The sequence below is a fragment of the Macaca nemestrina genome, chromosome 8 (assembly GCF_043159975.1).
Source record: "Macaca nemestrina isolate mMacNem1 chromosome 8, mMacNem.hap1, whole genome shotgun sequence".
Classification (NCBI taxonomy): domain Eukaryota; kingdom Metazoa; phylum Chordata; class Mammalia; order Primates; family Cercopithecidae; genus Macaca; species Macaca nemestrina.
The window spans coordinates 72,964,152-73,105,627 of NC_092132.1; the positions used below are offsets into that span (position 1 = coordinate 72,964,152).

The following is a 141,476-nucleotide window of genomic DNA, read 5'->3' on the forward strand; positions in this document are numbered from 1 at the left end:
AATCTATTGCTATAGCTTTTATGCTCCAGCATTAAAAAGATAGAAAAATACAAGGCACAGTGAAGTCTAATCAGTAATTAAGGTATTACAAGTGCCCAGAAACCCATAGACTTAAATATTTTATTTTAGACATATTCAATTTAGATCCTCCGTTTTGGAGAAATTTGGATGCAAACCAGGAATAAAGGTTTTTGTGAAATGGTAAATAGCAGGATTGTTCTGTCCATAATTTCTAAAATTCATCACAATACTTTGGAAATTGTTGGAAGGAATCATTATATAAAAGCCCTATGAAATGGGTTACCCCTTTGTGGGGTTAAAATCCATAAATTCCAAAAATGAAATAAAGTAATTCATTTAACAAATGTGTATAGAGTGCCTATAATGTGCCAGGCAATGTTCTAGAGTTTTGAGATATACAGTGAGCAAACAATGCTCTCAACTCTCTGGAGCTTATATGCTAGTTATTCTAGTGGGGGAGGCAAGACAATAAGAACATAAAAAATGAGAGTAAAGGATACAGTATAAATCAGAAAGTGATGATACTATGGCAAAAAAAGAAAAAAAAACTAAATAAAAGAATCAGGAGATGAGAGTAGGGAGATAGCCTGCTATTTTGAATACACTGGTTGAGAAGGTGCCATGGAAAACAAGAGTTAAGTGAAAATTGAACAGAGGTAAGGAAATTAGCTATGAAGATATCTGGAAAGAAGTCTTCTGAGCAAAGTAAACAGTGAATTCTCAGTTTGTTGCAGGAACAAGAGAGAGGCTAGAATGACCAGCATGGTAGTTATTTTATTGGTTAAGCTAATGAAATGGAATCTTAGTGCTTTATCAAAACAGAAACTGTTTTTTTGCTCACATAAAGTCCAGTAGGAGAAGAGGCAGTAACTCTGCTTCACTCAAAAGCCCAGGCTGATGGTGGTTCTGTTATTGTCAACATGTGACTTTCAAGGTCACTCTAGTCATTGATATCCAGCAGGTAGTAGAAAAGAATATGAAAGATTTCAAGAGGTTTTAATAGGCCAGGGTTGGGGTGGCTAACTGTCCTTGTTTTCTCAGCATTGAGGGGTTCTCACAGGATGTGGGGCTTTCAGTGTTAAAACCAGGACAGTCCTGAGCAAACCAGAATGGTTGGCGACTGTAGGCTGGGCCTAGAAGTGTATCGTGATTAGCCACATGCCATGGCCAGAAGTCAGTTACACAACCTCACATGATACAAAGGGGCTTAGAAACTGCAACCTAACTGAGTACCAGAACAGAGGAAACAAAGTCAGATGAGAATGGGGAACAGATTGCAAGGGATGGGCCACTGGAAGGACCTTGTGTTTTATTCTGAGAAGGGAAGAAATGACGAGGAAAGGATTAATGTCTTAGTTATTGTACTTTTTTATTTGATAATACACATATCATTTTTTAAATACTAGGCACTCATAAGAATTCACAAATATTTAAGTAATTTAATCCTCTTAACAACCTTACACAGTAAATACCCCTATTACTCCCATTTTACAGAGGAGGAAACTGAGGCACAGAGAGGCTTGCTAACTTGCCCTAAACTGTTGAACTGTAGGTGATGAAGCTGGCATTCAATCCAGGTAGTCTGAATAAAGCCTGCGTGCTTTTAATCACCGCAATATTCACCACCAATATAATTTCCATTGTTTTTCAGGATCCTCAGGAATGGAAGCAATAAATGTGACTTGTCTATTATTGGCCCATTACATCCAAGAGCAGCCTTTCCTCTCCTGTATGTGGTTCTGTCATTCCCCAAGGTGGGCCCACCCTCCCCATTAATATCTCTTCTCCAGGGGATTGGTGGCCAGAAGCAAGAACCACAGTGTACAACTTGTGGTGGATGAAGCAACAGAGAAGGAAGAGGAATAAGATACTTTTACAACAATCTCAAAGGCCTCTGCCCACTACTGACTCCCAATATCTTTTTTATTTTTTTCTCCTTATTTCATGTCAGATTAAGTTCTTTTTTCTACGTATACATTTAGAGGGTACAAGTGCAATTTTGTTACATGGATATATTGTCTACTGGTGAAGTCTAGGCTTTTAGTGTAGCTATCACCCAAATACAAATTACATTGAACCCATTAAGTAATTTTTACCCTTCACCCTACTTCTACCCTTCTGAGTCTCCAGTCATGATTATTCCATACTCTATGTCCATGTGTACATGTTATTTAGCTCCCACTTACAAGTGAGAACATGTGGTATTTGACTTTCTGTTTCTGAGTTACTTCATTTAAAATAATGGCCTCTAGTTCTATCCATGTCGCTGCAAAATACATGGTTTCATTCTTTTGGTGGCTGAGTAGTATTACACACACATACGCCCACACCACATTTTCTTTAAATTTTCTTGCCTAACAATATGGAACTTTTGCATTAAATTCATATACATGTTGCTTTATTATAATTTACTTAAATATAATTTCATAATTTAGGCTCATGCTTTCATGAATGTTTTAAATAATAGTGTCTAAATGTTGGAAAATCCTGCCATCTGCTAGCATATACTATCAGTTTGAAAACAAGGTAAGTAAGCTCTGTGAATATGTTGAGTAAACATTCATTCTCTCTCACAACCAAAAAGTGTTAAAGACATCAAAAGATAAATATGATACATAGTACATTTCCTAAATAACCTTTAAAAAATGAGATGCTCTGGAAAAAATCATGGTGATAGCAGTGTTAAATACCAGCAGATGGAAAAAAAATATTTAAAAAACAAACCAGACTAGGGCGAGACAGTCAGAAAAACTCAATATGAGCAACAAAATAAAAAAGCATACTAATCTTGGAATTAGGAACTGGGTAAGAAATAGATCTCCTTGGGAGCTGATTACAGAATGATTACCAAGGTCAGATTACACTTCCTATCAAGTCTCCATCAGGTAAATTGATGGGTTTCAGTTGATCTCTGCAAAAACAAACAAACAAACAAGAAAAGACAAAAACAAAACTCATTTAGCAATTTTTGTCATTAGATAAAACAAGATGTATTTATATATGGAGAATGAAGCAGGTTCATTGCTCACATAATTTTTAAGAATAAAATAATGGGAATTCACCTCTTGTAAGCTTGAATATTATAAATATTTCTAGTAGGAGTGTGGAATTGCTAAAACTTCCTTCTGAGGACTGAACTGAGTATTTAATTACTTGGATACATTGGCAGCAGTGCAAGGATATAATTAGTGTGCTTTTATTTCATTTATAAATTAAGAGGAAGATGCCTTTCCAAACCTGATTAGTGAGTTATGGACTGGGCTTCAGGGCAGACAGTAAATCTAATGAATATAAGAATATACTTCCTTTTATCAGTGCATTATTACCAGAAAATAAAGGAATTAAGAGAAATTCATGGAGCTTATAACATTAATGAACTTCATGTAAAATGAAATTTATTGGTAGCTTTTAGTAACCAGGTACAAACAGATTTGAAACAGGAGTTAAGCAGTGCAGACGCAATTTTCTTATTTCAGACTCATATTCTGGGGAAAAACATGTTTACATAAATCTCAAAATTCTTAGTCTGTAAAATAAGAGTATGTCAGATGATATATTGAGGTTGAAAAAAATGATTAAAAGTTATATTTGTATGTATTTAAAACTTATTAAATTATTATATTGTATTACACTGCTATCTATATATACATATATATTCTATATATATTATATTGCATAGTTTATATGATTTATCAGTGTTGAAATACTTGTATATAATTTATAAATAACCAAATATACATATATTTGGATTAAGTTCTCAGTTTTTAAAAATGTATAAGACATATAATTCAAAAAATGAGGACTTACTGAATGTCACATGATACTTTTCTTATTTTTTTATACATTGGTATCTTTAGCTACTTTGATGTGAGAATGAAATAAGTAAATTATCCCCAAAGGGGCAAGAGAGTAACAGCTAGAGGAGAAATATTCCTGCTCCATACAATGATACAAAACAGTTTTTGTGCATTAGCAGCAAGTGGTCCAGCTGCCCCATTGCACACCGTTAGCCTACCTCTGATTTCAGTGGCAACTATGGGCACAGTTCAGTGGGAGCTCAGACTCACAGTGACAGTTGCCACTTCCAACCTGGCCTCAGTCTTTACTACTTTCTGCCCCTCGGTCTTCCCCAAACCACGTTTCACTTAAAAAAAAAATAATCAAGGAGGGGACAATTAAATGTCATTGTCTATGTACATTTGTTTTATTAGGGAATGGATGTTGGCAATGATTAGGTATTTCTGGTTTAACAATATGGGAATGAATAATTTATTTTTATTTTATGCTATTATTTTTAGAGACAAGGTTTTACTCTGTTGCCAAGACTGAAGTGCAGTGATGTGATAATAGCTCACTGCATCCTTGAACTCCTGGGCTCAATCCTCCTATCTCAGCCTCCCAAATAGCCGGGACTACAGTGGCATGCCACCATGACCAGCTATTTTTTTTAAATATGTAGAGATAGGCACATGAAAAAATGCTCATCATCACTGGCCATCAGAGAAATGCAAATCAAAACCACAATGAGATACCATCTCACACCAGTTAGATTGGCAATCATTAAAAGGTCAGGAAACAATAGGTGCCGGAGAGGATGTGGAGAAACAGGAACACTTCTACACTGTTGGTGAGACTGTAAACTAGTTCAACCACTGTGGAGGACAGTGTGGTGATTCCTCAAGGATCTAGAACTAAAATACCATTTGACCCAGCCAAACCCTTACTCCTACTGGGTACATAGCCAAAGGATTATAAATCATGCTGCTATAGAGACACATGCACACAAATGTTTATTGTGGCACTATTCACAATAGCAAAGACTTGGAACCAACCCAAATGCCCATCAATGATAGACTGGATTAAGAAAATGTGGCATGTATAAATATATACCATGGAATACTATGCAGCCATAAAAAAGGATGAGTTCATGTCCTTTGTAGGGACATGGATGCAGCTGGAAACCATAATTCTCAGCAAATTATCACAAGGACAGAAAACCAAACACCACACGTTCTCACTCAGAGGTGGGAACTGAACAATGAGAACACTTGGACACAGGAAGGGGAACATCACACACCAGGGCCTGTCATTGGGTGGGGGAGGGGGGAGGAATAGCATTAGGAGAAATACCTAATGTAAAGGACGAGTTAATGGGTGCAGCACACCAACATGGCACATGTATACATATGTAACAAACCTGCATGTTGTGCACATGTACCCTAGACCTTAAAGTATAATCATAATAAAAAAAAGAAAAAAGTTGAGTAAAGGCTTATTAGTCCCCAGCACTTCCCTGAAACCTGAAGAAGACATAGGAGAAGGCTCTTGGTAGGAAAGAGAGAAGGTTAGAATGTGAGTGAGAATAAAAAAAGAAATGTAGAGACAGAGTCTCACTATTTTGCCTAGGCGGGTCTCACTATTTTGCCTAGACTGGTCTCAAACTCCTGGCCTCAAGCCATCCTCTGCTTCCGAAAGTGCTGGGATTACAGTCGTGAGTCACTTGCCTAAGTTGGTATGAATTATTTAAATAATAAGTAAACATAAACTGCAGGTTCCAAATATTGTTTATGTGAGCACACAGCACTCTTTTTTCAGGATTAACCAGGTACTTTCAAACTAAACTTTTAGTCAATAAGATAACTTGTGAGTGTTTTTGCAAGTAAAATGTTGGAATAGCTGTGAGTGGAAAACATGGTCAATTTAAGACATCACCAATAATGCGTTTGGAATGAATGGTTCTTCCAGAAAATGAATCAGTTGCAAAATCCAACTAGCTGATTGTGCATGTGCCCAGTGTAGCTCTTCAACATTGCTCAGCTTTGTATGGGAGCCATACTGAACTTTAAGGATGTGCTCATCTTACATAACATAATAGACTCCTTGAAAATGATTTAATTATGTGTAAAAATGAACATCCATAGAAATATATATGATCTTACTGATACAAACTAAAGAAAGGATTTGCATTTTGCATCAAATCTCAGCCTGTTCCAGAGAACCTAGCAGCAGTAGGCCACTGACTATACCTTTACAATCACCAAGGCTGGCGTTTCTAAAAGAGTAAAGAGTAACATCTCTATACTCTACTGGCTATGGAGGCTTTATAGCCTTACTCGCAGAAGAAATGATGTTGGTTGAGCCTTTCTGTCTTATTTGCTCTTGTTTTTCATTTTCTATGCTTATATTTTAATCTTTCTTTCATCTTTGGCTTTTTGCATTTGCACACTGCTGAGTGGGAGACAGTACCCTCTAATCTATTTTGGAAAAACAAGGCTCCTCTTTTTATCTTTAGTAAGCTGTACTTGAGCTGTCTTCATCTGTGCCCGGCTTACTTTCCAAGTGCTCCTCTATCTTCTGGATTGAGCTCACTGTGCTTCTGTTTAGTGATTCATTTGGGGTTTCACATAACACTCAGGCCTGCTAGTCTTTGAGGGATCCACCAAGAGCAGCACAGCTGTAGAATCATGATCTCACCCAGAGCACCTTTTTTGTACTTGTCAGCCAACTTGGCCATCCCTACCATTTTGATCTCAAAGCCAATTTCCAGTTGGTTCTAAACAAAGTTCTCAGTTCTTTGGTCCTATTCAACCAATGTAAGATTTTCATGTAGAGGGGGAAAATTATGCTTTAAAAATACAAAATTTATAAAGAATTTCATTTTAACAGTTTCATTTATTATTAATAGTAGTAACAGTATTTTTTCCAAATTACTATTTATGAAAATCTTTAAATGTGTTTTCTCATTTAAATTAACACAAGTAATCTTATGAGATACATTTTTTTTTTGCATTTTACAAATGCAGAGTGTCATAATTACTTTTAGCAATTCTTAAGTTGAACTACATTTTCCATGGATCACACAAGACACTACTTCAATCTGCTTGTATATTTTGGTATTCTAACCTACATCTCCATTTCAAAAAGCAAACATTATAAGTCTATGAATTGTAGATGGTGGGAGATAGGTTTCTCACTATGGAAGAGAGAGTTATACATAAGTAAGAAGGGAAAAATAGAATGAACCTCTTATTACTGGATTAGAACCAGAGACAACAGTATGAACTAATATTTATCTTAATATTTCTACAAATGAATAGATATAGAAGTAATTATAAAAGTGTGAGTATACATAGGTCATATGTATGCATAATCTAGTAGTTCTGCCAGCTCAGAGAACCTAGAAGCAGTAACTCCCAGTAGCAATGAGCATTCCAGTGCTCAGGTCTTGGTTTCTAAAAAGAATTCTCCAGTAAAAGGAACCAGGGTTCCTTGGAGAAGTCACTAATTCTAGGACTAGGACAGGGAAAGTACGAGATGACCCTGGAGCATCCTGTAGCACCAGAAAGTAAGGAAGTGCTCAAAAAACAACAGCATGGAGCATGTCAAAGGGGCACAAGAGCCATCATCAAAGAGCTCCCAATATCTAAAGCAGAAATAATTCAGGTGAAAAAGAAACAAATGACGCATTACCCAAAGAATAAAATAAATATGAATCCATAATACTTTTTAAATGATTGAATAAATAAATACATTGTAGAGAAAGGATACATTTTCCTTAAAGAATAATTATTAAAACTATAGGTAGGTACTCTCTCCTTTTCCAGGAGGTAGAACTTAATCTCTCCCCAGCTTGAGTATGGACTGGATTTAGTGAACTGGCTTCAGAAGAATAGAGTATGAAATGGAAATAGTAGTAATTTCACAGTGTAGAAATCTGGCAAACACTGTCTTAACCAAGTAATCAAAGTTAGTATCACTATGTTTTATCATGTTGATATCAAATACCTCTTCAGATACTTCAAATACTTCTGGACATAACAGAATGAGGACACCTCACCTCTGATATTCTTTCTAAAAGCCCATAACCTTAGTTTAATCATAACAAAACACACCAGACAAACCCAAATTGAGAGACGTTCTATAAAATACCTGAGCAGTACTCCTCAAAGCTATCAAGGTCATAAAAACAAAGTGACTGAGAAACTGTCCCAGAACAGAGGAGACTAAGGAGACATAAGAACTGAATGCCATGCAGTGCCCTGGATTGGACCTGGGGAAAGAAAAAGGACATTGATGGGAAAACTAATGAAACCAAAATAAAGTTTGGAGTTTAATTAATAGCAATGTATCATCACTGGTTCCTCAGTTTTGGCAAATACAGCATGGTAATGTAAAGTGCTGACATTAGGGGAACCTGAGTGAGGAGTATGAGGAAAGTGTCTCAATTACCTTTGCATTTTTTCTGTAAAAAAATATTCTAAAATAATTTTATCTTAAAAAAAAACAAAGTGGAGAATTAGCATAATCATTTCTGTCAAATATCCATTTTTCACTAGCAACAGTGATAAGGTCTTCAAAGTTTGCCATGATACCTGAAGGTATTACTTTCAAGTAAGATGATGAAAGTTAACCCATTTCAAACCAAATGATTTTAGAATATCTAGTATATTAAAAAAATGCTAGAATCTCTATTTCCATTTTAATTATAGTTCTTTTTTTTCCTTAACAGAAGCTTTTGAGCAGCAGAATAAAGAGTCATGGGAAAAGTGCTCTCAATATGTATATGTTCTTAATTTTCTGAGCTCTAAATGATGCTACAACCTGGTATTTAGTGGTTGCTATTGAGGAGAAATATTTGCAAACCCATCTCTCCCCATAAGGTTCTCAAAGGAATATATTTTTCAGAAATTATTAAAGCAAGTGAAAATTTTGAGTGTCCTATCCTTACCAGAGGGGGTCTGTCTCATTGCTATAGTGGGGAGCATTCTGATGACCTGAGCCAGGACAAGTGGTTTAGGCTCATGGCCCAGGGGGAGTTTCTTCTCCTTTCCAAGGCCAAGACCAAATCTCCTCCCAGGTTCCAAAAACTGAAGTAATAAAACCATTCAAGTGTGTGATATTTGTGCATTTATGTTTTGTACCCAGAGCATCCCAAGTTTAACAAGTATGAATCTCTCCTGACTTTGGGCAGTGAGTGGGTGCCTTGTAGTGGGTGGCAATAGTTTCACAGCACCTTGCTTGTGCAGAAACATTTTATCTAGTCTCTGTGAGAAGGGAAGGTACTGAGGGTATTGTGAAAGCTGACTCTGTAACCATATCAGAGCAAGTGTGAAGAAGGGATGTTGTAACTGGTTAGTTTTTTACTTTTTCCCTATCCCAAATATAAAAGATGTGTTTTTATGTACTTTCTCAACATTAAGGTATTGGCTCATATGCTGATATACTGACATTTTCATGCTTTTATTAATTAGCAATTAATGTCAAAAGTGAGGAGCAGGCATTTGCAAAGAGGCCAATTAAAGACTACATCATTGTCAAAATGTCTGAAAGCCAGAAACCCAGCAGGCAAGAGAATCATGGCAGGTAATGCCCCACTGAGCTATTGTTCTTGTTCAGATCCTCTACAGTACGAACACTTGTCAAGCTGCCTTGAAAATACTTTCTCCTGGGTCGATACTGGTGGAAGTAATACAATCTTAGTCAGGTTCATGAGGAAAAAAATTGAAAAGCAATGCATTCAACATATATGCCTATATTTCAGTTTCTAGCAATGCTGAAGAAATTTCTCTCATAATTAAAAAAAAATCCACCAAGTAGACACTTAGAATAATCTAAATAAATGAGATACTTATAAATCTATTCCACATTTTTATGATGTAACCTGTTTCATCAAGAAAGCCACAAGTTTGATTTTACATTTTGGGATCTGAGGGACCTAAAGCTACATTTCCTGTCTACTACTTAATAGTTGTGTGACCTGGGAAAATTTATATTCCTTTGTTTTAACTACTTTGAATTTGAGTTTTCCTCTTCATAACATTGAGACAGCAACACATATCACCTTGTGTCACTGTGGTGACTTGATGTTAGGTTGGATTTTTTTAAAAAAATTATTTATTTATTTGAAATGGAGTCTCACTCACTCTGTGGTCCAGGCTGGAGTGCAGTGGCTCCATCTCTGCTCACTGCAACCTCTGCCTCCTGGGTTCAAGTGATTCTTTTGCCTCAGCCTCCCTCAGCCTCCCAAGTAGCTGAAACTACAGGTGCCGGCCACCACATCTGGCTAATTTTTGTATTTTTATTAGAGATGGCGTTTCGCCATGTTGGCCAGGTTGGTCTCGAACTTCTCCTCTCAAGTCATCTGCCCACCTTGGCCTCCCAAAGTGCTGGGATCACAAGCTTGAGCCACTGCACTTGGCCAGGCTGGATATCTTAAGGCATTTTTCTCCTTGCACTTTTTCTTACCTTTTCTTCTTTCTTCCTTCTGCCGTTTCCAAGTGGCTGGCTCCCTTGACTTACTTCTGTCAGGGGTTGGGGAAGGTGTGAAGCAAAAGTAGCCTGGAACTCTATCTGGATTCATCCTTCCAAAAGCAAAACTCATAGGAGAATGTACAGGCTGTGCATAGGGAGGAGAAGGAAGAAAGGAATAGATAAGAAAAGAACCTGGAAAACTTGGCAGGATAAGGATTTCCCTCAGTTTACACAAATAAACCTGTGATTGCCAGAGGGGCAAACAGAGGTCTATGAATTCTGAAAGCAGGAGGTATTCATGCAACTTTCTGGCTGCATCCAGAGAGAAAGCAAAAATCCAGAGAGGGGAGTGCCTACATGGTGAGTACAAGCTAAGGAGACCACAGAAAACTTCACAATGGCACCTGTGTCCCATGTATGGCCTGGGAGCAGCTGAGCACTATGGGACTTGAGAAGCCCTACAGGTAGGGAGGATGTGAAATTCAGTGGGACCTGTGAGGATACATTATCAGCGCACAACAGTCCTCCTACTCTGTTTTTTTGTATGATCCTAGGCAGTAGTACAACTCTGGGGTTGGTGAGGAGACTGTGAGGTCTGGTGAGGAGTGAGTGACTGACACTAAGGTTCCTGCCAGCCAGGGATGGGCATTAAAACAAAATTTACATTGATTAATTAAAAATAAAGATATATTTCTTGCATTCCTGACTATGTGGAATGAGACTCATACCATATGTAAAATAGTGCTATCTCAAGTTTGGAGAAGATGCTCAGTTAATATTAGTTGTCATTATTTATCAATTAGCATTCAGTTAATATTAGCTGTCATTATTTATCAATTAGCATTAATAACTCTAAGAAGGATAATGTAAAAACACACAAACACACAAAATAATTTTCTTATATCTTCTTAACTCCCAATAAAAGACTCTATTCCATGGGAACCAAGTGTGAATATGCTGTACGTATTTTCTTTGAACTCACAGTGGGAACTCATTTTTCATTGTAATATTTAGCGGATTGTCAGAATGGTTGAGATATGATTTAATGTCCTGGGGGAGGCAGAAGAGGATCAGTAGACAAATATGACTGTATAATTTGGATTTAAAAGACTTACTCTTATTTAACTGAATAATAACAAGGCCTTAACACATTCATCCAAGGGCTGTCTGACGGTTTAGGTTCTGCTCTTGGTATTTAACTCTGTTGACAGTAGTGGCGGGACTCTTAAATGGGTAAATTGCACCATTTTGTGGAGATGATGATTTTGACTAGTTTGGTGAATGTAGTATTGAATTGAGATTCAAAACCAAGGAATTTGAGTCTTGGTTGTGAACTTTGAGCTCTGTTACCTAGGATGAGCACAGGAATTAGAGCTGGAGAGGAACACTGGAGATGCCTTGAGTTTCCAGCAATGGCTGTTATGCATTTTAACCTATTTTTCTTGACCTTCTTCATGAATAGCTTCCTGTCTGGCATTTACCCTTTCAATCTTCAGAAGTCTTTGAGTTCAGAGATCTGTCTGGAAAGAGTATATTATGTTACTAAAATAACAGTAGCTTTTCATCCAGGCAAGGAAGGCAATGATCATTTTTCTATTCGAATTCTTCTAACATTTGCCTGGTTCTATTATTCTGAGCTAAGAATTCTGTCTTTCATGCTAAGCGTGGAAAATATGGGCAAAAGGGTTAAAGAGGTAGAGGTCATATTTGACCTTTCTCCAGCAATTATGCCTTGTGCCCAGTCCCAACCTCCAGGGGTCCAGGGGATTCAGGATGACTTTGGTTGTTCATCTGAGTCCTTCAATACAGGGTTCCACTGTATACCTTGGCGATCATATATTTGGTTTACCTGGAACAGTCTCACTCTGCTTGTAAAATTTTCCCTGCACTACCTTCTAATTGTAATGTATCTTTTGCTGTCCAAGATGGCAATTTTACTAATCTGATCAATCAGTTCATCATTATTGCTGCTGATGATAAATACTCATGTCATTGATTATAAACATCCTGCCTTCATAATAGATGAATTTGGCTCTCTTAGGTTGTCCATAGCATATCAAGTCTGCAGATAATGCTGCCTCTCTATGGTTCTTAACTGGCAGTTATACCTAAGGAAAGTGTGAAAACGTGGGGCAGTATTTTTGGCTATCCCAGTGAGGGGGAGATGTGCTACTGGTCGTTAATACCCCAGAGTCCAAGGTTTCTAAATGTTCTGATAACAATGCCGCACGAAGAAGTACTGGAATGTCTAATCCAAAGAGTGGCTCTGATAAGAACACCTCAAGTCATGTAGGATGGAATGGTATTGATGGACAAGCCAGGAGGTAAGATAAGATGGAAACTTATGGAAAAGCCAATGAGTTTCTCTCATCTTCCTTGAATGACCATAAAATTTCAGCCCAAACCTAGGAAAGTGAAGGCAAACCTTTTACCTCTAAGTCACAGACATGAGGGGGAATCACTTTCTCTTGGTTCCCCTCAATCTAACAAAAATCTTAACTTTTTGAGGTCACCCTATGAAGCAGACTGCTTGAAACCAACAAGGACACTGAAAACTTTTAAAGATTTTCTGAATTCCACTTGACAAATTCATTAGCCTAGAAGTGGAAGAAATCTAAATGATAGAGTATAGTGGTTAAAGGCACAGGTTTTTGAGTGAGCCACGAGGGTTCAAATTCCAGCTCCACCATTTACTATGTGATCCTGTTCAATCCACTTAAATTCTGAGCCTATCTTCCCACATATAAAACAGACAGTGAAAAAGACAAATAGTGCTTTTGTATTATTTTTAAAAATAGGTTTGAACTTGCAAGCCCCCTGATAAGATCCCAAAGACCCCCAGGGATCCCTGACTACATGAACTAAGCCATAAGATTGTGAGAACTCCTTACTAAGCCATAAGATTGTGATTAAGGATTAAATGAAGATAACAGATGATAAGGATTTGCATGCCTGTGCATAATAGAATTTCAGTAAAATGTTAACTATTCAATTTAGTTACAGTTAGTCACAAAGACTCTTAAAATGCTGAAGTAAAACTGTACCCTAATGATACTGGACATGATGAGCTATGGCTCAGAAATTTACAAGCATGTCAGGTCAATGACGTTTCTCCTGTATTTCCTGCTGTGACGTGGCCTGCAAAATATACAAATGTTGAATTTTCAAGACTATCATTTCATCTCTTTGGTATTCTTTGATTTTCGTATTTGATGAGTTAACATTTATTTTTCATTTCAAGCATAATTTATACCCATTGTAAAAAGTTTGGAAATTGGAAATGCAAAAAGAATACCACATTCAAGAAAGAGACCACAGTGAACATTCTGATGTATTTTTGCCTAGTCTATTCTTTGTATGCAAGCTCATGGACCTTAACAGGATTGCTTATAAAGTACAAAAGTAAATTTTGTTTGCACAGTTAATTTATGTATTTGAATTAGCAAGGTTTTCAAACTAAACATGTATTTGAATTTATCACAGTTTTAATCAATAGTTCTATTCCTGATTTCAAAACTTGTCAGAATGGCTTGGGTTTTTCATGTCTTGCTTGGTTCATCAGGAAGATGGAGTACTTTGCCTTTGGTCCCACGTGTGGACCCAAGTTGCTTCTATGGACTCAAGGAGATATTAGCAGCCATAGAATGCAAGGTGATGAAACTGCCTCCAGTGAAACCTGACATAAAGGTCATTAAATTATTACAATAGATTAATTATAGAAATTCACAACAAAAATTTGTTTAGGCTTCCACATATTTAACAATATTCTCCTAAATAATTAACAATAGTTTTTATTGTTTAAAGCTTCTAAATATATACAGTTGACTCTTGAATAATATGAGGGTTAGGGGCACTTACCACCACACAGTCAAAAATCTGTGTATAACTTTTTTCACCCCCAAAATTCACTACTATAGCCTATCATTGACTTGAAGCCTTATTAATAACATAAACAGTTGATAAACATATATTTTGTATGTTATATGTATATATATTGTTTTTTATAATCAAGCAAGAAAAAAAAGAAAATGTTATTAAGAAAATCTTAAGGAAGAGAAAATATATTTACTATTCATTTATAACATAAACAGTAAATTAATACATATTTTGTATGTTATATGCATTCTTTACTGTATTTTTTTAGGGCTCTTTATCTTTCACAGGGGAAAACTTGTCAGGAAGTGATTTGACTGTGTGTTGCCCCAAGAGACATACTGAGATCACTACCCATTGTTAAGGCTCTCAGACTGGTTTGAGTACCTACATTGGAGCTACTGAGAGTTAGTGACCTACCCTCAATCCCCCAGCTCAGGCAGAAGCCGGAAGACTGCTTACTTGTTAGGAGTGTTTTGAGAGAGGGGAGGTTGAATCATCTACAGTTTTATCCAATTTAAAAATAACCAGAAAATCTGGTTGTGGTGGTGCACACCTATAGCCCAGTCACTTGGTAGGCTGAGGAGAGAGGATTGCTTGAGCCCAAGAGTTCGAGTCCAGCCTGGACAACATAGCAAGGCCTTGTCTAGTTTTTTTAAAAAAATGGCAAGAAGGAAAGAGCTCAACCTATTGGGGGGAAAAAAAGAGAAGGCAATTCTTAGAACCAAATTCTAAATGCAACTTAGTATAGCCAGCAAGCAGGGGAAGCATAGAGCCATTTGTTCAACTTCCAGAAAGAGTTACTCCCTCTATTCACCTCTTTAAAAAATCTTGAAGGGATACCAAGTCTAACACAAGGAAGTTAAGTCATTGCACGAAATATTCTGTCTATTTCCTTTTCTGGTATGGGCCACTTAGAGGAAGCAGCTACTATCAATGATGTCAATGATGTGCTGTATTCTTAAAATAAAGTAGGCGCAATAAGAAAGACAATGCTACTAAGAACATAATAAGGAAAAGATATTTACTATTTGTTAAGTGGAAGTGGATAATCATAAGGGTCTTCATCTTCATGTTCACATTGAGTAGGCTGAGGAGGAGGAGGAAGAGGAGAGATTGATCTTGCTGTCTTGGGGACAGTATATAAGTAGTAGTCCCACACAGTCCAACCTGTGTGGTTCACAGTTCATCTGTATACTTTTGTAGCAAGGTATTTTTTACAGTTAATGTTTACTACAGATTCAGGGACTCGGTCGTACAGGCCTTGCAGGCTGTTCTAAGAGGTTTGAAAATTATTCTATGTGGGATGAAGAGGCACCAATGGGTTTTAAGGCAGAGAGTTATAGAATCTAGTATTTTAGCAAACAATCTGGGTAGAGTATGGATTACAGAGGAACAGAAATAGAGCACAGAGATCAAGGCTGCTGTTGATTTAGTGCATGTGTGTTGATGTAGCTTGGGTATGGTGGAGCCAGCAGATATGCAGAGAAGTGGATGGAGTTGAGCTGTGCTTTGAAGATAGAACAGACAAGACATAGTAATAGATTGCTGGTGGTATACGAAGGAGTGAGAGAAGCAAGAATAGGTCTTAAGTTTCCAGTTTATGCAACTGATGAATGGAGACATCATTTATAGGATGGAAAATATAGAAGGAGAAATATATTGCAAGGAAAGGTCAGGATTTCAGTTTTGGACATGCTATTCTCACTACCTTGATTCTCACTATCTTGATATCCCATCTCCTCATGGATGTGGCCCTACATGGGGCACGTGCCCTAGTTAGTGCTGGTAGGAAACATGTTTCCAGGTAGCTGAACGCGAATGAATTCACAGTGTGGTATCTATGTCTGGTGGCCAGTAAAATGCTGGAAGACATTTACCATATTGAGATTATTTCTGTTTTAAATGGAGAGGCAGAGTTTAAGAAAATTTATTGGTTCACGCATCTGAAAAGTTCAGGAGTGCTTCAGGCACAGCTGTATATGCAAGTGTCCAAATGGTGTACTCTCTCTCTGTTTCTCTCTCTGTTTCTCTCTCTCTGTTTCTCTCTCTCTCTCTCTCTCTCTGTCTGTCTCTTGTCTCCCTTCCTGTCTCCACCTCTTTTTCTTCTGTATTGCTTCATTCTCAGGCTTTTTCTGCCTGATAAGATGACTGTTAGCTTCAGGTTCACACAGACCTCATAGCTCCCAATCTCCCAAATCTCCTGAAATATACAAGCCTCTGCCCTCGGGCCCACGTGTCCTGTGCCAATCATGTCTAATTACTATAGGAATGGAGGAGTTCTTCTAACAGCCTGGATCACATGTTCAATCCTGGGCAGGGCAGGGCTGCCTCTACTAGAACCACAAGAAATATGCTCTGCAAAGAAGAAAGTGGTTGTGTTCCTAACAGAGGGAGGACTATCAGGCTGGCTAAAACCTAGTCAATGGAAAGAAATGATGACTTTGTTTTCAAAATTGTTTTCTACATTTCTTCTCTTTGGCAGGAATTGCATTGCCAGACTAATTGTCTATTAAAGCTAGATAATGACACATCTTTACCTTCTGTATGTACAAGAATGTTTACATTTCTATTTGTAGAAGGCATGCATCCACACCATTCAGAGGTGGTATCTTGTAGTCAAGCTACAAATGCAAAGGAATTGTGGAAACAAATTCAAAAAATAATAATAATCTGGAGGGGAAGTGGGAGGTAGATTGAAGAATATAGATGAAATAAGAAGGTAGAAATAATTAGTGGAGCTGGGTTATGAATAAATAATGGTTTTTCTATACTGTCCCTTTTTATTTGTATATGTTTGAGTTTTTCCTTAATAAAGGGTAAAAAAAATTAAATGGTAGGGATTGTTGGTGAATAATAGGCAGAACACATCAGTTTTTTAATGACAACTGGAAATTATTGTTTCCTGTTTCAAGTCATTCTTCCTAAACTCCTGAAATAGCATTATGCCACAGGCTTGGGAATCTGCACTAAAAATCATAGCCCATAATTAACTGATTACCTGGGTCAAAGGCCAGGAAAAGTTTAAAAAAAAAAAAAGAAAACTGCAAATAACCTTAGAATATTCTCAGTAGGTTTCTCTATAACGTGTTAATGTACATGTAAGTTGCCATAATGGAAATGTCATATGTTAGACCTATCTGCTCTTTGTCTAGAATTTTGACCCACTGAGTCCAGGATTACAGTCTTTTAAAAAGGAGACAAAAATTTCAAATGGAATGTGTTAAGATATTAGGTTTAATATCTTGAGAGCACTAAAAATTCCTTTTTTAAAAATAGGATAGCCTGTACTGTGAGTTCCAACCATGGAGTTGAAAAGAGAGAGTAAAAAAGAAGAAAAGAAAAATCAAAGACCAACATCTACTCATCCACTGCAGTCCCTGTGCAGTCCTGAAGGTGACAGAATTTTCCACAGACACTTTATTTAGCTTAAGCCTTTTAATCCTCTCTAGCATATGAGTGAACAATACCAACATCTAGTAAGGAATTCTATAAAGTTCATAGCTCTTGACCTTGGTTTATAGAGTTAAGTAAATAAATTTACTAGGAGCTAAGCAAGAATAACCTAAGTCTCTCTCTGATATTACTCACCTTCATACCTTACATATCTACATTTTTGTATTATATCTAGTGATCACACTTAGGTCCTCTGGGATGAGTTTATTGTTTTTGTTTCACTGAAAATGACTGAAGACACAAGAGTTTTAACATATTTTGGTTTTTAATAAGGCTACAGTCAGTTTATTTCCATTTTTACTTAATATGTCACCTCACTAACTTGGCTATGGTATATAAGTGTTGTCAGGGTGTATAGGCTAAAATAGCAACACACTCACATGGTAAAATAGTGTCTAGCTTGTTACAAACATGCTATCTACTTTATTTGAATGATTTTCCCTCAATGAATGTTTCTGTTAATCTGACTTCGTCTGTATAAAAATATTATGAAAAAGAGAGTATGAAGTATGATTTATTTCACCTGTCCCCTTGCTTGTATGAACTTAAGGAAAAGGAAAGTCAGAAAATGTCCTCTGAGGGTAAAGTGTTGGCCAGATGGCTGACCTCTATAGTCATTCTTAGTTCTGCCATATTGATTGGAAACACCACCTTAGAGAAAAAGGATCTAAGGCTTTTGTCATTACTATCTTATTTCCTTTGTCCTTTGTTTTTGCTTGGTAATTGATATGGTTGGTATACCAAGAGGAACTTTTGAGCGCTGGGCACAGATTTTCACATCCAAAAATAAACAAATAAAGAGATTCCAGCCAATTCAACTGAGTGCAGAAGCTCACTACAGTCAAGTGGGATTTAGCCACACAATGGATATGTGTTAAGTTGATAAATGTGTCCTTGCACTGATGCATTTGCTTCTGTGCTACATTTGGCACTAAATACAAACCCTTTCCAACTCAGTAATTTCAATTCCTTCCATTAAACTCTACATGTTCATCTTTTTTGTTTTTCTGACCATCTGTCATCAGAGTTACCATAAAATTTGAAAATATCTTTGCTAAACTGAACAAATCACTTTTTTCATGAATCAACAAGATACCTTTTTTCAATGACCCAAATCCTTTAGAACAAGGGAAAAAAATTAGTTTCTTTCTTCCTTTGAAACTAGTAGTAAATTAGTGGGTGAATTGAGGCCACACATTTTAAAAACATCACTGATTTTCACCATTTTATAGGTGTGGAGTTCTTCTTAGAGCTATTTAAAACATATTAAATAAATTATAGTTCATTTTGTTGCTCGAAGGATTTTAGGTTCAATATTGTACCAAGTAGCCCATAGTCTAAGCCCCTAATGCAAAATCTTATACATTGTAGACACTAAAAAACAGTTTCTCAAATAAATAAATTTAAAAATTGAATATTGTATATTTTGTTGAATTACAAATAACGCTTTTAAATGCCTAACACAGGACTGGCATACAGTAGGCATCCAATACATGCTAGGTAAAATTGACATGCATATTGAACAATAATATGGTTTGGCTGTGTCCCCACTCAAATCTCATCTTGAACTGTAGTTCCCATAATAACCATGTGTCATGGAAGGACCCAATGGGAGGTAATTTAATCATGGTGGTGGTTACCTCTATGCTGTTCTTGTGATAGCGAGTGCATTCTCACGAGATCTGATGGTTTTATAATGGACTTTCCCCACCGTGCTTCACTCTGCACTTCTCCTTCCTGCCACCATGTATTTGCTTCCCTTTATGCCATGATTGTAAGTTTCCTGAAGCCTCTCCAGCCATGCTGAACTGTGGGTCAATTAAACCTCTTTCCTTTATAAATTACCCAGTCTCAGATACGTCTTTATTAGCAGCATGAGAATGGACTAATACAAACAACTAGATATAATAGATGTAAATAAATGACTTTATTCATAAATGCATTGAATCAAAAACTTTTTATTAAGAACCTATTCTTTCCCAAAGATGGTTCTAGTACTAGAGAAAATAGAGGTGCAGTCCCGGATGCAGCAGATTTTACATGCTGTGGAACAATAGATATTAACCCAATAATTACTCTTAAGATTGAGTGATGGGAAAGTACTTTGAGAAAGAAACCTGGTTGTGTGAAAGAATATAACAGAGAAATATTCTGTGTACTGGAGTTGGACAAAAGCTCAGGAAGACTTTCCTATAGAATTGATTAAGCTGAGACCCAAAAGAGAAGCAGAAAAGATAACTGGAATGAAAGTTGGGGGTTTGGAAAAAGAATAGTGTGTCTGACATGATTCTGAACAGTTAGAAAAGGCCAAATTATGTAGATCCTTGCAATAAAGCTACTTAATGATTTTGAGTGGTGATGCTAGAGGTGTAGTAGGGTGGTACACATGTGAAGCATAATTAAATTTTATTTAAATTGGTAATCTGATTACAGAATTGAGAAGTCAAATGAATGGAAGAGACCTACATGATTAAAACAAAACAGTGACCTCTCCGAGTTGAGTTGAAGACAGGGGAGTGCTGGAGCCACACATGTACTTGGACGACCAGACTGTGTGCATCTCTTCCTGATGCTGCATTCAGTGACATCACATTGGTAGTTTGAAATCAACCGTAATGGAGGTATTTATGGAAATTGGCAAATGTTACAAATGAAAACTTTTCTTCCCTGGAAAACCAGTTGTTAAACATTCACCAGCACATCACTGATTGAAGAGGAAGGAAGATGATTGGGTCAGGGGAAGTGAAGGTGGCTAAGGATGGTAGGGTAATTTGATTTGCTCAGTAAATGACCCATGCCTTTCAAACTTAATAGTTCCAGCCATCTATGAATCTTCCATGGTTCAGTAACTTTATGACAGCAAAAATAGTAATACATCCTTGTTGCAAGTGCCTACTGTGTGCCAGCAATGTACTTGGTGTTCTTCCTAGGCACCTTATGCAATTTTAGCAACTTTATTAGTTGAGAATTATCATGCATATCTTACATGGGACAATTCTGAGATCAAGACATTTCAATGACTGCTCAAAATCAATAATTATAGAGGAAGAGGATTTGAAGTCAAGGCTTTCTTCTTCAAAAGTCCAAGTTTTTCTTACATTCCGCCTCTCTCTTTTTGTCCCTGCCTTCACTCCTACATGCACAAAAGTGCTTTTTTTTTTTCCTCCACCACTTTAGATTCCATAGCTCAAAATATCATTGCCACCAGGAACCAAGATATCAAAATTAGAATAAATAAAATCACAAAAGGAGTTTGAAAATATCAGATAACATGGTACTATGGTTGGAATGTCTGTGTCCCCTTCAACATTAATATGTTGAAACCTAAGGCCCATTGTGACAGTATTGAGAGGTGGGGCCTTTGGGGAAGTGATTGAGTCATGAGAGTTTTGCCCCCATGAATGTGATTAGGTGCTATTATAAAGAGGCTTAAAGCCCTTTCTGCCCTTCTGCCTTCCATCATGTGAGGACACAGTGCTTGTTTCTTCCAGAGGACATAGCAACAAGGCACCATGCTGAATAAAGAGACCAGGCCCTCATCAGAAACCAATCCTACTGGTGCCTTGATCTTAGATTCCCAGCCTCTAGAACTGTGAGGAAATTTATTTTTGTTATTTATAAATTACCCAGTCTCTGGTGTTTGTTACAGCAGCACAAACAGACTAAGTAAGACACACAGTAAAAATAGTGCTGAGACCCCTGAAAGAAATAAATAAAGTAGAGCAGGATAGGAAAGTAAGAACTTACTAGAGGGGCTAAACTTTTATCTAGATGTTGAAGAAAGCAACAAAGTAAAAAAAAAGTTCTACCCCTGCACTTTTGTTATGTAGGGCAACGAATTCTCCTCACTTCATCAGAATTAAAAATGTTTGCTCATCTAAGGCCACCACTAAGAAAAAGAAAAGCAAGCCACAGACTGGAAGAAAATATTTACAGAGACTCGTATTCAGAACATACATTAAGAACTCCTGTACCTCAAATAGTAGAAGGACACATACTCTATTGAAAACTGGGCAAAATACTTGAATAGGTATTTCATAAAGGAAGATGTATGAATCATTAATAAGCACCTGACAAAGGTCTTATCATCATCAATCATTAGGGAAATACAAATTAAAAGTGCAATAAGATACAGCTATACACAATAGAATAGAAAAATTAAAAAGATGAACAACACAGCATTAACTTCCTATAGCCGCCATTAAAAAGTACCAGAAATTGTACTTTTTGGTGTAAATTCATTGCTAGCCTTCTTTGGACTTATATTTGATTCTATCTTAGGTTTACATGAGGTTTTAATTTTTTTGATTCCTTCGAATTATTTAAATCAGTTTTATTTTCGGAACACTTTTGATTAGCTTTCTTGGTTTCTTTCTTTTTCTCCTCAACTAGATTTTTAAAATCTATTTCTTTTTTAGTCTGGGTTTTTTTTTCTTCTTTATTTTCTTTTGTTTCAACACTTAGCTATCTTCATTAGAGAGATTGGAATAAGAATCTGAAAGGTCATAAAAACTTTTCAAATCCTCTGTAGTGCTATGGTTAATGGGGCGCCCTCTTTTATCCACAGCATAGTTCAGCTTGAACTTCTTGTCATGAAACATAGCTCGAAATCTCTTGTAAATTTTGGCTTTTCGATCCTCTTCTGGCATTTCCCAAAATCTCACGTCCTTTGCAAACCATCTAAACTGCTGGTCACTCATTATTTCTTGTCTGAATGACATTTTTAATTTTTAATCTTGCTGAACAAATGCTTGAAGAAACCAAGTACATCTGGAGTTAAACAGCAGACATTTATTGTCTCACAGTTCTGGAGTCTAGAAGTCTGAGATCAAGGTGTCAGCAAGGTCAGTTCCTTCTGAGACTGTGAGGGAGTTTATGCCGGCTTCTGGGGGTTTGCTGGCAATCTTTGGTACTCCTTGGCTTGTGAATACATCACCCTAATCTCTGGCTTCATGTTCATGTCATTTTCCCTATGTGTTTATCTGTCTCTATGCCCAAATTTTCCCTTTTTATAAGGACAAAGTCATATTGGATTAGGCCCACTCTAGTGACCTCATCTTATCTAATTACATCTGCAATGGAACTGTTTCCTAATAAGGTCACATTTTGAGCTATTGGAGGTCAGAACGTCAACATATTGTTGGAGACTGACACAATTCAACCCATAAAAACACTAAATGTTGGTGAGTATATGACACAAGCAGAATTTTTTTATGTTGTTTGGTGGGAATATAAAATGGTACAGCCAGGCATAGTGTCTCGTGCCTATAATCCCAGCACTTTGGGAGGCCAAGGCAGGTGGATCACCTTAGTCAGGAGTTCAAGACCAGCCTGGTCAACATGGCGAAACCCTGTCTCTACTAAAAATCCAAAACTTAGCTGGGAATGTTGGCATGAACCTGTAGTCTCAGCTACTTGGGAGGCTGAGGTAGGAGAATAACTTGAACCCAGGAAGTGGAGATTGCAATGAGCCAAGATTCTGCCACTGCACTCCAGCCTGGGTGACAGAGGGAGACTCCATCTTAATATAATATAATTAATATAGTATAATATAACCTCTTTGGAAAATATTTTGACAATTCCTTACAAAATTGAATAGTCACCTACCTTACGACCCAGCAACTCCACTCATAGCTATTTGCCCAGTGGTTTGCTGGATAAATACAAGCTTATATGAACTGATTGTAATGTTTTTTGAATTTTATTTTTATTCAAGGGAAAAAATTTATTCCTACACAAAGCCTTATAGAATAGCATCCATAGTAATGCCATTCATAATATCTCCCAAACAGAAACAACCCAATTAGCCAAATATCCAATTATTCAACAAGTAAATGAGTTCTCAAGTTGTATACCCATATAATGAAATACTATTCAACAATAAAAAGGAACAACATTTACTATAAAATAAATTATATAAATTTTAAAATAAATTATATTAAAAACAAAAGAAATAAATACTCAAAACATCACTCTCTAAATATTTTACCACGTTTTACTACTATCTATGCTCTCAAGGCTATATATGCCTATTTTATTTCTATTGTGAAAATGTTGTATAATGGTGTGCTAGTGTACATTTCTTCCCAACTCTGCTTTGAGATAAATCAGGTTGATGACTAGAAATTGGTTATAGTGTGAGTATTTACACAAGAGGAATTGGCAAAATTTACACATTAGGCCTGGATATATTGTCTGGTTGATTGCCTAAACTTGAGAAAGTGAAGAATGTTGATAATGCAGAATAAACTTAAAAGTGTGTTATATTTAAAATAGAAAACATAAAACGTTTAGGAAAAATCAGAGATGAAAATCTTTGGGACCTAAGACAGGGTGAAGATTTCTTGCACCTGACACCAAAAGCAAGATAAATAAAAGGAAAATTTGATAAATTGGATCCCATCAAACTTAAAAGCTTCTGCTGTAAAAGTCCCTGCTAGCCAGGCACGGTGGCTCATGCCACTTTGGGAGGCTGAGGCAGGTGGATCATGATTTCAGGAGTTTGAGACCAGCCTGGCCAAGGTGGTGAAACCTTGTCTCTACTAAAAATACAAAAATCAGCTAGGCACTGTGGCGGTCACCTGTAATCCCAGCTGCTTGGGAGGCTGAGGCAAGAGAATCGCTTGAACCCAGGAGATGGAGGTTGCAGTGAGCTGAGGTTGTGCCACTGTACTCTAGCCTGGGTGACAGAGCAAGATTCCATCTATAAATAAAATAAATAAATAAATAAATAAATAAATAAATAAATAGTCCCTGCTAAGAAGACAAAAAGACAAATTACAGACTGGGGGAAAAAATTGCAAACCACATATTTGACAGAAGCACGTATCTAGAATAGTGTCTAGAATTCTCCAAAGTCAACAGTAAAAAAGCTAAACAATCCAATTTGAAAGCAGGCAAAATACATGAATAGACATCTCACCAAAGAGAATATACAGATGGTAATTAAGCACATGAAAAGATGCTCAATATCATTAGTCATTAGGGAAATACAAACCAAAACCATAAGAAAGTATCAGTACAAACCCATCAGCATGGCCAAAAAAAAAATGATAATACCAAATATTGGTAAGGATGAGGAGAAACTAGATCATTCACATGTTCTCATGGGAATGTAAAATGGTACAGCCATTTTAGAAAATAGTTTGGCAGTTTCTTTTAAAACAAACAAATATATGTACTATTCTAACCAGCAATTACACTCTTAGTGTTTATTAAGAGATATGAAAACTATGTTCACACAAAAACCTGTGCAGGAATGTTTATAGCAGCTTTATTCATGATAGCCCCAAACTCAAAACAACCCAAATGTCTTTCAATGGGTGAATGGTTAAACCAACTGTGGTACCCCGGGTATTGTGGAATACTATTCAGTAATCAACAGGTATGAACTATTAGAAACATGCAACAACTTGGGTAGGCCTTACAAGAATTATGTTGATTAAAAAAAGCCAGTTTTGAAAGGTTATATCACAACCGGGATGTAATGAAATTATAGAATGGATCACACATTCCTGGTTGCCAGGAGTTACTATCTGGGGGCCAAGAAGGGGACAGGTATGACTATGAAGGAATAACAAGGGCATATTTGTGGTGATGGAACAGTTTTGCATCTTGGTGGCGGAAGTTTCATGAAGCTACACATGATAAAATTACACACACGAGTGTCTATAACTGATGAAATCTGAATAAGCTCTGTGAATTGTAACAATGTCAATTTCCTGGTTTTTATATTCTCCTGTGGCTATGTAAGGTGTTAACAGTGGAGGTGGAGAAGTGAAGGGTGTATGGGACCTCTGCGTATAATTTTTTACTTTTGTGAATCTCTAATCATTTTGAAATAAACTTTTATTTTTAAAAGCATGTATACTCCATAGCTGTCACATTGTGAATAACAGAAAAAGTGATCAAATCATAGATGTATTGCAACCATCATTGGCTTAGGATTTAAGAATTTGGCAAGAATCAGTGAAAGCATTATTTGAGAATTAATTGGCTAAATGAACATTACAATAAAGAACATGATGTATTTTAGTTGTTTAAAGTGGTATGCTACATACATCTTTTATATCAGTAAAATTCATAGTCAACTTCTATATATATAATTATGTATATATGTGATTATTAAAAGAGGGAGGGAGAAGGATCAGAAACCTCTTCTTTATTGTGTAATGCAAGCTAATATATGTAGGAGGAATGATAGAATTTTTTTTATTTATAAAGAACAGAAGTTTATTTCTCACAATTCTGGAAGCTGGGAAGTACCAGATCAAGATACCAATAGGTTCAGTGTCTGGTGAAGGCCTCTTCCTCATAGATGACACCATCTGTGTCTTCTCACATGGCAGAAGGGAGGGAGGGGTCAAAATAGGGGTACAAACAATGTTTCTTCACATGGAAGAGGAGCAAAAGAGAGTAAACTCACTCCCTTAAGCCCTTTTATAAGGGACCTAATCGCATCCATGAGACCTCTGCCCTCATGGCTTAATCAACTCTTAAAGGCCCCTCCTCTTAACATTATCACATTGGCAATTAAATTGCAACATAGAAATTTTGTGAGACATATCAAACAACAACCATTGTCTTATAGCTCAAATCTTGTCAGCCATTAATTCAGATAGGTCTCAGCCAGGCAATTCTATTTTTGCATGGTATTGACAGAGGTTTAAGAATCACAATTCCACAACAATGAAGGCAATACACGACTAAGGAAACAACCATGGATTTCACCAACCACTGTGTGAAATGGTTTTGGGAAACAGGTTATTTACATGGTTTCAAAGTGCTTCTTCTCAGATTATAGATTAATTACAAAGGAACAACATTACCTTTATTGTGAAAACGCCTTGCAGTCACCGCCTCAGCCAGGTGAACAAACTGAATATCAATATTGGGACACGCTGATCTTGTATACTTCCTGATGTGAAGAATGAGAAGTACCCATCACTGATGTACTGTTCTTGAGAAACATGATTAACCTGAATTTAATCTTTAGGAACAAATTGATTAAATCTGGAGTATGGGTAGTTCTTCAAAATAGAATGTCAATGGGGAAAATGTGAGTAATTAGTGGCTAAGGTGAAATGGGGTTCTTATTATAACCAGGTACATTAGCTATCTATTGTGGTGCAAAAAAAAATCCTCAAACCTAGTATCTTAAAACAATAATAAACATTTATGTTTTTTACATAGTGATATGGTTTGGCTCTGTGACTCCACCCAAATCTCATGTCAAATTGTAATTCTTTTTTTTTTTTTTTTTTTTTTTTTTTTTTTGAGACGGAGTCTCAAGCTGTTGCCCAGGCTGGAGTGCAGTGGCACGATCTCGGCTCACTGCAAGCTCCGCCTCCTGGGTTCACGCCATTCTCCTGCCTCAGCCTCCTGAGTAGCTAGGACTACAGGCGCCCGCCACCGCGCCCGGCTAATTTTTTGTATTTTTAGTAGAGACGGGGTTTCACTGTGGTCTCGATCTCCTGACCTTGTGATCCGCCCGCCTCGGCCTCCCAAAGTGCTGGGATTACAGGCTTGAGCCACCGCGCCCGGCCAAATTGTAATTCTTAATGTTGAGGGAGGGACAGAGGGATGGTGACTGGATCATGGGGGTGGATTTCCCTCTTCTTATTCTCATGATAATCAGTGAGTTCTTAGGAGATCTGGTTGTTTAAAAGTGTGTAGCACTTCCCCCTTCACTCTCTCTCTCCCGCTCCACCATGGTAAGATGTGTTTGCTTCCCCTTCACCTTCCACCATGATTATAAGTTTCCTGAGGCCTCCCAGCCATGCTTCCTGAACAGCCTGTGGAACTGCGAATCAATTAAACCTTTTTTTTCCATAAATTACCCAGTCTCCAGTAGTTCTTTATAGCAGTGTGAGAATGGACTAATACACATAGTTCTGACCATCAGGAATTCTGGAGCAGCTTAGTTAGCTGATGATTCTGGCTCAAAATCTTTCATGAGATTGCAGCTACAGTCATTTGAAGCAGCAGACAGTGCATAGCAAATAGGTTTTGTGGACACCATCATTTTTGTCATATTGTCTTCTGTTTGTTCACCTCCTTTTAAAAATGTAAAATCATTCTAAGCTTTAGGACTACATAGAAACAGGCCACAGGAGGGATTTGGCCTATGCACTGTAGTTCATTGGCCCCTGTTCCACGCTGGATTAGGGGTACACGATCTGCTTCCACAGCAGCATATTCACCTGATATTTAGCAGGAGGCCTCAGTTCCTCGCCATGTGGACCTCTCCACGTGGTTGTTTAAGTGTCTTCAAGATGTGGCAGCTGCCTTCCCCTAGAACAGGGGCTCTAAGTGCAAGACCAAGGAGGAAGACATAATTCATCTTATAGCCTAGTCTTGGAATTCATACATGGTCACTTTGGCCATGTTGGAAACAAACCATTAAGTAGCTCTCACTCAAGGGGTAGGGAACTCACTTTTCAAGGCAAAAATTGTCCAAAAAATTGTGTGCAAGATTTAAGACTACCACTCCAGCCTTGTCTTCTATGACTGTCACTATAATCCTAATATTGAAACAATAATTAGCAAACAGCACTGGGCATTAAGAAGAATTATCTTGTTTACTTCAAATACCTTCTGTATTTATTAACTGAAGCAAAAGACATTTAAACAGAACTATCTCTTTTAAAATGGCTATAATATTGACAAGTATCTTAAAACCAAATTAAAGTTGGCCTTGAAATTTGAACTAATGCTAGCATGAAAACTAGTAAGGGGAAAGGAAAGGTGAGTTACAATGTCCCTCTCAATGTTTTCATGCCTGTTACCACTGAAATAATAATCATACTATTGTTTTGTGGGTCAGTAGTTACAATATATGTGATACCATCTAGGAGATAGACTAGCACATAAAAGATACTCATTAAATCTGAGATTATTTTAACACAGAAGGGTAGCCTGTTTTTGAGACATTACAACTTTGGAATGACCATTGGAAGCTAGCAGGGTGAGATGTTACCCTCAACCCCAAATTAAAAACAGAAGCAACCACAAAGCAACACATACAAGGAATAGTGTCATTTTTGTCCTTGTCAGAGCAGGTCTGTTACATTGAGAAGTATCCTGCATTTATAAATGGACTAAGAGATGAGTATACTGGCTTTGTGTCCAGGATGTGTGGTCTTCCTATTTAAAGATTATGGTGCTTCAAGGACTCCAGAACAGGTAAGCCAATACTAACTCTATTAATACAGGGCTTTCACATCAGCAGTAGAGGGTGAACTTAAAATAAAGTAGTTAGAATTCAGTTGCCTTTGGAGAGCACACACATATTTTTTTGTTAGCACTTAGCATAAACACGAAATTACATTTCTTTTACACCAGGGATTTTAACTATAATACTGAAATAATGTGGCAAACTAAACTACTGTGTCAAAAATAGTTTTGAAGTTGTTGATTTTTATGCAATTGAACAATGATCATCATCACAGAAAGGTCACCTTGACATTAGGGCTTCTATTGACCATTTTCACCACGTTAACTTGAGGCATTACATAGACAGCTCAGGTGTTTAAAAATGACCAGCATATGTAGCTGGATGTAGTTGCTCATGGCTACAATTCTAACTACTCAAGAGGCTGAGGTGGGAGGACTGCTTGAGACCAGGAGTTTTAGACCAGCTTGGGCAACATAGGGAGACTGTCTCTAAAACAAACAAACAAACAAACAAACAAACAAAATTTAACAACCAGATCCAAAGAGTGGTAAAGCTAGTAATTTATCACATGTATATCAAGAACATCAAGGGACATAGGAAAAAAAGCTCACATTAGAATTGTATGTTTAAGGTTCCCAGAGGATGTCAAAAATTACTTTTAAAAATCTTTTTAAAAGAACCCCAAAATCTTTTACAGGATTCTTATGTAACTAAAGGCACTAGTTTCAATATTTCTCAGGTTTTTCTAAGATTCTTTGGAGGAGAGGGAGAAAGGAGTCATCCCTTTGATATAAGTTGCTTTATTTTAAACAGTCACAATATGCTGTTATGACCCTTAACAGATTTCTCAAAGGCAAAGATTGTTGGAGTGACATGATAAAACTAAACCCATAATAAGTCGGAACAAAGATACTATTTCCTCCTAATATTATGAGCAACCTTGTTGCTTTTGGTAACTTTAGATTCTTGGAAAGGACTAATCAAATGGTAGCACTGCCTCAGCTCAGCTATCAAACATGATGGTGCTAGAATAAATTAATAATTTATTGACTGAGTCCTTTGGGGATGGGGAGCATTGCAAATAAATGAACTGGAATATAACACCAGGAGATGCTTTTCACTCATACCATTTTCCCTCTGACTTGGTTTTTTCTCCACTATCTGCAAACCTGTTTAAAAAACTCCAAAATCCAATTTTTTATACATCTTTCAGAAAATGAAACTGAGAATGATTGTAATCTTAGGAGATGGCTGAATGTTTTCAGAAGGATTTCCTTTTGCCCATCATTGGTGTGCCAGCTTTGGGTTTTCTGCTGCAACCTGCAGATCAAAGGGGGTGATTGGAGAGGTCTTGCTTTCCTAATGTTTCTAGCAGTGGAAGCATTTGACAATTTGGGTTTTTTTTCTTTTTAATTTCTTTTCCTTTTGAATTGCTTCTGTGCAACGTCACATGATTTTGAATACAAATCTCCAAATCTCCACTTGTAGGAATAGTTTCAAAAGCAAGGCTTTAGGTCCAAGGGGAAAAAAAGGGGGCCATCTTTGGGGGTGTGTTATGCTGAATGAAGGCCCTAAACATTGCTTATGTATTCATAAGCACGTTCATAATAAAGTACCATGATGTTGTAAACAATAATTGGTGACAACACTGTGCATATGAGACTGGAAGAATAGTTAGACTAAAAGGGAGAGAGTTTTGATTTATACAGAAATATTCTGGTGGTTATCACCGGTAAGGGCAAATGAAATACAGCAAAAAAGTGTATTTTGTTTTAATGGACTTTTGTAAAATATTTTTAAAAGCTCATTTGAATTTGTGTTAGTGCTCCTTGAAAACTTCAAGAAACTTGACAGATGGAGATCTTAATAAAATTAAATTTTAGCCAGTTTTGAAATGACAATACCAAATATTTTACAAAATTATTACCTGTCTTTCTGTAGAATGCAACTTCGCAGTACCCGAGATTAAAGAAAAAAATGGGAAAATGTGCCTCACAGAGAACTGAAACACTCTAAATCATCTAATCTTAGAATTCTTAAAATTGGAAATCAGAAACTTATGAAAGATTTGTAGCTGTGCTCAGGAAATAGCTTAAAAATATGTATTTACTGCTGTATTACTCACGAAAGATGTGTACAGCAAACAACCTGATATCATTGCAGCTTTGTCATTTGAGCATTGTAATAAATAAATTTCAAGTTCAACCAAACTAAAGAATAATACAATGAATTTTTTAAAAGAGCCATGCCACAGCCCAAGAAGTGTATTTTAAACATCACAACCAAAGCTCTGTTTTCAATGGTGTGTTTCATTCATCTATCTATTCATTCACGTGGTCAGTCAGTCAGTCATCATGTAGTATGTTGAGCCTCTCCTATATGAGAAGATCTATGCTGGTCAGAGACAATACAATAGTGGGGAGGTTGGGCATGGTTTCTGTCTGCATGAAGTTTACATTCTGGTGAGGGAGCAAACAATCAGCATACCATTTAGAAAATCAAACAGAAAAAAAAAAACGTGTCATAGTAATTCATCTAGGGGGAACTGAGCTAATGCTTTGAGAAAGAGACTAAAAGAAGAAAACCTATTTTTGGCAGCATGATCAGAGATGGCCTCTCTGAGCGACCTGAGGGACATGTAAGGTGAAACTGAAAGTGGAGGAGGAGTGGGGAATCACTCCAAAGGGAGAAACTATACATAGGAATGAGGAGCGAGCAGGTTGAAACACCTCTCCAAATATGTTTGGTTGGGAAAGGGTGCAGCAACCATGGCAGTTGCTGGAGACGAAGATGCAGTCAACAAAGGTTTGACCCCAGCTTCCTCTCCAGCAGGAAATTTCTTTGCCTTTAGGAAGGAGATGCTAGAACATATAAATATGCTGATGAGAATTATCCTATAGAACAAAATGGATAGATGATGCAAGAAAATGGGAATATAATTGCAGGCTGGGGAATCTCTTCAGGCAGTAAGAATAGTTGCAGACATACAAAGCTTGAGGGGAGAAGAACATCCCCTGGGAAAGATGCAGGTGTGAGCTGTGCAGCTCCAGTGGAAAGAAGGGGAGTGGGTTTGTGTCTGACAGTTTCTTTTTGCTCTGAAGTATGAGGGGAGGTCATCCGCTGTCAATGAGAGTGGAGGGGGCTATAGGCAACAAATGAGAGAAGTGTATAACCACTCGGAGCCTCCCGAAGAATGAGATGATATTATCATAGCCATTCTTTAATGCACTAGTTTAAGAGTGAATGCTTAATAAGCCTCTAACTGCTTCAGAGATATCTTCCTGTAGGTCTTGGTTGCTCACTTGTCAGTGAATTCAACATAGGAATTATGTCACGTTTCTTGATTGTAGTTGAAGCGCTAAGTCTCTCTCTTGTACTGGGGAGTTAAACTGGAACCAAAGAGACATAGGTCATTTGTAATAAAATTTGTTGCTAAGAAATTAGAATAACTGCTGGTAACATCACAACTCTTCACACCCACTCCAACCAAGAGGGGCTGCCATTATCTTCCTAAAGGCTCTTAGAGAGAGCCGTGCTGAGGGGCACCAGAAAAGAGAAAGCAATTTTAGGAACCCCCCAATCCTTTTCTTAGGAGAAGGGTTAGAGAGAAAAAGGGTCATGGAAAATGGACTTGACTGTTCTAGAAAGATGTCTGAGCTTCCCCCAGACTTAGGAGATGAAGGAAGCCAGGTATCTCCCTAGGACTCAGGCCTCCACATGAGAAATACCACAGAATGCTGCCTCTGTGGTCAGAGGGGAGGATAGGCACAGGGGAACCTTAGGGGTTTCCTGAAGTGGCTGGTGGGAACAGGAGAATGACCACAGTGGCCTGAGGCCAATGTAACAGTACCAAAGAAGGTGGTGCCATAGACCCAGGCCTTGGTGTTCAGACACTATGTAATTCTGAGATTTCCATATGGTCTCATAGAGGAAAGAAAAGAGCCTCCAAATTGACATTGAATACATTTCCATCCTGCCCTAAGTGAAGGGTTGGGGGAGCATGGGACATTGGAAGGGTTTAAATTTTAAGAAACAATTGTGAATATTCTGCTTCTGATTAGTATGTAGAAAGCTGCAGGATACTGTCATCACCCTTGAACAGTGAGAAAAATCTGGACAGTGCACAAAATTGTAACTTTTCCTGAGCCTATGAGGGAGCTGAGTAGGTAGGGCATCCAGGTGCGCTGAATTCCAAAGAGTGACAACTCCTCCAAGGAGAGATGGGGTGCCTTTGGCAGAGCATGGGAGGAAGAGAAAGACGTAAATAGCTGAAATGTTAGTCAGTTTTTAAAGGCAGAGTGTAGGTTACCCTGGCAGGTAAGAATCTGGGGAAGCCACGACACTAGGCAAGTCTGTGCTCCTTCACAAGGTCTGTGCCATGGGCCCCCATGGCTCCCTCTTGGAAGCAGTTTTAGTTATCTTTTGCAGTGTAACAAGTCCTAAAACTTAGCATCTTTAAACACCAAATGCTTAGTATCTGTTTCTGTGAGTCAGGAATCTGGGCATGACTTCTCCAATTTCTCTGATTCAGCCTCTCACAGGCTGCAGTCAAGCCATCAGTTGGAGCTCCCGGAATGTCAAGGCACAGCCTAGGCAGGATCTTGTTTCAAGCTCACCCACGTGGTTTTTGGTAGGATTCACTTTCTCCTGGGTTGCTGGACTGAAAGCCTCAGTTCCTCACAGAGAGAGAGAGAGAGAGAGAGAGAGAGAGAGAGAGAGAGAGAGAGACCGTATCACTGTCTTTTATAACCTAATTTCCCAAGCAATGACCCGTCACATTTGCCATATTCTTTTCCTTAGAATGAAGTAACTCACACCCAAGACAAGGGGGTTACACAGAATAAAACACACACATACACACACCCATAGGCACATGAATTTGAGTCAAACTGCTGAAAACCAAAAATACAGAAAATACTTCGTAGGCAGCCAGAGGAGAAAAGAAACATAGAGAAACCAAGATAAGAATTAAAGCAGACTTATCCTCATAAACTATACAAGTCAGCACTTCATACCTAGTGACAATATCCTTCAAAAATAAGGCAAAATACTTTTTCAGACAAACAAAAGCTGAGAAAATACATTGTTGGGAGGCAGGAGGAGGGAGAGCATCATTACAAAGAGCTAACACATGCGGGGCTTAATGCCTAGGTAATGGGTTGATAGGTGCAGCAAACCACCATGGTACATGTTTACCTATGTAACAAGCCTATGTGTCCTGCACATGTATCCTAGAACTTAAAATAAAATATAATTTAAAAATTTTAAAAAGAAAATACATTGTCAGCAGACATGCACCATAGGAAATGTTAAATGAACTTTTTCAGGCGGACACAGTATGATAACAGATGGAAATTTTAGTCAATATATGGAAAAATGAAGAGTGCCATAAATGGTTAAAATGGTGTCACACAGAAAAGAAACTTTCTTAACATTAAACTTTTGAAGGGATAGTTTAGTATTTAAAGCAAAATAGTAATAAATGTATTGTGAGTTTAAAACACAGGTAGACGTTTCCATAGCCATTCACCATTCACCATTTAAATGTTGTTTCAGCATTCAAAAATCAATATAACTCACCAATTTGACAGCTTATAAAAGTAAAACTACATGCTTTGCTTAATAGATACAGAAAAATAATTTGATAAGATTTAACACCCATTCATCATAAAAATTCTCACTAAACCAGAAATAGAAGGAAACTTCTAGAATCTGATAAGGATCATCCATGAAAAACCAACAGCTAACTTAGACTGATGATGGAAGTCTAAATGCTTTTCCTCTAAGATAAGGAAGAGGCAAGACTATCTACTCTCATCACCTCTATTCAACATTGTATTGGAGGTCCTATTCAGTGAAGTAAGGCAACAAAAAACCAAAAGAGACGCAGATTGAAAGTAAAAAATGTTGTCTTTATTTGCACATTTAATCCATATATAAACAGAAATAATCCAAAATACCTACAAAAATATAAACATCTATTGTTTTTCCATATAATAGTAACAAACAATCAGAAATTTAAAATGCACACCATTTATAATAGCATTAAACCAGGAAATATTTAGGGAGACAGCTGACAAAATATGTGTGAGACACAAATTATTTGTAAAAATAAAACATAGCTCATTAAATATACCATATTCACATGTTAGAAAATTTAAAATTGTAAATATGTCAATTCTTCTCCAGTTGATCTATAGATTTTTATATGTTTGTATAATCCTAATTAAAATACTAGCAGGCCCTTTTCTGGAAATTGACAAGCTCATCTTATTCACATGGAAAATCAAAAGACCTAAAATAGCCAAAATTTCTGAAAAAGATTAAACAAAGTTTGGGAACCCACATTACCTGATTTCAAAACTTACCATAAAGCTTTAGTAATTAAGACAACGGAAAAACATATTGATCCATAAAACTAAATAGAATTTCAAGATAAACTTATACATATATAGACAACTGACTTTCAATAAAGATGCCCAGGTAATTCAATGAGGGAAAGAGTAGCCTTATTGAGAAAATGATGCTTGAATGATTTGACATCCATATGAAAAATAACTCATGCCTCATGCCACATGCAAAATATTGCTCAAAATTGATCACAATCTTGAATGTAAACCATGAAGCCATAAAACATCTGGAAGAAAATATAGAAGATCTTCCCAGGTGAGAACACTGGCTTTTTGAGATTGAGGATCTTGCTGAAGTATACGCAGGTACTAAGTGGACGAGCTGTGATTCAATCCAACAGTTTGACTCCATAGTCCACTTCACTTTTAAACTCCTTCCCCAAACTTCCCAGTGTTTTAGTTATTGCTAGGTAAGGCGTCTTCTGGTGCCAGAAACATGAAGTTCTCTTGTGGATGGCCTCTCTTCTTCATTCCATTAATGCTGTTTTGGTTCATCCCTTCTTTAATCTACTGTGCCTCTCTCTTAACCTGCTTCCAGTGCATTGTAAAAAAAAGTGACTGGGTTACTTTTCTAAATAAGCAATATTAATCACAACATTTAACTGCCTAAAATTCTCTGTTAGCTTGTTATTATAAAATATAAATACAAATCCACACCTATAGCATTCAGGGATTTTCACTTGTAGTCATATTTCCTGCCATGCTCCCCACACTTCTCTCTTTTTACTATCTACTCTCATGCCTGCCATGCTAGGCTTCCAACCTATCTCTTGGGAAGACAGACCCTTTGTTCAGACTTTCTTCTGCTTGAAATATATCTTCAATTTTGCCTCTTTGTGTCTGTTAGGATTGCTTTCAGCTACAGGTAACAGGAAACCCAACCACAGTGTTGAATACAAGGTTGGACTTAAGATCCTAGGAATTAGAAAGCCTAGATTATTTTCAATTATGCAAAAATAATAGTTAACAGCAAGTGACAATTATTAGGTGCCCAACACTCTCTTAAGTACTTTAAATCCTAAAACAAGCTCATGATAGAGATACTTTTATCATTCCCATTTTACAAATGAGAAACCTGGGACACAGAGAGGTTAGGTGAGTTGACCGTGGTCACACATTTAACAAGCAGAAGAACTAGTCCAGCTCCAGAGTTGGTGTTTTTAACCATTATGGTGTAATCTGCAGAAAGCTATTTAACTTCTCTGAGCTTTAGGTTTTACTCACAGCATGTATCCAGCTGTGGGGAACCAGGATGAAATCCTTCAGGATCATCAATAAATCCTTCCCTGCAGAAATATGTGTCATCATAAAACCATAAACCTTTATACTCTTGTAATCCAACTTGTAAACCCATGCAATCAATCACCTAAATGATTAACCAATAAATATTTGCTGAGTACTTAACAGGCAATAAACAATAAGAATATGGTGATGAGCACAACAGAACTACTTGAAGAAGTGAATATTAAGGAAATTATTTTACAATTGCATAACTGAAAATGATAATAATAGTTTGAAAGAAATATTTGTGATGAATTGAGAGTATAATAGGAGTTACAAATTTAGATGGATTTATGTGATCAGTCATGAGGAAATATATGTAATGGCACATGACTGAAAGCAAATCTTGAACAATTAATTGATGATTAGCTCAAATGGCATTGCTACTTGCAAATCAAAAAAGTGAAATTCACACAACCATGACTGATTTAACTTAAGAGGCTGCTTGCATTGAGGCTTTGGAATAGCATAAATCTTCTCTTTTGAGATAGCTAGGCTTCCTTCCCGAGTGACCCTTACCACTCTCCAGGCATAGCTTGTGGTTTACATTTCTTTGCCTTGCACAATCTTGAAAGTTATGTGACTGTGACTACAAACATGAAAGATTTGGGGAACTCCAATTTACTGTTGTTCTACTCTAATAAGCTTTTTCCTAACACTGACTGCTCTTAGTGCTGCTCGTGATCTCTGAACTAAATGGAACTAGAACTAATAAATGACTCAAAGCCTCTCTGAGACAGATAGAAGTTCAAAGGAAATACCTTATAACATAAATGTAGGTAACAGAGCCCCTATCAAGAGGATTTGCAGGATGGCATGATTGGTGAATTTATTATATGAGGAAGAGGCCCTTGGCCTTGCAGATCCAGATAACCTTTTTTTTTTTTTTTTTTTTTTTTTTTGAGACAGCTCACTGTCACCCAGGCTGGAGTGCAATGGTGCAATCTTGGCTCACTGCAACCTCCGCCTCCTGGGTTCAAGTGATTCTCCTGCCTCAGCCTCCCAAGTAGCTGGGACTATAGGCGCGTGCCACCACGTCTGGCTAATTTTTTTTTTTTTTTTTTGTATTTTTAGTAGAGGCGGGCTTTCACTGTGTTAGCCAGGATGGTCTCGATCTCCTGACCTCGTAATCCACCTGCCTCGACCTCCCAAAGTGCTGGGATTACAGGCGTGAGCCACTGCACCTGGCCCGGATCCAGATAATCCTACTGGAGTCATAGAACTTATCAGACTTGAGAATCCTGATTTAAATTTACAAACTAAACACACATGAGTTTATAGTGTGCAACAAGAAATATAACTTATTAATAGACAATGAGAAATTTAGCAGTCTGAATACAGCAGTCAGTCAGACCAGGGTATTTGCTCCTGGTGAGATAAAATACCTAGGAATCCAAATTTTCAGCATGGTAATGGGGAGTGTGAAGATGGGACAAAAGGAGTCATCTGGATTATCCTGATAATTCCAACTGATTCTATCCCCTAACTATGTTTTGGATCTATCCACTCTCCATCTTCCCTGCCCACACTGTACTTCTGGATGCATCACTTATTTTCTGGACTCTATAGAGCAAATGGCCCACTCACAATCATATTAGTGGAGTGAGTTCACTGAAACATCAATCAGATCATACAAATTCTCTGCCAAAAATCCTTTTATTGGCATCCCATTCTTCATAAAACAAAGCCCTGGCTCCTTTGCATGGCTTTCAAGCCCCCAAGTGAACTGGTGCCTGCCAACCTCCCCAGCCTCCTCTACTTATCATCCCCCACTCATGCTCACTCATTGAACCTCTTTGATTTCCCATAATGCACATGTCCCATTTCACTTTTAACATGGTGTTCCTGGACTTTTCTTGATCTCGGTGTCTTCATCCCTCTATTGTCCTGGATAACTTTTATTGATCCTTTGGAAATAAGCTTATCCTCACTTCTTCTATAATACTTCCTTTCCTTGGTTCCCTCTTTGTCTAGTTGAGTTGCTCTTGTTGTCCTCCATAGTCTTTCCTAGTTACTTAAATGTCTTTCCCACTGGACTACATGGTTAATGAGGCCTGGGGTCACATCATTCTCTGAAGAATCTGCAAAGGCAGAAGCTATGTCAATCTCAATCACTGTTGTATTCCTGGTACCTAGTAGAATGCATGAGGTTCAGTTGATGCTAAATAACATCTGGTTAAATAAATGTATCAAAGTATTATAAATTGATTGTACATTTTCATACTTGCCAGAGAACTTGGTAGTCCACTTCTTATTGCTGTACCTCGATCCAACGCCAAAGTATGGTTCTTAGGTTCCCCACCCCCAAGATAAAATCTCCTATGTACTACTTCAGATATATCATTGGCAGCAGTGAGTGTAGAGAGAGTTTCTTATTCTCATTTCTGGAATAAGAAAAAGATTGTTTCTAAATAACATTTTGAATGTTATTTGCTGCTATCTATTATGGTTTCATTCTGTACTTCAGATATTAGGGGTTCTTTGCTGTCACCCCTGCCAACAGACAAAGCCACTGGACTCATCACTAGAATAATGGCACAGAGCCGATTCTTATTATTCTGAGGTAATGAAGAGAACATTAATTGGACAGAATAAGAATGAGCTAGTAAGGGAAAGAATGCACTTTACAGGGATAGAAATTGTTCCTGAATCGAGATCTTCATTAGTTGTTCCAATGCTTGGTCCCAAATGGATTTCTCCCTGATTTTCAATAAAAAAAGTAAAAAGTAAGCTAAATTTAAGAGTAAAAAACAAGTTATTTAATTTAACTGAGATACCTTAAATTCCTCAGGACAAGTCATGATAATTTCCCATGACACCTAGACATCATCCTCCATATTGCTTGAAAATAACTATTTTCATTCCCCTCCAAGGTTGTTCTCAGGTTTCAGACAGAGGCACTTGTTTATATTTGAAACTTTGAGAATTATTAAATGCTTATGAAGACATTACTGGAAATATCATATTTTGAAATATTAAACACACAGTGTTTTTGTATTAGACTTTGCTGAAGTAACAAATAGCTACAAAGCCCCAGGGACTTGTAGCAACAGATTCATTTCCCTATCCCATTATAGGTGGTCTGCAGGTTGACCTGCCATCTTCTCTTTCTGAGCTCCAGGCATAAGGAGTAGCCCCTATCTGGGATGTATTGTTCTCGTGGAAGAGCAGAAAAGTGCAAGAGACTAAGTCCAATCATACAATTTCCTTTAAAGCTTCTGTGGGACTAAAGCACAGAGCACATCTATTCATATTCCACTGGTCAAAGCAAGTCACATGGCTAAGCCCAGGACCAATTGCACAGGAAAGTATAACCCTCTTACAGTTATTAAGAAAGTGAATTATTAAGAACAAAAACATCATTACCACAATTGCTTATCCAGACACCGCTTCCACTAAAATTTTCACTCAGGAATATTTTTCAGCAAATCAAATTTATCACATAGTTTTAATTCCATTATATAGATCATTGTAGATTTCCAATACTTGCTCCATATCATACTTTTCATGAAAATTATCTTTAATGGTTACATAATGTTTCATTAAATTGAAGAACCATGATTTCTCTACAATGTGGCTATTTAAATTTCTCCCAGTTTTTTGCCCTTATAATGATCCCTAATTGTGTTATGAAAATCTTGGTCTATAATTTTTTTTCTGGACATAAAATCCTCTCTTTTGATTCGATACCCAGAAGAATAATAACTGGGTCAAAGAGTGAATATTTTTAGAGTTCTTAAAATAATTTGACAAATTACTTTTCAAAAGCATGGTAACAATTTTTACTCCTGTTTGCAGTATATAGGAAGGTCCATTTGTGCTAAATTCTTACCAGCAGTGTTATTATTAATGATATGAAATATTTATAAAACCATTCCTTGCCCAGGTATATGTGACCCCTCTGATTTTCTTTGCACCTCTTTTTCCTATCTGAATCTTTCTCCCTTCACTGGGCTGAAACCTCACAGGTCAGGGACTCTGGGTGTCCAGTAACTAAATTATCATCATCTTGTATGTGCCTGTTTAATAAAGGCCAGTTGAATTAATCAGCTGCTGAATAAGTAAATAAAGGAGTTAAAATGGAATCTCACTTTTTTTAAAAAAAAATTCTTTGTTTACTACAAGGTGAAGCCTTTTCTTTTTATTTTATTTTATTTTTTTAAGTTCCAGGGTACATGTGCAGGATGTGCAGGTTTGTTACATAGGTAAATGTGTTTCATGGTGGTTTGCTGCACCTATCAACCCATCACCTAGTTAGTAAGCCCAGTATGCATTAGCTCTTTTCCCTAATGTTCTCCCACCACCTGCCCTCCCCTGACAGGCCTCAGTGTGTCAGTGTGTGTTGTTCCCCTCCCTGTGTCCATGTGTTCTCATTGTTCAGCTCCCACTTATAAGTGAGGACATACAGTTTTAGTTTTCTCTTCCTGTGTTAGTTTGCTTAGGATAATGGCTTCCAGCTTCATCCATATCCCTTCAAAGGACAAGATCTCATTTATGTTCATGGCTGCATAGTATTCCATAGTGCATATGTACCACATTTTCTTTATCCAGTCTATCATTGTTGGACATTTGGGTTGTTTCCATGTCTTTGCTATTGTGAGTAGTGCTGCAGTGAATATGCATTTGCATGTATCTTTATAATAGAATGATTTATATTCCTTTAGGATATACCCAGTAATGGGATTCTGGGTCAAATGGTATTTCTGGTTCTAAATTTTTGAGGAATCACCACACTGTCTTCCATAATGGTTCAACTAATTTACCACCAACAATGTAAAAGCATTCCTATTTCTCTGCAACCTCATCAGCATCTGTTGTTTCTTGACTTTTTAATAATCTGCATTCTCACTGGCATGAGATGATTTCTCATTGTGGGTTTGATTTGCATTTCACTAACGATCAGTGATGTTGAGCTTTTTGTCATACGTTTGTTGGTCACATGTATATCTTTTTTTGAGAAGTGTCTGTTCATATCTTTTCCCACTTTATTAATGGTTTTTCTTTTCTTGTAAATTTGTTTAAGTTCCTTGTAGATTCTGGATATTTGACTTTGGTCAGATTAATATATTTCAATTTTTTTCTCCCATTCTGTAGGTTGTCTGATAGCTCTGATGATAGTTTCTTTTGCTGTGCAGAAGCACTTTAGTTTAATTAGATCCCATTTGTCAATTTTTGCTTCTGATGCAATTGCTTTTGCCAATTTCATAATAAAATCTTTGCCCATGCCCATGTCCTGAATGGTATTGCCTAGATTTTATTCTAGGGTTTTTATAGTTTTGGGTTTTGCATTTAAGTCTTTAACCCATCTTGAGTTAATTTTTGTATAAGGTGTAAGGAAGGAGTCCAGTTTCAATTTTCTGCATATGGCTAGCCAGTTATCCCAGCACCATTTGTTAAATAGGGAATCCTTTTCCCATTGCTTGTTTTTGTCAGGTTTGTTAAAGATCGGATGATTGTAGATGTGCAGTTTTACTTCTGAGTTATCTAATTTTATCATTGATCTATGTGCCTTTTTTTGTACCAGTACCATGCTGTTTTTGTTACTGTAGCCTTGTAATTTAGTTTGAAGTCAGGTAGCGTGATGCCTCCAGCTTTGTTCTTTTTGCTTAGGATTGTCCTGGCTATATGAGCTCATTTTGGTTCCATATGAATTTTAAAGTAGTTTTTTCTAATTCAGTGAGGAATGTCAATGGTAGTTTAATGGGAATAGCAATTGAGTCTATAAATTGCTTTGGGCACTATGGCCATTTTCATGATATTGATTCTTTCCATCCATGAGCAAGGAATGTTTTTCCACCTGCTTGTGTCCTCTCCTATTTCCTTGAGTGGTGGATTGTAGTTCTCCTTGAAGAGGTCCTTAACTTCCCTTGTTAGCTGTATTCCTAGGTATTTTATTTTCTTTGTAGCAATTGTGAATGGGAGTTCATTCATGATTTGACGCTCTGCTTGTCTGTTGTTGGTGTATAGGAATGCTTGTGATTTCTGCACTTTGATTTTGTATCCTGACTTTGCTGAAGTTGCTTATTGCTTAAGGAGCTTTTGGGCTGAGTTGATGTGGTTTTCTACATATAGGATCATGTCATCTGCAAACAAAGACAATTTGACTTCTTCTCTTCCTATTTGAATACCTTTATTTCTTTCTCTTGCCTGATTTTCCTGGCCAGAACTTCCAATACTATGTTAAGAATGGTGAGAGAGGGCATTTTTGTCTTATGCCAGTTTTCAAGGATAGTGCTTCCAGCTTTTGCCCATTCATTATGACAGTGGGTGTGAGCTTGTCATAAATGGTTCTTATTATTTTGAGGTATGTTCCTTCAATACTTAGTTTATTGAGCGTTTTTAACATGAAGGTATGTTGAATTTTATCAAAGGCATTTTCTGTGTCTACTGAGATAATTAAGTGATTTTTGTCTTTAGTTCTGTTTATGCAATGAAGTACATTTATTGATTTGCGTATGTTTAATCAGCCTTGCCTCCTGGAGATGAAGCCAACTTGATCATGGTGGATAAGCTTTTTGATGTGCTGCTGGATTTGGTTTGCCAGTATTTTATTGAGGATTTTTGCATCAGTGTTCATCAGGGATATTGGCCTGAAGTTTTCTTTTTTGTTGTATCTTTGCCATGTTTTGGTATCAGGACGATGCTGGCCTCATAAAATGTGTTAGGGAGGAGTTCCTCTTTTTCAATTGTTTGGAATAGTTTCAGAAGAAATGATACCAGCTCCTCTTTGTACCTCTGGTAGAATTCAGCTATAAATCCATCTGGGCCTGGTCCTTTTTTTTTTTTTTTTTTTTTTTTTTTTTTTGGTTGGTAGGCCGTTTATTACTGCCTTAATTTCAGAACTTGTTATTGGTCTATTCAGGGATTCAGCTTCTTACTGGTTCAGTCTTGGAAGGGTGTATGTGTCCTGGAATTTATTCATTTCTTCTAGATTTTCCAGTTTTATTCACATAGAGGTGTTTATACTATTCTCTGATGATTGCTTGTATTTCTATGGAGTCAGTGTTGGTATCCCTCTTATAATTTCTGATTGTGTTTATATGAATCTTTTTACTTTTTTCTTTATTAGTCTAGCTAGCAACCTACCTATTTCTTTGATTTTTTTCCACAAAACCAACTCCTATATTTGTTGATTTTTTTGAAGGGTTTTTTTGTGTCTCTCTCTCCTTCAGTTCTGCTCTGAGCTTGGTTATTTCTTGTCTTCTGCTATCTCTGGGGTTTGTTTGCTCTTGGTTCTCTAGTACTTTTAGTTGTGATGTTAGGGTGTCGATTTTAGATCTTTCTAATTTTTTTGATGTGGGCATTTAGTGCTATAAATCTCCCCCTTAACACTGCATTAGTTGTGTCTCAGAGATTCTGTTACGTTGTCTGTTTGTTCTCATTGGTTTCAAATAACTTCTTTATTTCCTCCTTAATTTCATTATTTACCCAGAAGTAATTCAGGAGCAGATTGTTCAATTTCTATGCAGTTGTGTGGTTTTGAGTGGGTTTCTTAATCTTGAGTTTTAATTTCATTGCAATGTGGTCTTGAGAGGCTGTTTACGATTTCAGTTCTTTTGCCTTTGCTGAGGAGTGTTTTACTTCCAATTATGTGACCAATTTTAGAGTAAGTGCCATGTGATGCCAAGAAAAATGTGTATTCTGTTGATTTTAGGCAGAGAGTTCTGTAGATGTCTATCAGGTCCACTTGGTCCAGAGCTGAGTTCAAGTCCTAAATATCTTTGTTAACTTTCTGTCTTGATTATCTGTCTAATACTGACAATGGGCTATTAAAGTCTCTCACTATTATTGTGTGGGGAGTCTAGGTCTCTTTGTAGCTCTTTAAGAACTTGTTTTATGATTCTGGGTGCTGCTGTATTGGGTGCATATATATTTAGGACAGTAAGCTCTTCTTGTTCAATTGAACCCTCTACCATTGTGTAATGCCCTTCTTTGTCTTTTTTGACCTTTGTTGGTTTAATGTCTGTTTTGTCAGAAAATAGGATTGCAACTCCTGCTTTTTTCTGATTTCCATTTGCTTGTTAAATTTTCCTCTGTCCTTTTGTTTTGAGCCTATGTGTGTCTTTGCAAATGAGAGATGTCTCTCAAATACAGCACACCAATAGGTCTTGTCTTTTTATCCAGCTTGCAATTCTGTGTCTTTTTATTGGGGCATTTAGCCCATTTACATTTAAGATTAATATTGTTATGTGTGAATTTGATCCTGTCATCATGATGCTGGCTAGTTAATTTTGCAAATCTGTTAATGTAGTTGCTTCGTAGTGTCATTGGTCTGTGTACTTCAGTGTGTTTTTGTAGTGACTAGTAACAGGTTTTCCTTTCCATATTTAGTGCTTCCTTCAGGAGTCCTTGCAAGGCTGGCCTGGTAGTGACAAAATACCTCAGCATTTGCTTGTCTGAGAAGGATTTCATTTCTCCTTTGCTTATGAATATTAGTTTGGCCAGATATGAAATTCTGGGTTGGAAATCCTTTTCGTTAAGAATGTTGAATATTGGCCCCTAATCTCTTCTGGCTTGTAGAGTTTCTGCTGAGAGGTCTGATGTTAGTCTGATGAGCTTCCGTTTGTAGAGTGGCATGGCCTTTCTCTGTGACTACCCTTAACATTTTTTCCTTCATTTCAACATTGGAGAATCTGATGATTATATAACTTGGGGTAGATCTTCTCCTGGAGTATTATACTGTGGTTCTTTGGATTTCCTGAATTTGAATTTTGGCCTGTCTTGCAGGATTGGGGTAGTTCTCCTGGATGATATCCTGAAGTGTGTTTTCCAGCTTGGTTCCATTCTCACCGTCTCTTTCAGGTACTCCAATTAGTCATAGGTTCAGTCTTTTTACATAGTCCCATAGTTCTCGGAGGTTTTGTTTGTTCCTTTTCATTCTTTTTTCTCTAATCTTGTCTGCCTGTCTAATTTCAGCAAGACAGTCTTCAAGCTCTGATATTCTCTCTTTCACTTGGTTGATTCAGCTATTGATACTTGTGTCTGCCTCATGACATTCTTGTGCTGTATTTTCAGCTCTGTCAGGTCATTTATGTTTTTTTCTAAACTAGTCATTCTAGTTATCAGCTTTTGTAATCGTCTATCATGGTTCTTAGCTTCTTAGCACTGGGTTAGAACATAACCCTTTAGTTCAGTTCTTTATTACCCACTTTATTACCCACTTTCTGAAACCTACTTCTGTCAGTTCATTCATCTCAGCTTCAGCCCCATTCTGTACCCTTGCTGGAGAAGTGTTGCAATCATTTGGAGAAGAGGCATTCTGGCTTCTGGAATTTTCATTGTTTTTGTGTTGGTGTTTCATCATCTTCATGGATTTATCTAACTTTGATCTTTGAGGCTGTTGGTCTTTGGATGAGGTTTTTGTGGGGCCTTTTGTTTTTTGATGATGTTGTTGTCATTGCTTTCTGTTTGTCTGTCTTTCTTCTAACAGTCAGGCCCCTCTTTTGCCTGTCTGCTGCAGTTTGCTGGGGGTCCACTTCAGACCCTATTTGCCTGGGTATCACCAGTGGAGGCTGCAGAACAGCAAAAATGGCTGCCTGCTCCTTTCTCCAGAAGCTTCATCCCAGAGGGGCATTGATCTGATGCCAGCCAGAACTCTCCTGTATGAGGTGTCTGGTGAACTCTGTTGGGAGGTATCACCCAGTCAGGAGGCATGGAATCAGGGACCTACTTAAGGAAGCAGTCTGGTTGTCCCTTAGCCAAGCTGGTACTCTGAGCTGGGGGAATCCCCCTTGTCTGGATCAGCGGGACTCTTCAGAGCCAGCAGGCAGGAAAGATTAAGTCGGCTAAACCTGAGATGGTGGCCACACCTCCCCCCAGGTGCTCTGTTTCAGGGAGATGAGAGTTCTGTCTGTAAGCCCTTGACTGGAGTTGCTTGAATTACTGTAGGGAGGCCCTGCCTGTTGAGGAGGAATGGATCTAGGTCACACCTAAAGAAGCAGTCTGGCCACAATCTGCCACAGCCACTGTGCTGTACTGAGAGGACTGCTGCCCAGTCCAAACCTCCCAGTCTCCATAATACTGGCCGGGAGAACTGCTGACTAGAGCCACAGTAATGGTGGTCACTGCCCCGCCTCCCATAGTCGTCCTAGGCAGACTCCAGGCTGCTGTGCTGGTCAGCAGGGATTCCAAGGCAGTGGGTCTTAGATTGCAGGGTTCCGTGGGAGTGTGACCCACTGTGTGAGGCCATTTGGCTCCCTGGCTTCAGCCCCCTTTCCACAGGAGTGAATGATTCTTCTCCCTCGCTGGAGTTCCAGGTGCCATTGGAGTATGCACAAACTCCTGAAGCTCGGTGCCTGTCCGGACAGCCAGGGACCAGAGCAGCTGCCATGGGTCTGCCCAGTTTTGTACTTGAGACCCAAGGCCTTGGTGGTGTAGGCTCACAAGCGAATCTCCTGATCCACGGATTGCAAAAATCTGTGGGAAAAGCGTAGTACCCTGGGTGGGTAGGACAGTTTCTCACTGGCTCCCTTGGCTGGGGGAGCGAGGTCCCTTGTGCAGCTTCTGGGTGAACCATCACCCCACCCTGCTTCTCCTTGCTCTCCGTGGGTCGCACCAACCACCTAGTCAGTCTCAATGAGATAAACAGGGTAGGTCAGTTAGAAATGCAGAAATCATTCGCCTTTTACATTCCTCTCGCTGGGAGCTGCAGACTGGGGCAGTCTCTTCTCGGCCATCTTGGCTCCTCCCCCTAGTCGGCTATTTATTGAATGATTTTTAAAATCAGTGAATACATATTTATACAGTGCTTAGTAAAGATGCTAGGTGCAGGGGATGACAGGTGCAAGGAATAAAACCGAGGACAAAAAGACATAGAGGCATTTTCTATATTTTTGTCGACTGGTCATGTTTGCTCTTTGGTTAGTTAAGAGTGTTCTTGTCTTTGGCTTACTGTGTTATCAGGTCTTAGTGTTCTCTTTTTAAAGTAAGTTAACTACCCTTCCATAAAAAATAGCAATCCTTTCCAATATAACAAACAATTTTCTCCTATACGTTGTTTGACTTTTAATTACTATAGTATTTATTAGAGACATTTAAAATTTTTATGTACTATAAATATTTATATTTACAACCTTTTATTCTGTAATTTCTCCAATTGCTTCCACATTTAGACATTTTTCTCCTATATGTTTGATGAATAATTGCATCTGTTTTTCTATATTTAACTTCATATTTATCTCTTCCATATATCTAGAATTTGCTCTGTTGTAGGGAGTGAGATGAGATTATAAACTAATTGTTTCTTTTAAATGGTTGATGAATTTGTTCCCTTTAGGACTCACAGACTCCCTTATGGGATGTTGAATGGAGCAGCCTTCTGATGAACAAAATTGAATAAACCTTGTGTATCTTATACCTTAAACTACTTAAATTCTTAAAATTTCTTATATGATTGGGGGTACATCACCAAAAATGGATTTACCTTTAATTTTTGATGATTAGTCTGTCCTCCTGAGCCAAGTTCATGGTCTGACTAACTTTTCTTGCTAAGCACAAAAGAAACTGGACGGATCAGCACAAATCTGTCATTTCAAACAGAAAAACAGTGCTTAGAAAGTGCCCTGACCTCAGTGAGTCAGGAAAGCCAACTACATGTCTGAAGGAAATATTTAGCTCAGAATTACGTAATCCAAGTCCATGGTGATTTGCATTGTGAGGGTCATGGCCAGATAGCACATAGAATTGTGGCTGGAATTTAATATGAAGTAAGTGGCTGTTGTCGATTAAACATTATTCCCAAGAGCCACTCTAGTCATTGTGACCTTCACCCTTCCAGGATGACTTCACCTAGAGAGGAAAGATAGGAAGGCCTGGGAACAACTGGCTGCTCCAGTAACACTGCAATGGGCCCCTCATGTTCAATGGGCCAATATATAAGCTCTGGAAGAAAAAAGACATTGCCTTTTGAGAAGCTTCTATAAAATAGCTGTACAATATTGTACTTATAGTTAACTATATTGTGCACTTATAGTTTGTTAGGAGGGTAGACCTCTTGTTAAACGTCCCTGACACAAAGGACGTTTAACAAAACAAAACAGAATATAACAAAACCAAAGGGGAAAGAAGAAATTTTTGGAGGTGATGGATACATTTATTGCTTTGATTGTGGTATTTTCATAGGGGTATACATACATATGTCAAAACTCTTTGAACTGTATACTTTAAATGTGCATATTTTTGGTGTATCCATTATACCTCAATAAAACTGGAAAGAAAGAAAGAAAGAAAGAAAGAAAGAAAGAAAGAAAGAAAGAAAGAAAGAAAGAAAGAAAGAAAGAAAGAAAGAAAGAAAGAAAGAAAGAAAGACCTCTGTCTGTCCTGGTCAAGCTGTTGGATGCTTTTTGAAATCAGGGCTATGGAATCTGATGAGAGAAGTGAGCTATTAGACACCAAGATAAATACCATCCTGGCAAGTCTCCAAGTGCCTAGGACAGTGCAGGGCCAATTCAGATGACCGAGGGAATGCCTGGGGGATCATGGGCATGGTAAGCTTAGGAGAGGCTTTGAACCATATGGTGTGAAAACCCTGCTCTGAGCTGTAAGTGAATGTGGAAGCTTTTATGTTTCATTACTAGTAAAGCCATTTGAAATGGGCAAATGTGGTAGTGTCAGACTATCCAGTAAGACTGTAATGTTTATTAAAAATCAGTCAGTAAATATTTATTTAGTGCTTAGTAAAGATGCTAGGTGCAGGGGATGCTCGGTGCAAGGGATACAGCTGAGAATAAAAAAGGCATAGTTGTTCCCTCTCGTGGTATTTATAGCCTAAGGGAGAAAAAGACATTAAACAAGTAAGTGTAAATAAGGAACCGAACAACCAAAATAAGGAAAGTAATCTTTATACCATAGGAGCCTCTGATGCATGTAGTATTTTCTGGATTCTTTCAGAATACACAGTTAATGTTGGCCAAAGATACTGCAGGTTCTATGCACTTTTGTTTGACCTCTTGGAAACAAAATGAATTCCAGTTGTATTTCTTCTTTTTCACTTTGAGAAAATGATTAAATCTTCAATTTTATTAATTAAACAAATGACTCTAACCAAGTTTCCTTAACTTTCTATCTGTGATAGGCAGACTAATGGCCTCTCAAAGATGCCCCTGTCCTGATCCCCAGAAACTGTGATTATGCTAGCTTACATACCAAAGGGGAATTGAAGTTGCACATGGAATTACAGTTGCTAATTAGCTGGCTTTAAAATAGGGAGGTTAGTCTGGATTACACAGATGGGCCCGATGCAGTCACAGGGGTCTTTAACTGTGAAAGAGGATGGCAGGAGAATTAGTGTAAGAGTGATGAGATGTGAGAAGGACTCAACCAGACATTGTTGGCTTTGAAGACGGAGGAAGGGGCCAGGAGCCAAAGAATATGGGCTCTGCTAGAAGCGGGAAACAGGCTCTCTTATGGAGCCTCCAGGAAGAACGCAGCCGCACCAACACCTTGATTTTAGCCCCATCAGAGGTCAGATTTCTAACCTATAGAACTCTAAGATAGTAAATGTGTTATTTTAAGCCACTGAATTTGTGGTCATTTGTTATAGCAAGTACAGAAACTAATACACTACTTTATCAGTTCAATATATCCAACATTCTCTCCTTACTTTCTTAATTCTGAAGAATATAACTTTTTTTTTTCTCATTTTCAAGTTGGTCTCTTTACCTGCAGACTGATTTTCATTGGCCATCTTCTCTTTTTTCAAAAAAAAAATATTTCTCTAATCTCTCTCCCCTCTTCAGTCTATACAGGAAATTCTATTTCTTTCTCTTTTAATTTACCAGAGGACTCCTAGTTGTTTAACATAAAAGCTCCTACTAAATCTTCATTCATTTCACTTTTCTATGTTTTACTGAATTAATTTTCTGAAACTTTTTTCACTGGCTTCTAAATCATGAAAGAGAAAGAGAGGGAGAGGGAAAAGAGAAAGAGAGAGAGAGGGAAAATGCCATACAAAGTGAACAGAAAAACTGGACATTTTCTGAGTGGAGGAGATGTTAGTCGTTTCCATTTTGTTATTAAGTTCAGAAGCGAAACAATGGAAAGGTCAAAAGGTCATGGGTTTTTACATGATAGCTGATAGCGTGAGACATGTCTTTGGCTGAACTTAGCCCTAAGGATGCTGATTAATGATCCAAGTCAATCTGGGTGAAATCTCCCACTGTGATAGGTCTGTGCAGTGCCTCCCTCCCCCAACACATATGCACTTCATCATCTACTCATTTTTATTATCAGAAGCTTTCTTGGGTGAGCTGTACAACTTATTGTAATGAAATTGAGAGATGCTAACCGTCCTTTCTTCTAGACGCTGAACCCCGAGCAAGATGAGGTAATTTGGGTGATAGCATTTTATACTCTCACCATCATCATCTTCTCTGTAAGGCAGTTCAACTCCAGGGCCTATCCAAGAGCACAGAGCTGTTAGAACACCATAGAAGTCTTATTACCAAGTAGAGTCATGTCTAAAAAGGCCCCACACTCTAGATTTGGAGTAGAATTAGTGGAGGCTACCAAGAAATTTATTTTTCTATATCTGGACGTGGAATACACCCATTACCTAATACGTACTTTGATCTTTTCCTTTAGAAATTATTATATCTCAGGAAGACCAGATATTATTTTTTGGTCATCTAAAGCTAGTTTACAATTTTTCTTGCTCCTGCAAAATAAATAAAAACTCTTTTGTGCTTTAACATTATGTGAAACTGATGAACACTCACTTCCAAAACGAATTTGTGCCCGATCCACTCATTCTTCACCAGGCCCTTCTGTCTACTCCCTCCAACTGCTGTCAGGCTATTTGTCTCACAAACTTATAAGGAGCTCTGGGCATGTTCTGACAGGTAGAGAGAGCCATGGTGCTGGGCACACAGCCTTGGGTGTGCAGCTCCAGAAGGCAGAGACGGGATCAATGAATGGATGGATATTCTGGTGGGGCAAATTGCAGCTCAGTTTATAAAGGAAGTTCTCTTAACAAGATTGCACAACCATGGAGAGTGTTCCCTGGTGAGTCTCCATGCTCCCCCTCCCAGAAAGCTTTCTAAAGAGGTTGATGCAGCGGGAGGCCAGCATGATGAGTAAGGTTGGATTACATTACCTCCAAATGCTTCTCAACTCTACATGGTTAAGAAACTGTATTTCTGTCATATCCAACTTTTCTGCGGTGTCAATAAACTTGCGTTACTTGAAACTGTAGACCCTCAATATTATGCAGCCCTAGAAGGTCAGAAAGTATAATCCTCTAACTTATATCTAACATGAATTAGTAAAAAACATTGATGAGACATCTCAGATATATCTCACTGTGGTGGATAAAGATTTTGCTGATGAGTGGAAAGTATCTCCTAAATATAATTGAAGAGGAGGTCATTTGATTAATATAAACTGAGCATAAGCAAATTAAACCTAATTATTTTAAAAGGGTGCGTGCTTTTTCTGTTTACAAAAATAGTAATACGGTTTGGGTGTGTCCCCACCAAGTCTCGTTTTGAATTGTAGCTCCCACAATTGGCATGTCTTGTGGGAGGGACCCAGTGGGAGGTGATTCAATCATGAAGGCAGGTCTTTCCTGTGTTGTCCTTATGATAGTGAATAAGTTTCACAAGATCTAATGGTTTTATAAAGAGGAGTTCACCTGCACAGACTCTCTTCCCTGCCACCATGTAAGATGTGACTTGCTTCTTGCCTTCTGCCATGATTGTGAGGGCTCCTCAGCCATGTGGAACTGTGAGTGAATTAAACCTCTTTCCTAAGCACTGTAATTTCCTTTATAATTATAAAATCTCAAGTATGTCTTTATCAGCAGTGTGAAAATGGACTAATGCAGTAAATTGGTACCAGTAGAGTGGGGTGCTGCTACAAAGATACCTGAAAATGTGGCAGTGACTTTGGAACTGGGTAACAGGTAGAGGTTGGAACAGTTTGGAAGGCTCAGAAGAAGACAGGAAAATGTGGGAAAGTTTGGAACTCCCTAGAGACATGTTGAATGGCTTGGACCAAAATGCTGATAATGATGTGGACAATGAAATCCAGGTCAAAATGGTCTCAAATGGAGATGAATGACTTGTTGGGAACTGGAGCAAAGGTGACTATTGTTATGTTTTAGCAAAGAGACTGACGGCATTTTGCCCCTGTCCTAGAGATCTGTGGAACTTTGAACTTGAGAGAGATGATTTAGGGTATCAGGTAGAAGAAATTTCTAAGCAGCAAAGCATTCAAGAGGTGACACAGGTGCTATTAAAGGCATTCAGTTTTAAAAGGGAAACAGAACATAAAAATTTGGAAATTTTGTAGCCTGACAATGCACTAGAAAAGAAAATCCAATTTTCTGAGGAGAAATTCAAGCTGGCTGCAGAAATTTGCATAAGTAACAAGGAACCAAATGTTAATCACCAAGACAATGGGGAAAATATCTCCAGGGCATATCAGAGGCCTTTGCAGCAATCCCTCCCATCGCTGGTTCAAAAGCCTAGGAGAAAAAAATGATTTTGTGGACCAGAATCAGGGTCCCTTTGCTGTGTGTAGCCTAGGGACTTGGTGCCCTGCATCCTAGCTGCTTCAGCCATGACTAAAAAGGGGCCAACATACAGGTCAGACCATGGTTTCAGAGGATGGAAGCCCCAAGCCTTGGCATCTTCCACATGTTGTTGAGCCTGTGGGTACACAGAAGTCAAGAATTGGGGTTTGGGAACCTCCTCCTAGAATTCAAAGGATGTATGAAAAAGCCTGGATATCCAGGCAGAAGTTTGGTGCAGGAGTGGGGACCTCATGGAGAACCTGTGCTAGGGTGATGCAAAGGGAAATGTGGAGTGGGTGGCCCCAGACAGAGTCCCCACTGGGGGTACTGCCTAGTGGAGTTGTAAGAAAAGGGCCAGCATCCTCCAGACCCCCAAATGGTAGATCCATCAACAGCTTGCACTGTGTGCCTGGAAAAGCCACAGATACTCAATGCCAGCCTGTGAAAGCAGCTGGGAGGGAGGCTATACTCTGCAAAGCCACAGGGGTGGAGCTGCCTAAGGCCATGGGAGCCCCCCTCTTGCATCAGTGTGACCTGGATGTGAGACATGGAGTCAAAGGAGATCATTTTGGAGCTTTAAGATTTGACTGCCCCACTGGATTTTGGACTTGAAAGGGGCTGGTAGCCCCATTGTTTTGGCCAATTTCTCCTATTTGGAATGGCTGTATTTACCCAACGCCTCTACTACCATTGTATTTAGGAAGTAAATAACTTGCTTTTGATTTTACAGGCTCATAGGCAGAAGGGATGTGCCTTGTCTCAGATGAGACTTAGGACTGTGGACTTTTGAGTTAATGCTGAAATGAGTTGAGACTTTGGGAGACTGTTGGGAAGGCATAATTGGATTTAAAATGTGAAGTTAAGAGATTTGGCAGGGGCAAGGGCCAGAGTGAAATGGTTAGGCTGTGTCCCCAACCAAATCTCATCTTGAGTTGTAGCTCCCACAATTCCCACATCTTGTGGGAGGGACTTGTTGGGAGAGAATTGATTCGTGGGGACAGGTCTTTCCTGTGCTGTTCTCATGAAAGTGAACACGTCTCATAAGATCTGATGGTTTTATAAAGAGGAGTACCCCTGCACAAGCTTTCTTTTCCCTGCCACCATGTAAGATGTGACTTGTTTCTCCTTTCCTTCTGCCATGATTGTGAGGCCGCCCTAGCCGCGTTGAACTGTGAGTGAATTAAACTTCTTTCCTTCATAATTACCCAGTCTTGGGTATATCCTTATCAGCAGCATGAAAACGGACTGATACAAAAGTGCGTGTTCTCTGTCAAAGAAAACCATGCTTTACAAAAATATATACAATTATTTCATGTAAATATTTCATGTTCTCTTAGAGATAGCCTGTTAATGGGTTGGTGTAATGTTATCCAACTTTTTTCTATACCCCTACTAGCATATCAAGCTAACTAATTTTAAAATATTCTCATGACAGGAGAGTATTATGTTGCATAGTATCTTTAAAAAGAGGAAACCTCAGGAGTAAGACTTTTTTCTGTGGCTCTACAGCTTTCCAGAGCAGAAGCTAGGCTGACTCTAAAGACCATTTCCAATTCTGTATTCAGGAGTAGTTGGAAGAAGGGCAAATCAGAAAGGTGGTATGATCAATGGGAATATTTCTGAAGTCTTCTAATATTAATTGGGCACCTATTGGCATAAAAAGGCCTCTAAAGACATGGAGGTACAAGTCAGAAAAGTTACTTTGGAAATAGAATTATGAATAAGACATTGTCCCAGATATCAAGGAGGTAATAGCCTAATGAGGAGAGATACATTTTTTGCAGTTATACTTTTTTTTCTCATATAATTCTATGCCACAAACATGCTGGTACAGATATTAAACAGCTAATTCAGGATGCAGGATAAGCTCTTTCCCTTAGTATTAAAACTCACACAGCATGAAATGTTGCAAGAAGCAATCAGTAGCCCCCACATCAAGAGCTGATCTGTGACTCTCTAGCGGTCTATTTGAAAACCGTGTATGTTGGCTCTTCTGCTAAACTACTGGTAGCAAAGGGGAAATAATAAGTTATTGCTTAGATTGTAGTTTGAAATGTATGTCCATATCTTGAGAATGTGCTTCAACATAGGTTTCTCTTCTTGTGCAATCCTCCATTCCATCAAAGGCAGATTACAGTGCCTCCTGAGCTGAGCTGATTAGGGTGCCAGGGAGAGGGGCACGTGTTCACTGCTCCTGGTGATGTTTGAAGCAAAACCAAGAGGAGCTTTGCTCCCCTGCATTTAAGAAACTGATACATAATGAAAGGTCCTTGGATGGTTATGAATCTGAAGGCTCTATATGTAATGCATGGCATTGTCAAGATGATAGATGGGGTTGTTACAGTTGCCTGAGGGAAGGAAGCCACTCAAAACAGCCATGTCCACTGATTTCCAACACATCAGTTTTCCTTCCCAAACACAGGACTTGTTTGTTGTTTATTTGTTTTTGTTTTGTTTTGTTTTTGAGATGGAGTCTTGTTCTGTTGCCCAGGCTGGAGTGCAGTGGCGCAATCTTGGTTCAATGCAAGCTCTGCCTCCCGGATTCATGCCATTCTCCTGCCTCAGCCTCCCAAGTAGCTGGGACTACAGGCACCTGCCACCATCCCAGCTAACTTTTTTGTATTTTTAGTAGAGTTGGGTTTCACCATGTTAGCCTAAATGGTCTCGATCTCCTGACCACGTGATCCACCTGCCTTGGCCTCCCAAAGTGCTGGGATTAGAGGCCTCCCAAAGTGCTGGGATTAGAGGCATGAGCCACCGAGCCCAGCCAGGACTTGTTTTTATAATCAGACTTATGGTGATCCCTGGGACTTAGCTGACAGCAGAGTAAAAAAGAAATAGAATCTAAAGGGCAACACTGACTAGGCTGTGGCTCTATTTTTAGACGTGAACATCACAAATTGATGTCTTATCTGGAACTCATCTACATGCTGAAGTGATACATTACAAAACAGTTGCAGAATCCAGACTTGCTGGGGCTAGCCAGTGAAATCAGTTACCTGAGCACATTATTTCAGATGCTTATTCCTTCACAGAGGATGTACTTTTTGCATAAGAATGTGACAATACTCACAATTTTTGGAAGTATAGCCTCAGCCAAGGTAAAAATTATCTTCTCTCTTATAAAATGGGCCTCTATGTATCTAGGGGTCTTACTATTTACAGACAAATGCATTCCACACTTGGAGCTTCCAGCCAGCTTCATATTTGTCTGACTCTTAACTGTCCCTTCTCCTTGAAATTTTTAACGTGTTCCCAGCCATACTGTGTCTGTGACCATGAAAACCACATAAAGAATTCCTGCAGGTGACACTTCAGCTTCCATATGAGAGGTCACAAAAGTTGTGGCAATATCTAGGCCGCAGAAGTGTTTGGCCAATACACTTGTTTTTGGTATTTTTCATTTGCTTTTTCCATTTTGAAAATTAATTTTTCATTTTCTCTTTCATTTTTGATGATATCTTTTTTACAGCTTTGTTGTAATATGACTGATACGAAAACTATACATATTTAAGTTATACAAGTTGACTAATCTGCACACATGCATATACCTATGATACTATCACTGTGTCCAGAGTTGGTTCCTTCTGGTGGGTTCATGGTCTGGCTGACTTCAAGAATGAAGCTGCAGACCTTTGTGGAGAGTGTTACAGCTCTTAAAGATGGCATGGACCCAAAGAGTGAGCAGCAGCAAGGTTTACTGTGAAGAGTGAAAGAACAAAGCTTCCACACCCTGGAAGGGGACTTGAGCAGGTTGCTGCTGGGACTGGGGTGGCCAACTTTTATTCCCTTGTTTGTCCTCTCCCATGTTTCATTTTTGTCCTATCAGAGTGCCCTTCTTTCAATCCTCTCTGCTATTGGCTACTTTTAGAATCCTGCTGATTGGTGCATTTTACAGAGCGCTGATTGGTGCATTTTTAGATCGCTGATTGGTGCATTTTACAACCCTCTTGTAAGACAGAAAAGTTCTCCAAGTTCTCATTCGACCCAGGAAGTCCAGCTTGCTTCAGCTCTCAATCCCCCCTCTAAACAGGACACACCAACTGCTGTTGAGAATTGGGTGATGACTGCTCTAGCTACTTCCTGCTGGGTATGGCAAAGGGGCCCTGCAGTTGTAGCGTCCTCTGGAGGGGAACTCTATAGGCCAAAGGGCCAGTGGGACGGTCCAGGGGTCCTCAGTAGAAGTTGTGAGTTGAGCTCATTTGGGGATTCATTTGTAAGAACATCTGTAGCTTGATGGCCTCGATCCTGGAGGAAACAAATTTGACAAAGAGGTTAAAAATACAGGGCCCGAAGGTGAGTAATAGCAAGATGGCTGTCTTGAAAAAGGAGAAGCCATGTCGCCCAACTCCAGAGGTTGGTATAAGAATTTGAAAGGCGTTGTTTGATTTCTGAAGCCTTTTCCTGTAAATCCCAGGCAGTGTCTTATACTATCCCTGACTGGTTAGTGTAAAAGCAACACTCTTCCCCTAAGAAGGTGCAAAGTACTCCTTTCTCAGCAGTGAGGAGGTCTAGGCCTGGGCAGTTTTGGAGAGTCACTGCTGCCAAAGAGTCTATTTGGGATTATAGAGTAAGGATAGATTTCGTTATTTCTTCAAACTGTCTGAGAAATCCTTTGAGAGTGTGTGGTAGTAGGATAATGGAGTAGATAAACCTGCTATTCCAGTTCCTGTAGCAGTGGCCATTCCTAACCCTCTAAGTGGGGGTATTAGTTGTATGGCCCTGTGCTGAGGGACTTGAGCTTTGAGGGGCACTGGTAGGGTCTGATTTCCTGGGGCAATGCCAATGTTGGGACTTAGGAAGACTAAAGTGCAGGGGGTCTGTCCAGTTGGTGAGGAGGCATATATAGGTTGAAGTTCCACATAAGAAGAATATGCCTTGGCTAGGTAGACAGAACTGGTTGTGTATGTTTAAAAGGTGAGTGAATTTGTTATTTTCATTTTCCCATAAGCTTGGGGAAGCCCAAATCTGGGAATTATTTCATGAATTAGGACTTTAACCACTTCCTGAGGCTTCTCTGTCTTGCAGGGGAAGGCTTCTATCCAATTTGTAAAGGTATCAGCACAGACCAACAAGTATTGAAATCCCGTTAACTTAGGCATATGGGTGATTCTAACTGCCAACTCTCTCCAGGATAGTGCCCTATTCTTTTTTCCCCCAGAGGAGCCTTATGATGGACCAAGGGATTATTCCTTTGGCACACCTCACATGCTTTGACTACTTGCTGAATGGTCTGGAGGAGATTTAGCCCTGTAAATAGGGATTTGGTCATTTGATGAGTGTTTCAATACCCATATGGAAAGTTTGGTGGAGGGTCTTAAGTATTTTCCACTGGCTGGCTTCAGGCATAAGTACCTTTCCCTCTTCTGTTGTTAACCACCCAGATGGGAGAAAACTATGCCCCCATGAAAGTCTCCATTCTGTTTTGTCAGGGAATACTGGGGCTTAATCTCTTGGAGAAGGTTATTCCATACTAAGTGTCCTTCCATAGGTATTTCTAATAGGAGGTTCCACTGGCAGTAATTTTGCCCTCAGCGTCTGCCCAGTGGTTTCCTTCTGCCATTTCTCCTTCAACTTTTTGATGGCTTTGGCACTATAAAACTGCCACCTCCTTGGGTTTTTGCACTGCTCACAATAACTCCATGATTTCCTTGTGGTATTTAATGGGGGTTACCCCAGAGGTTAGAAACTTCCCTTCTTTCCATATCGCAGCACGGGCATGTAGGATTAGATAAACATACTTTCTATCTGTATACACACTTGTTCTTATTTCCTTTCCCAGTTCTAAGGCTCACATAAGCACCACTAGTTCAGCTAACTGGGTGCTGGTCCCTGGGGGAAGAGGTTTACTTTCAAGTACTGCTACATCACTAACTATGGCATAACCTGCCCCTCGTATCCCATTCTCCACAAATGAACTTCCATCAGCATATAAGTTAAGGTTAGGATTAGCTAAGAGGACTTCTAAGAGATCCTCTCGGTGGCATTAGTCTGGGCTACAATTTGTTGGCAGTCATGCTCGATTGGTTTCCCCATCTTCTGGGAGAAAAGTGGCAGGTTTGAGGGCTGCACATGGGCGTATTTTAAGCAACAGTCCCTCAAGGAGTAGTGCCTGGTATCTAAGCAGGTGATTGTCTGATAGCCATAAACTTCCTTTGGCACCTCGTATGCCATTTACATCATGAGTAGTCCAGATGGTGAAATCCTTTCCTTGTATTATTTTGATAGCCTCTGACACTAAGATGGCCATGCCTGCAACTACCCATAAACAGTGAAGCCAGCCTTTTGCTACTACATCAATTTTCTTACTTAGGTAAGCCACTGATTGTGGGATTGTCCTGTGAATCTGAGTAAGGACTCCAAAAGCTATTCCCGCTCCCTCTGTAAAGGATAAAGAGAAGTTTTGTCCTTGGGAAGGCTTAAGGCTGGAGCTTGTACTAAGGCCTGCTTTAAGGTTTTGAAGGCTGTTTCTGCCTCTGGTTCCCACTCTACTAGATGAGTATTTGCCCTCTGGTATAGGGGAAACCAGCCTCCAATATTTCAACATAGGTTCTTTCTATTTTCCATAAGCATTGGCTGGCTGAGAAATAAAGAGAAAGAATGCAAAGAGGAATTTTACAACTGGGCCTCCGGGGGTGACATCACATATTGGTAGGACCATGATGCCCACCTGAGCCTTAAAGCCAGGAAGTTTTATTAAGGATTTCAAAAGGGGAGAGGGTGCAAGAACAGGGAGTAGGTCACAAACATCACATGCTACAAAGGGCAAAAAGGAGAACAAAGATCACATGCTTCTGAGGAAACAGAACAAGGGCAAATTCAGAACTACTGATAAGGGTCTATGTTCAGCTGTGCACATAGTGTCTTGACAAACATCTTAAACAACAGAAAACAGGTGGGGGCTTTTCCCCCACCCTAATAAGCCTGAGGGTACTGCAGGAGACCAGGATGTATTTCAGTCCTTATCTCAACTGCATAAGACAGACACTCCCAGAGCGACCATTTATAGACCTCCCCCCAGGAAGGCAATTCTTTTCCCAGAGCATTAATATCAATATTCCTTGCTAGGAAAAGAATTTAGCAATATCTTCCCTGCTTGCACGTCCTTTTATAGGCTCTCTGCAAGAAGAAAAATATGGCTCTTTTTGCCTGACCCCGCAGGCAGTCAGACCTTATGGTTGTCTTCCCTTGTTCCCTTAAATCTCTGTTATTCTGTTCTTTATCAAGGTGCACTGATTTCATATTGTTCAAACACACATGTTTTACAATCGATTTGTACAGTTAACACAATTATCACAGGGTCCTGAGGTGATGTACATCCTCAGCTTACGAAGATAACAGGATTAAGAGATTAAAGTAAGACAGGCACAGGAAATTATAAGAGTGTTATCTGGGAATGATAAATGTCCATGAAATCTTCACAATTTATGTTCCTCTGCTGTGGCTCAAGCCAGTCCCTCCGTTTGGAGTCCCTGACTTTCCACAACACTCTGGGTCTCCTTGATTAGAGTATAGGATAGCCTGACCATCTTGCTGTATCTGGGGATACATAGTTGGCAAAAGCCAGTGATTACAAGGAACCCCCACAACTGTTTTAATGTCTTAGGGCAAGGATAAGCCAGTATAGGCTGTATTTGTTCCTTTCTGAGGGCCCTGGTTCCTCTGGCTAAAATTAGACCTAGATACTTGACTTGTAGGCAGAACTGGGCCTTCCATTTAGACTCCTTATACCTTTTATTAGCTAGAAAGTTCAAGAGATCTAGAGTAGCCTGCCAGCATGAGGCTTCCGAACTGATAGCCAAAAGTAAATCATTCAAATCCTGAAGGACCAGAGTGCCTGGACTTGAGAAGTGGCCTAGATCTTGGGCCAGTGTCTGACCAAACAGATGATGGCTAACCCTAAACCCTTGAGGCAAGACCATCCATGTAAGTTGGGACATGTGGTCTGTGAAATCCTCAAAGACAAAGAAAAACTGGGAGTCAGAGTTCAGGGGAATGCAGAATAAGGCATACTTGAAGTCCAGAACAGTGAATCATTCTGCTTCCTCTGGTATTTGAGAGAGCAGGGTATAGGGGTTTGGTACAACTGGATATAGAGGAATTACTGCCTCATTGATGAGTCTAAAATCTTGCACTAGTCTCCACTGACCATTCAGATTTTGTACTCCTAGAATTGGGGTGTTGGAGGGACTGCTGAATTTTCTTACTAAGCCTTGAGCTTTTAAATGTCTAACAATGTCCTGTAATCCTTTATGAGCTTCAGGCCTGAAGGTATATTGCCTCTGATAAGCAAAAGACGTGGGGTCTTTTAGGCTGATTTGAACTGGGTGGGGATTTTTTGCCCTTCTGAATTGTCCTTCCAATGCCCAGACTTCAGGGTTTATTCCCTACTCACGTAGGGGACAACAAATGGGTAACTTGTTCCGCATATTCACATAGACAATAGCTCCAGCTTTGGCTAATATGTTACTCCCTAATAAGGGTGTGGGACTTTCAGGCATAACAAGAAAGGCATGTGAAAAGAGCAAAGTCTCCCAATTACAACTAAGGAGGTGAAAGAAATACCTGGTTACAGGTTGTCCCAGGATTCCTTGGATGGATCTTGAGGACAGCCATCTGGGGCAGGAAATTAACACTGAGAAGGCCTGCACCAGTGTCCAGGAAGAAGTCAATTTCCTGGCCCTCAATGGTTAAACTCACCCGGGGCTCAGTGAGGGTGATGACATGAGCTGGCACTTGTCTTGGGCACTCTCAATCTTGTTGTTGGATCATCTGGTCAGGGGCTTCTGGCCCAGAGAACCTTTGTCCTCTGGGGCAGTGCACCTTCCAGTGATTGCCTTGGCATAGTGGACATGGGTGAGGGGCTGGCTTGTTTCTCATTGGACAATCTTATTTAAGGTGTCCTTGCAAACCACACTGATAACAAGCTTACCAGCTGATTGGTCTGCTCCATTTTCTGTCTGCTCTGAACTACCAAGATTTGTTTGTCTGAGGGCCATGACTAAGACTGTGACCTTTCTCTGATCTTGCTTTTCCTTTTCAGCCTGTTCCTCTTGTTCCGTATTATAGAACACAGAGTTTGCCAGTTTTAATAATGCCTCTAGATTTTGTTCAGGGCCCAGGGCTCACTTTTGGAGTTTTCTCCTGATATCTGCAGCTGATCGGGCAATAAACTTATCATTGAGGATCAATTGACCCTCGGTGGAGTCGGGTGACAGGGGAGTATCTTTTCTTAAGGCCTCCTGTAGTTGTTCGAGGAAGGCAGAAGGATTTTCTTCCTTTCCCTGAGTTATGGTGGACATCATTGAATAGTTCATGGGCTTTTTCCTAATTCTCCTTAGTCCTTCTAGAACACAGGTCAACAGATGTTTGCAACTCCAGACCCCATGATCTGAACCTAGGTTTCAGTGGGGATCCACACTGGGGACAGCTTGCTGACTGGTAGGGAATTTGTCCGTTTCTTCAGCTGTCATTCTATTATTTACCTGACTATTATATCAACTATCTCCAAACTCTCAGGCTGCAGCTAAAGCCACATTCTTTTCTTTAAACGTCAGGGTTTGATCTAACAATAGCATGACATCTCTCCAAGTAAGGACGAAGGTTTGCCCTAGACCCTGTAGGACATTTATATACCTATCAGGATCATCCAAAAACTTCCAGGTCTACCTTGATCTGCTTTAAATCAGAAAGGGAGAAGGAGACATGTTGCTGGGTTGGGCCAAATTCCCCTCCTCCTACAGCTTGAAGGGTACATAAATGATAGCCTGGGGTGGGGGGGTGGTTGTGGTCCCTTGGAGATTTCTTTGTTTGTTTCCTTCTGGGTGGGGGAGATTAGAGGCTCACCATTAATAGGAAGGGGAGCTGTAGGAAGGCTAGGATATGGAGGTAAGCTGAGAGGTCCTCCTGTGGGATGTAGATTGCAAGCTTTGCATAGTTGTGGATTATCTTTCAATGAAAATAAAGCTTGGACATAATTTATTTAACTCCATTTGCCTTCCCTTTTACAGAAAAAGTCAAACTGCAGGATAGTATTGTAATTTATACTTCCCTCAGGTGACCACTTTTCCCCATCAGAGAGAGAATATTGGGGCCAGGCCACAGCACAGAAAAAAATGAGCCACTTCTTTTTCAGGGTTCATGGGTCAAATTGGTCCCAAATGTCTTAGGATACATTTCAAGGGTGAGCCTCTTGATAACTGAGTGTTTCCTATCTGAAAGAATAAACTGCCCATGGTTTTTTGTTCCCCCCCCCCACCCCCCGCCCAAGAACCTGCAACAGTCTCTGGACCCTGCTGTTTGGAATAGTTGCACTTACCGAAGCAGCAGCAGAAATACTAGATTTCCTCCTAGATCACAAAGAGGACTGAGGAAGGTTGGATTTAGTGGCCCTTACCGACACATTCTAGAAAACCTGTTAGAGTCCTAAGCGTTTTTTCCTGTTAGTATTGGAAGCTTACCCTTGTCCTATAAAGATGATATGCCTCAAAGTGGAGTGGAGGGCCATACTTTGAGGGAGGGAAGGGATCTCCAGGGTTGGTCTTTGTGCCAAATTATGTCTTTCTGGTTGGTGAGCCCGTGTGCCTAAAGAAGGGAACAGAGTCCTGAAATTTATACTAGAAATCATTCTTATAGGAGAAACTAAAAGAGCACCAAGGACAGGGAGTGGTTTTTAGAAGTGGGACTAGCCTTGGAGAAGAGAGGCAGGAGGAAGTTTGTCTGACAGGAGTTAGGACCCAGGCAGCAAGGGTCCAGATAGAATAGATGGGCAAGTCTCGCTTGGGCGATGTAACTTTGAGAGTTCTGCTCATGACTGCAGGGTCAACCAACTTTTTGTCAGGACCCTAGAGCTGAATGGTTTTCCTCTCTGTCGACCCTTGGCTTAGCCCAGAAGCTCAGGAAAAATGGAAGCTGGTTCCAGGCAAACTAACACTCCCAACTCCAAAGATTTGGGAGTTGTTAGAGAGTCCTTTCCTAGAAAACCTGACACCTGTGTCTTTAGTCTTGTGGCTGCACTAGTCACTTTTAACTGGCTGATAGGTGCCCAGTGTTTAGTCCCTGAATTCTAAGGAAAAATAGGACAGAATAGCAAGCGAAAGGGGTCTGATGGTACTCACTGCGTGGCAATATCCTGGACGAGCACTTAAGATGTGTCCAGAGTTCATTCCTTCCAGTGGGTTTGTGATCTTCGTGACTTCAAGAATGAAGCTACGGACCTTCATGGTCAGTGTTACAGCTCTTAAAGATAGCACAGACCCAAAGAGTGAGCAGCAGCAAGATTTATTGTGAAGAGCAAAAAAACAAAGCTTCCACAGCATGGATGGGGACCTGAGTGGGTTGCTGCTGCTGGCTGGGGTGGCCAGCTTTTATTCCCTTATTTGTCCCCTCCCATGTCCCATTTTTGTCCTGTCAGAGTGTCCTTTTTTCAATCCCCCCTGCTATTGGCTACTTTTAGAATCCTGCTGATTGGTGCATTTTACAGAGCACTGATTGGTGTTTTTTTTTAGAGCACTGATTGGTGCATTTCACAAACCTTTTGCTAGCTACAGAGTGCTGATTGGTGCATTTTAACAGAGCGCTGATTGGTGCATTTTACAATCCTAGCTACAGAGAGCTGATTAGTGTATTTTTACAGCGTGCTGATTGGTGCATTTTACAAACCTCTTGCTAGCTACAGACCACTGATTGGCACGTTTTTAAAGAGTGCTGATGGGTGCATTTTACAATCCTCTTATAAGACAGAAAAGTTCTCCAAGTGTCCACTCAACCCAGGAAATCCAGCTGGTTTCACCTCTCATCACCACAACCAAGGTAATAAATATATTCATTACTGTCAGTTTTCCTGTGTCCCTTTGCTGCTGTTTCTTCTTCCTCCTCTTCTTCTTTTGGTAAGAATGGTTAACTTAAGATCTACTCTCTAAATAAATTTCTAAGTGCACACACTGTAGTGTTAACTATAGGCATATTGTGGTACAGCAGATCTCTAAAACTTATTCATCTTGTGTAACTATAACTTTATGTCCACTGAACAATGCCCCATTTCCTTCTTCCCTCCAGCCCCAGCCCATAGCAACCACCTTTCTATTGTCTGCTTCAGTAAGTTTAACTATTTAATTTTTTTTTTTAAGAGACACCCAGGTTGGAGCGTGGTGGCACAATCATAGCTCACTGTACCCTTGAACTCCTGGGCTCAAAGAATCCTCTTGCCTCAGCTTCCTAAGTAGCTGGGACTATAGGCACATGCCATCACACCAGGCTAAGTTTACTTTTTGTAGAGACGGAGATCTTGTTATGTTGCCCAGGCTGGTCTCAAATTCCTTGCCTCAAGTGATCATCTCTCTTCAGCCTCCCAAAGTGCTGAGCAGTTTGACTATTTTAGATTCTTCATGTAAGTGGAACCGTGTAGTCACCTCACACATACTAAGATGGCTATTATTTTAAAAAATAAAGATAATATGTGTTAGTGAGAAAGAGAAATTAGAATATGTGTATAATGTGATGGGGATATAAAATGTTGTAGCTGCTAAGAAAAAGAGTAGAGAAGTTCAAAAAACTAAAAATACAACTACCATATGATCCAGCAGTTCTACTCCTGGGTATATGTTCAGAAGAATTGAAATAGGAATCTACAAGAGATATCAACACTCCATGTTCACTGCAGCATAATACGCAATAACCAAGAAGTAGAAATAACCCAAATGTCCACCAACAGATGACTAGATAAAGAAAATATGGTGGCTGCGTATGGTGGTTCATACCTGTAATCCCATACTTTGGGAGGCCAAGGCTGGTGGATCATGAGGTCAGGAGATTGAGACCATCCTGGCCAGCATGGTGAAATCCCATCTCTACTAAAAATACAAAAATTAGCTGGCTGTGATTGTGAACACCTGTAATCCCAGCTACTTGGGAGACTGAGGCAGGAGAATAGCTTGAACCCAGGAAGCAGAGATTGCAGTGAGCCGAGAGCATGCCACTGCACTCTAGGTGAGACCCCATCTCAAAAAAAAAAAAAAAAGTGGTAAATACATACCATGGAATATTATTCAGCCTTAAAAAAGAAGGAAATACTACCATTTGTAACAACATGGATAGAACTGGAAGACATTATGCTAGATGAAATTTGTCACAGAACAGGTTTTCTGAAAAATTGAAACAATATTTGACAATTAGGAGATCTATAAAAATTCACATTTCTGGTTTCTTTCAAAAAGATTTTGAATCCCAGAACTCCAAGTTATCTCCCATGGTAACAATAGCTGGAGCTGAGGAGCTGAGACTTTACAGAGGAGGTGGGCTTTCTAGTTGGCCTCAACCCATACCCAAAATGCTTCTCTCTTCTATCTGCTTGATCCCTACAGACACTTGTGATCTTGCCTTTAATCTCCCTCCACCCCACGCTTTGGGTTATCCTTCTTTGTGGCTTCCAACTTTGACTTCCTCTTTTATTTTTGCCTTTTTTAGAGACAGGTTGTTGTTCTGCCACCCAAGCTGGAGTGCAATGGTGCAATCACAGACCACTGCAACCTCCAAGTCCTGGGCTCAGCTGATCCTCCATCTCAACCTCCCTAGTAGTTGGGATTACAGGTGCACACCACCTTGCCCAGTTAATTATGTTTTTTGTATAAATGGGTCTTCTATGAATCCCAGGCTTGTCCCTTGAATTCCTGGCCTTAAGTAATCCTCCTGCCTCAGCCTCCCAGAGTGCTGAGATTACAGGCATGAGCCACTGCTTTTGGCCAACTTCCTCTTGAGTGATGGTCAGTTAGACAGAATTTTCTCTCCACTTGACCAGGCGTTCACTAAAGACTTGGTTTCTGATCACTCCCTGGGTACACATGTCAAAACAGAAGAGCTTTATTGTCATCCATCCCCTTTTGGAAGGTCAGAAGAACACTACTCAATGAGTCTGCAGTGCCTGGTGGCCCCAAACTTTCAGGAGAGAAAGACTGAAATACAGAATTCCTAACTGCTGGGAAGGATGTAGAAAGCAGGCAGTGTTTGGGAATTCTACTTTGATAAAACAGTTGGAATAAATTCTACTGTACCTGTATAATGGTTCTGATATGATGACACAGTTCATTGAATAGGATATCTCTGGGTAATTAGATTCCATATTACCAAAGATTCACTCCACAAAAATGAGAACTCTCAGTCATTTCTGCAAGAAATGTAACTTAGTACAACCTTTCTGGAACACAATTTGGCAATGTGCAGTAAGAGTCTTAATAAGTCTTCTGCCCCCATTATTTCCCCTATTAAGACTCCATTCTATGGGAGTAATCCAATATGCAGGCAAAAAGCACTTTACAAAGATTTCTATTCAAGCATTATTATTTATGATAACAAGACATTGAGAATGATTAAAGCATTTATTCTCCAATTGTTGGACCACTAAGAAATGGTACCTCCATTAGATGGGATATTACACAGCCACTGAAAATGGTGTTTTGGAAGCAATTATAATCATATGGGAGAGAGTTTTATGTTGGAATGTGTGGAAAACGTTTTGAAAGACAGATTTTAAAACTTTTTGTTCAGAATAATCTCAATGACATTTATAGGTTTTTGTGGTTGTGTTTTGTGTCTCTATAGTAGTAGTGGCAGTAGTAGTATAATAGGAGGAGGAGGAATAAACTTTAGGGGCATCTGTCCAGGGAACAATGGTTATCTTTCTCTGATAAATGACCCAGCTTCCTTACTGAAGGTTGGGTCTTCAGTAACCATATTATTCTGTGTAACTGTTTCCTTATCACAGTTGATGGGACCAAATGTGAACTCTTGGCACAAGCTTGGGAAAACAGATTGACTCCTCTAGGAACACTGGCTTGTTCTTAATGGAGAAAGAAGGTATAGAGTTGAGACCCATGGGGTGGCTATGTTGGACTATCTATCCCCCAAAGCAAGGAAATCAGGCTGCAAAAAAATAAAGAAATATAGAGCCTCTACTTTCTAAATTTCTGCTTCCTTCTAATTTCTAGTATAACAGTTCAGCTTCCCTTCTGTTCCATGGAATATCCCATGGGCTTTACATAAATTCCCATTTTTGTTTAAATCAGTTCAAAATGGGTTTCTTTTTTTAAAATTTATTTATTATTATTATACTTTAAGTTGTAGGGTACATGTGCATAACGTGCAAGTTTGTTACATATGTATTCTTGTGCCATGTTGGTGTGCTGCACCCATCAACTCATCATTTACATCAGGTATAACTCCCAGTGCAATCCCTCCCCCCTACCCCCTCCCCATGATAGGCCCCGGTGTGTGATGTTCCCCTTCCTGAGTCCAAGTGTTCTCATTGTTCAGTTCCCACCTATGAGTGAGAACATGCGGTGTTTGGTTTTCTGTTCTTGTGATAGTTTGCTAAGAATGATGGTTTCCAGCTGCATCCATGTCCCTACAAAGGACGCAAACTCATCCTTTTTGATGGCTGCATAGTATTCCATGGTGTATATGTGCCACATTTTCTTAATCCAATCTGTCACTGATGGACATTTGGGTTGATTCCAAGTCTTTGCTATTGTGAATAGTGCTGCAATAAACATACGTGTGCATGTGTCTTTATAGCAGCATAATTTATAATCCTTTGGGTATATACCCAGTAATGGGATGGCTGGGTCATATGGTACATCTAGTTCTAGATCCTTGAGGAATCGCCATACTGTTTTCCACAATGGTTGAACTAGTTTACAATCCCACCAACAGTGTAAAAGTGTTCCTATTTCTCCACATCCTCTCCAGCACCTGTTGTTTCCTGACTTTTTAATGATCGCCATTCTAACTGGTGTGAGATGGTATCTCATTGTGGTTTTGATTTGCATTTCTCTGATGGCCAGTGATGATGAGCATTTTTTCATGTGTCTGTTGGCTGTATGAATGTCTTCTTTTGAGAAATGTCTGTTCATATCCTTTGCCCACTTTTTGATGGGGTTGTTTGTTTTTTTCTTGTAAATTTGTTTGAGTTCTTTGTAGGTTCTGGATATTAGCCCTTTGTCAGATGAGTAGATTGCAAAAATTTTCTCCCATTCTGTAGGTTGCCTGTTCACTCTGATGGTAGTTTCTTTTGCTGTGCAGAAGCTCTTTAGTTTAATGAGATCCCATTTGTCAATTTTGGCTTTTGCTGCCGTTGCTTTTGGTGTTTTAGACATGAAGTCTTTGCCCATGCCTATGTCCTGAATGGTACTACCTAGGTTTTCCTCTAGGATTTTTATGGTATTATGTCTAACATTTAAGTCTCTAATCCATCTTGAATTAATTTTCGTATAAGGAGTAAGGAAAGGATCCAGTTTCAGCTTTCTACTTATGGCTAGCCAATTTTCCCAGCACCATTTATTAAATAGGGAATCCTTTCCCCATTTCTTGTTTCTCTCAGGTTTGTCAAAGATCAGATGGCTGTAGATGTGTGGTATTATTTCTGAGGACTCTGTTCTGTTCCATTGGTCTATATCTCTGTTTTGGTACCAGTACCATGCTGTTTTGGTTACTGTAGCCTTGTAGTATAGTTTGAAGTCAGGTAGCGTGATGCCTCCAGCTTTGTTCTTTGACTTAGGATTGTCTTGGAGATGCGGGCTCTTTTTTGGCTCCATATGAACTTTAAAGCAGTTTTTTCCAATTCTGTGAAGAAACTCATTGGTAGCTTGATGGGGATGGCATTGAATCTATAAATAACCTTGGGCAGTATGGCCATTTTCACGATATTGATTCTTCCTATCCATGAGCATGGTATGTTCTTCCATTTGTTTGTGTCCTCTTTTATTTCACTGAGCAGTGGTTTGTAGTTCTCCTTGAAGAGGTCCTTTACATCCCTTGTCAGTTGGATTCCTAGGTATTTTATTCTCCTTGAAGCAATTGTGAATGGAAGTTCATTCCTGATTTGGCTCTCTCTTTGTCTGTTACTGGTGTATAAGAATGCTTGTGATTTTTGCACATTAATTTTGTATCCTGAGACTTTGCTGAAGTTGCTTATCAGCTTAAGGAGATTTTGGGCTGAGATAATGGGGTTTTCTAAATATACAATCATGTCATCTGCAAACAGGGACAATTTGACTTCTTCTTTTCCTAACTGAATACCCTTGATTTCTTTCTCTTGCCTAATTGCCCTAGCCAGAACTTCCAACACTATGTTGAATAGGAGTGGTGAGAGAGGGCATCCCTGTCTTGTGCCAGTTTTCAAAGGGAATTTTTCCAGTTTTTGCCCATTCGGTATGATATTGGCTGTGGGTTTGTCATAAATAGCTCTTATGATTTTGAGGTACGTTCCATCAATACCGAATTTATTGAGTGTTTTTAGCATGAAGGGCTGTTGAATTTTGTCAAAAGCCTTTTCTGCATCTATTGAGATAATCATGTGTTCTTGTCTTTGGTTCTGTTTATATGTTGGATTATGTTTATTGATTTGCATATGTTGAACCAGCCTTGCATCCCAGGGATGAAGCCCACTTGATCATGGTGGATAAGCTTTTTGATGTGTTGCTGAATCCGGTTTGCCAGTATTTTATTGAGGGTTTTTGCATCGATGTTCATCAGGGATATTGGTCTAAAATTCTCTTTTTTTGTTGTGTCTCTGCCAGGCTTTGGTATCAGGATGATGTTGGCCTCATAAAATGAGTTAGGGAGGATTCCCTCTTTTTCTATTGATTGGAATAGTTTCAGAAGGAAAGGTACCAACTCCTCCTTGTACCTCTGGTAGAATTCAGCTGTGAATCCATCTGGTCCTGGACTTTTTTTGGTTGGTAGGCTATTAATTATTGCCTCAATTTCAGAGCCTGTTATTGGTCTATTCAGGGATTCAACTTCTTCCTGGTTTAGTCTTGGAAGAGTGTAAGTGTCCAGGAAATTATCCAATTCTTCTAGATTTTCCAGTTTATTTGCATAGAGGTGTTTATAGTATTCTCTGATGGTAGTTTGTATTTCTGTGGGGTCAGTGGTGATATCCCCTTTATCATTTTTAATTGCGTCGATTTGATTCTTCTCTCTTTTCTTCTTTATTAGTCTTGCTAGTGGTCTGTCAATTTTGTTGATCTTTTCAAAAAACCAACTCCTGGATTCATTGATTTTTTGGAGGGTTTTTTGTGTCTCTATCTCCTTCAGTTCTGCTCTGATCTTAGTTATTTCTTGCCTTCTGCTAGCTTTTGAATGAGTTTGCTCTTGCTTCTCTAGTTCTTTTAATTGTGATGTTAGAGTGTCAATTTTAGATCTTTCCTGCTTTCTCTTGTGGGCATTTAGTGCTATAAATTTCCCTCTACACACTGCTTTAAATGTGTCCCAGAGATTCTGGTATGTTGTATCTTTGTTCTCATTGGTTTCAAAGAACATCTTTATTTCTGCCTTCATTTTGTTATGTACCCAGTAGTCATTCAGGAGCAGGTTGTTCAGTTTCCAGGTAGTTGAGCGGTTTTGATTGAGTTTCTTAGTCCTGAGTTCTAGTTTGATTGCACTGTGGTCTGAGAGACAGTTTGTTACAATTTCTGTTCTTGTACATTTGCTGAGGAGTGCTTTATTTCCAATTACGTGGTCAATTTTGGAGTAAGTACGATGTGGTGCTGAAAAGAATGTATATTCTGTTGATTTGGGGTGGAGAGTTCTATAGATGTCTATTAGGTCTGCTTGCTGCAGAGATGAGTTCAATTCCTGGATATCCTTGTTAACTTTCTGTCTCGTTGATCTGTCTAATGTTGACAGTGGAGTGTTGAAGTCTCCCATTATTATTGTATGGGAGTCTAAGTCTCTTTGTAAGTCTCTAAGGACTTGCTTGATGAATCTGGGTGCTCCTGTATTGGGTGCATATATATTTAGGATAGTTAGCTCTTCCTGTTGAATTGATCCCTTTACCATTATGTAATGGCCTTCTTTGTCTCTTTTGAACTTTGATGGTTTAAAGTCTGTTTTATCAGAGACTAGTATTGCAACCCCCGCTTTTTTTTGTTCTCCATTTGCTTGGTAAATCTTCCTCCATCCCTTTATTTTGAGCCTATGTATGTCTCTGCGTGTGAGATGGGTCTCCTGAATACAGCAGACTGATGGGTCTTGACTCTTTATCCAGTTTGCCAGTCTGTGTCTTTTAATTGGAGCATTTAGTCCATTTACATTTAAGGTTAAGATTGTTATGTGTGAACTTGATCCTGCCATTATGATATTAACTGGTTATTTTGCTCGTTAGTTGATGCAGCTTCTTCCTAGCCTCGATGGTCTTTACATTTTGGCATGTTTTTGCAATGGCTGGTACCAGTTGTTCCTTTCCATGTTTAGTGCTTCCTTCAGGGTCTCTTGTAAGGCAGGCCTAGTGGTGACAAAATCTCTAAGCATTTGCTTATCTGTAAAGGATTTTATTTCTCCCTCACTGATGAAACTTAGTTTGGCTGGATATGAAATTCTGGGTTTAAAATTCTTTTCTTTAAGAATGTTGAATATTGGCCCCCACTCTCTTCTGGCTTTAGAGTTTCTGCCGAGAGATCTGCTGTTAGTCTGATGGGCTTCCCTTTGTGGGTAACCCGACCTTTCTCTCTGGCTGCCCTTAAGATTTTTTCCTTCATTTCAACTTTGGTGAATCTGGCAATTATGTGTCTTGGAGTTGCTCTTCTCGAGGAGTATCTTTGTGGCGTTCTCTGTATTTCCTGGATTTGAATGTTGGCCTGCTCTACTAGGTTGGGGAAGTTCTCCTGGATGATATCCTGAAGAGTGTTTTCCAACTTGGTTCCATTTTCCCCCTCACTTTCAGGCACCCCAATCAGACGTAGATTTGGTCTTTTTACAAAATCCCATACTTCTTGCAGGCTTTGTTCATTTCTTTTTCTTCTTTTTTCTTTTGGTTTCTCTTCTCGCTTCATTTCATTCATTTGATCCTCAATCGCTGATACTCTTTCTTCCAGTTGATCGAGTCGGTTACTGAAGCTTGTGCATTTGTCACGTATTTCTCGTGTCATGGTTTTCATCTCTTTCATTTCGTTTATGACCTTCTCTGCATTAATTACTCTAGCCATCAATTCTTCCACTTTTTTTTTCAAGATTTTTAGTTTCTTTGCACTGGGTATGTAATTCCTCCTTTAGCTCTGAGAAATTTGATGGACTGAAGCCTTCTTCTCTCATCTCGTCAAAGTTATTCTCCGTCCAGCTTTGATCCGTTGCTGGCGATGAGCTGCGCTCCTTTGCCAGGGGAGATGCACTCTTATTTTTTGAATTTCCAGCTTTTCTGCCCTGCTTTTTCCCCATCTTTGTGGTTTTATCTGCCTCTGGTCTTTGATGATGGTGATGTACTGACGGGGTTTTGGTGTAGGTGTCCTTCCTGTTTGATAGTTTTCCTTCTAACAGTCAGGACCCTCAGCTGTAGGTCTGTTGGAGATTGCTTGAGGTCCACTCCAGACCCTGTTTGCCTGGGTATCAGCAGCAGAGGCTGCAGAAGATAGAATATTTCTGAACAGCGAGTGTACCTGTCTGATTCTTGCTTTGGAAGCTTCCTCTCAGGGGTGTACTCCACCCTGTGAGGTGTGGGGTGTCAGACTGCCCCTAGTGGGGGATGTCTCCTAGTTAGGCTACTCAGGGGTCAGGGACCCACTTGAGCAGGGAGTCTGTCCCTTCTCAGATCTCAACCTCCGTGTTGGGAGATCCACTGCTCTCTTCAAAGCTGTCAGACAGAGTCCTTTGCGTCTGCAGAGGTTTCGGCTGTGTTTGTTATTGCCCTGTCCCCAGAGGTGGAGTCTACAGAGACAGGCAGGTTTCCTTGAGCTGCTGTGAGCTCCACCCACTTGGAGCTTCCCAGCAGCTTTGTTTACCTACTTAAGCCTCAGCAATGGCGGGCGCCCCTCCCCCAGCCTCACTGCTGCCTTGCCGGTAGATCACAGACTGCTGTGCTAGCAATGAGGGAGGCTCCGTGGGTGTGGGACCCTCCCGGCCAGGTGTGGGATATGATCTCCTGGTGTGCCTGTTTGCTTAAAGCGCAGTATTGGGGTGGGAGTTATCCAATTTTCCAGGTGTTGTGTGTCTCAGTTCCCCTGGCTAGGAAAAGGGATTCCCTTCCCCCTTGAGCTTCCCAGGTGAGGCAATGCCTCGCCCTGCTTCAGCTCTCGCTGGTCGGGCTGCAGCAGCTGACCAGCACCGATCGTCCGGCACTCCCCAGTGAGATGAAGCCAGTACCTCAGTTGAAAATGCAGAAATCACCGGTCTTCTGTGTCGCTCGCGCTGGGAGTTGGAGACTGGAGCTGTTCCTATTTGGCCATCTTGCTCCGCCCCTCCAAAATGGGTTTCTATCATTAGCAGCCAATTGAATATGTGATAAACAAATATACACAGAAAACAAAGTAGCAAGATCTTTTCCAAACGCTAATGATGGTAAGAAATCACATATAACTTTTATTATCTTCTTTTTATTTTTCTGAATATTTAGTTTTCTAAAGGGAGTAGTACCATTCCCATAATTAAAAAAATAAAGGCATTATAAGAGAAGAAAATATTGTTTAAAAGCATGTTTTTTCCTCTTACAATAGAAAGAGCTTCATTACAAATTATGCTACTCAGATATCCTCAAATACAACTGTATTTCCTGTGGTAGAGAATGAAATTTACCTTTTAAACATCCCAGAGTGAGAAAATTGGTACAGTTCTCATACAGGTTTGATGGGGCTTCAAGTTCATCAAATCCAAGGTCTAGAGATGGGCCCTGTTGTGCTGAAGAGAGAGAATACCTTTATTTTTTCTTTTTTTTTTTTTTTTTTTGCCATTTTTGTTATTTATTTATTTTTTTGTTTTGCCAATGATTGCTTTGTGAGTAGGCATGTGATGCAGTGTGAGCCAACGAGATTAAAATTGCAGCTTCTAGCAACGTGATTTGCTACTCTTCCTGAATAACTTCAAGAAGCAACACTCTCTCTCTTTGTAGGGAATTTGTCTTATATTGAGAGGATACCTAAGCAGCTGCCACCATCTTACTCCCTACCCAAAGATAAACCCTACAGCTGGAGGAGAGGAAAGGTATGAGAACTGCAGGCCTGTTGAGCTGATGTTGCTTATTTAATCAATCCTGAAGCCCACCTCACCTTTGGACTTCCAGTTAAGTAAGCCAATAACTTGCATTGTGGTTTAGCTAGTTTGGATTGGCCTTCTGTCTTTGGAGCTAAAGGTTCACGACATACCTCTGAATTTAGAGATATTACCATATGCTATGGTGTGAATATGGCTTGTTTTGTCCTTCCAAGTCTCATGCTGAAATTTGATTTCCAGTGTTGGAAGTGGGGCCTGGTGGGAGTTGTTTGGAGAGTGGGCATGCTTGTTTTGTTCTAGTTCTGAGGGAGAATCGCTTTCAACTTTTCCCCACTCAGCATTATATTTGCTGTGGTTTGTTGTACATGGCTTTTATTTTTTTGAGGTATGTTTCTTCAATGCCTGGTTTATAGAGGGTTTGTATCAACAAGAGCTGCTGGATTCTATTAAACGCTCTTTTTGCATCTATTGAGATGATCATATGGTTTTTGTTTCTAAATATCTTATGTGTTGAATCATATTTATTGATTTACATATTTTGAACCATCCTTGCATCCCTGGAATAAAGTCCACTTGATTTTGGTGTATTATATTCTTGATGCACTGTCAGATCCAGTTTCCTAGTATTTTGTTGAGGTTTTTTGCATCTACTCAGGGATACTGGCCTGTAGTTTTCTTTTTTTGTTTGTTGTGTCTTTACTTTGCTTTGGTATCCATGTAATATTGGCTTCATAGAATGAGTTAGGGAGGAACCTCTCTTTCCTATTTTTTTAGAATAGTTTCCATAGGATTGGTGCCCATTCTTCTTTGTATGTCTGATAGAATTCAGCAGTGAATCCATCTTATCCTAGGGCTTTTTTTTGTTGGAAAATTTTTTAAATGACTGATTCAATTGTGCTACTCATTTTTGGTCTGGTAAGAATTTCTATTTCTTCTTGGTTCAATTTTGGGAGATTCTATGTTTCCCGGAATTTATCTATTTCCTCTAGGCTTTATAGTATGTGTGTGTACAGATGCTCACAATAGTCTCTAATAAACTTTTGTATTTCTGGTATCAGTTGTTACGTCATCTGATTGTGCTTATTTGAATCCTCTATCTTTATTTCTTGGTCCATCTAGCTAGTGGTCTATGAATTTCATCTTTTCAAAGAACCAACTTTTTATTTCATTGATCTTTTTTACTGTTTTCTTTCATCTCAAGTTTATTTACTTCTACTCTGACTTTTGTTATTTCTTTTCTTCTGCTAGCTTTATTTTTTGTTTGTTCTGTGTTTCCAATTCTTTGCGGTATGACATTAGGTTGTTAATTTGAGATCTTTCTATCTTTTTTTAATGTAGGCATTTAATGTTATAAACTTCCATTTTAGCACTGCTTTTTCTGTGTCCCAGTGGTTTTGGTATGTTGTGGCTCCATGTTCATTTGTTCCAAATTTTTCCCCTAATTTTATTCTTTGTTCAAAGATTGTTCAGAAACAAGTTGCTCAATTTAGATGTATTTATATAGTTTTGAGAGTTTCTCTTGGTATTGATTTCTAGTTTTATTTCACTGTGGTCCAAGGATATGCTTACTATGATTCTGATTTTTAGAAACTTATTGAGACTTGTCTTGTGGCATAGAATATAGCAAAATTTCAAAAATGTTTAATGCACACATGAGAAGAATATATATTCTATGGCTGTAGGGTAGAATGTTCTGTAAATGGCTGTCAGATTCATTTGGTCTAGAGTCTAATTAAAGTCCAAAGTTTCTTTGTTAATTTTTTTGCCTTGATGTTCTATTGTGTTTTTGGTGGAGTTATAGAAGTTCCCTACTAGTGTTGGATTTCTTTCTATCTATTTTCTTAGATCTACTAGTATTTGTTTTACGAATCTGGATGCTCCAGTGTTGGGTGCATATATATTTATGATTGTTGCATCTTATTGAATTGATTCCTTTATCATTTTACAACAACTTCTTCATCTTTTTATTTTTACTGTCATTGACTTAAAGTCTGTTTTATCTTATATAAGTATAGCTACTTCTGCTTACTTTTGTTTTTTGTGTGAAATATCTTTTTCCACCTCTTTGAGTATAAATGTCTTTGCCGGGTGGGCTTCTTGTAGGAAACATATGTTTGGATCTGGTATTCTTGTCCATTCTGCCAGTATATATCTTTTAAGTGGAGCATTTATTTCACTTATGTTCAAGGTTAATATTAATATTAATATTAACGTGAAGGTTTGTTCCTGTTGTGATGTTAATTGTTACCTGGTTGCTTTGTAGTCTCAATTGTGTGGTTGCTTTATACGATCTATGAGTTTTATAGTTTCGTGTCTTTTTATGACAGCAAGTATCACACTTCTGTTTCCATGTTTAGAATTCCTGTGAGCATTTTTAATAGGGCTGGTCTAGTGGTGACAAATTACCTTAGCATCTTGTCTAGAAAATACTTTATTTATCTTTCATTTATGAAACTTAGTTTAGCAGGATATAAAATCTTGGCTGGTTGTATTTTTATTTAAGAAGACTTAAAATAGCACCCCAGTGCCTCCTGACTTGTAAGATTTCTACTGAGAATTCCTCTGTTAGTTTAATTGAATTTTCTTTTTGGGCGACTTGATGCTTCTCTCTTGTTTCTTTTAGGATATTTTTCCTTCACATTGACTTTAAATAGTCTAATGACTGTATGCCTTGGTGACGTTAGTATTGCAAAGTATCTTCCAGATGTTCTATGTGCTTCTTGTATCTGGATATCTACATCTCCAGGAAGACCAGGGAATTTTTTTAAAATTATTCCCTCAAATAACTTTTCTAAAGTTTTTATTTTTTTCTTCTTCCTCAGAATGCCTGTAACCCATAAGTTTGGTTCCTTTACATAATCTTATCTTTCTTGAAGGCTTTGTTCATTTAAATTTTTTTTCTTTTTTTATCTGACTTGGTTAATTCTAAATACTTGTCCTCAAGCTCTAAAATTCTTTCTTCTGCTTGGTCTAGTCTACTGTTAAAGATTTTACCTATATTTTGTTATTTCTTCAGCAAATTTTTCATTTCAAAAAATTCTTCTTTATAAAATATCCCTTTAGAAAATGTTTTATTTATAATTTGAATTATTTTTCTTATTTCATTGTATTGGCTTTCAACAATCTGTTGAGTCTCATTGATCTTCCTTCAAATTCATATTTTGAATTAGCTTTTATTCAGAATTTTCATTTTGGTTAGGAGTCATTGCTAGAGAGGTAGTATGTGATCCTTTGAAGGTGTTGCTACAGTCTGGTTTTTCATGGTGCCAGGGACCTTGTGCCCCATTTTGTTTTCATCTGGAAAATCTGTCACTTCTTATTTTTGAATTTACTTTCATTTGGATGGGACTTTAATTTTTAGCTCTTGAGAGTTTGACTGTAGCATATGTTGGGGACAGTCTTTTGACTTCGCTTCTTTGTGCTTTTAGGAGGCCAAGGTTCTGCATGAATTTTTTGGTTATAGATAACCTTATTGCAGTGGTTTTCATAAGTACTGGTTGTTTGTAGGTGGTAACAGTGGTGCACTGGGTGTGTGTTTGGGCTCACTGCCATCAGCGGAAACAGAAAAGTGGAGGTCTAGGCAGCTTGTTTCACTCCCCAGTGCTGCACAATTCTGTGCAGGAATTGGAATGGGTTATGCAGTTCCCCTTATTGGCCAGTAGCTGTCTCACTTTTGTTGATAAAGACTAGTTGAGTGCTGCATGATAGTGTCAGCAAAGTTGTGGGAGTCTATGCATGTTGACCTCCCAGCCAGTAGGTGGTGCTTGCAGAAGATACGCAGCTGCAGTGGTGGCAGTGGGATTTTTTTCTTAGCTTTTACTAACCAGGAGAAGTACTAATGTTTCTCCAGTGATGGGCGGGCTGTGGAAATCTCAGGGCTACTCATCCTTGTGCTTTGCTTCCAAGGTGATTGTAGGGGCCAAAGCTGGGCTGGGTGGGTCAGTGGAGGTGTAACTAGGCTATCCATGGCAAGCATAAGTGCTGACCCCAGTGGGGATTAGGGGTTAGCTCTCAAGCCACTGGGGCAATCTTCCAGGGAGGGATGAAAGTACTTTTCCTGGGCCACAGTACCTATGTGGGGGAAGAGGGTTTGCCAGAATCTGCAGCCTAGCAAGTGGCACTGGGACCCACCCAGCTTCCACACCCCAACCTGAAGGTTCTCTCTTCAGTGTCCAGCCAGCAGAAGCAGGACAGAATGGTGAGGCCAGAACCGAGCAGTCTGCAGTCAGTTTGTCAAGCCATGGAACTCTCTTGTAGCTAGGATCACAAAGGCCCACGGTAAGAATGTGAGTCCCCAGCGTCCTCCACTTATTTATTCTCTGGGTGCAGGTCCAGTGCCCACTACTGGTGATCCCAGGCTAGGAGCCCCATTTTTTCCTTCTTTATCCTCAGCGTCTCCCATCACCTCTCTGTTGAATCCCAGTTTTCTCTCTCAGAAAATCTATTTGAAGTGTGAATATTTATTCAATATTTTGGTTATTCTCCATGGAAGAGGCACACCCTCACTGCATCTCATCAGCTGTCTTGAGCCTTCCCCTATATAAACAATCTTGATGGATTAGCACATAAAATATTAGTGTTTGAGGACATGGATAATATGTATAACAGTAACAAAGTGGAATAGATCCATGGACTATAATCCTTGACATTTTGTAGCTTCTAGCCAAAGAGAGCATGATAGCCAATAATTACATATTATAACTACATATAATATGTTAATTATAATTTTATAACATAATACATTATATTTATAATTATATATACTGTAATTGTAAGCAAACAAAATTTTTATCTAAAGATTGTAGAAAGGGAATAATTAGGTAGGGCTGACTTTGTGGCATTTGAACTGTGCAATCACATAGGCATCTGAACTCAGACTCTGATGGGTATAATGCTCTTCTCTTGCCATCTTGAAATTCTGAATTTTTGAACATGACACTCTGCATGTTCATCTTGCACTGGGCCTCACAAATTATAGATCCAGTCTTTTCTTGATCTAGTTCTGAAATATATATGTAATCTGATATATATATATATGTATATATACATACAGACATACATACACATGCACACACATATAACATAAATGGACATGATTTTTCTACATAAAATCATGTGATTAGCCCCCTTGGCTTTTGATTTTATTTTTTACTTGTGGTGTCACATTTTCATTAATTCACCTATCATCTCTTTCTTATTCTCCTTTATGATCAACTATGATATATTTATATACAATGTTGTTTATGATTATGATTGTAGACAAGTTGGTCATGGTCTTAGGCAATTTGTTTTAGGTTTACCTCAGTTAACAGGTATATATTTTCTTCTTAACATAGTGAATGAAAAATCACAAACAAGAAAATCTCCCAGCAAAATATAACAACATAAATAAAAGCCTTGCATCTTCTGGGAAAATAGTGTAAGTGTCAAGGGGTAAGAAATTTATCTATCCTTTTACATAACCATCTACACATCCATTCATTCACCAATTTATTAATTTATTCATGTAGCATACATCTACTAATAAATACTTATCATGTAAGAACGTGGGATTCAAGAACGAAATGAGTACATGTGTTCCCTGTATCTGGAATGACTCACGGTACAACACAGGGAAGTTGATATATGCTACATGCAAAACGATGCAATGCAATCAAGCATTACATAATGTTAATTAATTCAATGTCAAGTGCATATTTTGTCTTAAAAGTCCCTAATAGTTACCCAAACATTATTAATTCACTGTAGCTGTCTTTCTCCATAGGGCTCAAGGAGCTATCACTGAAGTCATCCATGTGGAATACAATGCAGAGAAGTGAGGATGTTCTTTCCTGAGTAGATTCATAAAAACATTTACAGGGAAGAATCCCTTTTGCTGAGTCTTGCAGGGCAACTGACTGACAGGGTATCCTGTGTGGAACTGGAAGGCAGGAGACAGTTTTCACAGAAGAAACAGCATTTGCAAGGGCCTGGAAGAAGGTAGAATTTTGCATGTTCTGCATCAACCATCCTGGGGTGGCCTTGAGTTTGGTACAATTTTCTTCTGCACAAAGAGAAATGCCTGGAGGGAGGTGTAAACTCCAGAGTTTGATTTCATTGGTAGAGACTTGAACCATCTTAGCTATCTAATCTGCAAAACAAACATACAAAAATAAATATATTTCAATGCAAATGTGGTTGATGGATAGCACTACCATTTCATCTGAAACACATTGATTGTGTAATCCAAGTATTCTTCTCCCTAGAATCCCCTAATCCTTTAGAATTATGGATTAACTTAATTTTGCAATTTTTAAATTAATGTGTTTCAAATATTATTCCACCTGTAGTGAGAAACTCAACATCGTCTGCTACCTTCTAACATACACCTAAAGCACACACTTGCACACACTTTCAGAGATACACATCACAATCTCAAATCCAGGAATTTTTAGAGGATTACCTTACTCCTGTCATTTCTTGCTTTAATTTTTCTTTTTCCACTTAAGTTTCAGCCTCCCCTGTGTTTTTCTTCCTGCCTGTGGCTGGTTTCTTGTCTCCCCCAAGATGACCTTAATGTGCACTACAGACCATTTTACTTTTGTGTTCACTAAACAACCTCAAACACAGGATTGTTTTATGTAGCAGAGTTATTAAAGTCTTGTAGATATCTGAGGCAGTTAAATGACAGTATCGCCAAAAAACTAGAAAGCAAATAATAGCATCTTTGTTCCTTAAAATCCTTTATCAAACCCACCACCGCTCATTTCCCATGGCTGTCTTTCTCTCCAGGCTCCTTGCCTACCATTAGTTTGTTTTGCCCCTCTCCCCTCTCCTTTTTCATTGATTTCACCTTCTCTCTTCCGAGAAGCATTGACAATTTCAAGACTCTATTTGATTATGCAAAGAAGTGCAGATCTACACACTGGCCATGCACATCTAAAGGTGATATGATTAGATGAAGAAAATTTCCAAACAAATTTACACAGGGTCTCTGTCATTAACTTATCAGGATTTGTAATTTTACTCTTTCCACAAGCACCAACAAACTCTGTAAGTAAAATCAGAAGTGCAGGAATTAATTTTCTTAGTGATATAACTCATGCAACTCCCCACAGAGAACATAAATAATATGCTCAATCTGAGTGGGAGTAGCATCTTTGCCTTCTCACTCTGGTTGGAGAGCAAGGAGGTGCTCTTGCTAATGGGGAATAGAATTGGGATTAGCCTGTTACTCTGTAGTTTTAGGATTTGACTTGTTTGCCAATCAATAACCATGAAAGACATTCATGAAAATAATATTTGGGCACTTATAAAGCAGACAGACAGAAACAATCCTACATTCTGAAGAAATAAGTATAAATACAAATTAAAAAAACACATATATAGGCAGTCAGGAAGAAGAATAAAGAAAGAACTTTTGTGATTGAGAACTAGAGATAAAAAACGGACTAGAACTTGGTCATTAAGAAGTAAAAAATAATAACGCACACTGTGTAGAATGCTATTTTTAAAAGTATGCCCAAGATAATGAAGTAGACCTATGCCATGTATGTAATGATTTGATGGCATGGCTGCACATATTGTGTACTATGGTAAACAAATTTTGCATGCAGCAGGGTAACAGTTTCTATTTCTGATTTGCTTTAATATACAGAAGAAATTGGTTTAAACAATTCATAGGCACAGGGTCTTGTATAACTATCTCCATCGCTGGACTTACCACATTATCATTATCTGTTAAAGTGGTTATTTTCTTATGAAATTATAAGTGCCTTCATGTTAGAAACTGTATCTAACTTATCTCCCTAGCCCTGATGTATAGCACAGTTTTTATCACATAGTAGATGTTCAATAAATGTTTGTTAAATGAAACAATGAATAAATGACCAGTGTTTAAAATAAATCAAGATAGGTCTAATGGGAATTTAGTGGAGCAGCCCAATAAAAGTCAGACAGCATTCAGAAAAAAACCTATTCTTATAATCACATTCAGGAATACGTTTGTACTCGTTTTAGACTAAGTATTAGATTGCACAGCCTTATCCAACCTGATTGCAATTCCATTCCTTTAAATGAAATAATGCCTATATCACAGATTGATGATAAAGCCTCAAAAAACATGGTTACATATGCTATTGATTTATTAAAAATAGAAGTATGGTTTCCCTCTGCTCTCTATTTCCTTGAATGGTAATAACAGACCAGCAAAGAGAAACAATGAGAAGTATTACCCAGTTCTGCTAGGGTCAAAGAGCTTTCATCTTGAATTCTGATCAGGTTTAGAGTTTCAGGGGACTTCTAGAGCATAGTTGAAGTCAGCTTATAGACACGTGGATTGCTTTCTTAGACACACATCTCTTAAAATTATATATTTGCAGTCTGAACTTGACATTTTAGCTTGGTCACTCTTCACACCCTCCCATTCCAAACTGCTTAGATTAAAATGTCCATACCTATGAGGATGGCAAACAGAAGAACACGGGTTTTTTTGTTTTTTTTTTTTAATTTTTTTATTTTTTATTATTATTATACTTTAAGTTCTGGGGTACATGTGCGTAATGTGCAGGTTTGTTACATATGTATACTTGTGCCATGTTGCTGTGCTGCACCCATCAACTCGTCAGCACCCATCAACTCCTCATTTACATCAGGTGTAACTCCCAATGCAATCCCTCCCCCCTCCCCCCTCCCCACGATAGGCCTCGGTGTGTGATGTTCCCCTTCCCGAGTCCAAGTGATCTCATTGTTCAGTTCCCACCTATGAGTGAGAACATGCAGTGTTTAGTTTTCTGTTCTTGTGATAGTTTGCTAAGAATGATGGTTTCCAGCTGCATCCATGTCCCTACAAAGGACACAAACTCATCCTTTTTTATGGCTGCATAGTATTCCATGGTGTATATGTGCCACATTTTCTTAATCCAGTCAGAGTGAACAGGCAACCTACAGAATGGGAGAACATTTTTGCAATCTACTCATCTGACAAAGGGCTAATATCCAGAACCTACAAAGAACTCAAACAAATTTACAAGAAAAAAACAAACAACCCCATCAAAAAGTGGGCAAAGGATATGAACAGACATTTCTCAAAAGAAGACATTCATACAGCCAACAGACACATGAAAAAATGCTCATCATCACTGGCCATCAGAGAAATGCAAAGCAGAACACGTTTTAATCAATGAAGGACTCTTAACCACATTTTAAGGTAAAAAGCTTGCTTTGAAAACACCTATTTTAAATGTAGAATTCTGATTTGCTGGGCTCAGCCTCCAGGAATTGGGTTGATAATAGCCAGTCTGTAGAGCCACTGATGTATGTGCTTGAAGACTGAGCACCTTACATTAAATATGGGGCTCCAAGGAAAAGTGGAGCCCAGTCAGGATGGAGACACTAACCTCACTGCAGTAGACATTTTATGTCAGTTTCACCTAGGACAGAAGGCCTGGTTAACCACCAGGCTTACAGAAGGATGCCAGCCAAAGGCATTATGATAAACTAAGCCTTTTAGAAATGGAACAAAGCAGTTCAGAAATTGTATCCCTCTAAATATTATCAAATTAATATAATCAAACCTGTTCTCATTAATTGAGGGAGGAAAATGTATGCTGAGATGGTTGGGAGCACTGACTATGCAGTTAGACTTTCCAGGTTTACATTGTGGCTCCTCCTGCTGTTAACTTGGGGCAAGTTATTTAGCCTCTTTGCACCTCAGCTTTCTCATGTTTAAAATGGGATACCTTAATTCTGGTGTTTGGGATAGAATAAAACTGAGATAATATTTGCATAGCACATAATACTTACCTTGCTCAGATTATGTGCTCAATAAATTTATACATGTGTGTATGTATGGATGAATGGATGGATATTTAGATAGAGAATATAAAAATAGAAAGAGACATGGATATAGATGTAGATATTTAGTTAAGATTTATGTAAACCTCTCAGGCTATAGATATAGCATTGTTAAATTTCTTCAATATTTAATTACTGTACTTGGTACTACATATGCTATTTCTCCACGTAATAGAGCTAAGTTAAGAAGCATCTTCAATGGAACATAAAGCCTGTAATTGAGATACAGCTTCCCCGTTTACTCATTTTATGAGAATTTGAGTAAGCCACTTAAGACTTCTGAGTTTCATTTTCTTTAACAATTAAACAGGTATGATAATGCCTATCTTACAATGTTGTTGGGGAGGCTTAATTTAATGAAATTATCAATTGATATGTTCTAAGCTTATATGAAGTTTGTTATAAATATTTATTTGGTGAATGTACCTTGCAACAAATGCAAAAGTTAGATAAAAATATCATTCACTTCCTTCAACTTTCAAATAATTTTTTTTGCAGCTTAGTAGACACACTTCTGATGAGATTTACAAAGAGTAGTATACTAACCTGGCACAAAGAAGTAGCCTCTGACTTTTCATTCATAAATCTTTAGAAAGTTTACTAGGGTTTTCTTATAGCTAAATATATTAATTCATCCAAAAATACCTATGGACTGTCCACAATGTGCCAGGCACTGTTCTAAGGAGCTTGAGATACACCAGTGAATATGATGCTCATGAAGCCCACATTCGGAGTGAGAGAGGCAACGGACTAGAAACATGGGAAAATATGGTAGTCTCCCCTTATCCTTATCATTGCGAATATGTTCCAAGACACCCAGTGGATGCCTGAAACTGCAGATAGTACCAAATCACATATACACTATGTTTTTTTTTTATATATATACATACAGTATTAGTCTGTTTTGACACTGCTATAAAGAACTACCTGATACTGGATAATTTATAAGGAAAAGAGGTTTAATTGACTCACAGTTCAGCACGACTTGGAACGCCTCAGGAAACTTCCAATCATGGTAGAAGGCAAAGGGGAAGTGAGCACATCTTCACATGTCAGAGCAGGAAAGAGAGCAAGAGAAGGGAACTGCCACACACTTTAAAAAATTTATTTCCATACATTTTTGGGGAACAGGTGGTGTTTGGTAATATAAGTAGTGGTTTCGGAGATTTTGTTGCACCCATCACCTGAGCAGTATACACTGCACCCAATTTGTAGTCTTTTATCCTTCACCCCTTCCCACACTTTCCCCGAGTCCGCAAAGTCCAATGTTTCATTCTTATGCCTTAGAATCCTCATGGCTTAGCTCCCACTTATAAGTGAGAACATACGATATTTGGTTTTCCATTCCTGAGTTACTTCACTTAGAATAATAGTGTCCAATCTCATCCAGGTTGCTGTGAATGCCATTAATTCATTCCTTTTTATGGCTGAGTAGTATTCTATTGTGTATGTGTGTGTGTGTATATATATATAAAAACAGTTTTAAACATATATATATATAAAAACAGTTTTGAACATATATATATATAACAGTTTCTTTATCCACTCATTGACAGGCATTTGGGTTGATTCCACATTTTTGCAATTGTGAATTGTGCTGCTATAAACATGCTTGTGCAAGTACTTTTTCATATAATGACTTCTTTTCCTCTGGGTAGATACAGGATAGTGGGATTGCTGGATCAAATGGTAGTTCTACTTTTAGTTCTTTAAGGAATCTTCCTACTGTTTTCCACAGTAATTGTACCAGTTTACATTCCCACCAGCAGTGTAGAAGTGTTCCCTTTTCACTACACCCAAGCCAACATCTATTATTTTTTGATTTTTTGATTATGGAAATTCTTGTAGGAGTAAGGTGGTATCACATTGTGGTTTGGATTTGTATTTCTCTGATCACTGGTAATGTTGAGCATTTTTTCATATGTTTGTTGGCCACTTCTATATCTCCTTTGAGAATTGTCTATTCATGTCCTTAGCCTACTTTTTGATGGGATTGTTTATTTTTTTCTTGCTAATTTGTTTCAGTTTGTTGTAGATTCTGGATATTCGTCCCTTGTCAGATGTATAGATTGTGAAGATTTTCTCCCACTCTGTGAGCTGACTGTTCCTTTTGCCCTGCAAAAGCTCTTTAGTCCCTTTAAAACCATCAGATTTTGTGAGAACTACTCATGAGACAGCACTAGGGGGATGGTGTTAAACAATTAGAAACCTCCCTCATGATCCAATCACCTCCCACCGGGGCCCACCATCAACACATGGGGATTACAATTCGAGATGAGATTTGGGTGGGGACACAGAGCCAAAGTATATCACATACACACCTATGATAAAGTATTTTTTTTTTTTGGCTTTTTTTCTTTTCTTTTCTTTTCTTATTTTTTTTTTTTTTTTTTTGAGACAGAAAAAAAAAAAGTTCTAGGATTACAGGCGTGAGCCACCACACCAGGTCTGATAAAGTTTAATTTATAGGTTAGGCATGGTAGGAGCTTAACAACAATAGCTAATAATACAGTAGAACAATTATAACAATATATTATAATAAAAGTTATGTGAGTATGGTTTCTGTCTCTGTGTCTCTCAAAATATCGTATTGTACTGTACTCACTCTTCTTCTTGTAATCCGTTGATCTGATAACTGAAACACCTACTAAGTGCTAAGGGGCAGGCAGGGCATACAGCGTGGAAATGCTAGACGAAGGAAGATTCCTGTCCTGGGCAGGACGGAAAGGGATGGTGTGAGATTTCATCATGCTACTCAGAATGGCACCCAATTTGAAACTTATGAATTGTTTATTCTTGGAGTGTCCTATTTAATATTTTCAGACCACAGTTGACTGCAGGTAACGGAAACTGCAAAATGAGAAATTGTGGATAAAAAGGGACTACTGTAGTCAATTACATTGTCTTTAGAAAGTAGTAAATACTTGTGGAAGAAAGGAAAAGCAGAGCACAATAAGAGGGATGGGAATGTGAGGTTAGGTTGCAACTTAAATAAGTGGTCAGGGTGGGCCTCATTGAGAAGGTGAAATATGAACAAAACCTTGAGGGAAGAGAAGGAGTTAAATAAGGGGATATCTAGGACATGAATGTCTGAGTCAGAGGCACAAGCCGGAACAAAGGCCCTGTGATAAGAGGGTGCCTGGGTCTTCCAAACAAGGCAAGAGAAGTAAATGAGAGATAGAGAACTGTAGGAGAGAAGACTCTAGACACAATGGAGAACCTGACCACCTGATGGGAACTTGTGTGGCCTTACAAGGATTTTTTTTTTACTCTGAGTGAAGAGGGTGTCCATTACAGGGTTTGGAGCACTGGGATGACCTAATCTGACATATGTATTAAAAGGACCACACTGACCGCTACGTGGGTTTATAGGTGGGTAAAACACGGAGAAGGGAGACTAGTTAGGAGCTACTGCAGTTATCTCAGTAGAAGAAGATGCTGGCTTGGACCAGGCTGGTAGCAGGGGAGATAAGAAGCACTGCTGGCATTCCAGGGTCCTTTCAAAAGCCAGTGTCTCCAGTGCACTTGATTTTCTTTCCTTTTTTCTATCCAAACTCATGACTCCAACATCTTTTTAAAATCAAATGCACAGTCTTATTATTATTATTTTTGAGACAGGGTCTCACTCTGTACCCCAAGCTGGAGTGCAGTGGTGCAATCTTGGCTCACTGCAGGCTCAGTCTCTCAAAGTGCTGGGAGTACAGGTGTGCATTACACTCTTACGGGATCATTCCCACTAGTGCACAAACATATTGCTATTTTTTTATAACTTAGAAAATAAATCCCCCCTTGACCTTGCTTATCACCTAGCTGCTACATTTCTTTGCCTTTCTGTGCTGTAAACTTCTCAAAAAATCTATCATTTCTGACTGATCTCTTATAAATCCACTCCAGATATAAACCCTTTGTTCTAAATATGCCACCAAATTCGCTCTTGCCATGGTCATCACTATAAGATCAAACAATGAATTTTTAGTCTTATCTAAGTTGACTATCATTTTTTTTCTGGGGTGTGTTATTGTTAACTTGTTAAGCCAGAAGCTACCTTTTCCAGAATTCTCATCTCCATTCGCTTCTAGGTTAGAGTTCATCAAAAGGGGAAGATTATGGTCATTACCTTCAGGAAGTGGTTGCTCTGAGATGTGGGGATAAATTCACACAGCTTGCTCTTGCTCTCCTCTACTCTGTGTCTAGCTGATCTTCCTGGCTGCTGGCATTCCTGGCCAGAAGAGACTTCAATAAGGGGGGCAATAGCTTCTTGTAGACCTCTCTAGAAGCTCCTCTTTGTTTGTCTCATTTTGCCTGTAGAGCCCACTTGAAGTTCATGGTCATGAATTAAAGAGAGAATCTATCTCCATAATAACAAAACTGAGATGGAAGCATCTTTCACGAAATGCCCATCCATCATCCAGTTTTCTCTGAGATATTGGGACACAGTGCAGTGGAATGAGTGTGGGCCTTGGGAAAGCATTGTGCCAATTCTTATGATGATGTTTGAGGAAAAACCAGTATTTCCATCCCAGATGTTTAAATGGTTGAAGTACTCCAGATCTTGTGACCACTTAAGGGCTGTGAGCTGAAGTGGAAGGGTCTTCTGGGTGGGGAGTGCACAGAAATGATAGCGCCCACTGCGGATTAGTAGCCGGCCTGAGAGATTCTCATCTGTGAGTGCGGAGAGTGTTTAGAGGTCCCCTTCTGGGGGCCCTAACACTTCTAGTACACTCCTAGTACACTCCTGGGGATGTAAGCTGCTCTGGGGGGAATCACTGGATTGTTTTTGGTATCCCCATATGTCATCCTGGACCAGTGAATTCTCAGAAACACCTTCAGACCTTTAGGCTGCTTTATGTGAGCAGCTGGAGCAGGCTCCCAAGGTGGAGGGGCTGTGAGTGCCGCTCCAGCTCCTGAGTCACTGCTGATGCTCCCTAGAACCTAAGTTTTGAAACACTAGAAATTCAGAGCTAGAAATGTGGATTCTAGTCCTGACTTGCTCCTAAAATACCACTATCTGCCTTCACCAGTTTGGAGTAATGAGTTTCCCAAAAAGCACTTTGAAAGTATCCATGAGAACAGTGCACCATCCATAAATTGAGGGAGCATTAATACAAAAGGCTTAAAATTCCATTAAGAATCCCCTGAGTCACTCATCTTCCTCCCTTCTTTTAGTCTTCATTGTGCAACTTTGGCTCAGTGGGTTTTCTAAATTGTTCTGTTAATTTTAGCTGTTTCCAGATAGATAGCCATACTCTAGGTGAATCATGAGGAAAATTGAGGATAAGAGCAAATAGCACAGTGCTCTATCAGGAGCTACTTAATCAGCTCTTTAAAGATAGACAGGGTACCTCTTCATTACATGGGTGTTTCTGAATAATGCAGAATGTGTGTGTGTGTGTGTGTGTGTGTGTGTGTATTTGTACAGTTGTTTCTCAGTATCTGTGGGCAATTTATTTCAGAACCCCCAGCAGATACCAAAAAATCTATGTGTGTTCAATTCCCTTATATAAAATGGTATACTATTTGCATATAACCTACAAACATCCTCCTGTATATGTCATATCATCTCTATATCTTATAACACCTAATACAATGTAAATGCTATATAAATAGTTGTTATACTGTATTGTTTATTGGATAATGACAAAAAAAGCCCGTACATATTCAGTACAGACAGAACCATCCTTTTAAATTAATATTTTCCATCTGCAGTTGTTTGAATCCACAGATTAGGAACTCATGGACACAGAGGGTCACTGTGTGCTTGTGTGTGTATGTGCATATACGTATACACACATCTATACATACATGCACACACTTGTTCATACATGTGTGTATATGCATGCACGGTGTATGTGCAGTAGTGATTGATGATGAAAAATACAATTGCATTCTTTGTTTCTACCTACCTTTCCTGTATCTATATTTTTTCAGTCAAATGCATTCAAAGGACACCTATATTTGACTATTCAGATAGAAATATGTCACACAATTCTCATGTTTTTTCTTCCCAATTTGACTCATCGTCATTTCTAGTGCAAATGAAGAAGAATTGTATACTGTTAAAGTGTAAATGTGACTAACTGTAGATAAGAAAGACTTATTAGACCTACCCCAGGGTATATAATGTAAATAAATATTGCCTTATTTGTTCATTATCTGAGGTATCAGCTTGCCCCTATTCAGGAGATTTTACGTTTTAGATTAAGAAATCTATTTTGTAACCTGTTATTAAACCAAACATTTTCCCCACATTATAATTACAAAGGATCGTATTTTCCTGTCCTTCTCACCCCGACATGGTTCTGCCTTTGATGCAGTTTGAACAACAGAACTGCATTTTTCTCTTCCAAATAATTCACAACCAGACTTCTACCATGCAAAATGACATTCACTTCGAGCCAGAGAGAACTGGAAAGATGAGCAGAATGCACAAAAGTTGTCCTGGTATGATTGTCCAAAGGAATATTTAATCGGTCACTCTTCCTTCTCAGAAAACCAAATGATTCTCCAGTGATGTGTAAAGTAGGTTCCTGAAATCAGATATAAAGTAGAGACTGTCCTGTTCTCTGTATCCCCCACAACATCTTAATGGTTTTGGGAGGAATGTATTAATAAATGAATGGTTGGATAAACTAACAGAGTCAAACTTTCAAAGTCGGGTTTAGAGACAGAGAAAAAATAAGATGTGAAGAGAATAAATCTTTTATATTAGTGAGAGCAGAGTTTCTCAACCTCAACACTATTGATATTTGGGGCAAGAATAGTTTTTGTTTGGGACAGTGAGGGGAAAGAGCAGGGGTTTGTTGCACTGTGCCTTGTAGCAATGTTTAGCAGTGTTGGGCCCTGGCTACTAGCTACCAGATGCCACTACTGACAACAAAATATGCCTGCCTGATACATTGCTCAAAGTCCCTGGCTGGCAATAATTGAGTCACATAATCTATTTCCCCTTGACCATATGAGCTGGGAAGAAACTAGAGTTCTTTTAACACATGTGAGGTAGGACATACAACTTGTAGAGTCACACTGCAAAAAATAACATTTTATAATTAAGAAATTTTAGTTCCAAGAGAAATTATGTATGTCAAATGACAGAATCCAGACTGTATGAAAGTATATCATTATCAGGTTCATTATGCTTCTTGTAACTATTCTTCTAATTAAAGTCTGCCAGGGCCTGGGGGATGGGGAATTGGGAAAGTGAGGGTCAAAGGCTATAGTTTCAGTTATGCAAGATAAATAAGTTCTGGAGATCAACTATACAGCATAATACCTATAGCTAACTTTACTGTATTGTATATTTAAAATCTGCCAAGATGGTAGATCTTGTGTTAAATGTTCTTGCCATGCACACAAAACTATAATGATAATGAAGGGGATGAGAGGAAATTTTGGAAGGTGATGAACATGCACATGACCTGGACAGTAGTGATGATTTCATAGGTGAATACCTATCCCCAAACTCCTCGAGTTGCATACACTACTTGAGTTAATTAAATGTTAATTCTACCTCAATAAAGTGGTTTTTAAGAAAAGAAGACAAGGATGTCTGTTCTTGACACTTCTAATCAACATTTTACTAGGGGTTCTAGCCAGAGCGATTAGGCAAGAACATTAGATAAAAGACATTTAGAGTGTGAAGGAAGAAATAATCCTAAACAAAAATATAAGTCAGATATATAAAATAAACCATAGCCAATTTGGTATAGGCAGCCAGTTGATCATTAGTCAGGAATTTGTATAGGTAATTGGACCATTCTCACCCTTCCTAGTGGCAATAAGATTGGAATAGAAGGTAGATTCAATGAGAGAAGAGAATGTCTCTGTCTTTACATGAGTGTAAACCCAGCTGGTAAAACAGTGTCAGGTCTAAGGTAAGGAATCAACAAATATTAACTGGACACATAGGTAAATAAATGGATGAATGAATATGGCTTCTATTTCCCAAATTTACTGCCAAGTTTTCTCTTATGTGTTGACTGAGCCCAGTCTGTCCTGTATTTTTGAAGATTATTGTAAAGTACAATATGAACTTTTTGTAGGATTTTAGTTTTCCACTTATGTGTGAAATTTATAAAATTCGAGTTCTTTCTGCAATTGATTGTTCATTCAATAACTACTTTAAGTAATCTTTTTATAACTGAAGAAGAAAAAGTCCTTGGGTAACCTACCTGCATCCCCTTCCCTGTGGTATTTTAAGTCTGTCTAGATTAGATACCTGGATGCTAAAAACTATGAATGAATTTGTTTATTTTAAAAAGTCATAATGAAATTTACAAGTGACTATCCTAAAAGAATTTAAATCCAAAGGTGGTCAGATTTGAATTTCTGTGTTCTCTACAGCACTTTCTAGTTATACATATTATAATCACTGTTCCTGATAAAGTACTAGGTTGTGGTATATGAAATTGTTTATGTGGATTAAAAATCATCAAGTGGTTCAACCTAACAGATACTGAAATCACATGTATAGGGAGAGGAGAAAGAACAAAAATTACCTTTGGTGGATAGATCAGATAGTGGCAAATGTTAGTAGAGAAAGGAGGTAAGACCAAGACAACTTTTCCAGCATCACCTGTGAATTCTCCTCCAGGGACAATAATGATTGCATCCAAGGGTGGCTGAGATGCCCGGATTTAAGATGCACACTGGAGAAACTCTGCTCCCACCTTTCTTATTGACTGCTTTTCTCCAATGATACATGACTCATTGACTATTCACGCTGTTCATGGACCATATAACAACTAGGAATATTGGGGAGAAAATTCGCCATATGACTCAATGAAATACTTCTTATTTTTTATACTACACCTAAAATAATGCTGCTTTGACATTTTTGTTTTGTTTTGTTTACATCTGTGGGCTTTGATAAAACCATAGGCATTTGCCTGCCTCTAAACAAAATGCCTTACAAGAGAATATTGTTGTCTCTTGAAATAATGCTTTTAGAAGTGCAAGGAAGTAGTAAAATTAATTATTTAGGAACACATTAGGTATGAAAATTACTTTATATTGAAGTTGGTTTATTTTTTAAAAATTTTTTTGTAAGGCTCAGGGATTTATTTTCCATTTATTGTCTTACAAATGACCTAAACAGTATACTTAACTTAAAGAACAACAGCCCAACAAATCAAACCAATAAAAAATACTGCCTACCACCAAGTATTGAAGAAGGGTCATTACAAATCGTTTTCTGCAAACACTAGGCACAAGTTATTCTTTATTGGTAACAATGGATGAATCCAAGTAGTGAAATGTGTAAAAGTTCCAATAGGCATCTTATTGACTTCTCTTTAATTTTAAAATGTTACTGCTAATGACTGATTGACTATAATCTCAACATTCAGCTTCTCTCACGGTGCTATACTGAGTCCAGTGAACTTCAGTTGTATGCATCAATACCTCAATTCTTCATGGCTTCAAATCCTCTTCAAAGACAGCCATATATACTCTCTCAGATCTTGTAGTTATATGACTCTATCTAGAAAACCATGATTACCCTGGAAAACTCAGTGGCACTGGTAGTGAGTCTATGACTACTTGGACATTTTGTCTGCTATGCTACTTGGCATGGCCACTGCTAAGGTGGCATGACCTTCAGAATTTGCAGGCATTGTTTTCTATGTGGTCCTATCCCATTTTGTCTTGTTGGGAGGTATTTTGAACAATATATTAGAGCAGTGGTTTCCCAAGTGTGGTCCTCACACCAGCAGCATTAGTACTACCTGGCAACTTGTTAGATATGCAAATTCTTGGGCACCACTACAGACTTATTGAATAAAAATCTGGGAATGGCATCCCCAGATACTGAAATCTGAAGGTGGAACTCAGTAATCTGTATTTTAATGGGCTCTCCAGACGATCCTGATGCTCACTAAAGTTTGAGAATCACTATGTTGGAGAGACCTCCTGGGAAACAGCTTTTTTCCCCTTCTATGACCAAGAATTTAAATTTGTCAGTGAGTCAGGATTTTCTTATTCTTTCATCTTTTCTGTAAGTGAACTGCTTGATTTGAGCAGATGAACAGGAAGACTGAAGCCTGTAGACTCCCACAGCTGCGATCAGCAAAATACCTTTGGTTTAATAAGCCTAAGTCTCACCCATATATAACGAACATTTTGAAATCCTTAAGAACTTTAGGAGACAGGAAATCGTGTAGCCCCCACTGTAAAGAAGCACAGGCAAGACCTTTTGCAGCAATAACCTGTCCATGAGATTCTTCATTGCTCAGCTTCTGAAAGCATTTGAAATTGTGCTGAATACTGCGGTAAACAGAATAACTGTGGTGTACTGCTCATGTAAACGAAGACTGGAAAATACAGATTCGTTTTTTATTACTTTTTAGCAAAAACACTTTGCTAAGCCATTTAGTTGTGGGGAAAAGGCCTTAGGGAATGGCCAGGAAAATGAAAGTTTGGAGCAAAGAGAACTAAATTCTTGCAGAAGAAAAATCAAACCATTCAAAACAGTCCAGGAAGAGGAGATGAGGCCCAGTGTGTGGATAGCACAAAACCTACTTAGAAAGGCATAAGTGAGAGCCAAAAAGAGAGAAGTGGCCAGTAAAACATTCCTAGTGGCAGTACTGCCCAAAGCAATGGCATATCTGATACATATTAAAGTGAAAGTCACCAACATTCTACGCTGTGCTATATTCGGTATTCTCAAAGAGTGGTGGGCAGACTGTATGGTGGGCACCGTATGACCCTACCTCTTGATGTTCATGCCTATAGATAGTTGTTTCCCCTGGAGTGACCTGTGACTTGCTACTAGAATATTAGATAATATCAGGTTCATAATCATGTACATATAATTAGATAAATCCTGTCAATTTTGCCATATTCTATTAGTTAGAATATAACTAATATTCTATTTAGTGAAAATATGGCAAAATGTAAAGGATTTATGTAACTATGTATACATGATTATGACCCTAAGATTATAGCACCTATTTTGCTGGAGTCTTCTGTCTTCCTGGATGGCTTTGGAAGAAGCAAGCTGCCTTGTTAGGAGGTGTCCATGTGACAAAGAACTTTGAACAGCTTCTAGGAGATGAGAGTGGCCTTGAACCAAAGCCAGCAAGAAACAGAAATGCAAGGAAGAAATTCTGCCAACCTGAGTGAGCATGGAAGGGGATATTTCTTTTTTGAAGTGGGCCTCAAATTAGACTGCAGCCCTGCCCAGCACCATGATTATATCTCCGTGAGACTTCTTTTTTTTTTTTTTTTTTTTTTTTGAGACGGAGTCTCGCTCTGTAGCCCAGGCTGGAGTGCAGTGGCCGGATCTCAGCTCACTGCAAGCTCCGCCTCCCGGGTTCACGCCATTCTCCGGCCTCAGCCTCCCGAGTAGCTGGGACTACAGGCGCTGCCACCTCGCCCGGCTATTTTTTGTATTTCTTAGTAGAGACGGGGTTTCACCGTGTTAGCCAGGATGGTCTCGATCTCCTGACCTCGTGATCCGCCCATCTCGGCCTCCCAAAGTGCTGGGATTACAGGCTTGAGCCACCGCGCCCGGCCCCCTGTGAGACTTCTAAGCAGATGATCCAGTTGAGTCACGACTGGACTTCTGACTCACCAATGTTGTGACATGTTAAGTGTGCATTGCTCTAAGCCACTACTGTTGTGGTAATTTGTTATGCAGCCACAGATAACTAATACATGAACCATCAGTGAAATATGGTACAGTTGACCTAGACTTGGAAGAATAAAAAAATGGGGGCAAAACAATTTAACTTTAATCTGATCGAGTCTACAGATTTAACTATCACTTTCTAGAACATCATATAGGAAGGATAGAAACAGGTTTTAAAAATGTCACAGGAATGTAATCAGCAAAATTCAGACCATGGAGAACTTGAAAGTACCAAAACAAAACAAATGAAAGAGGTTATAGATTTTAAAAAATATTTAAGAGGCATATCAGCAAATTAAAATGCGTGAATCTTGTTTGCATTCTGATTTGAAGAAACACATCTAAAAATGCATGAGACAACTGAGGACATTTAAACATTGAATGGATGTCTTAGGATATTATGGAATTATCGTTAATTTTGGTGAATGTGATAGTGGTATAATAGGTTTAAAACATCTTTATCCAAGTACTAACCAGGCCCGACCCTGCTTAGCTTCTGAGATCAGACGAGATTGGGTGCATTCGGGGTGGTAATTGTCCTCTACCTCACGTGAAATAAATATTTCATATGGTTTTCCTAAAAATAAGACTCATGTATCTGGTCACCTAGTTTACAAATTTTGAATTATATTTATTGAAACATGACATATTGTGTTCTGAGCTTACACTTCAATTGTATTTTGTGCTGTTTTCCAGTTTCATGCCTTGTAAATAACTTGTATAGATTGTGGATCAAATTCTAAATAAAAACTCTTAATGCCAATAAAAAAAGTCTTTATCACTTACAGATATAAAGTGAAATATTGTGAAAGAAGTTTATGATTTTGTTCAAAATAAAATACTGAAAACAAGAATGGAGAAGGTGGGGAGAAGGATGGTATTGTTGAAAGTAGTTTGAGCATTCTTTCCTTTAAGCGGGATGATGAGTAAATGGGAGTTCATTGCACTACTCTTTTCGTTTTTGTATTTTTTTTTTTAAGATGGAGTTTTGCTCTTTTTGCTCAGACTGGAGTGCAATGGCGTGATCTCGGCTCACTGCAACTTCTGCCTCCCAGGTTCAAGTGATTCTCCTGCCTCAGCCTCCTGAGTAGCTGGGATTACAGGTATGCACCACCACACCCAGCTAATTTTGTATTTTTAGTAGAGATGTGGTTTCTCCCTGTTGGTCAGGCTGGTCTTGAACTCCTGTCCTCAGGTGATCCGCCTGCCTCGGCCTCCCAAAATGCTGGGATTACAGGCGTGAGCCACTGTGCCCAGCCTTATTTTTGCATATCTTTGAAAGATTTTATAATAAAAAGTGGTTTTGGTTTTCTTTTTAATGGAGGAATCTAAGGCAATACACAAAGGTCAGAGTGGACCTGAGAGCAGGGTGGGGCTGCAGCACAGATAGGGGCCTGGCAGTGGGACGAGCCTGCTTCCCCTGAATGTACTCCACCAGCAGCCTCCGGGAATGATGTGCAAGATGATGTCCTGGGTTACTCTACAATGATAATTTCCATTCATTTATAATTTCATTTGTTTAAAGTTGCATTTGTGTGTATATATTTCATATGTGATTTATAAATGAATTATTTGTACATTATGGATGTGTAGGCTCCGGGTTCTGTTTGGTTGGTTGTTTATGATGGAGACATGCACAGGAGAAATGTGGCTCTTGAAGAGAATGTGGGGAGGCCTCCATCTGGGCTGCACTACAGCAGTTCATTCTGGGATGCAATTAATTCTGACGGAGGACCCATTTGCCTTTGTAAGTCAACCTCTGCTCCAGAATTGAAACAGAACAGTATTTTCACCATGGCACCTGAGCTGGAGAACCTAAAACCTGCTTGATGCTGTGCCTGTTCTGGAAACACTAGCATAAGTCAGAGGAAGGGTAGAAAACAACTCTGACACTGGCCTTTTAGAAGTTGATGTCATGCACTGTTCCAGACTGGATATTTCAGAAAGGTAGCAAAGTGTATGCACTGTAGGAAGAGCTTATTAGAGTGATGATTCCGAAGGAGTTTCCATGAGAACCTCAGGTCAGGGAGATTTTTGAATTAGCTTGCCAGGATTTCTGGATATGATATGTTTTTTCTAATTGGTGTCTTTCTTGGTAGGGGAAATGAAATCTATGACAGAGGTATCTGAAGTAAACATAAACCATGACCTGGTTTGTTTGCCAGAAGAGAATCCAGGACTGGGCTCATATTGAACAATCAGGCAAGCAGCCAACCATAGAGGTCAAACACTACTACAATGCTGTATCTCCTGTAATGGCAAGCCAAGAGCTAGAAGATATTAAGAGGTTGGATAGTGACTAAAGAGATAAGAAACTGGAAGTGGTTTGGTCAGTGAAGCAAAGAGGGCTGAAGTTTTTAAGTCATCCACAGCCTGAACACATTAATGATGTAGTGTCTTTGGCTGATAACTTAACAATATTTCTCAGTGTGGACCATTGAAACTGGCAAGAAAATCTACTTGCTGCTGCATATTTCCAGAGTCTAGGGTCTTTAAAAAATGATTATTTTACTATGATATCCTGTGGTCCTGGAGGCTAGTGGAACTCAACTGGAGAGTTCTACCTTGTGGTCTCTCATGCAGCTTCAGTCTGATGGTGGCTGGGAATGTAGTTGCTTGAAGGCTTCTTCACTTACACGTCGGCCCCTGAGCTGGGATGGCTGGAGCAGATTGGACTGAATAATCCTATCTCCAACAAAGCCCTTCCATGTGGCCAGTGTGAACATCCTTAACCACGGTGTCCTCAGGGTCGTTAGACTTCCCAGTGGTAGATAACATCTTACAGGCTGAGAATTCCAAGAAAACCAGGTGGGAACTGCCCACTCAAACCATAGTGTAACTTATTGTGTATTCTATTGATCAAAGCAGCCACCAGGCCAGCCTGACCTGAAGAGGTGAAATAACAGACTTTGCTCCTTGACAGCAGAATGGCATTTCCATACAAGGAACACAGGAACTGATGACAGCTGGCTTGGAGGCAAACTACCCCACATCTGTATAATATTCACCTGCTGTCAGTATTCCTTGGCTAAGGTCAGATATGCTACATTTTGAATAGGCACCCCTAGAAAATTATTTTAGTGAGTGCTGGGTTGAATATCTCCTCTTAGATTTTTAACTGTGTATTTAAGGAAAGGAGGAGATACCACTTATGTATTTGGATCCAAAAGGCAGTTGCAATAGGTAGTATAGATGGGCACTCCAGAAGAGAAAATGTAACCACTATCTATTAAAACAATTGACTTCAGGGGTTACTTACACTAACATCAGATTGATTAGAGACCTTCCAGATGCTGTAAAGTCTCTGTTAGTAAAGTTTGGAAAGTGTAAGGAAGGAAGTGAAGGTATTTTCAGAAAATAGCACAGAAAAGCAGGCTCTCACAGGGAGCCCCTTCTCAGGATGCAGATAGGAGGTGATGTCAGATGGAAAGCCCAACACTCATGGCTCTAAAAAGTGAAGACAGACTTGTCATCTCTCACCTCTAGTCAGACTGCTTCCACAAGAGACCCTGAGTCCTGACAGGTGACCACACTTGAGTATCTCCTATAGGTAAGGAATAGGAGGATAACCCACACATCTCCTCTAGGACTTAACAAGCTACAGTGTTTAAGTGACAACACAGGAAAGGGCATGATAATTTAGAGACTGCCTTAAAGCCAACAGGAAACATGGAAACTCAATCAAAGGGGCAACCAAGAATCGGGAATTTCACAAAGCCATCCCACGCCTACCACTGAGTCCCGGGCTTCATGTTATACTGCCTTCCCACCTCAAAGAGGAAGCATCACAGCCATCTCGCCTCTGATGATTGGAAGGAAGGAATATTGGCTAGGTTTACCATTTTTTTCTCCTTAATGTCCTGAGTCCAAGGGCCTTGAAAGAGAAATCTGCCATTGATACAATTGCACAAATAAGAAAGTAAAATAAGTTAGCAAATAAAAATTAACCTCAGGGTTGTATGCAATAACAGTGTTCAACCAGGGCACAGAATGAAGCAGCAGTGAACAAACTCCTCATAAAATGAAATAACAAAAGAACATGACTTATATATTCCACTATCTGGGCAGATCTTGATGGCTCAATCTGTATACTCTTGAAGATAAATTACTTTAAGCCATGAAAATTAGGATGTGAAATGAATTATAATGACCCATTTTGCTCCCCAAATGATATAATATCCATAGAAATCAGACAGAGGAGACATCTCAGTTACTCTAAACATAGAGTCTGTCTATGGCTTTCAGAGCTGTAGTATATTATGCCTTAGGACCATGATAAATTCTGGCAGTTTTTCCTCTAATAAATACTTCTGAAAAACAGCAATGGGAATATACAATGTATAAAAGCAGAAATATTGTTTTATTCTGCTATTATCATTAATATAATGACTGAAATGTGGATAATTTGAAGTCAGCAAGAGATATATCAGTCTTATCTCACGAGGTGACTTTCTGTTGCTCTGAATTTAATGAATAGTCTGTTTCTTGCAAGAGGAATTCCTTGAGAATGGCATGTGGCTAGATAGTAATGTGAATTAATCAAGACCTGAACTTCCCTCTCTGGTCAAGAGGGGTCATTCTTTTTTAATATTCCCATTAAAATCTGGAAGAAGCCAAGGATGCCTGTTGTCACCCCTATTATTCAACATTGTCCGTGAGCTCTTGACAATGTAATAAAGTAAACAAGAAATTATAAACATAAGTAAAGAGACAAAATGACCATCACTTGCAGACAATATGATTAGAAAATCAAAGGACATTTAAAGATAAATGTTAGAAAGATTCTAAAATTCAGCAAATTAAATTATCAACACACAAATTTGTTAGTATCCCCCCCCAAAAAAACTTTAGCAACCATAAAATGTTATTGAATTAAAGATACTTCCACAATCGCAAGAAAAACTCCAGGAACCTTTTGAATAATTCTAACCAAATGTAAGTAAACTTCTAAGAAAAAAGCTTAGGAGTTTTGTTTTTAAAAAGAAGATAAAAGAAATCCTAAATAAGTATTTATGGAAGAGAAGACTCACTAGTAAAGAAGTACCTGTACTTCAAAAAGAAGATAGAAGAAATCCTAAGTAAGTATTTATGGAAGAGAAGGCTCACTAGTACCTGTACTTCTACCCAAAAACCCAGCTATATATGTTACAATTTCAATTTAAGTCTCGATAAGATTTTCATTGAAATTGACCAGCCAGAGTTTTTACTCTTTATGTCGAATAATAAAAAAATAAAATTTGAAGAAAAATAATAGAGTACCAAGACCCAATATCAAGCCTTAATATAACATATAATATTTAAGATCGTATGTTATTGATAAAGGAGAGAATCAATAACCTTGAATCGGAATTATAAAAACTTGGCATTACCAAAGATGCCATTATAAATACATGGAGAAAGGAGAGACTCCTGAGTAAACAGTACAAGGCCAATCAGCTTTCCACATAGAGTCAAAGTAAAATTCGAACCATACTTTAGAGAAAAATAAACTCCAGGTAGATAGATCATAATATAATACATAAAACTTTGAAACTTTTCTAAGAAAACAATTGAAAAACAAGTATTTTACAGCATAATCAAGGATTTATTGAACCAGATATAAGATCTAAAGCCCTGAAAAATAAAATGTGATAAATTTGACCACAGCAAAACTAAAAATCTTCTACATGATAAAGACACCACAAAAAAAAATCTATAAACAATAAGGCAAGGACTTGGAGAAGTTATTAGCAAGATTTTGTCAGTTCTCAACTAACAACTACTATGTATTAGTCTACGCAGGGGCAAACATTTCTACAAATCAATAAACACTAAAAATCCAAGTCAGAAAATAGCAAAGGCATGAACAGGAAAGTCATAAGAGAGAAAACCTCAGAAGTCAATAAGTTTATAAAGGGATAATTATTCGTACTAATAAATATGAATTAAAATGTAATCATCTATGTGTGAATAAATTATTCTCACGAACAAACACAAATATAGTAAACGAAATTTCTATCCTCATGTTGCCAAGTATCTAACAATACCAACTATTGGTAAGGATGTAGGGAAATGGAAAGTCTCCTACAGTGCTGTTGAGAAGGTAAATTGTGTACAACAATGTTGGATAAAAATTTGATATTACTTAGTAAATATGAATTCAGGCATTTTATGTGACCTAGAAATTCCATATCTAGGTATTTATTCTATAATGATTTATATAAACTTACATAAAAAGTGTACAATAATGTTTATTGTAGTGGTGCTTGTAATAATAAACAATTGAAACCAATCTAAATGTATACCAATAAAAGAGTGGATAAATTAGATTGTGAAATATTCACATAAGGGTACTCCACAGAGCAGTTAAAAATGAACAAACTTTACCTAAACATATCAACCTAGCTATTCTTAAAACATAATGTTGAATTTTTTAAAAAGCAACTCACAGCATGATATATGTGATGTTTATACAATTTATACCAAATGTAAATGCAGGTAAAACAGGACTATATATTGCTTTTACAGATGCATATATATGTAATAAAAATGCTAACATTAAAGATTATTTTTATACAAATCCCATAACTAGCTTAGTAGTGTTCTGTTTTGGCAATCGATACCTGTATGACAAATAGAATGTATGATGATAGAATTTTAAGCATTTTTGTCTTTTCAAAAGTAGGGTACTTATACATATATGTTTACATAAATACATACAAGTTTATTTAAACAAACAAACATTGGCTCCTTTTGGCAGTTATCTATAAAAATTATGTGAATTTTCGAGGCAATTGCATGCTTCTGACTGTTGATGGAAGAGGTAACTTTTAAGATGGTATGGAAAAGGAGAGCAAAAAGATTAAAATTTAAAGATATTAGATTATAATAAACAAATGGGAATACATTGGGATGTATTTTATAGTTTGCATTTTAAGAAGGATACCACTTTCACTTCATATCTTTTCTTTTGCATTAGCTGTGCAGTATTTGCCAAGTTCACATATTTTGTTCTTAAATCATTGAAATAATCTCTTGCCACCTGGCGACTGTCCTGCTGCTTAATTATTTTTTGATCATGTACCTGTTATCTCCAGATATCTAGACATATAAAAGTGAATAGAAAACAAAATTATTTTATATGGGGGTTAAGGATACAGTGAACTGTTATTGTACCACTGCACTCCCACCTGGGCAACAGAGAAGACTCTGTCTCAAAATAAATATATAAAAATAAAAATAAAATAAATAAAAATATTGGTGGCTAACATTATATATATATGTATATAATGAATTACAATAGAATAAAAAGTTATGTTACTATTGAGACATAATGTAAGAGGATTGCTGACTTCAGATATATACACTCTGCTCTATGCCTGGAAGTGTCAGGATTATACTGGAAAGGATTTGCAATACTACAGTCTTTTGGGGGAGCTGTGGTGACAGGGTGGTGAGGCTAGGAACATGATTTACTACTCAGATGAAGAAATAGTAATGTTATTGTCCAGGCAAATCATTTCTTGGAACTTCTTTGGCTGGTCTCCTGCTGGAAGATTTAATTGATTTTTGAAATGAGATTAGACATGTCTAATTTACTTTAGGTCAAAGTCTTCATTAAAATGAAAACTTATTGTTGACGTCTCTTGAGTATTATGTAATTTTCTATTCAATAAGGAGTAGTCATGGTTATGGTCTAATTTAAAATACGTTGTGATCCTTCCTAGAAAGTATACGAGATGTTTTTAAAAAATAGTAAACAAGCAATTTGGGAAAGAACAAGATGTAACAGAATCAGGAAGGGTACTAATGATGCTATTCTCACATTTTGACACAATCTTTCATTTAAGCATTTAACAAATTAGATACAACAGACAATTTGTTCTTGGGAATCAGCACTACACGGTGAAAATTTTACAAAACTACATCTAGTGACCAAAACCTCCTGCTTAATTTTTGGCCACCTCTATTATCACTGTCTTCCTCCTCATTGTTACAGTGATCATTATCATCTTCTTCACTATCATTAATTCCCATTATCATCATCGTCATCATCAAATGTCACCTCCATACCGAGATATTCCCTAAACTAATCTCTTTGTCATCAGTGTTTATCTGCTCATATTTTTTACATTTTACTCTGCCATAGGTTTCTTCATAATATATTTAAACGACAAAAATTATATTCTTCTTTAGTTGTTCCCTGCAGCTACATGAGGAGGGGGATTTCATGTGTCTGCGTTTCCAACGTATCTTCAGTGCCAAAAAGAGTTCCTGGCATATCATTGGTACTCAATACATACTAGTAGAATGAATGAAGCATTATTTATTAGCCATTCATACTGCCACATTTGTTTATGCATTTTACACATATTTTTGAATTGTCAACTATGTGTCAGATTCTCTTCAATGAAACGGGGATATAACAGGAACAAAAGAAGCAAAGCCCTTCACAGAACTCACATTCTAGTAGAGGATAAGGAAAATAAGAGAGATAGAAAAGTAAATTATGTAGTAATTAGATAATGATAAATCCCAAGGAGAAAAACACAACAGGAAGGAGAGGCTAAGAAATCTTGGTGGATAAAGTGACATCTGAGGAAAGATTGGGGGGACATAGGAGAAAGAATAATATGAATTTAGTAGGGAAGAGCATTCTAAGCAGACATAATCTAAGATGCAAATGAGAGAGGCAGGGAGAATACCTTGAAAGGAGGCCAGGGTGGCAGAATAGACTGAGGTGGGAAGAGTAGCAGGAGATAAGGCAGAGATGCAATGGGAGCCTTGCACTCTGAGGGTGATGGGAAACCACTGGAGGATTCTGAGCAGAAAAGTGACCGATGGTCTTTGTTAAAGATGTCTTTGTTAAAGTTGTTAAAGGCTACTGTGTTGAGAATATGTGATGGAGCAAGGGCCATATCAAGGAAACCAGTTGGCTACCTTGGTGGGAATCTTACTGAAGTCCTCTAGCTTTGCTTGCCACCACCAGCTATGCCACAGCCTTTTCTATCTTCTACCCATTGCATAAAATTTATGTATTCACAAATATTATTTAGTTCCTATTATGTATTTGACACTGTGCTATATCTAAGAATATACTAGAAAACAAGAGGATTTCAAAATTTTATAAATTGGGTTAGTCATTAACATTTATCATTTGAATTATTTTGTAAAATATTTATAGGATTTAAAATTAAATGATAGCTCAGGGAGTAAAAAGTGCCTAGATAAAGTATTACCTAAAAAATCATTTTTTTCAATAAATATTACATGGCATTCAAAGAACTAAGAAAGTGTGACCTACACTCAAGATAAAAAAGCGGGCAATAGAAATTGCTTTTGAAAAAGTCAAGACGTTGAACTTACAAAGACTTCAAAGCAACTATTACAAAGTTTAAAGAACTAATGCAAACCATGTCTAAAGAATTAAAGGAGCACACGATGACAAGGTCTCATCAAATAGAAAATAGCAGTAAAAATAAAGAAATTATTAAAATAACCAAATGAAAGTTCTAAAGTTGAAAAGTACAATAAAATGAAAAAAAAATCAGTGAAACTGAAGATAGATCAACAGAGATCATACAATCTAAAGAAAAAAGAGAAAAATAAGAAAACGAATAGAGCTTCAGAGAAGCGCTATGTGATATAAGAATGACAGTAGTATCTATGTGCATATATTCCTTGATTGTCAATGATGGGTTAATTTATGAAAAACAGCTGATAATAAGCTAAAATATACTTCAGTACTTTCTAAATTCCAGTTTAATTAAGTTGAAAAATTCAAGTTTTATATGAACAAAAACAACAAAAAGCCTACTGGAAAAGCCAATATTATGAAATTCCATTACTATCTTACCTTTTTGAGTCTGCAACAAATGATCCATTGTATTTTGGCAATGAGTAAATTCTCATTTGTCATAAATTAGCTATTTACCCTCTTTGTTCTCCAATATTAAAATTGAGTGGCATTGTGATTATACTCATTTCTTTCTTGGTTGAACTCATATGTACATTTTTCAGTCACAGTTTTTGTGAGATCCTCTGCTTAATATTTATTTACTAAGGCTTTTGAAGTATGACAATTTATAGGTCAATTCCATTAGAGAAATAATAGGGTTCTTTGCCAACATTAGAACACAATAAGTGATTGCAAATTACTCTTTTGAACAAATATAAAATTAGGATAAAGTGTCTATTACTGAAAAGGGGATTGCATTGTTTTTAGACTCCCCTCCCAATGAGAAAAAAGGAAATATAAAATGTTGCTTTAAGTTTTTGTAGCATCTTAGAATAGACCTTAGAAATTTACTTGATTTTACAGCAATTTAGGTTGGAATGGCAACATTTGGACTAATAATTCTTTTTGGAGTAAATTAAACAACGAAATAGAAAAATTCATTTCAGATCAATAATACCATGTATTCCTTACACTGTTTTAATTACTTGTGTTGTTTCATTTAATACACTGAAAGATACATTATTGCTCTAATTTTTGAAGATTAAAAAAATGAAGGCTTAGAGAGGTTAAGTAATTTGTTTAAGGTCAGAACAATATTGTGCTGCCCAGTATTATGCCTGAGTTACACCACTGCAGACTTTGTAGTTGCTTATTGTATGCTAGTTCCTGTCAGTAGTTTGATTCACTGCACAGTTGCTCAAACTGTGCAAAGTTGGAGAATCCTGAAGAAGCTTTGAAATCAGTTAGGCTTTGCCTAACTTAACAATAATTTTACATTTTAACTATATCATTATATTGACCAACTTTTTGGTTATTGTCACCTAAAATAAATATGTATGTGAGTGGGAATTTGTGGGATTTGGGGTAGAAAATCTCCTTGGGGCCATGGCTGCCCATCTGATAGTCTCACAAAGAATGGTACATCTAGTCAAAGTGCTTTGGACCATTTATTAATGTAGAAATGCCATGTAGTATCTATATATGCCACACAAATTAGACTGGGAATTTTGAAAACTAGAAGCATTTTGTGAGTCTTTTAATAGCTAAATTCCTCACCTTTTACCTTAAGGGATTATCCCGTACTATCCAGCAATAATTCTGTGTTTCCCTAATTTGTGTGTTTCCTTGTTCTCAACTCTATTTAGACACTTCCCCACTTGACCCAAAACTTTTTTCCATAGCAACTCCTACTCGCTCTAGGCCTCCTACTCCTGGGAGAAAATAGAAACATTGGAAGGTATGGCAAGCAGGGCATGGTGAGATGGACCCCAGCGACCACCACTGCCTGCTATGCATACCCTAGTGGAGGCCCCATGCCTTGAGCAAGGTCTTGCGATTTGCTTCTACCAATAGAATATGGCAAAGGTAATGGATGCCACTTCCACAAATAGGTTACACACCACTCTGACTTTGCTGACCACTTGTGCATCTTGCTGGGAGGCTGCATTTCTTTCTCAGCCACCACACTTTGATAAATCAAACTTCCTGCGGTAGGCAGAATTTCTCACCTGCCCTACCCCAAGATGTTGTACTCAAATCCCCAGAGCCTATGGACCTGATAAGATATCACTCCCATGGTTACGTTATGTTACATGGTACAGTTGACCTTAAGATAGGAGACTATTTGGGTGTGCTTATTCTAATCACACAAGTCTTTCAAAACAAATAGTTTTCTTTGGCTGGTGGCAATAAGGGAAGTAAGAGATTTAAAGGATGAGGATTCAACACCCCTTTGCTGGCTTTGTAGATGGAAGTGACCACATAGTGAAGAATGCAGTTAGCAAGGAAATAGGGATCCCGGATCTACAACCACAAGGGATCAGATGCTTCTAACTGCCTAAGTGAGCTTGGAAGTGCATTTTCCCCCAGATCTTCCAGAAAAGAACCCAGCATGACTGATACCTTGACTTCAGCTTTATGAGATTCACAGAACTTAGTCAAGCCCTTCTGGATTCTGTCAAGTTTCTAAAACTGGTAATTTGTTATTCAGCAATATGAAATTAATATGTCACCATAATAGAGGGGGCCACGTGGCAAGGAACTGATGGTAGACTCTTGCCAACAGCTGGCTAGGAACCGAGGCCCTCGGTCCAACAGTCCTGTGGAAACTAAATTCTGCCAAGGATCCCATGTCCCTGAAAGCAGCTCCTTCCTAGTCAAGTGTTCGGATGAGACTCCACTTTTGATTGGCACCTTGACTGTTGCCTTCTGAGAAGCCCTACAGCAGAGGATCCAGATAAATTGTGCTAACTTCCTGACCCACATGCACTGTGAAATAATGAATGTGTGCTCTGTTAAGCTGTTAGGTTTTGAGGGTGAGGAGGATCTTGTTATGAAGCAACAAATAATGAGTACAGATGGCAATTCCCTTGATTCCTTTTCACTAGACTTACAACTGACCACTGTGAAAATGCAATCTGCTACAGCCTGCCTTGCTCCTTCACCACCAAAGGTACCAATGAACTTCACACCAAATCCAATGGGCACTTGATATCTAATAAATGTTTGTAATTGCTGGCCATTCTTTCTTCAGCTTCCACCACACTCTAATTTTTTCCTACTGTTTTCTTCCTACTCAGATCACTGTTAAGAAGACTCATGACCACCATCCTCCTGTGGGTTTTGGTCATCATGGGAAATATACCTTGTCCTTGCTTTTGGTAGAAAGCAGCTTCCTCTGGCTGTAGTAAGCTCTCCTTGCTCTGCCCTTCAGAGTGGTTGGCAAGTCCTTTCCCATTAGACATTTTCAGATGGGCATCAAGTACCAGTCACTACCTCCTCCAAATACTTATGGGCATATGCCAAGTTCTGTGAGTGGTGCTCTTGCAGCTTCCCTCTCTTGCAGTATGCCCATCTCTACTCACCCATAGAAAGGGAAGGGAACACACACTCAGTGAGAACCTTCAGCAAACTAACCTACTGGTGCCTTTAACTTTCTTATTTTTGGTGATATGGAGGTGGGTGATCTATCAATGCTGGCAAACCCAGAATCACAGTGTCTTAACATATCCTGCATAGCCAGACTGATTTCTCTGATTTTTCTTTTTCAGCCCCTGGGGCCTCTGCTAAAATTAAGCAACAGTGAAAGGCATCACTTAACATTCCTATATTACAACCAACATTGAAAAGAGGCATTCTTATTCCATAAGGGTAGATAATACAATCCATTCAAATTTTAGCTTTGGATAAATTTATTAGCATTGTATCAGAGAACTCCAGCATGTAGTAGGTCTTGTAAATATAACAGGAACATTGCATCAAATATACTTTGTAGTTCTGCACCCAAGAATCTGGAACATATTATACCAGGTAAAATATTTCTTTGTTTTCAACAGACTAATGTCATGGCACTATGCATACAACCAGATAGTATGCCACCATCATCACTATTTATAATAAATTCGGAATAAATTCACTACATGTGAATATTGTGACTGATTCCCCAACATTCACTCTACCCAGGTGACTGACATGAAGCCATCATTGCAGATCCATCCCTCTTGCCAGTGAGTAGTTGAAGCATGGGCATATGACCAATGAGACATGAGAGGAAGTCTGCAGGGACCTTCAGGAAACATTTCCTTGGCTCAAAGAGAGACTTCAGGGACAGGATGGTCTCTTCCCTTCTAGATATTGTGTCAGAATGAGAAAACTAGAACTGCTGCAGCTGTATTTCTACCAGCATGAAAATGGAGCCAAAACTGAGAATGGGTGAGAAGAGGTGAAATGATCCTGGATCCTTGATGACATCACCACGTCAACCAAACCTGAAGCCTGCATTTTCTCTGGATGTCCTGCTATGTGGAATAATGGATTGTTTAAGCCTATTGGAATCCAGGATTTTATGATGTGCAGCAAAAATCATTCTCCTGATAACACACTAGGAGCACCAATAAAATTTAGATCTGAAAATGGACTGCTTATAGTTAAACTTATGCAGACATACCTAGGAAGAAAATCAGAGGATTTCAGAAAAACTTAGAATAAACAGCAGGGCCTACTTTTAGACTGGTTCTTACAAAGACTAATTTGGCACCAAAATCAAGATGTCAGACAAAAGGCCCAGCAGAAACAAATAATTGAGAAATATAAATGGAGTTAGAAGTTGGAGGTGAAAGTTATGTTTGAGGTGAAGGTTATGTTCTTGCATCCCAAAAGCCATGACTTCAAGCCACTACAAATTCCAAGTGAGGCAGAGATGTCAAAGCCTCTAGGCCAATACTGAGAAGTTTTTGAACGAAGAGAAGCCTGGAATGTTCTGCTCTCTTATATGAGGAACATAGGCCATTGTTCAACTTATTGATTGGTAAGTGACCTAAAAGGTAAGAGAATATCTAACATCCACCTGCTGGGTCCTGATGGGACCAGGCACAGGCTGTAATCCCCTGGTCTATGGTAAGAGTAGAACACCAGGAAGTCCTAAACATACACTGAGAACTACAAGACATTCCGTAAGGTCATCATTAAGTAATTTTACATGACTGGTTTTATTTCAATAAATTCAATGAATGTTAAAGAAGATACGGTGTGTGTGTCAGAATTTATAATCTAAATATTAACTCATTTTTATTGTTGCTTTTGAAGTATGAGTCTCACCTATGCCAAAACATACCTACAGATATGATTAAACCACATTTTTAATTGCATGATTGTTGATGTGATGTTGGGTATACATGGTTTTACATATTGTAGAAAGTTACCTCATTATTCTAATCCCTTCCTCTGACAGTGCTAGAGGAAAAGTGTTCTATTAACTGCATGTGTCAAGGATAGACTAAATTTTACAAATCTAGAAGCAGAGCTTTAAAGTCAGATTGACCATAGCTCAAATTCCAGCATTGACACTTTTCTATGTTGTCTTTGAAATATTACTTAATCCCCCAAGTCTGTTGTCTTTTGAGGAAAATGGAGATAATATGTCTTCCTAAGAGTGACATATGTTTCTTATAAGGCCTAAAGAGGAGAATGTGTGTAAATTGCTTATCATGCACATAACGGAGACCAAATAATGCCAGCTGTTATCCCATTTTTTCTAGAAAGGACTTACATTGGAGACAGCAAAGTAACTGAGGAGATGAGAGAATTTTATCAGCTAGTGAAAATATGTTTTTCCTTAGGGAGATTCACGTTTAAAATTAAGTACTCACATATCTATGAATTAATCTGCTTAAGCAAGGTTTACCACAATGGGGGTATAAGAAGTGAAAATATTTTTGCTTTGATAAGAATTCTAGGTTACAGATATTAAAACATGGCACCATTTTTAGCTAGTTTATACTTAACTATGTGAAAAAAAAAATGCCCCGATCTTATGTTTTGAATTCTTAGAAGAAAGAAAGAGATTGTGTTAAATGGCAATATTTGTTTAAATGCCTAGGAGTCCCTCTTATTTTTAGCTCCTAGTAGCTGACAGTTCTAGCTGCGGAGGGATGACTATGAGACTGTGCTCCAATGTTTACCAACAGAACTAAATCAACAAAATAAGTGTCTGACAGAAAATTGTGTTCACAGAAGTCAAGCCACTAAAATCTGGTGTGTGAGAGAGCAAATGTGGCTTAGAGAAGAAGTAAAAACAATAGTAACTCTCCCTCCATTCAATCCTATGTAAACCCTTTCCAAGGGATGTTAGAGCCGCAGATGTCTCGTGGATGTGCAGGATCACAGGATACTGATCTCTGTTAAGGGCTCTTCAGCAGAAGCCTAGACTAAGGAGAAGAATAGAGAAGGATTAGAAGCAGAGGGACGCTGGGGAGAAGAGTTTCGGGTAGGACTCTTCTTCATGACCCTGTGGGATGAGGGGCACTCTTATGCAGCTCTTGACCAAGATTTGGAGGGGTGTAGGGAAGCAGAAACACTGAGCCTAGACCTGTTCCATTTTCTAAATGTGTAAATAGATCATGTCTTACACACACTTAGAATCTCTTCACTGAATCTCATTTTTATTAGCCTGAATTTTAACAGGAGCTCCAAGACTTCTAATTCAAGTATTTTCCTTGTGAGTGCAACGGTACTGATACTTTATGTTGCTGACTGATGAGAGACTCATCTATTTTGACTAGTAGGTGAACAGTTTGCAAAACACCTCAGTGTTACTTCTTTTTGAAGACTAAGATCTGTCCCTTATTGGAATTTCTTGCCCCTTTTTTCTTCTCTAACAGCAGTATGTATAGCTATATATCTGTAAATATTTCTGAGTCTCCTAAAATTATTTGTTTACAAGTTCTACTCCATCAAAGTGCCAATTTCCTGAGGGCAGGAACCTGGCATTATTTGAATTTAAAGTCTCTGCACCTAACAAGTGACTGATAGATGGTAAGCCCCCAATTATCCTGTTGAGTGGGTAAATAAATGCTGACATTCCTTTGCAACAATTGCAAAGTTGGAAAGCCAGGGATGACTGGAAGGGAATTTTACAAAATCTTATGATCCTCATAAGATTGAGTATATCTTTGGTTTGTTTCTGTTCAATAAATATCCGTAGGTACCAGCCAATGTTTTGGGTATGTAGGATAATAAGATAGTTAAGACATTAGTCCCACTTTAAAGTAGTTCAAGACAAACTGTTACTTTTAAAATCTTGTCTAGAGAAAAATGATGCCTTGACACATCCATGTAGCTCATTTGTATGTCTGACGGCACTTAATCCACTTGGGATTATGATATCATTTACAATGGTATTTTTATTCTAATTTAAAACTATAATCAATATTGTCAATAGATCATAAAACAAAACCCAGTAACTTTTTAAAGAAAATTCTCATTTCTACATACTGTACAGTTTCATGAATTTGCACACTTTCTCTCATGGGGTACACAACTAGATTATTGTGGTTTTGTAGTTATCTGTTCATATATTTGTTGCTTCACTTGTCCTTTAATTGAGATCTTCAACATGGTAAGGCAGTTTGCAAAACTCCTTTGATTTTTGAGCCACTGTTGCCATCCAGTGGGAGAAGATGGTATTTTATTAAATAGAAGGAGGTCCAGTCCCCTAAACAACTAACATTATAAGGGTAATTAAATTTTTATAATCACAAAACTCCCAAAATTAAATTTCTTATACTACTGAATTAAAACCAAAACTAATAAAACCTGAGTTCTCTAAGACAGTTATGACTCAAAACAATTTTCATCAGTATTACAGATACTGTAACTGACGTTTCATGCTTGGATTGCTGAGCACATGGTTGGATAATGCATTTCTTTTATGTTATCCTACATTTATTACAGTTAGTTATTCAAATCTGGTTGCTCTTTATGATTACTCTTGCTGTTTCCAGCGTTTCTTCTGTTTCTTACGGTTCTCTGTGAAAGAAACATATAGGTTCATTCTCGTCCTGCTGCTCCTTGAATGTCTCTTTAATATTTCGTTAGCCTTTTTTTCTGTGTGTGTGTGTGTGTGTGTGTGTGTGTGTGTTTTCAGAATTCTAATTCAAAGTTCAACCATAGTTCTACTTTCTAAAATTTTAAATGAATAAATGCTTGTAAACAAAAACAATTCTCATAATTTTTTTTCACTGTTTAAGTTTGAACTAGCTGATGTGCTACAGAAATTTGAGCTTGACTTTTTTAAAGATTAAACAAATAAATGCTCATAAATTCATATAATTTCTACACACAGTCACCAACTACCCGGCACCTGGCAGAATCAAGATTTATAAACAAGGAAAAGTAACCTTTACTTAATCAGTATATTTCTAAAAGCATGTTGTCCAACATAATTAGAAACATACATCTGAGTTTTACAGAGGGTCTGCCCCAACTCATTTTCAGAGAGAAAGTCTCAGAATCCCTTGTATAAACTCCTGAACGCACTGCCCAATTTAGATGGTTCTTTCCAGCAAGTCACATATCACAGTCTCCTCCCCAAGCACTGCCTTTTCTGTAGATAGGATGTGAGGGAGAACTTTTATGACCAGACAAGAACAAATAAATTTACTAAACAGTGTGCTATTGTGATTTATTTTAGGGTGAGTTTATTTTACTCATGATATACTTATTTTGAAAGGACAACTTTTAAAAAGAACTGACTTTTTGGGAAACTTTTAAAAAGTTCATTAAAACCTTTTTCTTACAAACAATTTCTTTGTAATTTTAGAATTTTTTTATTATGTAACATCTGACCATTTCTTTGTGTATATTAAAATTGTTAGTGATGAAATTTCTAGGGCTTTCCCTGGGAGACTGCAGCCTGAAATTTAAAATGCTGAAGTGGGCATTTTTTTCTGGATTATTTAACGTCTGCTCATCTAAGTTGACCAGATAATTTAAAAATATTCCGTCATCATTTCCAATGTGACTTCACTAAAATTAGTCATAATCGTATCAGTATGTTTTGGATGGCTCTCTCTTCATGTGATTTTTTTCTGTAATTTTCATAGATTTTTAAAGGGTCCCTGCCCTCATGTTTCTGCTCCTTGATCTTTAATTTGTTACAGTACCTAGCACAAAATTCTTTTGATATTAATCAGAAATTTCACAATGATAAAAGTTATATTCTCCATTCAGTTTTCAACCTAATAAATCTTTTAAAAATTCATATTGTGTTTTCTCCCTAAATTGTAAGATCAGAGAATATCCACCCATTCAAGCTGACGACTCCACTGAATCGACTTTAGGAAGGATCACAGGTTTTCATTAGCTCACACACTCACTTAATGAAGAGTGGATGGAGGCCACGGCATGGGACAAACTACCTTTGAGATCATGGAAATTGTATGTTATATATAATGCTAGTTCAAGATTAATGAAAGTAGCCAATCCAATTGAAAAGGATGGGGGAATGCCTAAGCTTGTCTCAAAAAATGGTCAGAAAACAGAAGAATCTGCTTTTTATTTTTCTACAGGGGATTCATGTGAATGAGCTGCACACTGGCAAGTAGGCTCAATCCCTGCAAGTGAGGTAAAAACATCAGTGTACAATACAAGCATCCAGGTATCTAGGGCAAAGTAGGAGGGGGAGGGCTGTGTGCCTTCTCAGCAAAACACAAACAAAACCTACTGAAGCCCGCAAGTATGAAACAAGAACTATTATCCAAAATAGAATAATTTGGGACATACAAGTCAAATCCATCCCAATATTTGCATGATTTCATTTTTATAGGGCATTGACAAATTAAATTGTTTTATTCCTTAAACAAAAAGTACTACTATCATAAACATGTTGAGTACCTCCTATGTGCAAGTAGACACTGATGATGCGAAGAGGGCTTAGGCTGGTCTCTCTTACCTCAAGAGGATAGATATAAGCAAGATAGTGATGTCTGCCGAGGGAAAAGGATGAAGGCAGAACAAAAATAACTTTTAATTGATGTATGACTAAGGGATTCTTTGTCGGGCTTCTCTCTCCTTTTTGGAAATTCTGACTTAAAATCAACAAAACTATGCAAACAAAATATAAGGCAATGGAAGGAGACTTGAGTTGTAAATTTATTCTCTTATATTCCAGTTAACATCTAATTAGCATAGAGAAGAAAATACATATTTTAGACTCATATAGGAAAACAGTACAAACCACAAAATTGATTCTTGTATTTCACGTGTCAATTTCTCAATATTATAAAAGCAGAACTCCTCTAGCATAAACATCATTTAAAATGCTTTGAAATTTAAAATGTATAGAATATGTAGAAACCTCTGAGTGGGGGGAAAAGAACCTGACTTAAGGAACTCAAAAGTGAGAGGCACATATATTCTTTATTAAAACGAACTTAATAAAGCAAAATTAACTCATTTTAGAAAACAGTTTAATTATGGGGTGCTACACACAGTGATACACGCTGTGTATCATTTAGGGCACTCTAGGTGGTGGCAGTATTCATTCACCTTATTGAGCCATAATCTCTTTATCAAATGTGACTGCATGATAGAAGGTACTTTTATTGCAAAGTTGTATTGAAATCCTGTTAAGTTTAACTTGAGTATGTTGACCGCTAAACACACATTTGAATGAAAGTAATGAGCCAAGATTCATAGCATCCTTGAGGTATGTGTCTCAAAGTAGTGGCAACTAGAACCACACCACTCATGAACATTGTCATGAAAATTTTGACCAACAGCACTTACCTGCGAGATAGTTGACATAAAAAGTGCTTAATGTATGTGAAATTTATAGAAAAATTAGATAACATCTGTGTATTAGTCAAGACTTCCAGAAAAACAGAACCCAATAGAATGTGTCTGTCTGTCTGTCTACCTAACTAATATCTATGTATCTATCTATTATCTATCATCTATCTATCTATTTATCTATCTATCTATCTATGTATCAATCAAGGTATTTCTTATAAGGAATTGGATCATGCAATTATGGAGGCTGACAAATCCTAAGACCTGCAATTGGCAACCTGGAGACCCAGGAATACTAATGGTGTATTCTAGTTCAAATTCAAAGGCCCGAGAATCAAGACAGCCGATGGTATAAGTTCAGGCCAAAAGTGGGCAGGCTCAAGATCCAGGAAGAGCCAATGTTTTTATTGGAAGAAACTAGTGTCTCCAGCTAGGAGGCAGTCAGGCAGGAGGAATTCCCTCTTATTAGAGGGAAGATCAGTCTTTTTGTTCCATTAAGGCTGTCAACTGATTGGATGAAGCCCACCCACATCAGGGAGGATCATCTGCTTTACTCAGTCTATTGATTTAAATATTAAACTCATCCAAATACATCCTCACAAAAGCACTCATAAAACATTTGGTCAAATACCTAGGTACCCCATGGCCCAGTCAAGTTGACACATACTATTAATCATCACACTCTGTATTGCTTAAAACATATAATGCTGAAAGTGCATGTTAAATCTCCAAAATTGGCAGTGGTAAAAATATGAAACATGCATGATAGTGAAAACGTATGAACCAAAACATTGATTTAATAAATGTTTACAGTGACTATGTAAATGCCAACCACCCACTGTTCCAGGCACAACATATAAGGTGATGAACAAAGACAGTTTTCTAGGCCTGACAGAACTTACACTCAGTGAAAGAGAGAGTAAAAGAATAAGCATATATTTACAGAACATGATTTCAGGGAGACAAAAGTGCTGAGAGGAAAAGCAAAGTAGGCCCAGTGGAGAGGGACTACGTGGGTCGGCAATCTGGACTGCCAGGATATGGGGAGAGGAAAAGGCTCTCGTTATAGTTAATATTTTAGCAAATACAGTAATGATGTGAGGTAGTGAGGCAGAGAGATACGGGGAGGAGCATTCCAGGGAGAGGGAACAGTTCCTGAGATGGGAACAGATTAGTGCACTTGAGGACTAGCAAAAAGGCCAGTGTGGCTGCAGAACCACAGATAGTGGTAGGGGTGGAGTTGGAGATTGCCAGAAGCCAGATCAGATAGGGAGCAATTAGCATTTATCAATATCAATTAATAAGCGTCTCTGTATCAATGTTTTCATTCTCAACTTCCTCCTTTATTTAATATATTAGAAGTACACGAAAAACCATATAATCGAAAAAAAGGAAAAAAAATCAATATTTGAAAGTGTCTATAAACACTATGTTAATACACAACATGCCACGAGGACATGAGTTTTCAGTAAAACAAGCAAATAATTATATTGAAGCTAAATGTATCTCAGCATGAGAACATTTTACTTTGTAGTTGAATATTTAAGTACTGAGTTAAATGTTTCATATTACTAGTTTCTGGATCGTGGATTGCTTTGCACTGGTTCTTACTAGAAGTGTTAGCACTGTACTAGTTTCCAGATGTTAAAAAACTTTGATCATATACACAGGCTTCTAGAGAAAAATGAAGGCAAATACTATAGTTTTATGTATTTCTGAAATATTTAGAGATAAAGAGGAACTTTTGAGGAATATTTAAGCTTGTCGTTTCCCAAAATGCATCTTCATGAAGCCTGAGTATCTGTCAGTCTTATTACTGTTAGGAAAATATAAACCACTTGAAGGATTTAAACTAGAAGAGATATAATACAGTGAATGACTTATAAAGACATTAGGAAGGCTGAAGAACAAATAGGAGAAGTAGGGGATGCTAGAGGGATTTTTTTTAAAAAGGGAGAGAAATGAGACTAAAAGGTCAGAAAGTTGCTAATACCCCTAACTAGAACCTATGTGTTGCACTTGATTTTTGTGCTGTGGGTAGCTCTGCAGCTTGCCAGCACTGGAAATGCTGAGAGGCTATTCTTTCTGACAACGTTAGAATCAAAGTGTGGTCACCAAGGTAGCAGAGTCACCAGAGAGGTGGTGCACTTCCTGGGCTGCTGGAGTCACAGCAGCCTACCCCTTCTTGCACTGCCTTCATTGCTGGCAACTGTCACTACTGTCAGAGCAAGGACCATGCAGGTTTTATTTACTGGTCTCCTCCCAATGCCTCCCATTGGCAGAACAAATAGGATGCCAGCTGGCAAAGGCATCTGGGAAATGTAGTTTTCAGTACCCAAGCCCAGCAGCATTGATCAAAGAATTGAAATGTGTGGGAGCTAAGACCAAACAGAAAAATAACCAGCCCAGCCCAACCACTTGGCTAGTCAATATCACTGCCTTTAGCCACATTTAAGCTTCCAGGCAGCAATAACACCCTCTTTATGCTTTCACCTAGTATGATGCAATTAAGCCTTGTACAAGTGAAGATGGTCTTATCCTCTCTTAAAAACAAGCTGAGATACAAAGATCCACCAATCACATTATTCATCTCTTGTTCAGGCACAATCTCATCTGATTATTCTGTACCCAAGAGTCCAAATTATTAAGGAAACCACCACAGCACTCATAATATAAAATTATAATGAAAAGAAAGGAGATTAGCTAATATGTATATATGTGAATATGATAAGTGCATTATTTACCTACTCCTGTATAACAAATTACCCCAAGATGTAGGAGCTTAAAATGAAAAAACATTATGCTTCACCAGTTCCTGAGAATCAAGAATCAAGAAGTGGCTTAATGATAGTTTTGGCTCAGGGCTCCTCATAAAATTGCAGTAAGATGTTGGCCAAGGCTGCAGTCATCTTGAGACAGTTTGGCCCTATGTCCCCACACCCAAATTTCATGTTGAATTGTAATTTCCAGTGTTGGAAGATGTACCTGGTGGGAAGTTCTTGGATCATGGGAGCAGAATTTCCCCTTGCTGTTCTCATGATAGTGAGTGAGTTCTCACAAGATCTGATTCTTTAAAAGGGTGTAGCACTTCCCTCTTCCCTCTCTGTCTCCTGCTCCGTCATGTTAAAATGTGCTTTCTTCCTTCCCTTTCCCCTTCCCCTTCCCCTTCCACAATGATTGCAAATTTGCTGAAGTCTCCCAGGCATGCAGGAGGATGCATGGAATGTACAGCCTGCAGAATCATGAGTCAACTCGAGCTCTTTTCTTCATAAATTACTCAGTCTCAGATAATTCTTTATAGCAGTGTGAGAATGGACTAATCCACATCTGAAGGCTGGACTGGAGCTGAAGGATTCATTTCCAAGCTCATGCACATGGTTGTTGTCTGGAGTGCTTAGTTTCTTGCCATGTAGGTTTTTCCTTAGGACTATTCATGACCTAGTATCTGGCTTCTGCCAGAGCAAGTGGTGAGAGAGAGAGAGAGAGAGAGAGAGAGAGAGAGAGAGAGAGAGAAAGGAGAAGGAGGAGAGAGAGAGAGACAGAATGGAAATACCAGGTGGCAGGAATCACTGGGACTATCTTGGAAGCTGGCTACCAAGACAAACAAGAAATAAAATAATACATGGCCACTATAATTGTTTCTGTAACATGTCATAAGGCTGAAGTTGATATCTATAACTTCCTGTCCCACTACCCTTTCTGTGTTCTCTTTTCACTCAGTCAGCACTTTAGCTAGCTAGGACATTTTACCACAATACTCTAAACTTTTATTCTTGGAGGATCAAAGTCCCTAGTCAGTCTGCCTCAATTAAATTGTTATTCTTTTCTATTAATTTTATTAATTGACATAGAAATATCAGGAGGCGTCTCACAAAATCCTCTGGGCCCCAGATATACTCCTCCCTTTCCACCTCTGTGTGTTGTAGCAACCAAATTTCCTCTTGCTAATCAGAACCAATTATAACAGCCTGCACTTAAACCTTCTTTGTCTATTTGCTCTATAGCACGATGAGACCAAAATGACCAAATGGCAGTCCCAGTTTCCAACTGGAAACAATTGTTGTGTTCTCTGAGAACATACAAGAGTCCAAAGACATGAAGAGAAGAAATGAAAATTTTGTGAATGATTTTTAGGTATAATAGTTAGACAAGCCCTTTCAATTATCATGGTTTGATTCCTGGACTCATATATTCTGGTTATAGGAGAAAGATAATCAAATAGTGGCAGTGATTTTTTGCATACACCATGTCCTTTTGGATGGCACATATACTTTTCAGAGAATTAGCTCCGTAACTGGGTTTTCCCTAAGCCAACTCTATCAAGTACATTGAAAGATCAATGAATTCTTTGACCGTGGTATTATTGTCACTCTTATCTTTTTGTAAAATGAGCTTCTTTGTTAGAAGCAACACTATAATGGAAACAGGATGGTAAATATGGCACTACATATAGTGAATCTAGAAGAAATATAGTGGGCAAAAAAACAAACCCATAACCAGAAAAGGTATCTATTTCAGTAAGGACATGTCATTATTCCTTGTAGGGTAGAAGGGTCTATTGCAACCAGCCTGCCTCCAGGAGGCAGGTGTCATATCAGAGGTTTGGCATTAGTTCTTTCTACTGGTCAGTTGGGCAGTCAACAATGGTGGTGTTCAGGTTCTAGAGCTACAGCAAGGAATATTAAGATGGGATTTCTTATTATACCTGAAATTAAGGAAGTTCTCAAAGAATAATGGGGGAATGTCAAAAGGATGTAGGAGCTAAGTTGAAGGGGCTCTCACTGGCCAGATCTGGGAAAAAGTGAGTTTCAAAATGAATAATGATAGTAAAGAGTAAAGATCCACTAGTTGATAAGCTCTAAGATGGCCCACAAAGATTCTCAACTCCTAAGGCTCACGCCCTTGTGCAGTTCCCTCCCACATTGAATGGGGGCTGTGTTAGCAATGGAATGCAGTGGAGGCAGCAGAGCATGATTTCCAGGGTTAGGTCATAAGGTAATGCAGTTCCCACCTTAGTTTATTGGATGGCTCACTCTGGGGGAACCCAGAGTCCATGCTGTAGGATACTCAAGACAGCCCTGGGAAGAGGTCTCCCACCAGCACCAAACACCAAATTGCCCAGTTTGTGAGTGGTCACCCTGGAGCAGACCCTTTCCTCCCAGTCAGACTTTCAGAAGACAAGCTGGCTCTGGACTGCAACCTTATCGGAGCCCTGCGCCAGGTCCAGCCAGACAAATCACTGAATTTGTGGCCCACAGAATGGGTGCAGGACAATAAATGATTACCGTTGTTTTAAATCACTAAGTTTTAGAATGATTGGCCATGCAGTATTGGACAATAAATCCATCCTAAAATAAAATAAGAATCCATGAGTTTCTCCCACATGATATAAATAAATAAATGGGAGGAGCAGGGAAGAAAAGGGCTTACAGTAGATTGCCAAGTAATACATGTAAAAGGATAATGGAGTTAGAAAATCACAATTTTTCAATCATCAGAGTGATAATTGACTTGTAAAATAGGTGTCAGAAGCTGCTAAAATTAGAGGGTGAGAATCTGATGAAGAACAGGATATTACACAGTCTCAAAGTATCTCCCACAAGAGGTTTATTAATGAGGAAGGGGAAAATAGTGACTTCACGCAGGAACAACATGGCAGACACCACCTTAACTGAATAAAGTTAACCTCCTCTGTAATGGGACTGTCACAGGTCATAATACTCCTTTCAAAAATGCATAACCTAAATTGAATGAGGAGGAAACACCAGACTAAGCCTAAACTGAGAAGCACTCTATAAAATTATCAAGTCATAAGATGACATGATAATGAGCAGAAAATATAACATGGGGTTGGTAACTCTGGGAACTCTCTGGGTGAAGAACTTGTTAACACTCTAACTTGTATGCATTATATAGACCTTCCTTATGGACAATACTTATGTAAACCAAATTATATTTATTTTAAGCAGATTAATCTCCAGGCTATTTGTTTATCCTATTCCTTTTATTCCTCCTGATACACGAAAGGATATAGCTTTGGTTTAGCTTTATCCCACCTTCCTCTACCTTGTAACTTTCCTACCACAATGTATAAACAGGTGTTAGTTTTTGAAGATTTTGTCATTGGATGTACATATGTGAAATCTTTAGCTTCTGCCCAGGAGGATTAAAAACATGAACTGGCCTTTTCTGAAACAGATTTTATCAATATGGCTAAGTTTCTTGCTAAACATTATGAAGGAATTCATTGCATATGTGAGTATATTTAAGTGAAGCATTAAAAAACCTTATAATTCATTAATCTTTCTAAAAGGCATGAATGTCCTAACTAGAATGCTAAATGCATTGGTGGGTGATGGTACCTAGCTTTGAGGTACCATGGGACAGATGAATTGCTTTGCAATACAACTGGCTAAGAATTGTGAGGAGGGAAAACAAAGCATGCAAGTTAGGTTGGGCAAATGGGGGTGGGCTAAGATGTAGAATATGTGCATAGGAAGTGAAGACTTGGGGAAGGAACAGGTCTAAAAGTCATTTTACAGCGAGCATGGTCTGCAGCATGACCTTATGAATCTCATTAAATGTTTGGTGTGCTCGGAGTTATGATGTAAACTGATAGAAAGACAAGTTCTGTGTGCCTATTGACATGGCTGAAGTTCTCAGCTCTGATGGAGGAGGACACTGCAGAAGACTGAGCTACATAAGCAAATAAGCAGCTGCTAACTTAGAATATGAGTCCCTTGGAAATGTCTTCTTTCCTGGGCCTTAGTTTGGTGGATGTTTAAAGATGATCAATAGTGATTTCCTGCCTTTTTTGGTACTAAGCCATTTTTTCAATGAGACAATTAATACATTTGGTGGATTTCTTAGGTCAGTTCACAGGCAAGCAAACTCATAAGAGGATGGGTAACAGTCTGTTCACTGGCTTTTTCTAAATAGATATGGTGAGTCATCTCTTCCCCTTAGGTTACCATCTGCTATGGTTTAGAAATCAGTCCCAATTTAAATAATCTACTTTCTATCTCTTTTTCTTCCTTCCTTTGATCCTCTTACACATGAGAAGTATTGACCTAGGACTCTTACATTCATTTCTTTTTCTGCATAGTAAATTATATTTTCTGAAAGTCTCATTCTCTTGTAAACCAGGTAACCTAGTAAGATGTATTACCATTTTGAGATTTGAAGGGGTATACAGTAAAAATACTAAATGTTCTGCAAGACTGAAGATTTTGAGTTAAAGAAAATGTATCATAGAGTTTCGGATAATGAATAGCTATGTTATAGCATGCAGAGGTTGTCATACAAAATCAGCAGCAATTTAAACAACTTCAGCAAAGTCTCAGGATACAAAATCAATGTGCAAAAAATCACAAGCATTCCTATACAACAACAGTAGACAAACAGAGAGCTAAATCATGAATGAATTACCTTTCACAATTGCTATAATGAGAATAAAATACCTAGAAATACAGCTAACAAGAGATGTGGAGGTCTTCTTCAAGGAAAACTACAAACCACTTCTCAAGGAAATGAGAGAGGACACAAACAAATGGAAAAACATTCCATACTTGGGAACAGGAAGAATCAATATTGTGAAAATGGCCATACTACCCAAAGTAATTTATAAATTCAATGCTATCCCCATTAAACTAACATTGACATCCTTCACAGAATTAGAAAAAAAAAAAAACTTTTAAATTCATATGAAACCAAAAAAGAGCCTGAATAGTCAAGACAATCCTAAGAAAAACAGCAAAGCTGGAGGGATCAAGCTGCCTGACTTCAAACCATACTACAAGGCCACAGTAACCAAAACAGCATTGCACCAGTACCAAAATAGACACATAGACCAGTGGAACAGAATAGAGACATCAGAAATAAGAGCACACATTTACAACTATCTGATCTTTGACAAACCTGACAAAAACAAGCAATGGGGAAAGGATTCCATATTTAATAAATGGTGCTGGGATAATTGGCTAGTCATATGCATAAAATTAAAACTGGACCCCTTCCTTACACCTTATACAAAAATTAACTCAAGATGGATTAAAGGCTTAAGTGTAAAACCCAAAACTATAAAAACCCTAGAAGAAAATCTAGACAATACCATTCAGGAGATAGACACAAGCAAAGATTGCAACAACAGCAAAAATTGACAAATGGGAACTAATTAAACTAAAGTGGACCTACACTGCAAAAGAAATTATCCTCAGAGTGAACAGAAAACCTACAGAATGGGAGAAAATTTTTGCAATCTGTCTATCTGACAAAGGTATGATATCTAGAATTTCCAAGGAACTTAAACAAATTTACAATTAAAAAAATCAACAAGTGGGCAAAGGACATGAACAGACACTTCTCAAAAGAAGACATTTATGCAGCCAACAAACATGAAAAAAAGCTCAACATCACTGATCAGTAGAGAAATGCAAATCAAAACCACAATGAGATACCATCTCACACCAGTCAGAATGGCAATTACTAAAATGTCAAGAAACAACAGATGCTGATGAGGCTGTGGAGAAGTAGGAACACTTTTACACTGTTTGTGGAAATGTAAATTAGTTCAACCATTGTAGAAGACAGTGTGGCAATTCCTCAAGAATCTAGAACTAGAAATACCATTTGACCCAGTAATTCCATTACTGGGTATATACTCAGAGGAATATAAATCATTCTATTCTGAAGATACATGCACACATATGTTCATTGTAGCACTATTTAAAATAGCAAAGATGTGGAATCAATCCAAATGTCCATCAACGGTAGGCTGGGTAAAGAAAATGTGGAACATACACACCATGAAATACTATGCAGCCATAAAAAGGAATGAGATGATGTCTTTGCAGGGACATAGATGGACCTGGAAGTGATTATCCTCAGCAAACTAACAAAGGAAAAGAAAACCAAACTGCCTGTTCTCACTTATAAGTTGGAGCTGAACAATGAGAACACATGGACACAGGGAGAAGAACAACACACACTGGGGCCTGTCAGGGGAATGGGGGTGGGGGAGCATCATGATAAATAGAAAATTCATGTGCGGCTTCATACTTAGGTGGTGGGTTGATAGGTGCAGGAATCCACCATGGCACATCTTTACCTTTGTAACAAATCTGCACATGTATCCTGGAACTTAATATAAAATAAAATAAAATAATATTAAGAAAAAACAACAAAAACAAAATCAACAGTAATCTATATCATGCCTAGAAATGACAGGTGTCTCCCTCATAGAGACCCACCGGGTTCATAGCTAAAGTTATAGGCAATGCTAAGTATCAAAATCATTTTTATAGCATTTTGTTTTTTATGTAGCAGATAATTGAATATTTTTACCATAAATAAATATGGTCATTCTGAAAAGACAAACTTGTTGACAACTAATATACAGAGAGTCCAATGATGGCAATACACTTATGGAGAAGTCCTCAATGGTTTAAAGAGTTTCTACTCACCTTATTGGATGTTAATGGTTTGCCATATTGTCATCTTGGAAATCTTTAGAGACAAAAAAGATAATTCATGTGTTTAGCAAAGCAACTGCTTGGGATCAAAGAGACACAGAGAGGTATAAATCCTGTTTTTTATGCTGGTTAGATGGAGCCAGTTCTATCTGACCGCATCCTTGTCTGCTGACCTCTCACAGGGCCCCAATCTAGCTGCACATGCTTGCAGCACTGCCTGGGATGCCCAATCAAGGTGTTTCCTGGGGGCTCACATCATAGCTCCTTCACCAGCAGACTCAGCCTGATCATCAGAGAGCTCTATCAGTGCAGCCTCCACTGACATGCAACAGCCCACCCACACCCTCTCCCACTGCAGCCTCTTCCATGCCTGCATTGCCAGGATGCACTAACCCATGGCCACACCCTCACTGCTTTGCCAGCATGCACACAGGCAGAACTCACTTTTTCTCCTCCACTGGGGGGTGTGTGTGTGCATGGGTACTGTGCTACCCAGCTGCTGCCTGTGTGAGTACATCCTGCTGCCCCTGCCTCCCTGATGAGCAGGCACCTGGCTGTGCTGCCACTGCTGACATCAGCACTCACACAGAAGCAAGCAACCCCACACTGCTCCCCACACCCCACTGCTGCTGCTGTGAATGTATGAATGGACACTGGTGGCCGCTGGCCCTATCCCCATCTTATGCTGCCACTGCCACCCAGCACTGTGAACATGCACATGGAGGCCACTAGCCTCATGTCTTCCAAAGCCCAGTCCCCACAGCCACTTCTGCCAGCACAAGTACAAACTTGGACACTGGCAACTCTGCCCCAGCTGTTTCCCCCCAACCCTAGCCACTGGAAAAAGTGTGCACAGTAATGATACAGCCTCCCTCCCGGTGGTCCCTGTCCCAGTCAACACCCATGCATCCTGCTGTGCTTCCATGGCAGCAGACATGTGTACGAATGAGCATGAGTCCTGCTGCCACTGCCCAGAAGAAGCACTTTAGCTGGCACCACACATCAGGGTGTTCTGGTCAGCAGACCAGGAACACCTTGGCACCTCAGCTTAGCAGGTTCCTAATCTCAAGGAGCCAGAGAACAACGCCAGGGCCTGCTACCAGCTCCCTAGAGTTAGAGTATACAGCCCAGGAGTGCTGAGCTGAGCTATGGCTCCCCTAAATTCTTCCAGAAATGAGGCCAGTTGACTCAATCCACCTTATACTACAATCAAACTCCCAAGGGCATCAACGAAAACGCAAGCAAAGAAAACCATCCAAAGGACAGTAATTTCAAAGATTAAAGGAACATCAGCTGACACAGATTAGAAAGAATCAGCACAATAACTCAGTCTACTCAAAAAGCCAGAGTGCCTTGTTTCCCTCAATGACCACACTAGTGTCCTTACTAGCAACGATTCTTAACCAGGCTCAAATGGATGAAATGGCAGAAACAGAATTTAGAATATGGATAAGAATGAAGATTATTGACATTCAGGAGAAAGTTGAAACCCAATGCACGACATCTAAAGAATACAATAAAATGATACAGGAAATGAAAGATGAAATGACCATTTTTTAAGAAAAAACAAAACTGATTTGAAAGAGCTGAAAACCTCACTTTAAGAATTTCATAACACAATCAGAAGTATTAGCAGCAGAATTAGCCAGCTGAGGAAACAATCTCAGAGCTCGAAGACTGGTTCTCCAAAATAATTCAGGCAGACAAAAATAAAGAAAAAAGAATAAAGAATGAACAAAGTCTCTGAGACATATGGGATTATGTAAAGAGACCAAATCTATGACTCATAAGCATCCGTAAGGAGAGGAAAAGAAACCAAGCAACTTGGAAAACATATTTGAGGATATCATCCATGAAAATTTCACTATTTCAAATTCAGGAAATACAGAGAACTCTGCAAGATACTATACAAGTCATCCCCTAAGTATCCCCTTGTATATGTCTATACAAGACACATAGTAATCAAAGGTCTCCAAGGTCAAATGGAAAGAAAAATGTAAAACGCAGCTAGAGAGAAAGGTTAGGTCACTTACAGAAGGAACCCAATCAGGTTAACAGTGGACTTTTAGCAGAAATTATACAAGCCAGAAGAGATTGGGATCATATATTCAGCATTTTTAAAGAGAATAAATTCCAATCAATAATTTCATTTCCAACCAAATTAAGCCTCAAAAATGAAGAAATAAGATCTTTTTCAGACAAGCAAATACAAAGAGAAATCATTACCACTAGATCTGCCTTATAAGAAATCCTTAAGGGAATGCTAAATATAGAAAAGATCATTACAAGCCACCACAAAAACCTAGTGAATTACATACACTATTCACACTATAAAGCAACCACAAATCAAGTTTGCATAAAAACCAGTTAACAACATGATGACAGGATCAAATCTGCACATATCAACATATCAAGAGACCCATCTCACATGCAATGACACCCACCCAGGTCAAAGTAAAGGAAAGAAGAAAGATCTACCCAGAAAATAGAAAACAGAAAAAATCAAGGGTTGCTCTTCTAATTTCAGACAAAACAGACTTTAAACCAACAATGATTAAAAAAAAAAAAAAAAAAAAAGAAGAGCATTACATAATGGTAAAGGGTTCAATTCAACAAGAAGACCTAATATGCTAAATACATATGGACCCAGCACAGGAACACTCAGATTCCTAAAACAAGTTTTTACAGATCTATAAAGAGACATAGATAACCACACAATAATAGTGGAATACTTCAACACTCCACTGACAGTGTTTATTAGACAGATCTTTGAGGCAAAACACTAACAAGATATTCAGGCCCTTGACTCGACACTTGACCAAATAGACCTAACAGACATTTACAGAACTTTCCACCCAATAACAAGAGATTATGTATTCATTTCATCTGCACATTAGACATACTCTAAAATCAGCAACTCAATCAGCCATAAAACAATCCCCAGCAAATTAAAAAAAACACACCCAAAAAACCAACCACACTCTCAGACTACAGCAAAATAAAAACAAAAATCAATACTAAGAAAATTACTCAAAATCAAACAACTGCAGGGAAATTAAACAACCTTCTCCTGAATGACTTTGGGTAAACAATAAAATTAAGGCAAAAACCAAGACATTTTTTGAAACTAACGAAAAAAAAGACCAGAATCTCTGGGAGACAGCTAAAGTAATGTTAAGAGGGAAGTGTATTTACTAAAAAACCCACATCAAAAAGTTAAAACAATCTCAAATTAACCACATAATATCATGCCTAGAGAAAACAGAGAAAGAGGAGTAAACCAATTCTAAAGCTAGCAGAAGAAGAGAAATAACAAAAATCAGAGCTGAACTAATGGAAATTGAGATGGAGAAAACCATACAAAGAAAAAATCAATGGATCCAGTAGTTTGTTTTCTGAAAGAACAAATATAATCAATAGATTGTTAAACTTATGAAGAAGAAAAGAGGGAAGATCCAAATAAACACAATAAGTAATTATAGGGAGGACATTACCAACCACCCCACAAAAATACAAAAAACTCTCAGAGACTACTATGAACACTTCTACGCTCACAAACTGGAAAATCTAGAAGAAATGGACAAATTTCTAGAAACACATAACCTCCCAAGATTGAACAAGGAAGAAATTGAATCCCTGAACAGACCAATAATGAGTTCTGAAATTGGATCAGCAATGAAAAGCCTACCAATCAGAATAAGCCCAGGACAGATGGATTCACAGTTGAATTCTACCAGATGTGTAAAAAGCTGGTATCTTTCCTTCTAAAACAAATCTAAGCAATTGAAAAGGTGGGACTTTTTCCTAACTCATTCTGTGTGGCCAGCATTATCTTGATACCAAAACATAGCAGAGAAACACACACAAAAGAAAACTTCAGGCCATTATTCTCAATGAACATAGATGCAAAAATCTTCAACAAAATACTAGGAAACCAAATCCAGCAGCACATCAAAAAGCTAATTCACAATGATCAACTAGGCTTTATCTCTGGTATGTAAGGTTGGTTCAACATACATAAATCAATAAATATTATTCACCACATAAACAGAACTAAGAACAAAACCCACATCATCCTCTCAATAGACACAGAAAAGAATTTCAATAAAATTCAACATTCTTTCATCTTAAAACCCTCAACAAGCTAGGCATTAAAGAGCATACATCAAAATAATAAGAGCAATCTATGACAAACCCACAGTTACCATCATCCTGAATGGGCAAAAGCTGGAAGCATTTCCCTTGAGAACATCAACAAGAAAAGTAGGCCCACTCTCACCACCCTTTTTCACTATAGTATTGGAAGTCCTAGCTAGAACGATCAGGCAAGAAATAGAAATAAAAGGCACCCACGTAGGAAGACAGAAAGTCAAACTATTTCTCTTCGCAGATGGTATGTTTCTCTACCTAGAAAATCCTATAGACTAGGCCCAGAAACTGCTAAATGTGATCAACAATTTCAGCCAAGTTTCAGGGTACAAAATAAATGTACAAATACCAGTAGCATTTCTATAAACCAACAACATCCAAACCAAGAATGCAATCTATTCCCAATAGCCACAAAAAGAGTAAGATACCTAGGAATACAGCTAACCAGGGAGGTGAAATATCTCTACAATGAGAATTATAAAATACTGCCCAAAGAAGTCAGAGGTGACACAAACAAATGAGGAAAACCATTCCATGCTCATGGATAGGAAGAATCAATATTTTGAAAATGGCCATGCTGCCCAAAGAGATTCATAGACTCATGCTATTCCTATCAAGTTACCAGTGACATTCTTCATAGAATGAGAACAAACTATTTTAACATTCACATGAAAGAAAAAAAGAGAGACAGAGAGAGAGCCTGAATAGCCAGGTCTATCCTAAGCAGAAGAACAAACTGAAGGCATGACATTACCTAACTTCAAACTATACCACAAGCTACAGTAACCAAAACAATGGTACTGGTACAAAAACAGGCACATAGACCAATGGAACGGAATAGAGAGCCCATAAATAAGGCCACACATATACAACCATCTGATCTTCAAAAAGGTCTATAAAAAAGAGTAATGGGGAACTGACTCCCTATTCAATAAGTGGTGTTGGGATGACTGGCTAGCCATACGCAGAAGATTGAAACTCTTTTTACATCGTATACAAAAATCAGGTCAAGATGGATTTAACACTTAAATGTCAAATCTAAAACTATAAAATTATTGGAAGATAAGCTAGGAAATACCACCTTGATATAGACCCTGTCAAAGATTTCATGAGGAAGACACCAAAATCAGATGAATGGGACCTAATTAAACTAAAGAGCTCCTATGAAGCAAAATATACTATCAATAGAACAAGGAAACAACCTACAGAGTGGGAGAAAATATATGCAAACTTGCATCTGACAAAGGTCTAATATCCAAAATCTGTAAGGAACTTAAATTCACAAGCAAAAAAACACAAACAACCCCATTGAACGGTGGACAAAGAATCTGAACAGACACTTTTCAAAAAAAACCATATACATGGCAACCGTATATACAAAAATGCTCAACCTCACCAATAAGTAGAGAAATGTAAATCAAAACCACAGTGAGATACCATCTCATGTAAGTCAGAATGGCTATGACTAAAAAGTCAAAAAGTAATAGATGCTGGTGAGGCTGCAGAGAAAAGGGAACATTTAAACACTGCTGATGGGAATGCAAATCAGTTCCATTGTGGGAAGGAGTTTGACAGTTTTTCAAAGAACTTAAAGTAGAATTATGGTTAGACCCAGGAATCCCATTATTGGGTATATACCCAAAGGAATATAAATTGTTCCACCACAAAGACACCTGGATATGCACATGAATATGTTCACTGCAGCATTATTCACAAAAGCAAAGATATGGAATCAACCTAAATGCCCATCAAAAGTAGACTGGATAAAGCAAATTGGTACATATAAACCATGGAATGCTACACAGTCCTATAAAAGCCTGAGACTGTATCCTTTGTAGGAACATGGATGTAGCTGGAGGCCATTATCTTAAGTGCATTAACACAGGAACAGAAAACCAAATACTGCATGTTCTCACTTATCAGTTGGAGCTCAACATTAAGTACTGTAATAGTGCATTCTTGTACTGTAATAAAAAAACTACGTGAGACTGGGTAATTTATGAATAAAAAAGGTTTAATTGGCTCACAGTTCTGCAGGCTGAACAGACTTCTGCTTCTGGGGAGGCCTCAGGAAATTTACAATCATGGTGAAAGGCAAAGGGGAAGCAAGCACATCTTTACCTGGCCGGCAGGAGGGTGGGGGGAGGTTCTACACATTTTCAAACAACCAGATCTCATGAGAACTCTATCACAAGACAGCACTAGGGGGATGGCGCCAAACCATCAGAAACCACCTCTATGATCCAATCACTTCCTTCCAGGCCCTTCCTCCAACATTAGGGATTACAATTTACATGAGATTTGAGTGGGGATACAGAGCTAAACCATATCGAGTACACATGGACACAAACAGGGCAACAACACACCAGGGCCTACTGGAAGGTGGAGGGTGGGAGGAGGGCAAGGATGCAAAAACTGCCCATCAGGTACTATGCTGATTACCTGGGTGACAAAATTGTCTGTACACCAAACGCCTGTGACATGCAATGTGCCTGTATAACAAACCTCCACATGTACCCCTGAACCTAAAATAAAAGCTATAAAAAAGTGGTGAGTGAGCAAATGTGAACAAAAATATATTCTCACCTGGGGCAACATGTAAGATGCCAACCATCTGTTCATTTCATTTTCCAGGAAATGGAAAGAATGGGAATAAACTTCTTATTTTAATTGAAGAAAAAAGAAATGGTGAAGTCATTTAGTGGGTCCAGAAACTGTCATCTATTATGTTTTCAGATTTTCAATGGGCTTATCATACTATTGCTTAGCCCTAATAAACCCCCTGCCTGGAAAATACTTTTCCCTTCAAACCGAGATTCATTTCTGCTGGAAAATCACCCCTGCCAGGCACTTAAACTAAAGCTGCTGCTGATGCTTCTGATGCCTGCTCACCCAGGGCCATGGTTCTCAAGGTGTGGTCCCTGAACAAGAACTATCAGCCTCACTGAGGACTTTTTAGGAATGCTGATTCTCAGACCTCACCCAGCCCTACAGAATTGGAAACTTTGGAGCTGAGGCCCAGCAACCTGGGTTTTTGTGTTTGTTTGTTTGTTTTTTAATTTTTTTTGAGACAGAGTCTCGCTTTGTCGCCCAGGCTGAAGTGCCCTGGTGCGATCTCGACTCACTGCAAGCTCCGCCTCCCAGGTTCACGACATTCTCCTGCCTCAGCCTCCCGCCTAGCTGGGAGTACAGGCACCCGCCACCACGCCAGGCTAGTTTTTTGTATTTTTAGTAGAGACGGGGTTTCACCGTGTTAGGCCACCTGGGTTTTAACAAACTCTCCAGGCGATTTAAATGCACCCTAAATGTTTGAGAAACACTGCCTAAAGGGATGAGAGAGGAAAATATCTCAAACATGAGGATCTCAATATTGTTTTTTGTCTCAAATTCTATATATTTACCAAGTGCTCTCCCTCCAGGCATACCTACAGATACCTGTAGTAACTGTGTTCCCACCTAGAAATGATTTGGCATTTTGAAACTGGATTCTATGAACACACCAAGTGAATTCTAAAATAATCTCTCCAATTTCCTCCTTGGTCCTGCTTGCAAATGGAATTTTGGGCAGCAAATCTAGTCTTTCCTGTCTAGCTGTTAATCACTTAAAGGAAGCATTATGTAGCACGTGTAGAATTGAACTGTCTTACCACCCCCAGCTAAGAAGACAGTAAAACCAATAAAAATTGTTCTCTCCCCACCATATTATGTCCTAAGTGAAGAATGCCTGTTTTTCCTCTGTGGTTGTGTCTTCCCCACTGCAATGACTGCATGGCAAACTGAAGGGTCAGCCTGTAACTGGTTCTCCCTGCGCCTGCTGGAGGCTTGTGCTCAAGCTGAGAACCTTGCAGTCGGGGTCACTGGAGAACCAAGTTCTTTTTCAGTCCTTGCTGAGGCCCAAGCTTATGTAGGTTCAGTGAGTTCTGAGCATCATTTTCTTGAGTCCTCAAAGTACACTCCCCTGTCTACACAAACAGCCATGGCTTGCACATAAAGTTGTCATAAGTTGAGGTTACCCAGTATGATTAAAAACTTTTACCGTAGCTTCCAGCTCCATCCAAGTCCCTGTAAAGGACATGATTTCATTCCTTTTTATGGCTATATAGTATTCCATGCTGTATATGTATCACATTTTCTTTATCCAATCTATCATTGATAGGCATTTGGGTTGATTCCATGTATTTGCTATTGTGAATTATCCTCAGCAAATTAATGTAGGAACAGAGAACCAAATACTGCATGTTCTCACATATAAGTGAGAGCTGAACAATGATAACACATCGACACAGGGAGGGGAACAACACACTGGAGTCTGTTGTGGGTGGGGACAGGGGGAGGGAAAGCATCAGGATAAATAGCTAATGCATGTGGGGCTTAATGCCTGGGCAATGGGTTGATGGGTGCAGCAAACCACCATGGCACACGTTTACCTGGGTAACAAGCCTGCACATCCTGCACATGTATCCCAGAACTTTAAATTAAATTAAATTTTAAGAAATCACCATAGGCCACTACACAATTTTAAAAACTCATCTGACCTTTTATGATCCCATAGAAAGTGTGAAGGTCAATTACTGTTTATACAGTGAAGTTCAATGTCTAAAGCCAGAAAACCTTGCTCCCACTAACAGCCTATCTTCCACAAATTCCCCTCTTCTGTTTATATTTGTCAGTGTTCCTTGTTCATGCACTAAGTACTGAGGTATGTGACAGGTCCTAAAACAAAAACACACACTTTTATCTCAGCTGGATATCTGAATAAGCTGAGAAATGAAACGTGGAGTAAGACATAAAATGTATTATGACAAAGGCTTAGTTGGAGACTAAAGTTTAGTTCAGAGGGCAAATGCACAGCTTGTGAAAGCCAGGCTCACAGGCAGTGCCAGAGCCTGGGAGTGCAGAGGGAAATGGGAGCTTGCTTCACACCCCTACTCGAAGAGGAAGAAGGCAGAGCTGAGCCAAGCAAGCTCCATTCATCCTTCCTGAAATGTATCCTCCTCAAAGTTGACACTTAGTAGTCAGAGGAGTCTTCCACCTCATGGGGATAAACTGAGCAAAGGAGCAGAGGGAGGCTCAGTCTTGGAATTACACCAACTGAGCCCCTTCACGTGGAAGGGAACAGCAGCATTGGTTTTTCCTTTGCAAAGAAGAACAAAATGTTTTAAATAGTCTCTGTCCATGACATATGTGAGCTGTTTGTCTAAGGTGTGGAGGGCCTGTGCATTCATGCTATCTAAGATATATTTAAATATGCTTTGTAAAGTTGTGTCCAGCATTTAAAAGCAAAGAATTTTAAGAAACATGAGCTTTTTGGCCAGGCACAATGGCTCCCACCTATAATCCCAGTACTTTGGAAAACTAAGGCAATAGGATTGCTTGAGGCCAGGAGTTTGAGACCAGCCTAGGCAACATAGTGAGACCATTTCTCTACAAAAAAATTAAAAAATATAAATTAGCCAGGTGTGGTGGCACATACCTGTAGTCCCAGCTACTTGGGAGGCTAAAGCAGGAGGATCATTTGAAGCCAGAAGTTTGTGGCTGCATTTAGCTATGATTGTGCCACCTCACTGCAGCCTAGGTGACAGAGTAAGATCTTGTATCTTAACAAAATTTTAAAAAGGAAAGAAATATGAGCTTCTTGAGTCAAAATTTGTATCACAGGTTGGTTTATAAAACTGCACAGAAAACTGAAGATTAAAAAAATACATTTTACAAAGGGTGTAATTTCAATGAGTGGGTCGAGCGGGTCAAGTGGAAAGAATTTCTAGTTTCCTGCAAGGAACAATAATTGATTCTGCTTTGTGCCTTTCTCCCTTTTACAACTACGGATGGGTGGAGCAGAAAGCTACATGGAGTCAAAGCTAGTTTTTCTCTCTCCAAAGAGTGCAACTTCACTGAATATTTCTGCTAAATAACTTGTTCTTTTCAGTTACTGAGTTTTTAAATGAGAGATTAGTGTTCCACATTCATCATCTGTAATCAATTTGCCTTTAAATATATATGACATGGGAAAGAAATGACTTCATGAGAATTCTGCTTCGTGGCATTACAGTTTTGTAGAACTCTGATAAAATCTTCTTAATGTGAGTATTAAGGAACCAAACAGACTTTCAAGTAGCCTACCTTTAAAAAAATAAAAAAATAAAAATAAATCAGAGACAATTGCTATGGTTTAAATGTTTGTGCCCCACTCAAAATTCATGTTGAAACTTGATTCCCAAGGCAACAGAAAAAGAGGTGCAGACTTCAAGAGGGGGTTAGACCATGTGGGCTAATGGATTAATGCCTTATAAAAGAGTTTTTGCCATGTGAAGATATAGTATTCATCCCTTCTGAAGGATGCAGCAACAAAACTGAATCTTGGAAGCAGAGAGGGCAACCCTTATCAACCATCAACCTGCCAGTGCCTTGATCTCGGATTTCCCAGCCCCGAGAACTGTGAGAAATAAATTTCTGTTGTTTACAAGTTATTCAGTCTCAGGTATTTTGTTATAGCCCCACAATCGGACTCAGACAAGAATATTATAAAAATTGGTCAGATTATAAAAATGTTTGACAAATTATTTACTGATTCAAAATAATTTATAACTATTTCTTGTATATAGGTGTATGTCTCTAATTTTGGGATGATTTTCTAAAATATCAGTGATCTTTACCCAAGATTCCTTAATAGCGATGGTGTAATACTAGTCACATAGTGACATCATTCAGTAAAGTACTAGCTCACAGTTGTAGTGTGACTCTACAATCTGGAAGGTCTAAGAGTTTGTAAATTGGAAAGCACTACACCTGAGGGAAAATTCAACTCAATGAAATTGATAGAAAATCACATTTCCTTTTTAACCACCATGCTTCTAACTGGAGGAGGAGATCATCTAAATGTAATGCCTTAGGGTGAGCAAAATTTTAACTGTTTTGAATTTTAATCTAGAAGAGAAATTGGCTCTTCCACATATCACTCACCAAATCAACTCATTCTTGTAAGTGGTTGATTTTTGCATAGTGAAAGTGGTCCAGAGAGATGGAGATCTGTGTGTGGAGACTGGATTTCAGGCTTGGATGGGATGTTTAGCACCCAGAGCACAGTATGAGGCAGGCCAAGGGGCTGTACACACTGAGGTAGCTCAATGATCCATGTGCTGGGTTTAGTCCTAATCACAAGGATCCATCTACTAAAGAATTGACAAGCCTGACAAAGCACAGGGGAGGCCGAGATTAAGTCCTCAGAATCCGGCTTTGAACAACATTGATAAAAGAAAACTGAAAATTCATCTTTTTTAGTATGTTTTTGATGCTTTCTCATTGGCATTATTTGGTAGCATTGACTGTGAATGTTCATTTTCAAAGCAGGTATTTGAGATGAGCTACAGGCCACTTAGGATGATTTTGTGAAAAAACGTATCCATTACGATCGGCAAGTTACTGTAGAGAGCTTGGGACAATTTGGATATAGAAAGTCGTATTGAGAGCTAGTCACAGTTTTCTTCTATGTACACTCACTATACCTTTTAAATACACCTACTACAATGGAGAAACAGTTCTTACAATTCAATGTGAATTTCATGCAAAAGTTTGGTAAAAATTTTGAGCATCAACTGCCTGCAATCATTGAATAAGAGAAAATTCTTGCATTCAAGCAGCTGAGAGAGAAAATCAACAGTTATAATTACAATGACAAAGATATGCAAAAAGGCTGTGTAAGGTAATTTTATCTAGTCTGGAAATTGAATGGAAGTTTCCTACAGGAAATGCTGCTTGAATTGTGCCTGAATAAATAGTTCCTAGCCAGCAAAGAAGGGAGGGTGAGCAGAGACTATTTCTAGTGGATGGAGGAGAATGGATAAAACCTCAGAGGTATGAAGAGAGAGATGGGAAACACAGCAGTGTGTCCAGGGAGTCACAAGCCATTGGAAGCATGACAGGGCAGAGTGAGAGACTGGAGTGGTGGGGGTTGAGGCTGGGTCATTACATGGAGCAGGTCATGGTGAACAGTATAAGAGCTCTGGTCTTAATCCTTAGGCAGTGCAAGAGCCATGGGAGATATTTTATGTGGTAGCTTCCCGGGTGAAGATGTCCATGAAGACTTTGGATCTGGCGTTAAGAAGTATTGCCAAGATCAAGGCTGCTGCTACAGATTTGGAAGTCAGCAGCTCAGGGATAGAAATTAAAACCATGAAGTGAGTGGGATAACCCAGGAGAATGTGTGGAATATAGAGGCCCATGGTCCAAAGGTGGAACATGAATGTGAGGTCTTATAGGACACAAAAAAGTATCCATCAGCTCACAGAAAAGTCAGGAAGACATGGGTTGAGGGGTGGCATGGGGGAAGTGAGCCTTAGAAAGAACTAGTAGGATTGGAGAGAATTTGATCAAGAGTTGGGTCAAGAATGAGACTGGGAACTCCCAACAAAAGTTTAATTTTAATAGCCTCTGATTAGCTATGCTTGTATTGAGCAAGCTTTTACCCACAAAGTAGCAATTAATCAGTCTGAGAAACACGCTGACTTGTTGGGTAAGTCATTTGTGTCAACTAGCACTGTGTTCTCCAGTAACAATAGTTGCTATCATACATGACTACATATATTTGAATTAATTCAGATGAAATTAAAACTGAATTCCTCAGTAGCACCAGTGGCACTACATACTAGTAGTACTAGTAGCACCAACACATTTCAAGTGCTCAATAGCCACATTTGGTTATGATCCTAGTAGCTACCATATTGAACAGCACAGATATATGATAGAAAGTCCTACTGGACATTGCTAATCTAGAAAATAATTGATGGGTCTGTTATTGCCCAAGAAAGGAGCCACGGAATCAAAATGCAGCTCACCTGTAGGCAAATTAAAGATGTGGTCTCAGTATTTACTCAGTTCTATGTTTATAATATAAAATATTACAGTATTGTTACTAAAATACTTTGAAAACTGAAATTATTTGGAGATAATTACAGGAAATTAGTAATTAGCAGTACTAAGTAGAGGCGAGTCCCCGTTCCTTGTGTTCACTGTTGATAAAATGTGGATATGCTGCCATCATCTGGTTAACTAGGAAAATTGAATTAATCGTTTTAATTTTGCATTTACTTTCTCAAAATCTGCCCAATGATATAAACCTTATATGTACCAAGACATACTTTGCTTTTAGAAAAAAATATTTTTTACCATCTCGAATCCAAACCAATGATCTAAAGTGGTTACATAGTTCAATGGCATAAAGTGAGAGGTCAGTGGGCCCCAAAATACTGTTTTACTGAGAAAAAAAATGTAGGCTAAAAAGTAAAAGTATCTCCTTAAATTTGTGGTTTTTAAGAAATCATTCTTTATATTGGAAAGCAGTAATGCTAGCTTCTACTGATAAACATTAATAATAATCACAAAACATTAAAATGAAATTAATATCTATCATGGAAATGATTTAAAAGATGAAAGTAGGAATTCACCAAATATGGTATTTAATCCTGGTATGGTATTTGCTATGGTATTTAATACTGCCTTTGGTTTGGATCTGTGTCCCCATCCAATTCTGGACCAGGCATGGTGGGTCACACCTGTAATTTCAGCCCTTTGGGAGGCAGAGGCAGGCAGATCACCAGAGTTCAGTAGTTCCAGGCAAGCTTGGGCAAGCAATATAGGGAAAGGAAACCTCGTCTGTACAAAAAAAAAAAAAAAAAAAAATTACCGAGGCATGGTGCTCACTTGTTCTCCCAGTTACCAGGGAAGCTGAGTTGGGAGGATTGCTTGAAGCCTAGGAGGTCAGGAGATCTTTCTCGAAGGGTAGGGGAAGGGGAAGGGGAAGGGGAAGGGGAAGGGGAAGGGGAAAGAGAAAAGAGAAAAGAAAAGAAAGACCCAGTGCTGGAGGTGGGTCTTTGTGGGAGGTGATGGGATCATGGAGGCAGCTTCTAATGCTTCAGCACCATTCCAATAGTGCTGTTGTCATGATAGGGTTCTCATGAGATCTGGTGTAGCACCTCTCCCCTCTCTCTCTTCCTTTCTACTCTCACTATGTAAAATGTGTTTGCTTCCCCTTTGCCTTCCACCATGATTGTAAGTTTCCTGAGGCCTCCTAGAAGCAGAAGCCACTATGCTTCCTGTACAACCCGCAGAACTGTGAGTCAATTAAACCTCTTTACTTTAGAAACTACCCAGTCTCAGGTATTTCTTTATACCAATACAAGAATAGACAAATAATACACATGAGGATGCTGGCCAGGTGGAGGATGCTGCTGGCCTGGCTGATTCAAGCATGGTGGGGCCAGCTGGTGCATTGCCTATAGATACCAAGTGCCTCCTTAACTGGCAGCAAAGTGCAAATGGCTAATTGTCTTTTTGTGAGAGAGTGTGTGTATGTGTGTGTGTGCGCACATGTGTGTGTGATCCCAAATAACTGGTGTAGTTGGTTTTTCTGACTTGGCCAGCTCTATAATGAAAATAAATTCTCAGCTTTGCCATATGAATTTATAAGAGCAATTAAATAGTATAATCAAAGTCTAGAAGAGTAGTGGTGAGAATATGAGGGGAAGGAAAATGAGAAAGAAATGCAAAGTATAAAGTAATGATGTCCAAGAAAAACAGAAGCTTTTCAGCTCCAGTTATTCTAAAGGTGGCCAGGAGGTGGTAGCAGAGCTGCAGGTAAGACAGCATGGTCTTCCTAATAGGTGGAACTGAAGCAAATATGTGCACAACCTTAACTGTTTCTCTTTATGAGACAAAGCCAGTAACACGATCTAAATAACCATATCCTCAAGAGAAATCTGCTTTCACCTTGAGAATGACTGATTTTAAGTATAATTTACAGAATTTACACATAGTCTCTGCTTCAAAAGGGTGAGGGTGGTATGGGGCGAGGACAGGGAGGAACAAGCCCACCATGAGAGAAGAAGATGGACTATTGTCCACCCTAGGAGAGGCCGTCCGGAGAAGAACAACTCCCTATTGTATGTGGTTACAAGAAACCCTCCTAGGTGGTTCAGTGCATGGGAAGCAGTTATTCGAAAGCAGTCTCTCAGACATCTGGGATGGAGGGACTGAGCCTCTCACTGCTGGCACGTGTCACCGATGTGCACACAAGCAGCTTGTATTAGGCCTCCTTCTGGCCAGAATGAGCAGCTCCTGATAAGGTGATGAGGATTATAGAGATGAAAAGCAGGTGGGAAGCAGGTGGGATGCAGGTGCTGAGGCAGACATCAGAACCAAGGTCCTCAGTCAGTGTGAGGAAGACACCAGAACTGAGGTCCTCAGTCAATGTAAGGAAGCCATCGTTTCCAACTTGGGCTGCATCATACGAACTGTGGGGTGTTTTAAAAGAGTCACACCCATGACCAACCAAATCGAAATATCCAGGAGCAGGACCACGACATCTATATTTTTAAATCACCAGAGGATACCAAAGTGCAGGCAAAATTAAGAACTGGTGGCTTGGAGTTGACGTCTAAGACAAGGAAA

General features: G+C 38.5%; 1 long non-coding RNA gene across 4 annotated transcripts; it reads left to right on the forward strand.

Moving 5' to 3' along the window:
• The first annotated feature begins 469 nt into the window (after nucleotides 1–469).
• LOC105483592 (uncharacterized) lies at nucleotides 470–80,920 on the forward strand. Of its 4 annotated transcripts, none has more exons than XR_011606949.1 (7): nucleotides 470–677; nucleotides 1,673–1,775; nucleotides 9,273–9,384; nucleotides 13,835–13,959; nucleotides 17,425–17,541; nucleotides 20,035–20,222; nucleotides 80,715–80,920. It is a non-coding gene; the product is annotated as an uncharacterized lncRNA (long non-coding RNA). The 4 variants fall into 4 exon arrangements; XR_011606950.1 differs by lacking the exon at nucleotides 80,715–80,920 and adding an exon at nucleotides 74,850–75,085; XR_988425.2 differs by lacking the exon at nucleotides 80,715–80,920 and having other exon boundaries at nucleotides 20,035–21,795.
• The last annotated feature ends 60,556 nt before the right edge of the window (nucleotides 80,921–141,476 follow it).